The 101,692-nt window shown below is 38.2% G+C and overlaps 3 protein-coding genes across 5 annotated transcripts; all 3 read right to left on the bottom strand.

Moving 5' to 3' along the window:
- Positions 1-25,039: 25,039 nt before the first annotated feature.
- On the bottom strand, positions 25,040-48,026 carry LOC139143401 (uncharacterized). Its single transcript, XM_070713699.1, has 2 exons — positions 47,784-48,026; positions 25,040-31,006 (listed from the first exon to the last, which is right to left on the bottom strand). Exons 1-2 carry the CDS (start codon positions 47,869-47,871, stop codon positions 29,934-29,936), a joined length of 1,161 nt encoding a protein of 386 aa, XP_070569800.1. The 5' UTR covers positions 47,872-48,026; the 3' UTR covers positions 25,040-29,933.
- Positions 48,027-54,421: 6,395 nt separating this feature from the next.
- LOC139143400 (uncharacterized) lies at positions 54,422-67,013 on the bottom strand. Of its 3 annotated transcripts, none has more exons than XM_070713697.1 (2): positions 66,765-67,013; positions 54,422-57,819 (listed from the first exon to the last, which is right to left on the bottom strand). In XM_070713697.1, the coding sequence occupies exon 2, from the start codon at positions 57,779-57,781 to the stop codon at positions 56,753-56,755; it is 1,029 nt and encodes a 342-aa protein (XP_070569798.1). In that variant the 5' UTR covers positions 57,782-57,819; positions 66,765-67,013; the 3' UTR covers positions 54,422-56,752. The 3 variants fall into 3 exon arrangements, with proteins under 3 accessions (XP_070569798.1, XP_070569797.1, XP_070569799.1); XM_070713696.1 differs by lacking the exon at positions 66,765-67,013 and adding an exon at positions 63,162-63,343; XM_070713698.1 differs by lacking the exon at positions 66,765-67,013 and adding an exon at positions 61,914-62,121.
- An 8,938-nt stretch (positions 67,014-75,951) lies between these two features.
- LOC139143399 (protein Wnt-10a-like) lies at positions 75,952-87,858 on the bottom strand. The gene is made up of 4 exons (XM_070713695.1): positions 87,408-87,858; positions 86,969-87,234; positions 78,475-78,749; positions 75,952-77,922 (listed from the first exon to the last, which is right to left on the bottom strand). Exons 1-4 carry the CDS (start codon positions 87,452-87,454, stop codon positions 77,461-77,463), a joined length of 1,050 nt encoding a protein of 349 aa, XP_070569796.1. The 5' UTR covers positions 87,455-87,858; the 3' UTR covers positions 75,952-77,460.
- Between the last annotated feature and the right edge of the window lie 13,834 nt (positions 87,859-101,692).

The following is a 101,692-nucleotide window of genomic DNA, read 5'->3' as shown; positions in this document are numbered from 1 at the left end:
ATGCGTTTTTTTTCTCATTAGGGATAGATCGTGATTGACTTCATCAAAGTCGATAAAATCTACTATGTGCATTGAAGAAATATGATAAATAAAAGTTGTTTGACAATTTTTTCATCAGCAAGTTACTAATTTGCATATTTAACTGACTTTCCCAATTAAGGATATAAGACTGGAAGGACTCTAAAAAGTTTATGAAACTTACTATGTATATTGATGAGGCAATTATTTTGTATGAGTGAAAGATATTTTGCATTTTCATGTCAGCTAATTCATAATTTTTATATCTAATGAGGTTTCACAGTTTGGCATATATAGCTTGAAGGACATGACCTAGGCAATTGCACTTCGTAAAGTGGGGATACAGTCAAAGACTTTTTTTATTTTTATATCAGCTGATTACATATTTATATACTTAATCACCTTAGGAATTAATCTGAATATTGTTCATGATGTTGATCACAACATTTTTAATGAAGTTGAAAACATGTGGCACAAGTTTAAATTCATAGACAACTACAATATATACAGCTCATATCTAGTTTTATGCCACGACATCCCGCTACACGTTTTTATGTATAGCAAATTATCGTCATATTGTTTGGAGTGCACCAGGCCAGTGCGGCACAAGCGGTACAGCATTTCTTTAATATACATGTGGTTCAGTGCACGTGTAAAATAACGTAACAATCATTTTGGATTTCAATTCATTTCATTCTGTTGGTTGGGTCACTGTCAAGTTGGCGCTGTACAAAGATTGATTTTAGAGGAGGTATGCCGGGGTGGTGTGAGTGTATGCGTGATTTCATGGGCAACGTAATTACCGATTGTAGGTGTGTTGATACAGAATGGCATATGGGGCTTGGTTGGATTTTAGCACTTCCAAACTTTCGTTTAAGGCGGGGGGGGGGGGGGGTGCGCACTCAGTTGTATTTACCGTGCGCATATTTAGATTATCGACGGCCCCCTTAGTAATACACTTCCTCGACGCATGGACGCTGTACATCGACACCCGTATTTTCGAGTAGCTTTAATCTCCGTTGTTTGGCAGCAAATCCATTTATGGAGAAATGGCGCCCTCAAACATTGCCACGCATGTTACTGACTTTATATTAATTAAGTATGAAACAAACGAATCAGGGAGGACATTCTTTAGAACGGAACTAAGGATTTATCGAAAAATGTTAATAACTAATAAGCCTATAATTGCACCTTCCAAAATGGCGCATCCTAAGATATATGGTCATTGGTGATTTCGTCAGCGACGATGACCCAAGTCAGCGTTTTGAGGCAATGTGAATATCCGTAGAAACGCAAATGCAAATTTTACTCAAGCTTTAGGTTAGAATACTATCTTCCGAAACGCTAACGTAACCTCCGTATCCTATTCATTGATATACTGAGACTCTCGATACCAAGTATAATTTGTGGTCTGGTCGTCCATTGTGATCCATACACCAAATACTAAACTTAGCGATAACATTGGCTTTACACACGTTCACCACTAAAACTTGAGCGGGAAAAGCGATCGCTGCATTGTTTTTAAATATCCCCTGCTACACCGAGAGCTGCACCGACATCAGAATCGTTACCATTAATCCGAAAACGATGCATAACAATATGCCGCGGCTCTGCTTTAATCACTCAAAGTTAGCCCGAAACAGCAGCCATGAAAGTTCACGATTTTGAAAAGTTAACGTTGCTGCCCAAGAAACAAACATCATCTTACCACATGTACTCAAAATTCTCGATTTTTCATACTGAAAGATTGTACGCCCTCATTGGCCGAACGATCATATTGAGGTGTTGGTCCGCAATCCCATTGTACGCTATCGCAATAGTGAGTATTTGGCAGTATAGGATGTTAAGTAGAGCCCCAGCGAAACAGCTATGCTGTGATGCTGCGGCGCGGCCGGCGAGTATCCTGAGCAATGACTGTAAATGGTTGAAAACGATCAGATCGCATACAATTTTTGGACAATGCCATCAACAATTGAAATTATAATATATAATAAAATCAGACACTGTCGTCATACAATACACTCTTTGGGAGTCTAGGGTTATCGCACAAACTTACCCTCTGAACAATAGGGAACGGCAATACAGACTCAATATCTAACTCTCCATATTTCCATCACATACCGATATACAATAGTTAGTTTATTATAGTGACATGAGGTCAAAATTACATATTCTTTACAACAAAAGTAACAATGTAAATAGGAAAACCTCCCAGCCCAATGGACTTATATGTCACTTTGAAAACAAAAACAGAGGGAAAAACGGGTGTACAATACACGATAGCAAAGGTATAGATTACGCTAAGTGAGCCTATACAAACTTTCTTTTCTTCGAAAAATGCTTTTTTCAATATATTTTGCTGTGTTTATAACATTATTTTGTTGAAATATTAGCTTTAACTTTTCTGCGGCTGAAATATAACTAACTTGAACTTCCGTAAGACATTTCGTATAAGTTGACCTTTAAAAATCATAAAATGCACAAAGCAATAAAAAGTGAATCTCGTTTTCGATAGAATTACTCTGACAAATTCATATAGCCTTCTATCTAAACTTTCGTGACGAAATATTCCAGTTTCGATCTTAAGAGGCAATACACCGGCACGAATTTGCGCTGTCAATGACCGCTGTCAACGTGACAGATTCAATCACAGACAAATATAGAAACAGACTAGCAACGCGGCATGCCTTTTGTTCCATGGTCGTCTCGGTAGACTATTGCCTTTTCATATTAAAATGAGCTTCAAAGGTGTTAAACTTTTTGGAGACTTGGTTAGTTGTTGATAATTGCACGAGATTATGCGAAAAATAAAACGAGATGGCATCGCGCTGCCAGTCGCGTAGCAACCATAATTACTTTGTGAGCTCTCACGGCAAAAAACACTGCTTCACGCCAATCAAAACATAACACGCCAGCAGTTTCATAAACATGTCCTTCCTTGACGAACGTGTAAAAGACGGTATGACTGACCGTAAACCATTGAGTAAAACAAGACAGTATCGATAAAAGACTTTCAAATTTGGTTCAAACACACTCATTATATATTCATAAAAATATGAGTGGAATTTTTAAAACGGTAAAACTCACTTTCCTGAAGCTGAAAACACTCCCGTTTTGCTGAACATACTTTATCTTAACAATTGGCGAAAATTCGAAAATATACCGAAGGATGCATGGTCGGCACTTCGGAAAAAACAGGCGAGAGCAACCTGAGGCGAGGCGAACATGGATGGGTTACGTTACCGCTTCACGCCTTGAACAATACCCGTTGCTAGTCTGTTTCTATATTTGTCTGTGATTCAATGTAAAATAGCCTTCTGCTCCATAATGAGATTTAAAAAAATATAGTACGTAACTTAGCCCTTTGTCTAGCATTTTCGAGCCAATCAGACTCAAGAATTGACAGCAACTTTCTTGTAACCATGGAAATATCAATGTACAATTGGTTTTCCACATCTTAATTTAAATTTATAATATCAAAAATCTTACATATCTCATTTGACCAAGTATTGTAATTTAGGGTAAAGTCCCACAAGAAAACCCTTTTCGTAAGTATTTGTTCATCCATGGCAAGAAGTCTATTCGAATAGCGAACCATTTTAACAAGTCGGCGATTTCTACAAGAGTTCCAACCAGTATCACCTGTAATTGCATGAGTTGGTGTACACCTGTGAACTCCCAAATAAAATCTCAAGGCACGGTTTTGGACTACATCACATTTATCATGCTTTCCAAAGCCCAGACTGAAGAACAGTAATCAAGAACAGGGGTAACGCATGCATGATATAATTTTGTGTAAGATTCAAATCCAAAGTTTTTCAAAACTTTCACTTTTGAATTCAAAGCACCCAATGCTCTATTGGCAGCTTGAGACAAAGCCGCAGAAGTTTCAGAAAAATCTAAGAATTCGTTTGATACAACCCCAAGATATTTGTACTTCTGAACATAATCAATTGAATTAACATCGAGATGAAAATCAAAACATTTCTTATCATATTTTTTTTCTGAAATGGTTAACTTTTGATTTACTACAATTAATTAGAAGACGCCACTGGAGCACCACTCACTGACATGGTCAAGCATTGCTTGCATATCAACTTCATTATCAGAAATTAAAACGATGTCATCTGCATATAACACTATACAGACATGCTCATCAATAGAACTATCTACTGTTGATTGACCAATCAGAGTGCTCAATTCAGGGTGTTTTATCTACTCGTAAAGCCTTGGTCACCAAATTCCAGAAACGAATGACAGCGCCATAGGAAAGTACTGTCCAATCAAAAGTGAACATGTCATATTCTGTAGACATCTGGTACGTTTTAATATTCAAATTTGGTAACACAGCGGAAACCAGCTGCAACACAAAATCTGCTGTGCCCTAGGGCATTTATATAATGTGACCTAGGGCATTTATAGGATGTTCCATTACATTGGAAGGCTATTTCACAAATAAAAGTTTTAATTCATATCCTAAACATGTTACATTGACAAAGGGGACGGTTCACGTAAACACACTGAAATGAAAATATATCAGTTAGAGGCGATAGTTTTTAAGTCGGATAAAACCCTCGTACTCGGGCTCTTCTGGTATATAATGCGGCCTCGACATTTTATTGTTGGGTTGGACTTTATATACCAGAAGAGCCCTCGTACTCGGGCTTTATCCTATACATCAATAGAAATACCTTCGTTCAATGAGTTAAGCTCAACTGCGAAGTCATTTATAAAGAATAAAAATAAAGAGGGTGAAAAATTGTCGTCTCCCTGTTTTACTCCAATGTTTGTAGCAAACCAGTCTGTGTACATCTCATTTACCTTAACACATGATAAGGTGTCAGAGTACATTGCCTTAATACTATTATAAATTTTACCATCAACACCATGGATTAATAATTTATACAGAAGCGCAGATCTATCAACATAACCAGAGGCTTTCTTTTAATCTATAAAAGTAGCAAAGGTAGAAAGACCATTTGATAATCTATTTCTGATAATGGAAGTAAGGGAAAAATGTGATCTTCACACGATCCGTCACTTTGAAACCAGTTCTGTTCATCTACCAAAATATTCTCCTTATCAGAATACCTTACAATTATATTATTTAATATTGAGCTATATAATTTCGCTATAACTGATTGTGCAGGCTTATACCCCTATAATTTAGAGGAAGCCGTGAATCGTCAGTTGTACTTTTGGGAATTGGAACTATAATGGCTTTTCTCTAGTCAGAGGGGATTTTGCCGGAATCAAAACAAATTTGAGAGAGCTTAAGTAACACGTTTAGGGATTCCTCATTCTTTAATACTCCATAATATTACATACAATATATAAGTAGATATTTAATGACGAAAAACATGTAAAAACTTTTCTTATTCAAATATATACATGGTCTTTTGTGTCGATTTGAAGCCAAAAATTGTCTCAAAATGACAGCATTGGAAAGAAAAATACATTCTGGACAAAAGAGCAAATCAAAGGATGAACAAGACAAAATCTGATAGACAAGAAAAGTAAAGGCTTGCAAGTCTGGTTTAAAAAATAAACCTTGTTTAGTCATGAAAATTTCTTTGTATTGTTGGTATTTTTGTGATGGCACTCAAGAATTCAGAGGAGACTGGGCAGACTTCTTACTCTATAATATATGTTGATCGATCTTACAGCTCAACAGTGATTGGACGCTAACAAACTCAAAGTAGAATACGCCTTGGGTACAGATATTCAGATTCTCTCACTTTATTGTAAAATATTCTTTTTTTATCTTTTATTGTAAAATATCATCCCGACTAACGGGGGAAACCCCCATATACAACAACTCTGCTCTTTACATTAATCTATTAATTCTCTCAAAAGCAAGCAGTATATCAACTTTTAAGTGCATCTCTTTAGGAAAATTGTATCTTGCATTGAACTCGTTTTTGAAAACTGTCTCGATAGGTACATTGACATTTGCAATCCAAAATTTATGGATACTCCATTTTCTAACTAAAATTAAAAATTGTACTGATTTTCTACGTGTGTCAAATGTTACTTACATTACACTCTGTGAAAATAATATTTGATGATGATATTTCAATATCTTTCCCTACAAATCTTTTAATAACTTTTTTTGCTTTGGTCCAGCACCTAACATCTATTGAACAATTTAAAAATCTATCTACAACATATTGAACAATTTAAAAATATGTGTTCCCGGGAATCTATTTCTTGGCAAACTGAACACAGCATGGTATCTTTTATCTTCCAAAAATATAAATATTTGTTACATGGGAGTAGACGGTGCAAAAGCTTCCATTCGAACTCTTCATGTGTAATATCATACACATTTTTCCAAATAAGGTTGATTTATAATTCAATAGGAGTTTGTGAAACCATTTCAAAAGCTGGTACGTAGGGGGTTCTGTACGCTTTCGTATGAGAATGGAATACAGTGTCTAACATGTCAATTTGTTCAGGGAATTTTACTATCATTGGAAGAAACCTCAAAATTATCATCTGTAGAAACCATGAAGTAAAAACAACAATATTTCCTAGACCAGCCAAGTAAGAAGTGACGATCTGCATGGTCCACACTGTGATTCGCATCATACCAAGCGTTCAAAACATTAACATAGAAAACTGGTAAAGCAGCTACAATACAGTTAGAGACAATACGCCATAGAGAAAGGTACTGTAATAAATTTTTGTTATTATCAAGATAAAAGTACGACCATGGTAACGCTTCCCATGTTGTGTCCTTACTTTCCACTAATCTTTTCACCCACATAGCCTGCAGTGCTTACACTTGACATTTTACATTGATATGTTTGGAATCTCTGCATTTGTAACCTCTTTCAAGCACTTTGTTTGAAATTTTCTTTTTCGTTTGACAAAAATGTCGATAAGACTTCGGACTTTCTGACAGATATTTTCTGGTATACCAATTACAGAAGCAAGGTACATTATCTTTGATGCAGCAAGAGATTTGAAATAACGATACGCCCATAAATTGTAAGGTGGCGCCTTCCCCAAGAATTTAACAAGTTTTGGAGTGATTTCACTTTTTCTTCCCAATTTAATTTTTGCACATTATATCATCATAACCAAAAATATACACCCAGTGTTTTCACAGGGTTTGTAGTGTCAATTTAATGTCACCAACTTTCACATCCTTGTGTCTAAACTTGCCCAACAGAACCCCTGTCGTTTTCTTCTTATTCAGCTTTAACCCGCTACAATTGTGAAAGTTTTCCATAACTGTAAGAACTGATTCAACAGAGGCAATATCTTCAACAAAAATAGTTGTGTCATCTGCTAATAATAGAATCTTTGCTTCACGAATTGTGTTGTTTGGACCAGGTAATTTAAAACCTTTGATGCATTATTCAAAATATTCTTTTGGCCTACCACCATGGGGGCTCATTTTCTAAGCTTACGGAGTAAACAAAGTTCTCACCGGCTCAGTGTTGTGAAATTCGGGAACTTTACTTTCCCCATAGAGATAACGCAGGGGTGGCGACCATTTTGAATTTTCGGTAATCATGTGATTTGTTTCTCAAGTACCAAAATTCGAACGGTGACCAATTTTTATTCTTCATTTTGAAATAGAATAGTTGAAAGCTTGAGGAATATTTAAACGTAAGTTAAAGTCTTCCATTTTCGAGGCACGAACTACGTTAATGCGACTACAACACTGTAAATCTAGCCACTTGTTTATAAAGTTCATCAGTGCCTACGCCTACGGCTTCCGTCGCCATCGGTGACAGCCATCTTGAAAATACCCACAATTCAACATTAATCTCTCTAACTTTCAGTTTTTGTATATGTTTTACGGGACCTCATTATATGCAGGTGATGACGTTACTTATCGTGTCATTAAGTTATTTTTTCCGCCATTATTATATTCTTTCCATGATAGGGTTGTTCTCCCCTTTCCAGGATAGTCTTCTCCAGACTATTCATAAAATTAAAGACACAAATTTACCCCTTTGTACGCCAGCAAAGACGGTATAATATTGGGTAAAATATGCTGATTCGTTCTAGATATTCTTAAATATTGTGCAGGTAGTGTACGTTTTTCTGTTGTTTTTCTCCTTTTTAAGTTTCATTGAAAGTGTGCACTACCGGTCTTTTATTGTTCGAGCCTAGGGGAAAGTTGAAGTAAAGTTGAAGTGGACGGACCTTATTGATATGCAGTTAGGTGGGACCAACGAAAAGTCTACCGAGGCCAAGGGACGCCTAGACTGACAAAAGTCTAAACCTCCCCCCACAAAGTCTTATCTTGAGTCCAAAAGCCTCCGAAAGCCTCCGAAAGTTGCCAAAAGCCTCCGTAAGTCTCTGAAAATCTATCTGCACATCAAAACTTCACATTAAATAGACAATTTTAAAGGCGTAGCTGAACATGTAAAATACATAGCAGGAAGTATACGTACAATGGCTGAAAAATATGAAAACTACTTGATTAGATAAAAAGTGAAGTCCCAAATGCTTGATTGGGAGAATGTTTTAAGATATACATAATTATTTTGCTGACTCTGCATACAAACTGACGCTTTTTAGTATTTATGATATTCTTGTGATAAAATGCTAACTTCTAAAATAGTAGTCACTAAAGTTACACGGTCAAGATTTGTGGAGCCAGAACCCAACTATATATGTATAAGCTATTGTTTCACTCCAAAGTTAATCAAATGTTGCCTAAATTTACGTAACCATACCGTTGTCACAACTTATTGTTTTAACTCAAGTGTTCATTCGAGTACAAGTATCATGGTCAATGTCAGTAAACATCTTTTGTCCGTACTTAATGAAAAATAAAGTTGTTGGTTGTTTTCCAGTTTCTTTTAATTGACCGACCGGTATCTGCATTGTATGTTAATTAACACATTGGCCATGATACTTGAGTTAATCAAAGAAACTCGGTAAAGATACTTGAGTTAATCAAAGGAAGAGCATCAACTTTTGACCGAATACAATTATTTGTATTCCCACCCACCTGGTAGAATGTTCGTGATGGAGGTAACGGAATTATACATATACCGTGTAAGATTTTTACCTGAAAATTACAATTGTAACAGGAGTATAACTATCAAGGCTATCTAGTTGAAATAATGATGATGATGATGATGATGATGATGATGATGATGATGATTATTATTATTATCAACTATTTTATAATTACAATGACGATCTTGTACGACTCATCTTCCAAAAATCACATAATCTTTTTTCTTCTGTTGGGCCAACGCCTCATCAGGATCGAAGTTTTGGTGTAATGTTTCTGATTTCCGAAGTTCAGGAAACTGGTGTTATCGTTGCGGCGCTTTTGCTGCTGAAGATATGCTTGCGGAACGTCTTGCACTTGAGGGTGTACACTACCGGGTTTACGATACCGCTGCAGTAGCTGACGGACAACAGAAGAGTCAGCAAGGTCACATTGGGAGCGGCTTTGCCATGGTTTATCAAGAAAAGGTACAGTACAAAGGGCAAGTAAAACAGAAAGAAGCATGAGATTAAAACGACGGTGATCTTGCCCGTGGCAATGTCAAGCCGTTTGTTCCCACCTATCGTCTGCCCGGCTTGCTGCAAAAGGGGCGCCACATGCTGTTGGTGCCTTCTAACCACAGCGCAGATATAGCTGTACGAAAATACGAAGGCCAAACCGCAAACAACGTAGGATATTGTTTGGCCTTTACTGGCGCCGATGCCACCGATGGACGGAAGGTCTGTAGCCGAGCAGAACAAGAACGACTGCCCCTTCAACAGCCAAATTACCCCGAAGCCGAGACCGATTGTGTAACTGGCAACCATGGAAACCAGAGTGACGACATTCATAGTGGTCTGCCCGAAGCGCCGACTAATTCCCATTGCCCTAGTGACGCTCAAAGTCGCCATAGTAACCACAGTGATCGCGATCGAAGTTCTGCTTGAGATAACATGCAGTGTGCAGAGGGCGCTGCCTATTCGCAGATGGTCAAAGGGAAGTCCACGTCGGAGGACGATGAAATTTCGAGCTAGCAAGACGGGTGCCGCAAATACACTTGCTATTAAGTCAGCGACGGCAAGGCTTACGAGTTGATAATTGGCAACAGTTCTGAGCTTCTTTGTTTTGGCAACGACTGTACACACTGTGACATTGCCAACCAATCCGAACAGCGTAGTGCTCGATGCGAGTACGCATGACAATATATTGATTGCCAGGTCGACATCTTTGGGAAAGGTGTCCGACGACGAAGAGTTCATCTATCAGAAGTCAAACAGATATAATGGTTCAGTAATTATTTCACTATCAGTCTGCAACCGTGTTTTCCATGCGTTATCGTTTGTTAACACTTACAGGGCAATGTAGTGGTTTAACACGGAAACAAATTGGTCAGTGTTTAAAGTAGTTAATTAAAGTACTTAATTCTGAAGAATGATTAAAATCGTACATTTTTATCAAAATAAATATGAACTTGTCAACCAAAAAGATTAATATTCTAGCCCTACGGGCCATGTAATACCTATGTGAAAACGCTATCTTTTGAAAATTAATTCCTCACCAATTTTGCTTCTGATATAACATTATAGAAACTGTTTGATACACTATTCATGCTTTTCCGTTGACATTTTTGGAAACACTTAATGCAATCGATCTCCACAAAAGTGTTCATGTATAATACCTCATGTTGGCAAAACATATAAATTAGTCAATAGCTCGCCACCAAATACATACCAAATGTTTCAATAGAGTATAAAAATACTGTATATAAAAATAGGATGGGAGAAAAAGTTCTAGGAGCTGACAATCTAGTGTTGTTACGTTTGAAAAAAATAACATCAATAGTTCCCAACATTTGATAAATTCACAGATTGCCGTTTAAAGATTATGACTTTTCCGCTTTTTAACGTATTGCTGTAATATACTTGGAAAGCGGAAGTCTTGTTATGAGCTAGACGAGCTTCTGAGTTCAGGAAAACAAATTCGCGCCCTTCTATGCCATTTTCTGATGTGCTGATGGACTCAAACAAGGATCTCATAAGATATTTTAATCAGTATTTTGAATTAAATTAGTATGCGCCTTGAGAGTGAAAGACTTCAATTTTTGCTCGAACCTTCCTCAAAGAAACTTTAAACCATTATCTTACCAAATCAGAAATAAAAACCAGATATGAACTGAAAATGCTCACATGTTTAATTAAATATTGCAGTTATGTGAAATTTGAACCTTTGCCAAATGTTTGCAACTTCATTGAAAGTGTTATGATCAACGTAATGAACAATACTCACCACAGATTAATTCTAAGGTCATTAAGTATTCAAATATGTAATTAGCTGAAATAAAAATACTTAATTTTTTTGACTGCTGTCATTTTATCACCACTTTACAAAGCAAGTGTAATTACCTTTGGTCAAGTCCTTTAATTTATATATGCCAAACTGTGAAAGCTCATTAGATTTGCAAATTATAAATTAGCTGACATGAAAATGTGAAATGACTTTCAATATTGTTATAACCTGGTATAATCATCAATGTACATAGCAAGTTTTGTCAACTTTGGTCTAGTCAATTTAGATAAATATCCCTAATTAGGAAAGTTCATTTAATATGCAAATTAGGAATTGGCTGAAGTAAAAAATTCTTAATAACTTTCAATTGTGTTATATCATAGTATCTTTAATGTACGTAGCAAGTTTCTTCTATTTTGGTCAAGTCAATTCAGATATATCCCTAAGAAGGAAAGTTCATTAAATATGCAAAAAAGGAATTGGCTGATGTAAAAATGTTTAATCACTTTCAATATTGTTAGTCATAGTATTTTTAATGTGCGTAGCAAGTTTCTCCAACTTTGGTCCAGTCAATTCAGATAAATATCCCAAATTTCAAAAGTTCATTTAATATGCAAATTAGGAATTGGCTGAAGTAAAAATGCTTAATGACTTTCAAGGATGTTGTATCATAGTATCCTCAATATATTTAGCAAGTTTCATCAACTTTCGTCGAGTCAATTCAAAGATATATATTCCTAATTAGGAAAGTTCATTAAATATGCCAATTCTGAATCGGCTGAAGTAAAAATGCTGAATGACTCAATTTTCAATCCCAGGTTCTCGCATTAGTGGAGTTCTCCTCCCAGTCAAACACTTGGCCAGTACGATGTTTGATTTCTATAACATTAATTACACAAACTGATCTCAACATTTTGTCACCTTTTGCTAATCCTGCAAACAGAGTTTATACAAGCGTTTGATTGACGGTCACTTCAAATCGCCAACGGTCATTGATTCCCCACCACAAACGCTCGAATTCCTAAAAAAATTGCCTTCCAGTCGTGTTAGACTTTGAATATAACAGAGAGTTCGATTAACAGCAACTTCGCGCCGACCTCTGGGCAGTCTGTCTGCGTTTTTGCGGCCGGGAAAAACTAAAAAGTGGCATTTTCTGGAGCGTGTGCCCGCGTGTTGCCTGTTTGGTGTCCACTTACACGATGAACGCCGCCATAGCTTCACGCCCTTTTAAACGGAGGCTCCGCCTTTAATGACTTTCAATAATCATAGTATCTTTAATATACATACCAATTTCGACAATTTTGATCGAGTCAATTCAGATATATATCCCTAATAAGAAAAGTTCATTAAATATGCAAATTAGCAATTATCGTTCATGTCACCCCTTAATATCTTTCACGGCTTATATCTTGGTGTGATCAACAATTCTATCAAATGTCATCAAATTGTGTGCAATCGTTCTCAATGTATAAACGTTTTTTTCTAAAATCAGTAGTTATGCAAATAAGCAAAAGTAAGCAAACCACACCCATCAAAAAACTAATCAGTTCTTGCCATTTACAAACTGAATCTATTTACCAAATTTGATTCTGATCTGATGAGCCGTTTTTCAGATATCGAGCGCACAGACAGACGGACAGACACACAGGCAGACACACAGACAGACAGACATCGCTGCGACATTAGCTCACATGTGTGAACACGTGAGCTAATCAGGAGTTACCGTGCAAAGTTTTGAACTTCAGAAATAAATTACCTAACAGTATTAACCAATTTTTGAAATTCAAAATTGCTTCTTTAACTGTATTAACGCCACGGTGGAAAAATAATACTTTTGATATACGAAAAGCTAAGACGATGAGAATTGTGCTTGCTCCAAGATCTTTAAAATGAGCCCCCACAATTACGCGGTAGACCAGAAAAGTATTGAAATAAAATGAGAGTCCAAATGTCTGTCCCTGAGGGACATTCTACCTGAATTCCGATTGAAAGAATACTCTCTATACAATTTAGCAGCCTAAGCAGGATAATGTTTGGCCTTGAGTTATCACTTATAGCATCTCAATCCATGGCTTTGCTCAGTGACGATTAATTTCTACTTTTTACAAGAAAGAATACCGACATGGATTTTATAAGGTTTCATCTCACTCGAAGGTTTTTATACTATTGAGTGATATTTGATCGGGAATTTCGATAAATGTGTGCAGCAGTGTTGTATTTCAAATTAAACTACATCTTTTCATAAACTTTGATATTTTTTTTGGCCATCTTAATCATTTATTATGTTTTTTTATTTTTCAATTTATCCAGACCAAAATAGGATTTTTTTTCTCGTCCTCGCGTATATCGACTTGGGTGGAAATATGTATGGAATTTAAAAACATTCTCGCCGCATCATTTTTGTAATAGACATATAGAGTGAAGGAAAGCCCTGGAGTGTTTTTATCATTCTAACACGTATAATATTTGACAGTGTGGTATAAAACCTTTTTAGATGTAAAAGTTGCAGTAACGACTGACATAGACATTGACAGCCTCACAACAATGTCATATCTGTTTTTTTCGGGGACAGATATTCGGACTCTCAAATTTTTGCAGCTCTTTCCTAATCTGCCACTTGTGGGGGCTAATTTTTATGCCCTTGGAGTAAGGAAGAATCTTCACCTTCTAACTTTTTCTAAAATCCAAATTTAAATATTTTCCCTTAGAGTTAAAACAAGGATGGCGGCCATTTTGAATTTAAATATCCCAAATTTCGGGTAATTTGTTTCTCTTGTTCCAAACTTTAAATGACAATCCCTGATTTTAAAGTTGATTTGATAAGACAGAGGTTGGAAGCTTCGTGTTGGAATGTTTGAATAAAGGTTTGAAGATTTCGTTTTTCAGGCGCATACTACCTTTAATTCATGGTTTCATTAGGTTTATAGTGTCGAAACATTGTCAATCTCATGGAATACTAAAATTCATCTAGTAAAATACTTAACTAGATGTAGAAGCTTCCTTGCACAATCTCGTGACCCAGATTTAGAAAAATATATATAAGATAAGGCCAACGCATACGACAAGATCAAGCATTTTTATCAAAAAATCTCTCCTGACAAACTTTCAATTGAATCGAATCAGCTATTGCAGTGTTCTATCCGTGCATTAAATCACACAAAGCTCAAAACAAACACACACAGACCACTTTTACATGTGTTCAGCTAAGAGCTCAGACACTGTCACGTCTGCTACCACTGCCATTCGTTCCTTGCAGCTGTAAGTTTATATTCAGTAAAATGAAACCGTTTTTTATTGGATTTTTCGATATATTTCTTTTGAGTTAGTTATATAGGTGATAACTTTCAACTCTAATTTACAAATGTGTCGGGGATTCAGAATGTCATTTATTTCAGAAGAGCACCCCAAAGTTGCACTCTAAAAATCTTTCACTGACTTTTAAGGAAACTCGTGTTACAAATAAATAGGTAGAGTACTTTAATAAACACTTACCTTTTACAAGAGGAGTCGAAAGTATGAACCGAAGTGGTAAACGCTATGACACTATGCAAGTCCGTTGAAATATATCAGCTTCAAATAACCTTGCAACGATAGTGTTTACAGGTTTTTTAACCACGTGAATCATAAATATAGCTCTGTAAACCCTGCTTGACTCCTTGATTTGCATGTTGCAACACCACATGTCTTCTTTCCCTAAGCGCATGCGCAGTTTATGTACATTGTTCCGAGATCCCTCCCGGCCATTCGCATTCACAGTAAACAAAACATTGTGCGATTGTTTTTCATTCTCAGTCTCGAACAAAACTGATACGCCAATAATTTACTATTCAAACTGTGCCTTGTGTCTGCACAATGATCTTACAGACATCAAAATTTTCTGCAAAGCGTAGAGCACTACCATAATTTTATATTCCTTTTTTTTCGAATGGACGTGAAATTAGGGAGCATTCAGTTGTTCCAGGTGGGGGTGGGCAGGAGGAATGGGGTGGGGGTCACTTTTCAGAAAACTATGCAAGGGGAGGGTTATTTTTATAAACCTATCTTGGGGGAAGGGTCACTTCTAACAGAAGCTTATTTTAAGGCCAAACCTTCGATTGTCCATCTTACATTTCCTAAATAGGAAATCACCGACGAAATATTTTGATTCTTTAAATAAATACACGTTATCGACAAACTTCACAATCAAAGACGATCTAGTGGTATCCTACATTAAACACCTTGAACAGTTAAAACTGATGAAAGACAATAGACAAAAAATATGGGACAGGTGGCAAAGTGTATATCAATCATCGACTGTCTATAAGTACACAGATATTGTTAGTTTTGTTTTTTATTAGAAAAAAATTGTTCACAGTTCTCTAATAGACTACCATGTAAAGTGAATCAACATTTCGTGAAATTCCAAAATCCGATTTCTTGCACAAACATTCACTTGTAACCAACCTAGTCTAATTAAATACAATAATATAAACAATCAAGCGTACATAAATACACAGATTTACCTAGTTTTATATTGGCAAAAAATATTCATAGTTCGTCATAGACTATCATGTATAGTGAATCATCATTCGGTGAAATTCCAAAATCCACATTTCTTCTACACACATGCACGTTTAACTTCCAACTTCAAGCAAAGTACATTTACACATTGTCAAACATGTATAAATGTACAGATATAGCTTGTTTTGCAGGGTAAAATTGTCGATAGTTTGCCCGATAGACTCCCATGTATTATGATGTGATATTTTTGGATGAAGCTGTATGTCAACCACATCTTGTCTTATTATATTTGCGCATAATTTCGTGACCCTCCTGTAATTGTATGATCCTTCAAAAATGCTTGCGTGATAAATTGCGACTTTCCCTGCCAAAATGCCAGCCATGCAGCCCCCTGTAATTTTTTCCCTAACTTACATACCAATTAAACCAATTCTTATCAAGATTGCCTGATACTGGTTCAGTTATTCCTCGGGAGAATACTGCAGTGATTCGTGAAGGGTCAAGTTTTAGAATGTCGGACAAATAGGGTCACATTTTAGACAAGAGGTAAGAGGGTTAGAATTTACAGTGCAGGTGCCCTTGGAATTCCCCCGGCCCTGCAGGCTCCCTAAGGCTGACCTGTGCAATGATGAGAACCGCAACCGTATATTTTCTTAAATTTTGTCGCCCTTATCACTTAATCTACTAATTTCACAATTAATTCTAACGAAAGGATAATGCACATATGTAAAAGTTGGCGTCCTTGTTGTGGACATTTCCTTTTAAGAAGTATCATAAACTCATGGCAGGGGTAGTTAGAAACAGAACTTGCAAGGATATTTTGAACATTTTCTATTGGTAGTAAGAATATCCCCGGTCCTATTATGTTTTGACACCTCTCCCTCCCTCCCTCTCTCTCTCTCTCTCTCTCTCTCTCTCTCTCTCTTCCTCTCTCTCTCTCTCCCTCTCCCTCTCTCCCTCTCTCTCTCTCTCTCTCTCTCTCTCTCTCTCTCTCTCTCTCTCTCCCTCTCTCTCTCCCTCTCTCTCTCTCTCTCTCTCTCTCTCTCTCTCTCTCTCTCTCTCTCTCTCCATCCATAAGTATTTGCGTACATACACACATGCACCCTTTTGAATGCGCCCATGTCTGTCTGTCTGTCTGTCTGTCTGTCTGTCTGTCTGTATGTATGTATGGATGTATGTATGTATGTATGTATGTATGTATGTATGTGTATGTGTATGTATGTAGGTAGGTAGGTAGGTAGGTAGGTAAGTAGATAGGTAGGTAGGTAGGTAGGTATGTATGTATGTATATATGTCTGTCTGTCTGTCTGTCTGTCTGTCAATCTGTCTGTCTGTATGTATGTATGTATGTATGTATGTATGTATGTATGTATGTATGTATGTATGTATGTATGTATGTATGTATGTATGTATGTATGTATGTATTTATGAGTGTATCAATGTATCTGTGCATCTATGTATTTAACATTTTTCCCTTCATAAATTACTTTCAGTTTTGACCCTCCCTAAAAAGATCTGATGATCAAACCCTAATTATAAGCTTGGACATTCTCCTTGTATCCATCAAGGGGCGTGTTACGGGGTGCACAAGCTACTTGACGGTATGTAGACTCTAATAGTATCCAAAATGACCTTTTCAACCGTAGCTTAACAACTCGTGACATTGAAAACGCTCTTCGATAACTGATGCAACGGAAATCTGTAGTATTTTAGCCTTCTCAGTCAACTTTATTGGAACAGTTTACCACTCGAACCGGATTTACGGTAACGATCTCCCCAGCTGCAAGGATGAAAATATGTCATTATATCTCGGGCTTGGCAAGCTCGTTTTACCGTTCTCTCCTCTTGATATTCAAGGTTGCGTGCCTCGATTAATTGATAAATTGGTAATTGAATGCTTGATGGCTGAATACATTCTATACATAAATTGGACTGATCGTACAAGCGACTTTCGATGGGTGACACATGTGACAACAGACTCGCGGACACACCCTGGCCGCCTGATCAAAATGGATACCACAGGCAGGGAGTTTTGTTTGTGATCCTACAAAGCGTAAAGCGAAAGCATTGATTCAAGAACAGATAGATGATTGGATGTTTAAAGCAGATGGTTAGGGACTGGACGTAAATTAGCAGGGGGGAGGGCCGGGGGATTTGGGGGAGGGTCACAAATTTTTGAGCTCCTCTAAGGGGGAGCGTCACAAATTTTTGGGCTTGTTGTCGGTGCACTAAAAGTAGAAAAGGAATTGTTTGTATAGACAATTATGGTCACATGACATCACTCGCACACTGCCTCTTATTTTCTAGTTAGTGCTCATTCCCAACTCTCTGTGTATCTCTTCCCCACCATTATCTTAAATACGATTGTCTCTCTTGTTGCTATTCTTATCGCCATTAAGTTTATAGCAAATCCAATCTATTGTTCCTCAGCTAACCCACAATAATAAAGGGATATTATGATTCGTAGCATTCTGGCTGCACATTGTACATGTAGTGTGTTTTGTTAATAAACACTGGACAGTGTTTTTGCTAAGATTGGGGAACATTGGGAACCCTGGTAAAATTTCTGTTGTCCGCTAGTATGACTGCAGTGATATACCAAGGGTAACCCTCAGGTGGTAAAATGACCGGGAAACCCTGGTAACATTTACCTAGGTACTGCCCTTACCAAAAACACTGCTGGATATTACCACAATATCTTACATTGTTCTATTGATGTAGTCAATCTTGAACCTAACTATTTGACGATATTATTTCTAATTCCATTTCTTGTTGATAGACAAAAGTTCCTTCTCTTACATAAGCCACTTCCCTTTAAAGTTTAAGGCCAAGCTCCACCCTACATCAGTCCCTTTTTAGGTTCATGAATTTTAGTTTTTAGAGATACTACTGTTTGAAATTAAGCTTTGATGAGATAATTAATAATTCTGATTCTAGAAAAGTGATTTTAGTATACTTAAATATTTAGTTACAGTCATCTGATTGGTATGGCTACTTGTGGTATTTTCAAGTTTATATCGGCTTTACCACGTGGCTACTATCTTTGGAATGGATAGTGTTCATTTGTGTTGTGATGGCAGGTTATATGACATTTGTTGAAATTTAATGTGGGTAATTTATACAGTGAATTAGCCATGTTGATCACGTATTCAGATTGAACTTGATTAAATATGGTGAAATCCCAATGTCAGTTCAGAATAAGAAGACTTGATTGATCATGAAATAGTGTTTGCCACTTCTATGCTTCTATGTCAAATCAGGATCAGTCTATCCTCTATTATCTAGGCTGCTTTCTGTGATATGTTTAAAATGCAAAGAAACGAGGCACAAAAAATTGAAAAAGTATTGTCAATGTTCAAACATCATTATTTCACACTATAGCATTCAATCTATGACCATACTTTGAATTGTCTGCTTAAATTATTGCTTGAATAGGCATAGCCTTTCTGTTGACCTTTCCCCACAAACAGAGCAACATGACCAAAACTTCTCATTGTCTACTCGAACACATAGTACATTTTGTAAAACTGGATTTGATATGAGTGCAATGAGAACATGAACAGGTATTTTCAGTTCTCTGACTACACAGGTCTATTGGGAATATTATAAAATTCAGTGAATAATGGACTCATGCACACACATGTAGTTCTATATCCGTACCAGGAACACATACTTTCCAATATTTCCTCCGCATGTAGAGATTGAACTCCTCAATATATTGTACATGACCAAATTATACTGTTGTGGAGATCAGTGTCACATTGTGTTTCCAGTATTCCCTCAATGGTCAATGTGATACATTCCAAAATTATGAATTTCACTGATATTTTGATAAATGTTAAATTATAATTCCTAGGAAAAAATGGCAGGTACATGTGCATTAATATAAAAGAAAACATTTGAAGAACATTATTTATTACAATCATTTTTAATGGAGTATATGTGTGCTATTCCATTATGAGCCAATTTTGGCATTTATTATTGGCATTATTGGACAGTCTGTTGAATCATAACATTCCACATCTGCAGTTCAAAGCCAATGTGAAAGGGCACATATTTAATGCCTACTTGACATGATATATGCCATTGACTAAGGGTAGCAGTCTAAACCCTATGAGAATGGTAAGAGTATTCAGCTATCGACTGCTTTGATTGCCTCCAACAATGGCATACTAGTCACACACAGGTGCACCCACAGTCACAAAGCGAAGGCCTATGCACCGGGTAGAGAGAGCTCTTCTGGGTAAGTAGCCTTCGCGTAGCGACAGTTACTCATATCCTCTTAGCGTAGGGCAATATTGCCGTTATACCTCAATATTTTGACTGGTGTTTTGGTGGGACGTCAACTTGATCAAACCCTAAAAACTAAAAGCTTAAACTCGAAAAAAGGCAAAAACTTCAGCTTCGGAACTGCAGCTACATCAATATATGATATATATCAATATATGATACCACGGTACTACCAAAAGAGTGTGGTAGCTCCTAGCTTTGCATGGTAGGGCTGTGCGTTACCAGCGTTATACGGCCTGTGGTAGGAGGCCGTAAAACGCCGGTAACACACAGACCTGCTGTGCAGAGCTTGGTAGCTCCATGGCGATACTGATACTTTCCTGCTTGGGAAAACATCACTGAGACTTGTGAATTGCAATATCAACATCCTTCTGATCCTTAATTTATTTTTCATAAGCCAATAAGTCAATCATTTAAACATACAGACCTTTATTTCCTGAAAATGGTATGCTAAAATGTATAGTGTACGTCCAGAGAACTTCTTGGTACAGCGCGACACTTGTAAACAAACTTGAATGCGTTGAAGTTATTTGAATATTTTTAGAGTGATGTTCACAGTCACACTTGCAAGTACTGACAAGTTAGTCCAGTTGTAAGTGAAACATATTTATGAAAATCATCGTTAAATTAAGTACTTTCAATACTTAGACCTCAATCAATTTTGACAGTCAGGAAGAACAGACAGAAATAATTGAGTGAAATTAATGACTTATGACGAATCTCTGACTTAAAATGACGTTAAAGTTACTGTCATTTTCAAGAATACAAATGTACATACCAAGCTTGCAGGTCAAGTCCAGAGGGTCAAGTATGTTATGAAATAGCCCCAGAAGAAAGTTTTTAAATAGCTTTGAAACAAGCAGACTGCCGATCTTGTTTAGCAGTCATCTAGTACTAAGACTTTAAATTTTTTCACATGAAAATGTGCTTGGTGTCTACCTCCATGGTGTACAACGTCATACCGGTACATGATTCGGCACTCAGCAGAGGACTTAACTTTCAGTTTCATATTGGAAATATTTGTGAGTTCACATGGTGGTGTAATATTCCATCCTGTTCAGAAATGCCTAATATTATGATACTTTGGACAAAGCTATTTTGTGAACATTTTACAGTACTATCTTGTCAATGCACCAATTATAAAACATTCATTGCCACCATTTTAATACTTCAACAGTGCAGTGGTCATGCTGCTTGACACTTGAATTAAAAGAATCTGTACTAAATATGTACCAAGTGAAAGGGACAAAGTTGCTCATTTTTGACATTATTTTGCCATTTAAATTTCTTTTGATGGATTATTCTCACTGAAATTATACGCTCACTCTCTGGTTATTGCAATTCAATTCTCACTTTTTATAACACACATTAACATGTGAAATTTACTATGTTACAATTTTTAGTACATAAAAGTATTAAGTGATCATATGTTATATTCATGCGTGCACATGAGTTGAGCTGTGACAACCAGAGATGGCAATTTAGCCCATTTCAGTGAACAGCAGAAAAGCATATATTCACTGAAAATTTAAATGACCAAAATTTTGTCAAAAAAGAGTGACTTTGTCCCTTTAATGGCCAATGAAAATGGCTAAATCCATGTTTGCTGTTTTGTTATTTTTGCCTGTCAGTCACTGTAATTTGAAACAATGGTGTATGGACAAGATGTTGGTTTTGTTGTTTACTTTGCAGGTCAGAGTTACATAAATTCATAAGATTTCAGAATATTTCAGTATTAGTTGCTGTATTTTAGCATGACATGTTCAGTATTGATTCAGTTTGTCAATATAGCCTGATGACACTTGAGATGTGGTGTTATTTTTTGTGTCCAGTGAAGTCTTAAACTGTTTTGTGTGGTTTGTTCCACATTTACAAGTGTGCTGACAACATTGAAAATTGAGCATTTCATCAAACTTGTGCAGAAAATCAAACAATGAATTAATTTAATCATAGAGTTTATCCTATGGTGTTCCCCAGAACAATCCACCCATACCACACTGGAAACAAGAATACCAGTACTCCTTTATCTGGTGATTGGTTTACTAAGTTTAAACAGTGTAAGAGTTAAACATTATATTAAACCATTATCATAACAATTGAAATGCATATTGTGTAGGCAGAGAAATCAGGGGTTTCCCTTTTATTAAAAGTACTGAAAAATCTGTAGCATAGAATATCCAGATTTTTTTTCTACAAGGTTAGTTTTGCCCATGCTGGTAAAATGTGACTGACACTATGTCATTGAAAGTATTCTTAGGTAAGGCTGACATCCATATCTAGACTTGTTCTTGTCACAAGCAGAAGCAAATAGTAAATTTGCAGACATCCCTTGCTGGTATCCATCTATATTGTCCTGTGTTGTAAATCCCCACCTCAATTTTTGAACGTTGAAGATTTGATCAATTTGTAATATTCTATTTTTTTGAAACTGGGGAGGGTCACAAATTTTTCAGCCTTGCTTTGGGGGAGGGTCATAAATTTTTGGACTAAATTTTGGGGGAGGGTCATGATTTTTTGGCCACTCTCTTGCGAAATCCCCCCGGCCCTCCCCCCCTGCTAATTTACGTCCAGTCCCTTAAGATACTTGGTCAGCAAGTGACAATTTAAGCAACTGAACGATGGCCTGGCGAACAAGAAAGGCGGGAGATATGCTGCGGTTCGAATTCGACACCGTGAAATAATGAAGTCAAACCTACATCATTAGGAGTCGAAAACACGACTGGCTGCAGGGTCTTTTGACTCGCGTCTCGCTACCTTTCGTGCGCACACAATGGAAATATTACGTCTTTGGGTGTCACAACCTTGATAGCTTTATGCAGAACAATTACAAATCTTGCGCACCCTGTGTTTAATGGTTTGAATTGAAGAGACTTTGACGCAGGTTTCAAAGTCAGTTCTTTTGTTCAATAGCTGATAAAGGAAGCGTCGTTCCTCCTACAGTAACATTTCTTGCGCGCCCCCACTGCAATTCGCCCTTCACATGTGTCTGGTGTAGACAAATTGCACGGCTAAAAAGTTCTTGTTTTCAACATTTTCTCATGTGCTCACGAGGCAAACATTCTTATGGAAACATCCACGGCAAGCGTCTTGTACAGTATCAAATTATGGCATGGTGCTATTCTTCAATTTCTTCACGTGGAAACGATTCACAAAATGTCATAGATCAAAATTAATTGCACTTTTAAAGATTTCATCGTACTGGTACTCTGACTTCCCATAGCAACTGACAGCAAGCGGTAAACATTGAGAACCCAAACCTTGAAATTTAGTTAAGCGCCCGACACCATTTGGCCGAAAATATAGCGTTGACATTTGAAATCGACAATAAAGTTGGGGAAATTCTTCCTTTGCAAAGTAGAGTAATGCATTTACTAATATGTTAAATAATATTCGTTTTGTCCACCTTACACCTCGAAGAATATAAAAATCAGAATTATGAACGGCTAGCGAGAGTATTTGAAGGTTTGTGCGCGACCCTCAATAAATAATTGAACGCGGGCGCGAGTGGTTTGCAATTTGCATGAATAAGAAAGCAGTGAAAAAAGATTTGTGTACGATTCATGTACAGAGCTCATCAAGCTGAGCCGCCACGAGGGCCGATTCAGAAGCCATGAAGTTGTCACGTGGTAATGGTAAAATTCGAATAAAACACGCATCTTTCGTATTAGCGACTGAATAGCGTCGTGAAACGCTGAAAGTGATTTAATTGATTGGCTTGAAGCGTTACAAGAGACAATGTTCGAGTCATAGCTTTTCTTTAGGGCATACTGACAGATTTCCTGAGCGTATACACTGTGTAAAGAAGGTCTAAGACGGATTTGATTGTTTCCAAGCACGATCAGATGATACCCTCAACCTTCCCAAAGTCAGACAATTGGCTAATTGCTCGGAAGGGCTATTGATGAATGAGAGGTATATTTGTAAAATAAATCACGAAAGAACCGTCGCCTGTGACGTCAATTCGAGTATGCATGTAACATGAAAGTATACTATGAATATCTTCAACGTCGTCCTTATCGTCGTCATTTCCTCTGTCTCCTCCTCCTCCTCCTCCTCCTCCTCATCATCATCATCATCATCATCGTCGTTGTCCTCGTCCTCGTCATTGTCATCATCACCTTGACCGAAACTATAATAACCATTTTGGCCCATGTGTTTGACCTTTGCAAAAATGAAGTGGGCCTATGTTGTCAGGTTGATATGCTAGTGTGTGGGTGTGTAGATATGTGTGTGTCCATATTGTGTGCTGCTACTGGTGTTTGTTCAAATTATAAGTAACAAAATCTTCATCAAATATGCCGCCGCCTTTGGTGGTCCGCTACGCGAGCTATAACATGTCAAGTACACCGATGTGTCGTTCTGAGAGCTCACCGTGACGCCGGCCGTGCCAAAACAGTAATATATCAGTTCAAAAAGGGGCCCCTCAAGTAACATAAAGAAGGTTAATGGGGGCGACAAAGGGCGTTATGATAGCAAAGAAATCTGCATCAGAATCAATTAAATGATTAAAAACATTGATATAATCAATGGAGTAGTGTAACTGTCCAGAAATTGTTTTTAGACCTGTCTTATTACAGCTTTTAGCTCGCGCTACGCCATGCTGTACGTTGTCACTTTTTGTCGCCTTGGTTATTTCCCCACCACAACCCCCCCCCCCCCCCCTCCACTCTACTGCTGCAGAGGAGGTCGCCTCGTGCTCGATATCATTGTCATCGATAGTGTTAGGTCCCAGGAACTGAATGTCCATTCGACTACTTCTGCTCAATCTTTTTATTCCGTTTTCTCTTTCGGGGATATAAAACTATGGAGAAAACGATTTTAGCGCCAAAAAACTAAACTGTTGGTGCAGTATATACCAATAACTACAGTCGCAGGCGGGTATGAATTCGATTTGGAGGTCAAGATTCAAGAGGTTAAGACGCGTGGGTGTAATAGTCGCCCTCACAAGGGGCGCTCTGTACGTATATTATTACTATTGGCTGTTTTAGAATTTATGTATATGAGTTCTTTAATCACCACAATCGCACAAATTTGAAAGTACAATAATCAACTTCAATAACAAAAGTACAGACACTGCCTACAGACACTACAATGTCCACTTGCAATTTCGCCAGCTCTGAACGAGCTAAAAAATGTTGGATACTTCCAAAAAAACATGATCAATTTCTTATTTTCATCTTTTTCATTCATAACAGCGCTAGGGGGCTTCAAACAGCCACTACTCCAACGTACATGAAGTCAAAATCAGGGTGAATATCCTACACAATAATGGGCGACCTTTTATGCTTTTTTTCCACGGCATTGACATACTGGTAACAAGAGCAAACTTGCTTGACTCGCCTTGTCGATTACTTTGCCATTGAAAGACACAACTTGTATGAATAAAATACCTCTGATCTTAAAAGCAACGTGCCTAGCGGGCCCTTAATTTTTACTTTGCCGGTTTGTTGCTTGTGCCGACTCATTTTTAAGCTTAGGGAGTAGAATGGTAAAGTTTTCACGGCCTTCTTTCGCGACAATGTCAGATTCATTGGCATGTATTTTCAATCGGCATTTATACCTAAAAGAAGATGTCACGCACCCGATGCATTATACATATTTATTACCTCGGTCATCGAAGAGTTCAAAAAAGTTGATGATCCGTTTACGACAATCGACAGCTGGGTATACAGGGCAAAAGCCGTGTCTTTGATTTTTTGAAATTCCCTTATTTTTCCCAATGGAATTAAGGTAAAAGAAAGTAAAAGACTTAAACTTTTGCCCTTAAAATTTCCTCAAGAAATCTTTCAACCATTCTCTTTCAAAATCAAGAATAAAAACCTTGGGTCAGCGTGCAAATTTTGGTACTAGAGAAACCAATAACCCAAGATTTAGCGATATTTGAAATTCAAAATGGCGTCCATCCCTATGTTATCTCTATGGAGAAAAATGAAATTTTCGAATTTCGAAAAACTAAGCCGGTGAAAAGGTTTCTTACACTAAGACCTTAAAAATGAACCCCAACAAGTGGTATATCAGAAAATAATTGTAAATGTTTGAGAGTCCGAATATCTGTCCCCGACTCGGAGGCGCAGTCTACCTTAACTGTGAGTATGATGGTTATTATGAATTTCAATATCGGTATTTATTTGTAATTGTGTTTCCCCAATCCCAAGCTTTTCAGTATGACCCATTATTACGACAGGATACATTGAAGTTTCATTCAGGAGAATTTTAGCTGGAGTTTTAAATTTTCTGTTTCGGGGTTGGTGCATGGGAATGCGTATTACTTCAATCTATCCATTGGTGGCCATTGGATGGTTTTGTTTTGCCACTGATCATTCAGATAATTGCGCGTTTTCTTTACAACTTAACAATGTATACACTAGGACTGAGCTGCCAATGATGCAGCTACCGCCGGAGTGCCAGTGTAACGAAAGGCTCGTATATTGATCGAAGGCAATTTCAAGGATTAGCGTGATTCGAGTCGGATTGGCATTTGATACCGGTAAAAGAGTACACAGTGGTATAAAATAATGGTAGGATAATGGTTACAGTTTATATTAACTTTTTCCCCATTTCGCTATCATGTTATGATTGCAAAGTTACGATTACTATCAGGCGCGACCTGAGAAGTAGAAAAGCTTTCGTTCTAGAAAAAAATGGGGTATAGATAAATGTTTCTTGTTGTAGTCCATTTGGGACCATGGAAGAAATATAAAGTTACAGTTTATATAAGGCTGTACGTGACATGTATACATGTTTTCGTGCAACTTTTCGTTTTGTTAATTAGGCCGTATCAATTTTGCGATACCGCAAATAAGCCAACCCTCATAGCACCATTAATCATACAATAATTTGTATGTCGTCAAAGATTACATGTGAAGCAGGTTTATCTCCAAGCTTTGGCGTATTTTGCAGTATTTTGGTTCTATATGTCAGTCTGTATGTCAACTACAGTTTCTAGTCCAATTCCAAAATATCTTGCAGACGTGCAAAAAACTGAAAATTGTCAATACAGCCTCTACATGTGGAATGTCAGTACTATTATTGTTGAAAACAGTTTCCGTCCCGTCAAGGTCTTTCCAAGGGAATCGTATTTTTTGTACTACACGCATTTTCATCTTATTAAGCTGCCAAAGTCAATATTTGATCTTGAAATTTCGAGAGGATTGCGAGAAACTCAGGTTAAAGTTAAAAACTAGCCAGCACGTTTCAGATAATTTCCATTTTTTTTTAGCAGTTTTGAAATTTTGTATGTGTGGCTGTGTTTTATTACACAGAGAAAATCATACACTCTTTTCTGAGTCGCCTATTACACTAGTTTTCAGGCAATTCTCTACCTAGTCAGAAACATGTACGTATTGTCGACTTGAAAGCCATAAAATTATGCCCCTAAGGCTCGTCGAATATCACGCTTGCTCTAGCATCGCCTATCCGACTTCCGACTGTGATTTGCAGATGGAGCGTTTGGAAAAAGGTCAGGCATTAAGCAACTGCAAAGAGATTTTTATCAAGGCTGGCGTTTTCTTTTACCGCTTACAACATTTTGCTTTCGAGCGTCCTGTTTTACTTAAGTTGGTGCATTCGGTATTAAAAGGTTTGCCAAAAACTGTGGCTGAGGTATGCTGAGATCCCGGGTTAGACGCGCCGGCAATGGTTTCCGCGTTCCGTCGTGTCAGCAGCCTAAGCCGTGACGATTAGACTTAAGGAGCCTTCAGTAATTACAGGTAGGGGTGGGCCGGGGGAATTTCGGGGAGGGTCACTTTTTAGAGAACTGTGCAAGAGGGAGGATCACTTTTTTATAAACGTATCTTGGGGGAGGGTCACTTCTAACAGAAGCTGATTTTATGGCCAAACCTTTGATTGTCCATGTGACATTTCCTCAATAGGAAATCACCGACGAAATACCATTGATTCTTTGAAATACACACACATTATCGACAAGCTTAACAAGCAAAGAAGATGCAGTGGTATCCTACATTAAACACCTTGAAAATTTATAACTGATGAAAGACAAGAGACAAAAGCGTATGGGACAGGTGGCAAAGAGTATATCAATTATCAAACGTCTGTAAATGCACAGATATTGTTAGTTTTGTGTTTTAGTTCTCCCATTAACTAGCATGTTTAATGAATCAAGATTTCAGTGAAGTTCCAAAATCCAATTTCTTGGACACACATCCACTTGTAATCACTCTAATCTAATCAAGTACATTAATATCAGTAATCAAGGGTGAATAAATACAAAGATTTACCTTGTTTTGTATCGAAATAAGATATTCATATTGTTCATATTCACCACCATGTATAGTGAATCAACGTCAAATTCCAAAATCCAATCTCTTGCACAAACATTCACTTGTGACCATCCTAGTCTAATTAAATACATTAATATCAACAATCAAGCGTACATAAATACACAGATTAAACCAATTAAACCAATTAGCTGGTACTGGTTCATTTATTTCTTGGGAGAAGACTGTAGTGATTTCGTGAGGGTCAAGTGTTAGAATATCGGACAAGGGGGAGGGTCACATTAAAGAAAAGAGTTTAGGGGAGGGTCACAGTTTACAGTACAGGTGCACGCGGAATTCCCCCCAGCCCATCCCCCGTATTTACTGCAGGTTCCCTTTACATGATTTACAATTATCGTCCTGCAGGTTATATATCTTGCAAAATTTTCGTCTGCCATCGCTGACAGCAGTCTCATTGCATCTACCGCCATGGTCATGATAATGATTTCCACAGCTCACAAGATGCATTCATGCTTTAAAAGTTATTCATGACAGCAGAAACGTTCGGCCCTGTGATTGCTATCATGATTGTGAGCAGCAATATAAGGCCAAACATTCTGTTAAAGCGTGAGAAGGCAGTCCCCCTTGAGTTTTGATCTCAAGCACGAACAAGAAACTTCGAAATCAGCCTTGGCAACTAGCCTGAGACTCCGTGCACCCATGGAGCTAATAGCTCTGTGGCCCATCAAAGTTTAGAATCCTGTCAACCTATCGTCAAATACATGCGTCCTAACTTTGGATTCAGGACAGCATAAGTTCGGATCCCGTCAAAGTAAACTATCTTCGAATCTTAGCCACTTAACTTCGAATCCTCGCAACCTAACTTTGGAAAGCGTGGACCTAACCATAGGGGGCAGTTGAAAAGTCCGTCTCCAGGGATGGGGTAGGGGTATGGGTGTCTTGGTCTCAGCACAGTTTTGGTTTTGGTACTGCTTATTTTAGTTTAGTACGTTTGAATATGATATGTTTTGTCAATAAAGATTTATACTGCCAACCTTTGGTGTATTGGTCTTATGTTAGCACTGGTTTTGTAACGATTTTTTTTGGTCGTGTATTTGTCCTTTGACAATCTTACGCGAAGTTTTGTCACTGTGTTGCGTCATCATCTGATGTGTTTGATTGCCTAATGCACCAAAGTGAGCAAGGGTAAATTACTAATTTGTTGACGCTGTCACCAGATTATCGCTGGATTAACAAAGTCAACAACTAACGCACCTAACTTAAGAAACTGTGAGCTTACTTAGTAGTTTTGTCGGTGACTACACGCCATACGTATTCCCAAGCTTAGAATAAAAGTGTAGCCTACCGGCTAGGAACGAACGTTAGATTTTCGGAACTTACAATTCAGCGGGTCATGGAAATGCAAGCTTCTCCGACAAAATATTAGTTTTTATCAATCTCATAACATCCGCGTGCGATTGAAAGGGCAGACATTGACCATTGCCAGTGGTATTAAAATGACAACGCCACCCTGAGTTGGAGGTTCAATTGTTAATATATACACTTGCATGCGTGACGTCGTTGTCATTTCAGTCGATTTTAGCGCCCTCACAGTTCATTTCAAGACAGTGCCTCCTTGTGTGGGTGGAACTGTGATTTCAATGACTTCGATCAGGTCTTCTCAATCCATACCTTCGAATGTCCGCCTCGATTCTAGACACAGCTCTATGTGCTGGAGACAAATCCTTTGTTCCATAATATATGTACCTTGCTATTTCTCCATATGAAGTTTCTAAGTCTAATATATTTTCCGCCGTGAATTTTTTGTCAGACCATGTTTCAAAGTAAGCTCTAATCCACACGTGGATGGTATATCTGTTCTCCCACCATTTGTACTTGCCAAAGAAAAGATTGACATGGTTCCACTCGACCACACTCGACTGTTCAACGTGTACCAGCTCTGGGTTCTGTCGGGCAAGTTGAAAAGGTCGTTGCCCCGAATTACAGGTGAAACAGTCACCTTCATACAATCTATAACTGTCGTAGAACATTTTCAAAAAAGTGGAATTCTTGGCAGCGACAATCATGCCATTATTAAATATATGGGCGGCTGGTTGCCCGATAACGAATTCGTAGTGACGTAAAGGTTCTAGCGAGTTCACAACAACGACATCAGTGTCGAGATAGATACCGCCGAATTCAAACAGTATTTCCAGTCGTACGACGTCTGCTGCGTGCTCCGGTAGATCTATGTTTAATGAGCTGTTGTGAATTTTCGTCTTCCGTAGCCGCGGTATAACTTCCAGTACGGGAATGTTCTTGGCTTCTTTCCACCAACGACTGTCTGGCTCGCAGTCGGTATGAAACATAATTCTATCGGCTTTCATGACGTAGAAAGCGCTGAGAATTGGGATGAGATGGTCGAATCTGAATTCGTGACAAGTGAACCAAATGAAGTGGGCGATGTTCGGTACTATAGTCTGACGGTGAGGTTTAAGTTTTCCGGTCATCCACTCGGCTTCACCCTTCGCCAGGCCGATGATGTTCCTCCAACTATTGATGGGCACACTCCGTAACGGCATCCCCGTGGAGTTTGTCACCATGGCTGCGTATCCACAGAAGATGAGGCACAAACACGTGAAAGATATAGTCACAGTAAGGGGAATCTTCATCTTCCGAAATCTATAACGACGCCATCTCATGTCTCTGCCATTTGATCCTCCAACGTGACCTGTACGGGAACAGTTCATAATGGAAGCATAATTTTTTAAGCAATATTATAATGTACCCCTCACTGCCTATAATGGACGCAAGCAACTACAAGCTACAGTAACTAATTAGTGTAAACAGTTTTATTGCAGTTCTCAGCAGTAGCTTCGCTCTCTAATTCTGAAAACGGTTACGGTTGTAATATACGAGAACATTATGTAGTATTGCATATTAAGATTGCTTGAGTCCATTATGGCCCGGGAATAGATACATTTTGTTATTATTTTATAGTTTTTGGCAAGTACATGTAGAAAACATCTGTAGGTCCACCATGTTTGATAATCGAATAAGTTAATTAATACTCCGGTGATGTCACAAAAGTTTCTGCTTTGACAAAGCTATAATATAATTAATATTGCACCTCATTTGATAAAAATGAGAACTTTTGTCCAAAGGTTTTGGTTTAGCTTCGTCGAAATGCAATGTCTAATTGACCTCTGTCAGCAACATAATCAAGATATGGCGGGAGTAACAGTTTAAGGGTTTAGAAACCTCCATGCATTTGGACTTAGTACAGGGATTGTGAGGAGCAAACACGGGGCACAAAAAACAACAGAAGTCTAATCATGAATGTTTGGGTCGAGTGTAAATGGTATGGCAAGTTGCATACCTAAGGATCTAGTGCGAGAAAGACGTTTATCTAATATGTGACTTTCATCAATAGATAAAATTTACATGCGCAGATGATTCAGTCGAACACACACACACACACACCCCACACACACACACACACATATATATATATATATATATATATATGTATATATATATATATATATATATATACATATATATATATATATACATATATGATGTTCAATAAATGAGACATCTTTCATATATATATATGTATATATATAGATATTTATATATATATATATATATATATATATATATATATATATATATATATATATATATATATATATATATATAATTAATTTATAGAAGTGCAAGTGCATTGACGTCCGATAGGGCCTAAGTGGACGAATGACGCGTCTATTCCACTAGGGCCATGTCCATGAAGGCGTAGTTTCGATGTTTTTTCGAAGAGGATCGGACCGAACGTTGGCCTCTGTACCTACGGGTACACGGGTAAAGACCGACCGAGAAATGTTACTGATAATGCCATGTCTTTGTTTGCTACGTACCTGGCCTCGATATAAAGCTAATCGACTGGTAGTAGCACCTTTACACTACTTACTAAAGCCAGAAGACAAAAAACTCTGTCTTCGTTTTGATATTAGAAGATATGCGCTTCAGACATGTACACAGAGACACACAGGTTTTCAAACATTTTGTAAAATGAATAGCATTTGTACAGTCATTTCATCACGATAATATCGTGACTGTCGCATAATCGCTAAAAATATTAAAAGTTCACCCGCTAAATCATAGATTCCGACATCCTTTGCATTTCAGTTCATGTAGCTTTATCAATGGGACATCTGATTATTGTCATTTTATTCAGTCGTGAAGATCTACCCCGGCGCCTGTCAAGCACTAGGGAGGATTGTTCGGGCAATATACATGTATACAATAGGACTATAAGAGAGTGACACTAAAACAAAGGGGGAGGGGAAGGGGGAATACGAAGGGGTTGTGGTATTCACATTCTAAGTAGATAAAACGTGGATAACACTATGCAAAAATAAAATATTGTCCTGACTTTGATAAAAATATGAAAAAATGAAATATTATCCTCACGCTTAAGGGGCTTATGTTTTGACGAGGCGGGGGCACTTTATTTACAGTGAAATATATACAAGCACTACCACCATATTTACGGGGCCTCTATAACTATCAATGATGCTGTGAAGGGGAATATGATATTCACAATTATAGAAGAAAACACTTTGAAGAAATATTCGAAAAAGAAATATTGCAGGCCTAAGGGACTTATGTTATTAGACAGAGGGGAAGGCTTTGTGTATAATGTGATGTACAGGCTCTGGCGCCATACTGAAGGCAGGGCATATAACTTTCACTGATGCCATGAAGAGGGACATGATATTCTCATTTTCAGTAGAGAAGATTCGATAACAAGATGAAAAATGATATATTGTCCTCTGGCTTAAGGGACTTATGTTATAGGACTGGGGGGGGGGCTTTGTTTATAATGTATAATATACAGGTACCACAACCATACCATACCTTCGTCCTATAACATAAGTCCCTTAAGCCTGAGAACAATATTTCATTTTCGCATCTTGTTATCAAAGTGTTCTCTACTGACACTGTGAATATCATGTCCCCCTTCCTGGCGTCAGTGATAGTTATAAGCCCCATCTTCAGTATGGTACTAGTGCTTGTATATTATGCAATGAAAACAAAGCCCGCCCCTACGTTCTATTACATAAGGCCCTTACGCCTGAGGACAATATTTCTTTTTGCATTGTTATGTAGGTCATTTCCCCCCACACTCATCATGACCTGAATTCAATTAGTCATGTTTGGAATGTTCTGGAAAGTTGATTAGTTGTGTAAGAGAGATAATTTTAGAACAGTAATTAGCATGTCAATAAAAGTTCTAGATTGTTCTTATATGCTTATGTAAGCACATGAGAATAAATACTGGGACAGCAGGCTTACAGTCAGACTTTTGGGATCGTGTCTCTTGTGTGTTACTAAACTCCAGCAGTAGTCATTCTCAAGACTTTCCAAGACCTTCACTGCCAACGCTGGATTTATACTTTGGACTTTGTGCAACTACAAGCCTGCAAGCCGAAGGACTGTTCATTCATCCGACTGACTGTTACAACTCTGAGACTGGAGCTTTGCCGTCCCAGCTGAGATAAGTAGTCTGTACACTTTAAAGCTTGTATTCTATCCCTAACTTAGCAATTAGTTTTATTTTCGTAATAAATTTTGTTTAAACGGAAACTGCTGAGTTCACCCTTTTGTTCGTTTTCTCTGCACGTAACAGCATATTGTTATCCGTCCGTGCACCCGTCACAAGCGATTTCTCAGACGTTTGTAAAGAGATTTTTGAGCAACTGGCCCTAAGTGTAGTATCATATGGCCTCCCAATACACGCCACTTGCTTTCACAAAACAATCAAATTAGGCCACCAAAGGTTCACTTTTTTTGATTCAGAGCTACATCCTCCGAATCTGAAACGAAAATTAGCCTTGGTATCTGGTATTCAGGCTTGCATTCTCTGAATACGAATCCGAAATTTGTCCCGACGTGAATGTATAAAGACAAGATTCATTCGTGATATTTCAAGATTTACCGACTCAAATCTGATGAAACTTGGTACATGTATAATGATATACCAGCGCTGTAATAGGTATCATGTCAATTAAAAGCTAATTTGCTCATTTGATGACTTTTCCTAATTAGTGTACTATGTCAAGAAATACAGCATCAAACATGACGGGACGCTTGCATCTAAAAAAACAGTGCACTTTCTGGGCTCTTTCTGCACTGATAATATGCAATCTAAAGTAGTTATATCAGATATAATCAGACATTACATAACACTTAGTCAACAACTTCAGATACCAATAGCTTGGCCGGTACTACTTTATGCCAAGTTATTGTACAGTGAAGCGGCACAAACTCAGTCTCGTGTAAACTTTGACAACAGTATTATCATTTCAGGACATCGGAATTTGTCCCTACTTTTATTAATTTGAACTAACATATGGCTTGTAGTATATTTATAAGTCCTATTCTGTGAAAATTAGGGTACAATGTTCAAAGAAGTTCAAGGCGAACGATTATCTGTGAAGTGTGTAAGGCAGAGATGTCTTCCCTGTACACCCACTTAATCGCTATCTCTAATCACATATTGCAAACAGCTTACGAGATGGCAAATAACTTTAATTAGGAGCTCCATACCCCTTGAAATCCCTATTTCAAGGGGTGAATATGCATTGAATATGCATTGTTTTTTAGATGGAAACGTCCCCTAATGATTTAATCAAACATAGTACAGATGTTGAACTCTAAGGTACAAAGACATTTTTGCAGTATCGTGGCAAGGAATTCCTAATTTGCGTATTTCATGGCCTTTTCTAATCAGTGTGCTTTGTCCAGAAATACTGCAGCAAATATAATCAAACACGGTACAGATGTTGAACTCTCAGGTACAAAGACATTTTTGCAGTATCGTGGCAAGGAATTCCTAATTTGCATATTTCATGGCCTTTTCTAATCAGTGTGCTTTGTCTAGAAATACTGCAGCAAATTTACCGAAAACATGGTAAAGATGTTGAGCTCTCAGTACTGTAATAGTGTGCAAAGAAATTTAGCAGAAATATGTAAATTAAATGCTAATATATATTATTTGATGAATTTTCCTAATTAGTGTGATATGTCTAGAAATACAGCATCAACTTTAATGAAAAGTGGCGCAGATGTTGTTCTGACAGTTTTGTTGTAACATACAAATACATTAACCGGTATCAGGTCAATTAATTGCTGATTTGCATATTTAATGGATTTTCATAATTTAGGTGATATGTTTAAAAATACTGCAGCAAATTCAATGGACCGTTGTACAAACGGTTGAACAAACAGTACTGTAAAAGTCTACAAACACATATTGCAGTCCCGTGTAAATTAATTTCCAATATTAATATTTAATGAACTTGCCTAATTAGTGTTTTATGTCCAGATACACTGTAGCAATTTTAATGAAACCTTATACAGATGTTGAACTCTTACTACTGTAATACTGTGAAAAGACATTTAGAAGAACGATATCAATTAAAAGCTAAAATATGTATTTGATGAATTTTCCTAATTAGTGTGATATGTTTAGACATGCAGCATCAACTTTAATGAAACGTGGTACAGGTGTTTAACTCTCAGTACTGTAACTGTATACAAAGAGATTTTGGCAGTATCGTGTCAAGTAATTCCTAATTTGCATATCTGATGACTTTTTCTAATTAGTGTGCTTTATCTAGAAATACTGCAGCAAATTTAATGAAAGATGGTACAGATGTTGAGCTCTCAGTTCTTTAATAGTGTGACATTTAGCAGAACTATGTCAATTAACGCTATTTGCATATTTGATGAACTTTCATAATAAGTGTGATAAGTCTAGAAATACTGCACCAAATTTGATGAAATGTGGTACACATGTTGAACTCCCAGTGTTGTGATAACATGCAAAGACAAGTCGCAGTATCATGTCAGTTAGTTGTTAATTTATATATTAGTAAGGTTTCGTAATTAGAGTGATACTTTTAGAAATACTGCAGCAAGTTTGATGAAACTTGGTACTGATGTTGATCTCAGTGTTTTGACAGAATACAATGGCATCTTGTCATCCTGTTACATCACAAATTGACTTATTTAATGACCTTGCATAATTAGGATGGTAGTCTAGATTGGCTTTACATTTTTACCACCATGGCATGGACCAGCCCCATTGTTTTCTGTAGTAAAGTTGCGTCTCTAAACAGGGAATGAAAGTTTGTCATTAGTGACCTACATCCTACATGACTGCACTAAAGCTGATGACACTTGTAGCAAATGTTGATCATATAAAGATTTAACGATCAAGGAAGGCACTGAGCAGTATCAACAGCTATTTATTGTAAGTCTCCTCTGTAGTTAACATAGGGGCATTTTTGGTTCATATCTGGCATTCTGATTTGTTAAGTCAAGAGCCATTACTCAGACATGCCTGGACCAATTTCTTGCAGATTAGTTGAATTTTGACATTTCAAGAGCCAGTACATGACATACCCTATGCTGTTCAACTTGGTAAAAGGGCATGCCATTCATACTAGTGTCAGACTCTATTTGTTAAAGCCCCAGTATTTGTAACTTTTAACCTTTTTTATGTTCGAAATTACATATTATTCTCTTGCGTCCATCGTGAAATGTTGTTCAGTAAAGAAATAAGCCAAATTGTGCTCCTGTAGTGACATACAAACGCTAAATATTGCCCGATCGAGTTGGATTGCCGCGCGGGTTTGTTGACAATTTGTAGACTGTGCACGTGATCGAGAACGCCGATACTGATGACATCATCGAGCCTGCAACATTCCTGGGGCCTTACCATGCCACGCCACACTGCCCGGGTAATCGCCTATGGTCGCCGGCTGAATGACCTGCGAATGGTTTTATTTGTTCTTCTCCGTTCAAATACTACTGCTACTGTGTTTCAGAGGATACAGAACTTTGGCAGAGGAGGCTAACATTCTATTCTGGTACAGTGTGCGTAATATATACGGATTATTCAAACTGCAGTCGGCAGTGCACCGATGCGCACTTTGCAGTTGGTCACTCAGAACTCCGGGTACCGATGTAAAATCAAGACGACACTATATACACTTGGCTCACTTCTGTAGGCAAATAGCTATCAAAATAGAGTAACTTGAAGTAATAAATTTCAGCTGATTGTCGCTTTAGCGGCAAGGTGATTGCGAAATCGAAGCAACATAGTTTGGCAATGTATGGTAGGCTGTCGAATGCAGTGAACGCGATGGCCTTTGGCAGCAAGTAAGGAAACCGTCAGTATTTACGACCTGGGGGTCATTCAAAAATTGAAAGTTATAAGGGGGTGCTCAAAATGTTTTTTCTTTGTCTTACTCTGTCCTCAATGACATAATGATTAGTTGATTATATATATTTTACTCTGATACATATTAAATAAAAAGAAAATAAATACTCTAACAGTACAAATAAATATCAACTAGATGAAGCAAGGCAAAAAACTACAAGTAGGTGCTACTACTAGCAATACTTATTGTGAAAGAGAAGATAGTGACGATGAGAATGATATCGTTGTTCATGTACGCAATGGCACCAGCGACATTAAAGATGAGGATCGACAGTGGTGATGATGATGTCACACAGTAGTTTTCTGCAGTCGTTACCAGGGTTGGAAGGAGAGGCTGGGTCATGGAGAAATGTTCTCGACAGATATCACTATAAGTGCACAGGATCTAGGACAAAACTGAACTGTTGTGAATTCATCCTTTATATTATCATAGAAATGTATATTTTATTTGACTTGAGTTCAACAACCATTTGGACATTTAACCATACCATAATGACATGCTACCCATCCAAATTTAACAATACTATATGGTCGGAGAATGCTTATTAGGTGAGCTTTTGTATCTACATATTATTACATGGCTCAGGTAAGCCAAACTTTCTGTTAGAGAGAGGGGGTTACTCAAAGTCATCATGGTTGACTGGGGTGCGACTCAAAATTTCGGAGTTTCTAATATAATGTAATTCCTCCGACCCCAAGATCGTAAATAATGACGGCTCCCTAAACAGCTGTGAACGCCCGAGTCAGAACGATCGGGACCAGTATACGCACTGCTGTATCTCAGCGAAAATTTAGAAAAAAACAATGGAGCTACTGCTAAGAAATTTACAGACTGTTGGCTCTTGATGCATCAGTTACTGAGCTTTTATACTGGTAAAAGGCTTCTGAATACAGCGGTAAATTCCCTCCAAAACGACAAAGGATTACACGCGGGCATTCCGCAATGGACGCTGTCAATTTTACCTTGCTGCAGGCCCCACACCAATCTCGGCCCGGCCCCGCTGCACTTGTACAGTCTACACTCCATGTAGTACAGCCTTACAGGTCTAGTAGCTGGCCAAACACACAAAAAACAACGTCGCAGTGTAAATTCCGTAGGTCGGAACCGTTGATCATAAATTTTCAGAACCAGTGATGTTTAAAAGTTTTGTATTGATCACTTCATTTAGGTTTATGTGAATGACTTTCTCATCGAGCTGCGTCTATAATTGTCCCGGGCATTGTCCATGCAAATTTGGGGCCTGCCTTAGCTCCCTCCGATCGTCTGTAGATTACAGCCTGAGCAAATTGTACAGTTGTGAAATTCAGATATGTATTATGAATTTTATACAAAAATATAAACAACAGAATCAAACCAAGAGGTTAGTTTGCTGTTGGGCCGGGTGCCCAGGGGACTACTTTGCAGTGAGGCCGGGATCTCTCTTGTGAAGTTGTGTTCGAACTTCCATTGCATCGCAGTAGCCGATACTTGTTGTACTACTGTAGTCCTTGTGAGGATTAGATACCCGTTACGTTCGATATTATTTTGAAATACTTTTAATTTAAAAAGTAAGACTTTTGTACTGCATTCAAGATATAATTTTTCCTTTCTGAGCGTTTTCAATTACGCCGTACGGCAACGAGATATGCGAAGTTGATAGACTGTGTTGCCTGCAGCGTAGCCTGGCCGTACACAAAACTTCGTTTGAGTAGACGGAGCAGAATCAGTCCCGTCATTTATTTTCAACGAAATTTTCATTATACTCCATAATGGAAGAAACGACTAGTTCAATGATTACAATGGTGAAGTGTTGAATTTTTATTCATATATGTTTTTCTCTCTCAATTCATTCAGCAAACTTGATCTCCGTACCATCGGTCACAACGTGCAGTGCCTTGCATGAAGCTTACAATGGACTGCCTCCGTCGTTAGTTTAGCTGTTCAAGACGTTTGTTTGCACGGCTCATTATAGTCGGAACAATCTGTAAACACTTACATATTTATATCTTTCCGGTATTTCACCCAACTTTCGCGCGTTTTTAGCTGGACCAGACCTTTTCGAAGAGCGTATGGTTTCTACGGACGCCACGGTAAAACTTGCGTAGATGTGGTTGAGCATGCGCGGTGGTGTGATTACGTTTCGTTTCGTGTGTCAACAAAGCTGACTTCTGGTCCGGACAAGAAGTCATTTTTCACTCCTTTTACTGTTAATCGTGAGGCGGGCTGGGCATGCAAACCATGCTATTCAGTATTAATTATGGTCTACTTTCACATACTGAGGATGTCATTTTAATCAAAAATATGAAAAAACTTGTTAAAAGTTACAAATACTGGGGCTTTAATTGTACAATCCAGCATGGGTATCCGTCACAGATAGATCTTTTGGTACCCTGATTTCTTTTTTTATGTGGATCATATTAACTTAAATTTAGTTACTTTCACTGACTACTTCCCAATTAAAACGGGAACTATGTCATAGTCAATGACCTGTCTTTAGCAAAGTAAGATGGATGAAATTCAATTGGAAACACAGTCGGAGTATTCTCTATCAGGGATTTTTATTCACCATTTTTAGATCTTTTTTAATATTTTAATGTAGTTTTCTGAGTATATATTTTTATTGTGTGGGTCATCGACCTGAAATAAAGATAATAATAATAATAATAATAATAATAATAATAATAATAATTCTATTTCGAGGTGCAATTTGACCCTCATTTGGTATTAAAACCAACTAATTAGAGCACGTTCAGTTCATGGCAACTTCTTAACAGTCTCTGTAATGAACTAAAAGTTAAAAATCCACAAGTGTTGACACTGAGATTTTTCCGTTGTGCCAAATAACGGTAAAAAGGCACGGAGAGCAACTTCCAAATCGTTTATTCGTGGTCCACATTATTTCTTGCAGTGTACGTCTCTTTTGAAATTGCAAAACACAACCATGAAATCACATTTGCTCTGACAAATAATAATCATTTTATCAAATACCCGCTCCTTTATGACATTCACTTTAAACTGTTTTATATGATTTCCTGTAGACAATTTTTAGGTAAAAACTATTGGGATTCCAGTTAAAATAATATCTCAAACACTTCACAGTTGAAATCGCCGAGTAAAACCCTCCATACCCATCCGTTATCCAAAAAATAACGAGTCAAAAGTATTAGTCCGTGGGCTGGAGGGGCCCACCGTGCACCCCCCCCCAACATCCCTACTACATGGGTATTTTTTTGTTCTTTAGGACCTGCTGAACAAGAATTAAGATGTTAACATTGGATATTTTGGGATGCACTACCTATCTGGCTGGTTTTTTATTTGCATGTACCGCAAAAAATGGCGAAAAATGGGTAGGGGTAGGGGGTACTATATCCTCCCCTACATTAAGTAAACTAGCATGAAATAGCACAAACCATACATTTTTGGAAAGCTCAGATTCTGCTCTTTATGAAAAACACCAATTTTAGCAAAATTAATTTGTGTACATGGAATAGGATGACTTTAAAATGAATTTTTTTGACAATTTTGAAATTTTTTACCCAAAATACCATGTAACAATTGTGATTTACTTTTTATTAAGCAAAATTTTGACAGCTTTTTGTGTTTGAATTATTTATTCCCACATATTAAACAAGAAAAAATGTGTTAACATTAGATATTTAACTATACACTACTTCTCTGGAGTCAATTTTGAATTGCGTGTATCTGTATGGGGTGTGCAAAAGCTAGGGGTAGGGGTACAACATTCTTTCCTTGATGAAGTAAACTGGCTTGAAATGCCATATACCTTATAGTTTTAGAAAGCTTAGATACTGGTCTTTCTAAAATGCATAAGGTTTTAGTAAAAAAATATGACGTCATAGAATTGGATAACTTTAAATCGATTTTTTCTGGTAATTCAGTATTTTTAACCGGAAGAAAATACGATAACTATTGTTTCCTCCTTATGAAGCAAATCAAACAGATTTATGGATGTTATTTACTAATTGCAATGTGCTGAAGAAGAAAATAAATGTCAAAATTGGGTATTTACCATGCATTATTGTCTCTAGTCACTAAAATAGCAAGTTTTGCTACATTGGTATATCGTGAATGGGCAATGTACCGGTATGGTTATGTAATGAACTAATGCACAGCCTTAAATGAAGACTTTAAAACGTGCACATATAGTCATATTGCCATTTTCTCCTTCAAGTAAATAGATTATTTACGACTGTCTATTTTTATAATTTAATTTTTAAATATTTTTCTATAAAATAATTTTGATAAGACGTATTTGGAAAATTGTCTATGCCTCCTTGTCTTACCTTATAGAGCAAGCATTACTAACAATCTAGGCCGAGGCTAGAGAGGGCGTCTACGTGCACCTTCCCCCCCCCCCACCCCACAGGATAACAAACCTGTAATTTTCAGAAGCCTTGGGATCCCTAGAATAAGAAATGGGATTTTAACAGACAAAATATAGGGACTCAATAGCTGTTACGGTCATGTTTTGAAGGGTACCACAAAATCACGATTTTGTGACCCACATGGATTTTTGTCAAACCTGTCTTCTTGTATGTGATCTGCTGAGCTTACTGTTTAACATGACCTAGCTTATGGGGTATCAATGGAAAGGTGATTTATTCTTCTTGAAAATGGTATATAGCAATATGCAATATCTTCTATAGTTTTCATGAAATAGGGCCATAATTTACTCCATACCCTAAAGTTTTATGTATCAAATTACTGTCAAAACTAATCTAAATTCCACCAATTATTTACCTATACATAATACAAAAGGCAATGCTGTGTATTAACTTTGTGTTATTTGCTACAGGTAAATGTTAGAAACTTGGAATAAACTTTTAACAGAAAAATATTGGGATCCTGTAGCTGTAACAGTCATATTTTGAAGGGTACCGAAAATCACAGTATTACTGACTCGCTTTCGTTTTTGTTAAACCTATCTTTTTGTAAGTCTTCTGCTGAGCTTGTTTTGAACATAACGAGGCAAATGGGGTACCATTAGAAAGTTAAAATGATATGTTGCAATATGCAATATCTTCTATAGTTTTCATGAAATAAGATCAAAACTTACCCCATACCCCAAAGTTTTATGTCGCAAATTATTGTCAAAACTAATCTTAAATTCTTCCAATTATTTACCTAGACATTATACAAAGGGCAATGCTTTGTATAAAATATATTTTATATGATACAGGTAAATATGAGAAACAGATTTAATACAAATTATTGCCTTTTGTAATATGTCTAGGTAAAAGTTTGGTAGAATTTGAGATTAGTAGTGACAGTAATTTGCAATATAAACTTAGGGGTGTGGGGTAAGGTTTGGTCTTATTTCCTGAACACTAAAGAAGATATTGTACATTACAATATGTCATATCAAAGAAGAAAAAATTACCTTTCTAACGATACCTCAATAGCCGGGTTATGTTAAAAAATAGGCTCAGCAGATGACTTACAATAAGACAGGTTTAACCAAACGTATGCGAGTTGGCAATACTGTGATTTTGTGGTACCCTTCAAAATATGACTGTTACAGCTAAGGCATCACAATATTTTTTCTGTTAAAAGTTCGTTTCAAGTTTCTAACATGAACCTAAAGCAAATGTACTAAATTTAATACAAATCATTGCCCTTTATATTATGTCCCGGTAAATAGTTGTCAGAATTTGAGATTAGTTTTGACGGTAATTTGGAATATAAAACTTTGGGGTATGGGTAAGCTGAGGTCCTATTTCATGAAAAGTATACAAGATATTGCAATACATTATTTTAAAGCAGAGTAAATTACCTTTCTAATGATTCCCAACTTGCTACGTTATGTTAAAAAGTAAGCTCAGTAGACGACTTACAAGAAGACAGGTTTAACAAAAATGTATGCGAGTTGGCAATACTGTGATTTTGCAGTACCATTCAAAATATGACTGTTACAGCTACAGCTACAGCATCTGGATATTTTTCTGTTAAAGGTTTATTTCAAGTTTCTAACATTTACCTGTATCAAATAAAATATATTTTATACAAAGCATTGCCCTTTGTATAATGTCTAGGTAAATAATTGGAAGAATTTAAGATTAGTTTTGACAATAATTTGCGACATAAAACTTTGGGGTATGGGGTAAGTTTTGATCTTATTTCATGAAAACTATAGAAGATATTGCATATTGCAACATATCATTTTAACTTTCTAATGGTACCCCATTTGCCTCGTTATGTTCAAAACAAGCTCAGCAGAAGACTTACAAAAAGATAGGTTTAACAAAAACGAAAGCGAGTCAGTAATACTGTGATTTTTCGGTACCCTTCAAAATATGACTGTTACAGCTACAGGATCCCAATATTTTTCTGTTAAAAGTTTATTCCAAGTTTCTAACATTTACCTGTAGCAAATAACACAAAGTTAATACACAGCATTGCCTTTTGTATTATGTATAGGTAAATAATTGGTGGAATTTAGATTAGTTTTGACAGTAATTTGATACATAAAACTTTAGGGTATGGAGTAAATTATGGCCCTATTTCATGAAAACTATAGAAGATATTGCATATTGCTATATACCATTTTCAAGAAGAATAAATCACCTTTCCATTGATACCCCATAAGCTAGGTCATGTTAAACAGTAAGCTCAGCAGATTACATACAAGAAGACAGGTTTGACAAAAATCCATGTGGGTCACAAAATCGTGATTTTGTGTACCCTTCAAAACATGACCGTAACAGCATTGAGTCTCTATATTTTGTCTGTTAAAATCCCATTTCTTATTCCTGGGATCCCAAGGCTTCTGAAAATTACAGGTTTGTTATCCTGTGGGGTTGGGGGGGGGGGGGAAGGTGCACGTAGACGCCCGCTCTAGCCTCGGCCTAGATTGTTAGTAATGCTTGCTGTATAAGGTAAGACAAGGAGGCATAGACAATTTTCCAAATACGTCTTATCAAAATTATTTTATAGAAAAAATTTAAAAATCATATTATAAGAATAGACAGTCGTAAATAATCTATTTACTTGAAGGAGAAAATGGCAATACGAGTGCACGTTTTAAAGTCTTCATTTAAGGCTGTGCATTAATTCATTACATAACCATACATTGCCCATTCACGATATACCAATGTAGCAAAACTTGCTATTTTAGTGACTAGAGACAATAATGCATGGTAAATACCCAATTTTGACATTTATTTTCTTCTTCAGCACATTGCAATTAGTAAATAACATCCATAAATCTGTTTGATTTGCTTCATAAGGAGGAAAGAATAGTTATCGTATTTATTTCCGGTTAAAAATACTGAATTACCAGAAAAAATCGATTTAAAGTTATCCAATTCTATGACGTCATATTTTTTTACTAAAACCTTATGCATTTTAGAAAGACCAGTATCTAAGCTTTCTAAAACTATAAGGTATATGGCATTTCAAGCCAGTTTACTTCATCAAGGAAAGAATGTTGTACCCCTACCCCTAGCTTTTGCACACCCCATACAGATACACGCAATTCAAAATTGACTCCAGAGAAGTAGTGTATAGTTAAATATCTAATGTTAACACATTTTTTCTTGTTTAATATGTGGGAATAAATAATTCAAACACAAAAATCTGTCAAAATTTTGCTTAATAAAAGTAAATCACAATTTTTACATGGTATTTTGGGTAAAAAATTTCAAAATTGTCAAAAAAATTCATTTTAAAGTCGTCCTATTCTATGTACACAAATCAATTTTGCTAAAATTGGTGTTTTTCATAAAGAGTAGAATCTGAGCTTTCCAAAAATGTACGGTTTGTGCTATTTCATGCTAGTTTACTTAATGTAGGGAAGGATATAGTACCCCCTACCCCTACCCATTTTTCGCCATTTTTTGCGGTACATGCAAATACAAACCAGCCCAGATAGGTAGTGCATCCCAAAATATCCAATGTTAACATCTTTTTTCTTGTTCAGCAGGTCCTAAAGAACAAAAAATACCCATGTAGTAGGGATGTGGGGGGTGCACGGTGGACCCCTCCAGCCCACGGACTATATTCACAATTATAGTGCAGGACAAATACAGTACAGCACATCACAAAGTACCAGTAGTACACATAAAATAGTCAAAGATGTGAAAGAAAGATATATGAAACAAATAAACAAATACCACCATTGCAAGTTTCCTAAAGAGGCAACTTATTACAATGTCTTGAATAAGGACCTCTAAGTTTTAACCTAGAATATCAGATGTCCTGTCGTGTAATTTTTTTTCTCTATTTGGTATGTTTTGTATTTAATGGTTTTAGCTCAATATAAGTATCCTGGTTAAGTATCCTGGTTTAATAACATGTATATGTAGAAATGAGTCAGTCCCGTGAGGCAGAATTGCGAGGGCGGTCAACGCTTTGATTTGTGGCGCCAGTCTGGCCGATATCAAACTGTCCGAAAAAATGCATGGGTGGATCTATGACCTGACCAAAATGAATCCTGGCGCCACTGGCATAGGTAAGGTTCGTACCACATTTTTGAACCCCATTCTTCAGTTTCGCCTCACGTTGACATATGACAAAGACGATGTTCATAAATTGTAGACATTTGAGACTTATTTTTTCTTCCAACACAACAATAGGCCCAGAATAAACACTTTCGACCCATCATTTTGTAGAAAACGTGGACTTTTGACCAAAGTGTTAGGCGAAAAACGTAGACTATTGAACCCCCTCCCACACCCATCCAATGGAAAATTGTACTTTGAGTGTTTTGATTTTATTTTGCAAAGCTACATCTGTACCCAAACAGGGTCGAGTGTTCCCTCGGCGGGGACCTAAACTGACCTCTCCGTATTGAAATGGCCTTTGTGCAATAAATTCAATGGTAATATTTATACGCGACTTTGCCATGATAATTACGAGGCATGCGCTATGAAGTCACCATTACTTGGACAATAGTACCTTACTGAGGTTGCCAAACGGTTTCATGATGTCAGAGACATACACATGTCTGAGATATTATAATGAGTTTTCAAAGCCATGTTGTACATACATTTACTGAGGTTGCCAAACGGTTTCATGATGTCAGAGACATAGACATGTCTGAGACATTATTATGAGTTTTTCAAAGCCATGCTGTACATATACACATTGTTGAAATTAGAGAGTTATACTCCCATGGCTAGTTGCTGGCAGGTATCGTGAAATAACATATAGGTCGATAGGATACATATGTCTATAGTTTTTGATATTTTTTGCAATTCTGGCATAGTAAATACCGTAGACAATAAATTAAATGTTTACGGCGACTGAACGAGCAATTTGTCGTCATATTTTGATAATAAAACGGGAGATCTCTGTTGGATTTCACCGTACTTGGCCGCCATTTGAGCAAGTCCAATGTTTTGTGTTCCATAAACAATTGCTTTTCGTCAGTATTCAAAGGTTGCCAGTAATTCATACTGTAGGGTTTGTAAAGCGGCAAGTTTTGGCTTCCGCTGAATCGATGAAACCGTGCCCACATTTGATTAACTTACCATTTCGTCCGTCTCTGCATAAAAGCGTTAGGGAATTGTGTCCGGAAACTGAGACAAGACTTTTTTGTGTCCTAATGAGCATGGGTTTTTACCACGCTCTGAAACGGTCGGTCATTTCAGTGAAGCTACATTTGTAGCAGTTGGTTGTGGTAACAGCGAAAAAAACTTATTTGCACATAGAAACATCGGGGAAACCACTTCGAGTTTTTTTTTACCCAATACCGGCTAGGTTTTAAAACACACTGTGTACACATGGTTTCGGCGTGACTCATACTTCCACATACTCAACTGACAATCTTTAACATGCATATGTGGAGTTTACGCTCGCACAGCTCCAAAAGCATACGTTGACAAGTATCTATACTGATAGCGGGAAGACCCTACTTTTGAAGCCATCAGTGTGTGTGTGTGTGTGTGACATACGGAAGTCCAAATTTAGAGGTGTAGGAGTTCAAGCACAGAACAAGAGACTTTCTTCGGTTATATGTTGACTTGTTTAAGGAGTGATTGGTTGTCTTTCATGTGACCACCAGATGGCCTGCGGGCTGCCCCACCTCTGATAAGTAAGTATTTTGCAGTTTTATCAGCTGATAGAGATAAACTTGAAACCCCTCTGTCGTCGGTTGATACTTTAATTTCAGGTGATAACTGCAAACCCCATCGCATATATTTTGTGTACACTTCAATATACCAGGTGAGCCGTTCCGTCAAAACCCTTTGTCTCAATACACACCAACCTTACCTTGTGTATCGGCTATGCGGTCACCAGTCACATGTGCTATGCTGAGTTTATGTAGATAGCTTTGTTCCCAATGAAGCGGCGATTTCATAATTCTACCGTGTCTTCCGAGACAACGATAAAATCATTGAACAGCAGTCGGCAGAGAACAAATTCCACGCCTATTGGTGATAATCTCTCCCAATGCAGCCACAAATGTTTATAGAGGCAAGCCGAGTGCTGTTAAATTATGACAGCCTCCGTTGCGGTAGGTAGTTTGGATATGTAAAACTCACGGCCCAAGTTAATATGTAATTAGGGTAGAAACAAAATTGCTGTTTTTGTTTAATTTTTAACATAATATTCCATACCCTACACCCAATGAATAAAGCGCAAACTATTTTCGCTATAGACCAAATGAAAACAACATGTGTTTCCTGTAACATGCCTAAGAAAATTAGTGTATGTAAGTCAGGGGATTTTTTATTTTTCTGTTTGTCAGCTGAGATCCATGAAATACTGTAAAATATAGAGATTTAACTTGAATTGTTTTTGAAAATGCGAGAACAAGTAGGCGGGTTTTTCTAGGGTTGGCAGGGTTACCGGCAACAAACATATATTTCTGCCTTACAGCTACGAATCAAATGCCCTACTGGATGGGCTTTTCAAACTGCTTGAAGTGCAAAAACATAGAAATTCTTACAATGGTGATATGGAGCATGTGAAGGTCATGCACACAATGCCATAGAATCACAAGTGCCTCACTGTAGTATGAGAATTTGTACAACATGAATGACAGATCGTTGCGAAAGCTTTTAGAAACTTTAGCAATTAATTTAATCATTTATGTGTCCACTTTGAGTGCCGATCAAAAATCGCACAAATAAATCATAGACCCTCCATGAAACGTTTTTCAATCAATCAGCTACGTTTAACAACAATAGAATATCACTTTAATTGCACATTTAATGAATTAAAAAACCAAATAAGTAGGTTCTTACTACTGAGTAAGTAAGTAACCAAGTAAGCATTTCAGTAAGTAAGTTAGTTCACCTGATAAATCGCTGAATTTAGTGATCAAAGACTAAGGACATTACGCGGATCGGTCGCATTGTCAGAGTTTTCGGTATTTAGGAGTGCCATCCAAGTGAGATGGACCTACATAGCAACATGACCCTCGTCATTTTATGTGACTGCGTCTGTAAAGTAAATGGTGCACTCTCATAGTCTCATCGTATACATTTATGCTTCCCCTGCCAATCCTGAGGATTGATTGACGGGCGCCGGGCGAGATCTGCACGGCCGACTACAGTAACATTAGTCAGGTGTCCGCTTGATAGGGGTTACGTGAACTCAAATGTAAAAGGTGTGGCAATCTCGGTGATTAAGGGTCACCGCTTTAGTATTTTTAGCGATTATGCGACAGTCACGGCATTATTGTGATAAAATGGCTTTTCAAATGCCATTCATTTTACGAAATCATGGAAAAGATAAGTGTGTGTATGCCTTTAAGTGCATATCTTTCCATATCAGCACGAAGACAGTTTTCTTTTGTCTTCGGGCTTTAGTAAGTAGTGGTAAAGGTGACTTTACGGTGCTACTGCCAGTTAATAAACGTTATATCGAGGCTGGTACGTAGTAAACAAGGACAGGGCAACATATAACATTAACCGGTTGGTATTTGCCCTTGTACCCATAAGTACAGAGGCCAACGATCGTTCAGGTCCTCTCCGAAAAAAACATCGAAACTAATTGAAGTCTTCATGGACAGAGCTTGAGCGGAATTGAAGCGTCAATTGTCATGTCTCGGACGAAAATGCACTTGCGCAGTCAAGGTTGGAACGACGTCTCATTCATTGAACATCAATGTGACATATATAAGTTCTACTGAATCATTGGTGCATGTAAACTTTACCTATTGATGTAAATCACATATCAGATAAACGTCCTTCAAGCACTAGATCCCTAGGTATGCAACTCCCTCCATTCCATTTGCACTCGACCAAATATCTTTGACTCGACGTTCACTCAATCAAAATGGTCAAAATTTTACATTAAATGTCTTTTAGGACGGATAAGTTAAATGGCGTCTAAAAACAGCAATGATCAGAAAGATGTCATACTTTCGAAGGAATTCGAAACAACCGTGTTTTTAGGGCAAGGCAGGACAAAAGTGATTCGACAACAGACGTCATATTAAGGTACAATGCGCCTCGAGAACAGATCTTCGGACTTTGACACTTTTAAATTTAGTCTACCGCTTGTGTTGGTTGGTTGTGTTGGTTGACAATCGAAAATCTATTTTCCCCATGGAGTGAATACATATTTACCAAAACTTCAAATTCAAAATTGCCTCCTTTGTTTCCCTATAGTGCCCATTTTTTGCACGGTGGCTCAATATTTTTATTCTGAATTTTAAAATTTCAATCCTTCATAGTTTCCTTGAGGAAAGGTTGAGCAAAAGTTTGAGTTCAATAACGCGACGCGAACTTGCAAATCCTGACCTCCTCGCTCTGCGCAAAATGAAAAAACATGGTGGAGTGCGCCGCTAGCGGTGAGGCGTGAATGACTTGCGAGTTGCAAGGCAATAATGGCGATCAAAGAGGATCGAGCAGCCAAGCGACGTGTCCGTCGCTTCGCTCCTCGCCATGTCTGTCCAGCCGGCGGCGCACTTTGCCTCGAGTTGTAAATTGTGTCAGTGAAGTGACGAGGTCTGGAAAGCGAGACTACGTACAAGAAGGGACTGGTCAGTTTCTTCGGCCTGGGGGGGGGGCGGTGGATTCATGGGGGGGGTCACCCTGTTTTTGACTTTGGTGATGGGGGGGGGGGGTTCACCATGTTTTTGAAATGCCCAATAGGGGAGGTCAGTGTGTTTTTGAATTACGACACAGGCTCATTATTGCCTAAAATGCATCGTGTCATCCACAAATTTCATTATTCAGTTGCATTTTTCGGCGCGCCCTTCGGGCGCGTAACTTTAATAATAAGACATATTTTCAGCACGCCCAACTTTAACATATCAGGCATACATATATCAGAGATATCTGTATGTTCAATATTTTTCAGCGTGCTCTTCGAGCACATTACTTTAATATATCAGACATTTTTCAGCACGCCCTTCCTGTGCATGACTTTAATATACAAGAAATGTATATCAGAGGTATAAGGATGTTTCATATTTTTCTCCGCGCCCTTCGGGCACCTTACTGTAATAAATCAAAGATATATGCCAGAGATATCTTGATGTTTGCTAAGTGAAAGTGAAAAGCATGACAAATTCCTGATACTTTTCTGTTCTCTGTATGAGAATTCAGTATGAGAAAGCAACATGCACAAATATTTCACAATATATATTTGATAAAGTGACTTATTTTAGAGATAGAAAAATGACAAGATATCTTTCGTTGTCATTAATGCAACTGTTTTCCTTTGTGTCTCAGGTTTTCTGTAGAATGATACTTTTTTATGACCAAAACAGTTAAAAAGGCAGTTTTTGTCATTATTAGCTGTGCTTTTATGGTTTCAATGTTACAAGAAAAGGTCATCTCAGACACTGCACACATCAGATTTAGCGAAAATGTCTCTCTATGGCTCCTAAGGAGATTTCATTGGATGGCTGGAAAGTCTTAACACCCATCAAAATTTTTGATTTACTGCACTTTCCTCTTTGATATTAATGATTGACATCCATTTCTGTTCAGGACATCTGGTTAAGCATAGAAAATGTGAAATACATTCACAACTCATTCAAAATGTACCCTACTGTATTCAAACTTCAAGATTGACACTTTGAAATTCCTATTTTACAACTTACATGTCAACAATTTCACTAAAACACAGAATAACTTTTAAAATATAAATGTATGTAAAATATATATATATATATATATATATATATATATATATATATATATATATATATATATATATATATATATATATATATATATATATATATATATATATATATATATATATATATATTATGTCCACCTTTTGTTTTACAGTTGTCGCGTGCGCAGGGGGGGTCACCCTGTTTTCGAAATTTGGGATGGGGGGTCACCCTGTTTTCAAAATTTGGAATAGGGGGGGTCAGCCACTTTTTGACGTCGGCAAAAAATAATCCACCGCCCCCCCCCCGGCCGAAGAAACTGACCAGTCCCTAAACGGAACTAAATGTTTCACAGATTTCCATGCAAGACATCCTTTCTATATATGACAGTTTATTGTGTTGTACCTTTTGAAAAACATTAGCTATCACCTTTGATGGTTTTTTCAACTTTTTAGTTTGTAATATCAACTACAGTTTTTATTTCTACTCTCCCAAGGATGTCAAGATACAGATTCGGTATACAGACAGCATCCTTATTGTTGACCAGTGAATTTTGGTCCGAACTAAACTAAATGTAAACAAAATAGTTGTCGCCGAGGGGTCTCCATCGGCTTTCCATAGAACACAAATCGGAACGAGGGATCAAGTAAAGCCGGCCGCACACGAGAGAAATTAGCTGAGCAAAAATCCTCGCGAGGAAAATTGCTCAGCAAACTTCTCTCCGTGTGCGGTCGATTTTTTGCGCGTTGCATCACTCTTTTGCGCGTTGAGTAAAATATCCAACATGTTTGATATTTTTTTCCTCGCGAGGAAAATTACTCACCGTGTGCGCTCGACTGAGTAATTTTACTCACTACTTTCTACCTACGCGCATGCGTACAAAATGGCTGCCCCTATGGAAAACGATAGTTATATTAATGATGCAGTTCTTGAGGATAAATTAGTTGAAATTAATTTTCAGGGTAAATTTCCCTTTAATTATTGTACACACCAATTGGTTTCTGATTCAAATTGACATTTCGGCCAATTGTTTAAAAAATTATTTTTTATTAAAATGAGAGAAGCCATAACTAATTTATAAAAGTAAAATATACTTCCTGCAAACATGCTTTTCCTTCTCTCCAACCACCCTTACTTGAAAAATCAAAAAGGCGAAACATTAAGATTTTATCCTGATCTTTATGAGATAAATATAAAAAAAAATTATATGCTAAAATTCATGATTGGTTTTTTCCTATTTCTTTTTCTGTTTATGTTCCCCTTTTTCTGAAAATCACATAATTGCCTATGAATGCCACAGTATCGAAATGAAAGGCGCCATACAACAATAAGATATAGGCCCCATTTAGCATTTTTGTAACAGGTGACAAAGTGCTTCGCCGCCATAATAAAATTAAAAAGAAAAAGTGACACCTCCCCACCGATGATACTTACCTGCCCCTGTTATGCTAATTACCATGTCGCTGTGCCTTTATTATTATTCAAATTATTTTGTGACGGTCTTCGCATATGTTTAATCAGCTTATAAGTCTCGTCGTGCGGCGCACCGTTCGTGAGGGTGTCCCCCTTGTTGAAAACATATCCCAAGATGCCTCACTAAATCAGTGGCCTTTCTGTACGCAAAAACGAACTTGCAAAAAACTAACACGCAATAAAAAGATCCATTGATCTAATTTAAATATCTGCTAAATATTGAAAAGGGATTACATTATGTTAAAATCACATTGATTGTGATTTTCGTGTATTTAGCCCGCGGTTACTCTGATCGCTCGAGTATACTTAGGAATCTACACACAACCGTACACAGATTTTCGACAGAATTGATATATAAACGGGGTTGCATAGAGTAAGGTTGGACAGTTACTATCTCATCCCGATAGAAACCGAGAAGTTCTAGGTGTACTAAAAAAGATGTGGCACGACGAGACTAACAAATGAGGGAATTTTTAGGGGAGAGGAACTCTCAATCTCCGGAGCGGAGTTATATGTTTGACTTGAAAGAACACAAATATGCGAATCTCCCATTTTTACCTATTTTTCCAAGCTTCGTCCCTATCGCTACAAGTGCATGTTCTTTTTTGTCTCTATTCTTAAAATCGGGTGATCTAACGTCGTATAAGGCGGGATAACTTGACCAGATTATCCTCAATAACTGCATCATTAATATAACTATCGTTTTCCATAGGGGCAGCCATTTTGTACGCATGCGCGTAGGTAGAAAGTAGTGAGTAAAATTACTCAGTCGAGCGCACACGGTGAGTAATTTTCCTCGCGAGGAAAAAAATATCAAACATGTTGGATATTTTACTCAACGCGCAAAAGAGTGATGCAACGCGCAAAAAATCGACCGCACACGGAGAGAAGTTTGCTGAGCAATTTTCCTCGCGAGGATTTTTGCTCAGCTAATTTCTCTCGTGTGCGGCCGGCTCAAGTAAGCAAGTGCATTGTTTATCAACTTTTCAAAACAATTCCGTTTTTAATGGATTGTAATTTTTTTCTTGGCATGGAATACCATTGAAGCGAAACATATCGCAATAGCTTTATACAGAACTGAATTATTGCCACAGAGCACGCTTTCCTCCCTAGCCGGTAAGATTTTCTTCTGGTTGACAGACATACTTTCCCCTGCAAAGCGACTGCCGATTTTGCTTGGCTTTCCCGGCTAGCTCTACGACTTCGAAACCGAAGTCTTACATTATACAGCTGTAACAAAAAGAAAGTTAACTTTCTAACAGTGCGTTTATTCAGGGCATGTGCCCTTGATGTTGCTTGAGAACTGAAATGCGAGATGTCTTATATGGTGATAGAGAAAGCGCTCCGATACCAACAGTTTTGTTAATTTTTCTTTATTCTTTCTTATCACAAACACTTCTCAAAAAAGCACACAGAGAGAGACCTATCATTCAATTTGACGTATTTCAGTTGTGTTTCTGAGTAAATGGGAGATAAAAAAAATCACCACAAACTTGAATAAGGTGTTCGCTTTGTTACAAAATTATCTCAATATAAAAACTGTTAGTTGAGTAGGTGGTAGAAAATGTGAAAAATACCTTCAACGCATATTATAAAATAATTCCATAGCTTCCCAGACATGTAATGTTATCTGAGCAATTATCTGAGAGTTGTATTCTCAGTCACATGCATCTTAAGCAAATCAAAACAAAGCGGCAGGTAGTTCCTGAGAGTTTGATGTTTGAGCCCCGTTAAGGCTCATTTGCATATGCATTACGTCACATTATGGTTTCATCTGTAACCTGTTAGTGTATTAAGCACATCTCAAGTTCTTACAGTGGATAGTTGCACTGACATGAAGGCCTGTACAGTCTAGGATGGCTGAAATACATATTAGTACTGTACACACACAGTTAGGAGATTACATGTATATATGCAGTATAACTCAACAGAAATGTCACTTGGTATTTCTTGAAGTCATTTGTTTGTGTCATATTTACAAGTTGGACCGGGTAAAAGTCAACGCAAATCCTAAGGAATACGTGTGCAGGGGATTGAAGTGAAAGACAAGTAGAACTTGGAACTGTATCACTGCTGCGCTGAACTTCGTTCGGGCACAAAAGTGTTGAACAGGAAAACATTATTTGTAATGTGAAATTACAGAATCGACTTCAACACCGAACTTGGTACATCGTCCCTTTAAGGGGCTTCGGCGAAAAACGAGAAAAAAGAACGTATTTTATATTGTCTAACATTTGAGGCAGTTTCGTCTTCCTTTAAGTAAACAAAATCAACTCAATATAAGCAGTATCCGATTTTTCATGGACACTTTTGCTCTGAAATAAACTGTTTGTCGCAACCTCGCGGATAAACCCCTTCGTGTCATGATTTGAATGATGACAACTTTTTTCCGTCTGTAAGAAACATTAAAAACGTGCGACAAGTACTGACATACGTCCGGTTCTTTATGAAGATTCGCTTTACATTTCAAAACAATAACTAACTTTACTATGCCAACAATCTTGTCACTCTCCGAACCCTTTCTACACACAAGTGAGTGGGTAATAAACCTGCCTTAATACGGCGACTAAACGCCTACTCAGAAGTGCATACAGTGCCTGGAATTTTTAGTCTTTGAAAAAATAAAGGTCGTAGGTCATCGTCGCAGAAATCCATGATTACATTTAAAAAGACATATGCAAGCCACGATCTACTCAAGGATGAGTTTTCTCCCCTTAAATTTTAACACAATTACTATTATCACGGTGCTGTAAAATGAGAGAAAATAACTAAAGGCCCATTCTTGTCAATTCGGTAAGTACATTATTTCTGTCTGTTTTTCCATTAAGCAGAACTTTGTTTCCGGATTGGTCGATATCTGCATTCTCAAACTACCGGGATGTGTTTCTGTTTCCCTTGAACACCGTTCAGAACCTGCATTGATTTTATCTGCTGTAAAGATGAAAGTTAATTCATGCCCGATACGAACAGAACAGGAGCAGGTGATACATAATAGATGAATGGCACAACAAAACAACACACGGAGAGGTGAACCTGCCAAGCAGACAGATGGATATAGAAAAATATAGAAAAATAAAGACAGTAGAATATTGTCTGCCTTGTTATCTGTCCATCTGTTTCCGATTTAAGATAGTATGCGCCTCGAAATTGAAATGCTTAAACGTTTGCTCAAACTTTCCTCAAGGATTCTTTCAATCATTCTCTTTCAAAATCAAGAATGTCAAAAATCGGGGATCACCGCGCAAGTTTTCGTACCAGAGAAACAAATAACCCAAGATTTAGGCCTACGCATATTTACAATTCAAAATGGCCACCATTCCTACGTTGACTCCGATGGAGAAAAAATAAAATTTCCGAAAAACTAAGCCGGTGAAAAGTTTGGTTTCACAAAGAGCTTTAAAATGAATCCCCACAAGTGGTATACCAGAAAAGAATTGCAAAAGTTTGAGAGTCCAAATATCTGTCCCCGAGGCGCGTTCTACCTTAATAAAGAACAGTGATGCATTGAACCAAACAAATTATTACACATTTTGACAGACGAAAGACAAATGCATGCAAGCACTTTGGATTAGATAGCCAAGACACAGGTTGTTAGCCGGACAGATGTGATAACGGATAGGAATGTAGACGCCTTTATCGTCATCGCATGCAACTCAAGAGATATAGACAATTAAATGCCAATCTAAACTCAAACTTTAAATCCCTTCCTCTCACTGATGCTAGCATTTGCCGCCATTCGAGACAGGGCGTTGCTCTCTGTTACAAAGTCCTTGGTTCCGTAGTAAATGTACCTCGCAATCTCTCCGTAGGACGTGTCCAATTCTCGTACGTTATCCGCTGTGAATTTTTCATCAGACCATGTTTCAAAGTAAGCTCTAATCCACACCTGGATGGTATATCTGTTCTCCCACCATTTGTACTTGCCAAAGAAAAGATTGACGTGGTTCCACTCGACCACACTCGACTGTTCAACGTGTACCAACTCTGGGTTCTGACGGCTAAGTTGAAAAGGTCGTTGCCCCGAATTACAGGTGAAACAGTCGCCATCATACGATTTATAGCTGTCGTAAAACATTTTCAAAAACGTCGAATTCTTGGTAGCGACAATCATGCCATTATTAAATATATGGGCGGCTGGTTGCCCGATAACGAATTCGTAGTGACGTAAAGGCTCCAGCGAGTTCACAACAACGACATCAGTGTCGAGATAGACACCGCCAATTTCAAGAAGTATTTCCAGTCGTACGACGTCCGCTGCGTGCTCCGGTAGATCTATGTTTAACGTGCTGTTGTGAATTTTCGTCTTCCTTAGCCGCGGTATCACTTCCAGGACCGGAATGTTCTTTGCTTCTTTCCACCAACGACTGTCTGGCTCGCAGTCGGTATGAAACATAATTCTGTCCGCCTTCATGACGTAGAAAGCGCTGAGGATTGGGATGAGATGGTCGAATCTGAATTCGTGACAAGTGAACCAAATGAAGTGGGCGATGTTCGGTACTATAGCCTGTCGGTGAGGTTTAAGTTTCCCGGTCATCCACTCGGCTTCACCCTTCGCCAGGCCGATAATGTTCCTCCAACTGTTGATGGGCACACTCCGTAACGGCATGCCGGTGAGGTTTGTCACCATGGCTGCGTAACCGTAAAGGAGTAGAACACACGACGTGCAGGACAAAATGATGCACAAACGAAGTCTTCTTCTTACATTCTGATGAGTCATCGTTTTTGCAGCTGGCCTGCTCTCCGACTCAGAGCGAACTGTGGAGGAAAAACATCAAGAAGTAAGATTGACATTCCCGTAGTCAGCAGTAGTAACCAGCATTAAAGGTACATGGTCATCGTAAATTTGCATATTCCATATATGGTAAAGGGGCGGGACTTAGTGTACTACCCCGTAACACCAATAGCTGTCCGTCCTCCACATTTGATACGTCAAAGGACATGCAGACGACATTGCTAAGTAAGCCATTGCTGGTCATGTGGGGGCGCCCTTTTTAAAAGCGGCCACTCGCGTAAAATCTGTGATAGGCTAGTAAAACAGGTGATCGAATACCTTTAATCACAGAGAAACATAGACATCTCTCAACGGGTATTGTTTAAGGCGTGAAGCAGTTACGTAACCCATCCATGTTCGCCTCGCCTCAGGTTGCTCTCGCTTCTCTTTTCCGAAGAGTGCCGACCATGCATCCTTCTGTAATTTTCGGATTTTCGCCAATTGTTAAGCGAAAGTATGTTCGGCAAAGTTTGTGTTGTTGTTGTCGTGTGGTGCTGAGCGGAATTGACGTGCTGGCGAAAACGGGAGTGTTTTGAGCTTCAGGAAAGTGAGTTTTACCGTTTTAAAAATTCCTCTCATATTTTTATGAATATATAACGAGTGTGTTTGAACCAAATTTGAAAGTCTTTTATCGATACTGTCTGGTTTTACTCAATGGTTTACGGTCAGTCATACCGTCTTTTACACGTGCGTCAAGGTAGGACATGTTTATGAAACTGCTGGCGTGTTATGTTTTGATTGGCGTGAAGCAGTGTTTCTGGCCTGAGAGCTCACAAAGTAACTATGGTTGCTACGCGACTGGCAGTACGATGCCATCTCGTCGTATTTTTCGCATAATCTCGTGCAATTATCAACCACAAACAAAGCCTCCAAAAAGTTTAACACCTTTGAAGCTCATTTTAATATGAAAAGCCAATAGTCTACCGAGACGACCATGGAACAAAAGGCATGCCGCGTTTCCAGTCTGTCCATATTTGTCTGTGCTTCAATCTAAGGACGAGATATAACTTCGAATTTCGAATGACCAAGCCTGAACATGCCACTTATCATACTGATTCCTTTCGTTATCAATGCTTATCAAAATCACCAAAACGCTATGTATTCTGAGTCGACTAAAATCAAAGAATTGAAACCTCAGTAATTGATGAGAGCTGACCGTCATCCGTATATTGTTATCTTTGTTAAGCAACCTGACGATAAGTAGTTCTGGCGTGTAGGTCCTCAAAATGTGACTCTCCCAAGTTCTTTTTTCTAATATGTGACCCTCCCGCCAAGCGTGTCCATTACCTACCCTTTGGCAACAAATGGAAGTAAATGATCGTAGACTAGCATATCATTTTTTACCTCATAGTTGAGAAGAGGTTACCAACTGGTTGAAAGCAGGGGTACAAGAGAAAATTATCACGCTAAGGAGCTTTCAGTTATTTGTCGATGGGTATGCCAGGGGAATACGGGAGGGTCATTTTTACAAACCTGCCCTTGGGGACGGGTCACATTAACAATCCCCCATACTTAACTAGCTATACCTGTGCATTTTGTATGACAATTGATTAGAAGAGTATATGTGAAAAACCGATGTAATTGGAATTTTATCCCAAACAATCAAGTCACTACACATGTCAAACTGTCGGCAGTCCCTCGTGTGTTCTTGACCGTGGAGTATGCTTGTCCCAAATACCGAGATCATGCACAGTTTGTGCCCAGAAAAACGCTCGAACTGCATGCCACCGTGACTGTCGATAGCCTGTGAGCCCAACACACAGGTAAACAGGCGGTGTGTGCTCCATATGGGTTATAAAACCAAGATATGTGTATCATAAATATGAAAATCAAGGTCAAATTCCAAAGAATATCGAATGACGAAGGGCCAAGACAAACGAAGGGATGCGATCGTAGGGTACACCTGGAGTTTAATGGCGAGGCATACATCTGATACATTAAAGATTCAAATTTGGAAGGAGGGGGTAATGTCTGATAAATTGGAAAAGGGGAGAGGGTCACATTTTAGATAGAAGTACTGGGGGATCATATTTTACACGATGGGCCACCCCTGATTTCCCCGGTTCAACCCCTCGTAATAACTGAAAGCTCCCTAAAGGACAGTTGGATGACAGAGGTAGACGAGACCAGGAATGCTCAGACCTGTACCGCCTGCACGCACTGCCATAGCTATAACCCGTATAGATTTCTATCCGGGTACATTGTGTTTTTACGTTTTTACTGACGAAACGTGTAAGCCATATCCATATGTGATTCCTACAGCCTTTTATGTATATCATCAACAAAGAATTACCCTATAGTAGCCGATACAATGCGTCATGTAGAACATCAATTTTGAGGAATTTCATGCCAGTTCGGACTTACATTCTATTGTCTCAGTCAACATGTACTTGGACACTGTACAGATACTGGGTGTGATGATACTGGGTGTGTTGAAATAAGAGATCTAAATATATGGTTTTGGAGTAAGGCTCTATAAATAAAATTCTTTGTTTGCCGTCCACGTGCTGGTAGGTTTTCAAGAAAACATACACAATGTTAACACTATTACAAACAAAAATATTATTTTTCCAAAGAAAACCAAACAAAAATTGAGCTTATTTTAATACACTTGTGGTTTTTTTCAGTGTTTGTTTTTTTTTTTTTTGGGGTTTTTTCCGCTGGCTGGCTGAAAGATTTTTCAAAAATCCCAGGACGCCAAACAAAGAATTTTCTTTAAATGGCCTAAGGAAAAGTCAATAGTGTATTTCACAAGCAGAACAAAACACTGGAAAATACATTATAGCTAGGAGAGTATCAAGACGGTAATTAATGACGGTACTATTGTTCACATTGCGATGGAAAGATTAAAGCAACAATGTTTTTCAATAACCAGATGTATTGGCACCCATCCAGTTTTGCCTATATCATAGCTGCATGTGCATTTCGAACAGTCGGTTTTTGTTAGTACTGTAATCACAGTAAGACTGATGTGAAACCAACTCATGGCTGTTGCATCATCATGTAAACAAGCCTCACTATTTTAGTTTCCAGAGTCTATCGTTAAAACAGGCAAATATTTTCAACACATTGGCATCAGTATTAACCTGTTCAACATCCGCATTCATATCTATAATGCTATCTTCAGTGCAGGTTTCGACCCTACTTTCGTGAAGCCGCAGTTTACTCTTTCAAGTAACACTGTCAATCCGAAGCCGCAGTTTACTTTTACAAGTAATACTGTCGCGCCGAACGCGAAACGATCTTAAAGTAATGTAACGACTGAGAGGGTGGACCGTGACCGAATGGCAGCGATGTGTGTTATTTGGCCAATCGCTGGCAAGAAGTTCAATGTTGTGACGATATTTACATTGATTTTGCGGCGGAAAGTAACAGCCATTTTTTCAAAGCATTGTGTTGAACATTCACTTTGAAAATTCTCTGATTTGGGGTATTAAATCTCGTTTTGAAATCCAGGGGATCTTTTTCCATCTGATTCATGCAAAATATTACCCCCGCACTATTGGACGGTACGAAGAAAAGGGAGTTCAACTATGCGAAAGATTCCATACATATCAGAGATGGCAGCCCTGCCAAACGTTACAATGTACGACATAATCCAGTCAAAATAGGGTTAGACCCACCACAAATTGCAACAGAATGTTTTTCTTCAGAATACATTTTGGAGAGGTACCCAGAACAACTCGAATCTACCTTGGAGAAATATGTCTAATTTGCATAAATCAAATATGGCCGCCAGCCATTCTACAAAATGATATAATTGGCAATATATCACATGTTTAACAAGCTATTTCAGTGATTTCAAAGTCTGACATGCTGAGCGGAATATGGTTTTTCTTTGGAAAATTTAAGCTTCCAATTTGTACAAATTTGGCGGGCATTGCGTTGTTGTTGTTGCCGTTTGGTACTTGTCAGAGTAAAGGCAAAGTAGGCTTGTAGTATATAATAGCTATAATCTTGTTTCGATTAATCCAGAAAAAACGGGATCATGTTCTTTTCGTTGAGTGTGTAAGAGACGCGGTACCGTGGCTTAAATATTTTCACTATGTAGTCCTGTCCATGAACAAAGATTACTTACGTCAATATGTATATCTTGCTGTTGTTGAAAGATGACTCTCTGGAAATTCCAGATTTTGACGTTGACATAACGTTTCGAAATTTTCCCGTGAAAGTCAGATGATTTTAGAATCTCTCTCCATGGACAGACGTTGTTGGCTATGGCACGTATTTCTAGGACTGCAAGAACTCGGCAACACTTGAAGCAATCGCATACTAATGTGTTTCTTTTTAGTTCTCGACCACGTAAGAAATGGTGAGGTGTTTATTGGTCGAATTGAATGAAAGATTTAAGAGCAAATCCCGACAATAAAGCGTCCACTTCAAATCTGATTCTTTCTAGGATTTAATGCCCGCTATAAAACAGCGCAGGTTATGGCTTGTCGTCTGGTGTCGGTAGACACAGAAAGAATTCGCTGCGAACAAATCGTCTGCATTTTGAGCGGTCGACATTTGTTACTTCATACGAAACGAGCAAAAACTAAGAGGAGTGGCAGTGAAGGACGAATAGAAAACCTAATCAAGTGAAGAAACGATAGATGTTATTTGGAGAAGGACAACATCTTCAGTGAGGGATAAGATGTAGGGAACTTTTATCACCCTATTCTGTTAGTGTTATGAAAATATTGTCCTTCACCACATTCTGCACTAATAACATTGTCCTTCGTCACTGTCCAGTCAAAATTATGTCCTTCGCCCTACCCTGTAGTAAAATAGTGCCATTCACACAATATCCTGTGCTCTAATGACATATAATTGCCTCCTATTGAATGAGTGTCGTCACAAATGTGTGGCTGTGACGTTGTTTACCTTTGAGCTACCTTGGATTCGAAACCATTTCGGTTTTGCATGAAAGAGTGGCATTGTAAAAGGTAGGGGTTTCTTTTCGAGGCCACGAAATTAATGCGAGTTTTGCGCACGGCATAAATTTATTGCCCATTTTTTGTCTCTGATACTCGAGAAGGTCTATGAGTCAACCAAGAACGAGAGTTGGAGGGGGGTGTCACAGACCGCTGGTTTGACGGGTATGGCGTTTAGCGATCACGTGCAACGAAATTGGTGATGCGCTGATGAATGATGCATTGAGATGTTGCACCTTGAGAGAGAGTGTGTGTTCTTTTTCGTGTGAATTCAGGTTTTCTGTGATCTATATGTATTTAGCAAAGACACAAATGCCCTACTCCTGTATACACACGTCAGAGAGCTGTAAACGGCGCCTTGATATAAATTCAGTTTGCCAATTTGCGAGTGATATACAATGTTGACTTGCCTTTATCATCGCTGTATTGGACTTCTACGCGACGTCTGCGATGACCTATGCTTTCCATGGGAGTACCTTTTAGACGCAACAGCTTCAAACATAGGCCCTTTTTAGGGTCTGTGTTTCAAAACATTCTGGCGGTGATCGACCTATTTGCACATTGCGAAACAAAATGGCGTCCAAAGGTCACTTTGGGTTGAACATTAACCCAAAAGACCGCTCGAATGTGATTAAAACTCAACCCTGCACGACCGCAGTTATAAAAGAAGATTGAAATACAGCAAACTGCCGTGAATATGTGTTCTGGGATATCTTGAACAAAATCAAGACTTGGACGTGGGAAAGTCACGTTGAAAAGCTTGACATTTTGCCTTCCCGCGACGATTTGAAAATTTCCACTCCAGCCCACTTATTATCTCCTCTCCCAACTTCCATTCGGGAAAGTTCCTCAAGGCCCATTCCCAACAAGAAAAGCTATGCACATATCCTTTCTTTCCCGTTAAATAATTTTCCCTGACCTCGGTGGAACCCTGCCCCCCCCCCCCCCCCCCGCTACAAGGAACAACCGAATTATATTAAACCCTGTCCTCTCAAGATAAAGACACGCCTCAACCCGACTTGCAAACAATTTCAAGCCAATAGCTTTACTTGTTTGCTGTCTTTATGGAATATTATGTCTCTGTGGAGCTAATCATGATTAATGACAGGTTTGACCAAGTGGTGGGATTATGTTATTATCATATGCTCGCATTGCATAAATTATCGCGGTGGAACTTTGTACTTTTGAGACTTTGAATTCTACTGTTTACTGAGTTTCCATGACAATGTTCTCAAAATTATAAATTGATTTATGAGCCATTGTTCGTATAAATTAATTTTACATGTACATTCTGGAGGTAAGATATCTTGGATGACCCTGAAGGGTAGCGTTACACGCCTGACCTGACGCGAAGTGATGTGGTGCGATGTGAGTGATTACCACCATAGCGAGATGTGCAATGTGATGCAACGCGACGTCATGTGAAACGACGTGACGTGGCATGGCTTCATTTGATACGTCGCGACTTGATGCAATTTGATGAGAAATGTTATGCGATCTTTCTGAATAGATGCACGTGCAGAACAGTCGGTCAAATATCTCTTTTATCGGTAAATCCTCTTGCCTTAATAACCTTTTACTGGGACATGATATAATTGTAAGATACCAGTTTATCGATGGGCTATATGTACAGTGATCGAATCGGACGAAGCGTGAAAATAGCCATGCAGTGTATTCGCGGTATCATGAATCGCGCGCGAGATCTCGGCCCAAAAAACGGGTTTCTAGCCAGAATTTCAATATACTGTTATGATATATACAACAGCAACAAGAAACTGCCTCGGTAAATGAGTATGCCACTTGATTTTGACCGTTTCACTCCATATATGCATCCGCTATCACCCGTGCATATATATGCCGTACTGGTAAATCTGGTACTATATTCGTCACTGATGTAGTTTCTAGCGTAGACCTCGGACATCTATCACAGTTAAACATACGTCATGTTGAGTTCAGACTCGCCGTGGTATAGAGTTGCGCACTAAGATAACTGGCACTTTTTTTAAGCGTCGATATAATAACATCGCCAGGATGATACTTTAGTGGTAAATATTAACAGCTATTGCGGATACTTCAGCTGTTCCTGTTCTTGTTGCCGTTTGGCACAATTTACTCCAACTTTATCTATAAAATGCATCCGCTTCACGTTTATGTTGATTTTGATCAACCACAGGCCTTTACCCTGCACCAAAGACGTCACTCAACCCCCCTAATAATCTTGGACGATCAACGGATGGTTATTCAGGGTTATCATCGCGTGTTTGTCAATTGACCCAACTGTATTGAATTAAAATTAGGGTTAGGTTCTTGTTTGTTTATGATGAGTTCAGCTATTTGCTGTAAATTTGCCGTAGGTTCAACGGGTTTGTCTCCAGTTTATTGTAAATTTACGCTCGTGCGATTTTCCTGGATCCTACATTTGCTTGTAATTGTCTTGTAAAACACATCTCTTCGATGTATCCTAATTTTCTTTGGTTTCTTTTTTTTCGTTTTTATTTTTTCTTTGTGTGTTGATTAACAGAAGTATGTCATCTGACACGATAAAAACTCCAGACTCGTGGCTCTTGTCTGTGCGTTCGAACTCGGGCCACATCCTCTGAACACATTGACCTGAACTGGCGTCCTTTAGCAGGTGACACTGAGCGAACTCGAACCCCCTTGACTTCCTCTTTTGTCGTATATCGATACATGACCTCTAGTTGGTTTCGTTTTATTCATCGTTGTCCTCAACAAGTACTCGAAACGATGACTTTAAGGCCGTTGAAAATCCTCTCGACACAGACAGCCGAATTTCATTTCTTGCCCGACGCCACAGAGAAATTTACTCGTAAAATACATGAACTGTTCAAAATTTTGTACAAGAAAGCCCCTCTGCCATACTCAGTCTTGCTAAGATTTTAAAAAAATACAAAGAACGGAAAAGAGACAAGCTGTGAGCAGACAGCTTTTTACAAAAAATGTATATTTGACATCAAATGTACTGGTTGGTACAGGGCATGGGAGCTTGTGCATAAATGAGATTATTCTACACACATTGGGAAAAAATGCAAATATTGCTTCATCCTAGTGCAGAGGAGCGATTTCCTCGTGCTTAAAATAATTTTAGTGACACTGATGTACCTATCACTGTAAGGTCAGAAAAAGATATTGTCCCTCGGATTTTTTCGGCAAAGCTAAAGAGGAAAATTATTTTGTCACTGATAACTTGAAGTTTAGTTTTTACAAACTGTCCACAACAACAGAGGCATTGCATAAATATTACATATACAAGCAGTGTTGACAAGACACACACATGCTCCCAGCAGAAAATAAAACATATGCCACAAACTTGCCGAAACAGTAGGAATACGGAAGTATATAATATTTGCCGCAATTTCAAAAAAAAAAACCAAATTGACTAGAAGCGGCGATCCTGACACTGTAGAACATTCTTCCTTGCCTAACAAGACTAAAGTCAGTCTCCAGTTTTGATAAAACTTGCAGTAGCTATAATGTTCAAATCAGCCATGACCATGGTAACAATACGCAACCGTGTCCATGACAGTTTCCTGGGCGAAAGGACACTTTTAGGCGCGCGTGGGCTAACCCTAGATGTACTAGGTGTCTACACTCGCTCCTACACAAAATATATCCCCATATAGATTTTCGAAGCGCTGGCAATTCACTAGATGATAATTAATTATCAAAATACACTCTGAATGTGAAATTTAAAAGTATCAGGAAATTGTCTGGCTTATAGCAATCGAGGATGTCCTAACCACTTGGTGAAATTACTTCGTGGGATTTTTCCATATCCTGTTCTCCCGATTTCATGGACAGTAGCCGATGTGCAGTCGCTCTGACACGGTAGCGCCTACTACCTATATATTTCACCATCTGGATTTTTATGTAGTCTTCTGAATACCAAATAAAAAACAACAATCACTGGGCCGGTGTTATCGTCTGTGTAACTGTTTGACCGACAATGCTAATATAAAAAGGCAACACAGATAGCGTTGCTGGCTTGAACCTACCTTGGTGGGGGCCAATGGGTCTTCGGTCCTTCGGTCGGGGACTCAGTGGTGTTGTATCTCTGTTCCTCCCCTTCGTATGTGACGTCTCTTTTTGTTGAAACCGGTTCTACAAATACCGTATCTCTCTGAATTGGTCTCCCTGTGTTAGGGGCACAACATGTACGTGCCGAGATCTGCGAGACGTGTCGTCCAAAGACAGCCAGGCAAAAGATATCGATTGTACGATGCATGATGGAAATAGATAGTCTTATGTGAAACCAACAACCATGGTAACATTGCAACAAGCCTTACGTCATCTACAAACTTGGGGTCATGTAAGGATACATCATCCGTGCACTCGTGACTCTGTCTCCCGGAGAATCGATTGTAGCAAAACAAATATATTAAGAGCAAATATAAACTAGGAAGGTACGGTGTCGTAAATATGATAAGCAAATGTCGGTCTTTCTTTATAAAAATTTATCTGCAATAATGACGTTTGATCAGAAAAGATGTAGATCACCATAAAAATTCCATCAGTTGATCGTTTTATATTAAATCAATGAACATTTAGAATGTGAATATGAATATCGATCAGCGAGAATTGAGTTTCTCGCAGATTCGTTGCGAGACATTACAACTGTCCAAGTTGCAAGAAAAAATAAATTCTCGCATAAATCGCGGACATGACTAGAAAATGTTCATTTCTCGCTAAATTTCCTTGGCTAGGTAGTCAGTCAATACGTTATTTAGTTGTAAGTTAGTCAGGTATTAGTTAGTTAGTTAGTATTAGTAAGTTAGTGTTAGTTGGTTAGTTGGTTATCCATAGAACTATGCATAGGTAACATCATTCTTATCTATGACCATGAGTGGTTTGCACACTGCAATGTTGAGAGGTAAATGGTTCAACAATTCTATGGCATGGTTCTCTATGGCAACGGCACGTTAAGAAGATCTTGCATATCAGTGTTTAGAAATGTAAACATTGAAGTGGATTTATAAACTGAAAAAAAAGAACATATTTGGTGGATCTCGTTTCGTTTCGCCCATTCATGTCGCTGAGTCAAATTCCTTTGTTCCTAAAGGAATCTACGTACAGATAAGACAGCATGGATCTTGAAAGACACGTACGAATTCAAGAAGTCAACCACTGGTGACCGGTTACGATTATTACGTCAGAAATGTCACCTTGACGCGTATCACACGCAAATAAACTATATGTACAATATTCGTGTACACGTGGTCCAAAATTATCTTCAAGCTATGAATGAAGGAATGTGCGGAAGACTGAGAAAGGTATATTTCTACACTCTGGGAGGCTAAGACGCCGATCTCGTTACTTGATGAAATGTACCATGGGACATGAATGGGCGAAACGAAACGAGGATCGAAGGGGGATTTTTTTCCTAATCGTCGCGAAAGCACTTGCAAACTACTCCCATCAGTGCGGACGCAGATATGCGATTTTTCCGTTGTTGCTAAGCATGCTTATGCCAAATTCCATCGTTGCCAAGGGGTCCTGGCGTGCGCTTCAGAGCAACATCAGACTGACAGGGTGACGGTTCAGGTAGGTGGAGCTCTCCAAATTTTCGTTTAATTTCGCCAAGTAAGTTTGAGATCGGATATTTTAAGTAATCTTATTTTAAGAATACTGGTCTCCGATCAAAATTGACCGTTCATGCAGTAATCCTCCTCTAAATAATGTAAATATGCCAAAGAAAATTGACATTGCTGACGATAGTGGATTGCATCGTTAGGAGAAAGTTGTCAGTATTATGTCCTGCTTTCTGATGTTAATATTTCCGTCTCACGGCCTTATCTTGAACAATTTTGGTAATTTCCGTAACAGTTTATGTATATGAATAGATTTTGTGAATATCGCTTCTGGAGGAGGTCATTTGACAGTACGATAGCGTATGAAATGCAGACACCTGAAACCGGAAGTACATTAATTGATGATAACTTCGTTCACAATATTCATATTTAGTATCACGGTCGTTTAATCCAGTTATTTGTTAGGGAAGCATTAAGTTGACAATCTTCTGTCGCTTACTTAATGTATTATTATGCAGAATAGCTATTGTAACCTCCACAAATGTAATAATCTCAACAAATGTAATATCAATTGCAACTGTAATAAAATCAACCACAAATGTAATGAAATAGTCAACCATAAATGTAACAACCCGCAACCACAAATGCAATAAACAAATTAACCATAAATGTAATAAAACTCAACCATAAATGTAATAAACTTGAACTTGCATATGTGATCATTTGTTTATCAATGCCCTGAGTAAATAATAACTTTAATAAGACTAGTGTAATGTTATTGCATGCTTTCCTGAAACTAGGTTTCCTTTCCGAAACACAGAATAGAATACTTTGAGAACACTATCAGAAAACGGCGAGGTACTGATCAAACCGTTAGATAATGGAAGTGGAACAGCAGTTCTAGACACTGATAATTACATAATAAGGAAGCGTCAAAATAACTCGTCAACCAGTGATACCACACAAAGTTTATGACAGATGACTCAGAACAAATAACAGAGAAATATAAAACCTTATAACAGAAACTTACTACACAAAACATGTTGACGAGAACATATATTTCAATCTAGTAAAAAACAATACGAACACTACCTTGAACACAGTAGAACAAAATTAGACATCCTGGCATCCCTAGTGAAGGAACAAACTTCAAGTGGGACAACATAGAAATACAGACTATCTATCTATTATTCCATACAATTTATCCACTGAAGACGAATTTGAGGCAATTGATTAAGAAAGTACGGCAATTTTCGAAAAAACGGCGTTAAAGGATCGTAGTGTTATACAGTCTTCCCCACTCTGGAGTAGAGACTGCACTGACATTCAGATTACAGCTGTGTCTCGCCATGACCAATCAGTTCTGTACACAAAACAGGGAAACGTAAAATACACTTTCAAATATGCAAAACACACTAAACGCAAACAATTAAGAAATGAATAATGTGTGGAGTTGCTTTCCTTATTACATAGATCAATATTTAAGGGCTAATTCCTCAATTGCAACGACAAAATAGATTTATTACATTTATGGTTGACAAGTATTACATTTATGGGTGATTTTTTTTTTTATTACATTTATGGTTACCATTTATTACATTTGTGGTTGGTGTTTTTATTACATTTATGGTTGATTTTTGTTACATTTATGGGCGATATTACATTTATGGGTGCATTTTATTACATTTGTGGAGATTATTACATTTGTGGAGGTTACAGCTATAACCGTCGCGGTATTTCAAAAACAATACCATGCAAGTTACCCTCGAGCCACAGTCAATTGCTGTTCGATATACGGCGATGGCCGCTTTAGTATGCATTAGAAACATAGGAAGTCGGGAAATGGAATAGGCGCTATACGCACGTACAGCCGAGTTCGGAGACGGATTTTCCTGACAAAAAGCTATAGTTTACTTAATAAACCAGCATCGATGGCTTCCAATACGTCTCTGAATCCATACATGTTATAGTCTATCGTCAATAACGACCTTCTTGCTTTTTGTGGTACGATTTCCGATTCTTCTCTCGATTTTTCTCTGAGTGTCTACAATATGACGTAGTATTAAACATGAAAAAAACAAAGTCCCCTTCCTATGACCCGCGTCTTTAGCCATAGCAGTGACTATTTTTTAGCTTCACCTGTACACATAGAGAAAATGATTGTCTAGAGGGCGATGCTGTATACTAATTAGGCTGAAGTTCATATCAAGCATAGGGAGTCTATTTGGAGTTCAAATCGGATGTGCATTAAGTTTGTGAGATGAGATCCTATCAGAAACAAATGAGAGCATTTAAGTCGGACGATTCCACAGAACAGCTGATATGGAAGGATGTTTTGTGAAAATCCTGTTTTATATAACAATATCTGCTACTGATATCTGTTAATATATCATGCATGTTTATCCATTGAAGTGATAATTTTCAAAGAGTGTCATTCTTTATACAATTTACGCACTAAATTGTCCTAACAATTGACTGAGGACTTGATAAATAATCATTGACAAATACTTTTAAAACATATGTATAATAAATGATAAATTTGCTGGGTTTTTTATATGCATGTATATTAATAAGTGGTGTGAACTTATTCTTTCAGATCAACACTACATGGACTGACGGCCAGTGAACGTTATGCGTGACAAGACTGAAACATTTAAATTTCCTTTTTGACATGTCATTACAACAATGATTTATTGCCATTATAGACATTAATCATTATTACAATCTAGATTTGCTGCAATTTTATGAATTTTAGTTCAACGAAGTATAAAGATCCACAAAGATTTTAAGATTTATTAGTAATAAAGCTCTACAAGTTACATTTGCTAGAACCGAACTATTTAAGCAGTCTTTTTGAGTAATTACCTGTACAACAATTTGCCTTCAGCAATAAGAAGTTGTACAAGTGTTAGAGGTTTTAAGCAGGCTTGTTACAAATTTTATCGACAAAGCTTTTTCGACACTTTTACATGAAACCTGTCTGTGTTGTAATGTTGTTGTTATCCTGTACTCTGTCTTCTGTGTATAAGTTTTCTTTGTGTTTGACCCTTTTGAAAAGAGGCGTATACCTATCACGGTTATAGAGTTAAAATAAAGTTTATAGGGCCTATTGTTGTTGTATTGTTGTAAGATACTTATTGCATCAAATTGTAAAAGATTTATAAAAAATACGTATTTTAGTTTAGGTAAATCGCATAGCCTCATCATTAATTAAACCTGAACTTTTAGAACAATAATTGTTAAAATAATTGAACTCAGGTATAGCCTTGAAGCTTTGATACTTGTAATTTTTTTCCCTTTCTGGCTCAATATGCAAGTGTGCATTTCAGAAAAATCAGTGACAATCAGTAATCATTTATGTTTTATTACTGAATTCATAGTGGCCACTTTAGAGATACAAGGCTTCAGTAAATCGCCTCATTTTTTTATGCTTAATTTTCTGCACTTTTATAGGGGAGATACTTTCTCCGGCGCAAAAGTTCAGGATGAGAAACGGTAAACGGTAGCCGACTGGTTTTGTGTGAGGCCTAGCAGCTAGGCGATATTGCTGTGAGTGTGTAGGGGTTCGAATCCCGTTTGGGTTATAGTAAAAATTATATTTGAGAAACGCTACAATGAGTATCGTCGCTAGAGGGCAACCTTTACGCATGCGCTTTAGCTGTTATTTTAGGGATTTGCAAGGACTAGCTGTACCTGTCAGTGCTATTTTAAGTTGACATTTCCGTCTCAAGGCCTTATCGCCAAAACTGAGGGCATAGCGTTTCTAGTTGGATGTCTGTGTAAAAGGACAGTGACAAAATCAAACTTGGAGAAGAAACATGTAATGAGCATGACCGGAAAATTCAGGAGTGAATGAGTTGTATTTTCTGTCAAAACACACGAGACAACATTTTGACTTCGCGATTTTCAGCGATATAAACTAATAAGACACTAAATAATGTACGATTTGGTAAATCTAACTATTTATCTTTCAATTCGCCTAGTTATAATTAACATAAGGGACTGGTCAGTTTCTTCGGCCTGGGGGGCCGGTGGATTCATGGGGGGGGGGTCACCCTGTTTTTGACTTTGGTGATAGGGGGGGTCACCATGTTTTTGAAATGCCCAATAGGGGGGTCAGTGTGTTTTTGAATTTCGACACAGGCTCATCATTGCCTAAAATGCATTGTGTCAGCCACAAATTTCATCCAGTTGCATTTTTCGGCGCGCCCTTCGGGCGCGTAACTTTAATAATCAGACATATTTTTCAGCATGCCCAACTTTAACATATCAGGCATACATATATCAGAGATATATGTATGTTCAATATTTTTCAGCATGCTCTTCGAGCGCATTACTTTAATATATCAGACATTTTTCAGCACACCCTTCCTGTGCATGACTTTAATATACAAGACATATATCAGAGATATCAGGATGTTTCATATTTTTCTCTGCACCCTTCGGGCGCCATACTTTAATAAATCGGAGATATATGCCAGAGATATCTTGATATTTGCTAAGTGAAAGTGTACGATTATGAAATCTGCATTTCATATGAAAAGCATGACAAATTCCTGATACTTTTCTTTTGTTCTCTCTTTAAGAATTCAGTATGAGAAAGCAACATGCACAAATATCAATGTTACAAGAAAAGGTCATCTCAGACTCTGCACACATCAGATTTGGCTAAAATGCCTCTCTATGGTTCCTCAGGAGATTTAATTGGATGGCTGGCAAGTCTTAACACCCATCAAAGTTTTTGATTTACTGCTTTTTCCTGTTTGATATTAATGATTGACATCCATTTCTGTACAACAGTTCAGGACATCTGGTTAAGCATAGAAAGTGTGAAATACATTCACAGCTCATTCAAAATGTACTGTATTCAAACTTTAAGATTGACACTTTGAAATTTAATTCCTATCTTACAACTGACATGCCAACAATTTAATTAAAACACAGAATGACAGTTAAAATATAAATGTATTTTATATATATATATATATATATATATATATTATATATATATATATATATATATATATATATATATATATATATATATATATATATATGCCCTGCGTACGATGCTGTGTGTTCCCGGCGTTAAACCACAGGCGTGATACTGGGTAGTTTGTATTGTAGTTTATGCTACGCTCCGACGTTCTCTTCCGTAGCCTAACGATTAGGCTACGCACAGTACATAGAGGGACTGTGGGCTACGGAAGAGAAAGTAGGAGCGTAGCATAAACTACAAACTACCCAGTAAACATCACGCCTGTGGTTAAACGGCCACTGCATTATATTATTACATATTACAGTTGTCGCGTGCGGGGGGGGTCACCCTGTTTTCAAAATTTGGAATAGGGGGGGTCACCCTGTTTTCCAAAATTTGGAATAGGGGGGGTCAGCCACTTTTTGACGTCGGCAAAAAATAATCCACCCCCCCCCCCCAGGCCGAAGAAACTGACCAGTCCCTAAGTTGAATTCTCGATGAACTACAGGCGATATTTCTTTACAATGTGTAGCGCTAGATTTAGTGATTTTTTTGAAATTTTCGCGTTCCATACCACCCACGAAGGAAAATCGATTTTGCGCGTCTCGGGTATCTGCGTCCGCACTGCATGGGGTGTGTTACAATTCATCCTGCTCCCGTCGTTGTAGATCATGGCTGTGTTTACAAAGCAAGCACCGCACCCGAGCTGTAACTTCAACTTTAACATTGTTCTATTCTGCTAAAGAGTGTTTCTCTCATATATTTTTTAACAACTCTGCTTTATTTTCTCACGTACAATAAATTCATTCATCCTCAGGTAATCAGAATAGAAACACGCCATCGCGAGATATAGAGGACTTCCCGCTTCTTAAAATTCTGCCGTTTCTGCTGACTTTATATTTACCGACAGTCATGATCAGTTTATGACGGTAAGCGTTTCAGATGGAGGACGTTGATAACGAGCAACGATGGCGAAACGTTTGCATACTACCGGTGCCAAGCGAAAAAAACAGGTGTCGTAACTTGCTGTGACAGAATGAATTTCCTAACGTGATGTTCAAGGAACTACGACCACTGTGTATCAATACAGTAGTGAAACCGCCTGAACCGATCAACAAGGGTTTATCACTATCGAGTATCGTTGAGTTGTCAAGTAACTCTGTCAACTACTTGGCACGAAGACCTAATTTGAGCTCACAAATGCTTTGCGATGCAGTGATTTTCTATCGGTGACCTTGCCGCAAGCCTGTTAGATTTTCAAATATCTCAACGTAATATACAGCGGTTACAAATTTCGGCAACCTCTAAGTCGATAGTTGTGTGCATGATCGCGTTGTGGCGGAACTCTAGTGAAACCCACTAATCAGTACCTTCGTGAGCTTGTAATCGTGCAATTAGCCCGTTTTGAACTCTTAATCCATTTCGATCTCCCTTGAACAAGTGCCAAGAGACGTGGTCTGCCAGGTCTAAGCATGTCGGCTACGTGTCTCAAAATTGTTACCTTGGTTGAAAACAAAACAATAATTCCCTAAATGTATGTCTTGGAATTGTATTTCCAGGCCTCTAAACACGCTTATACCACAAGTACTCCAAGTCGTACGTGGAAGGAGCGACAAGCACATTTATGTATTCCATGCACCGAGAAATATTTCCTTCTACAACAATGGCGTTTCATACACAATGAAGGTAATCTCACAATGGAATAAAGAAAAACAACGATTATAAAACTCAAGGCATGATTACGGATACCCAAGTTCAGTTCTATCAATGCAGTCTGACATATTAATATTTGATTAACCGTAGAATACTTTAAAAGTGTACAAATCTCCTCAGGTTTTTGATTTGCTTAAACTGTATCCACTCACTTGAAATAGCGAAAGCGCCACCATTGGTCCGGTATGTTCTTTGGCCTAACCCCTGTGTCAGATCAATCCAATCTTTCTAGCTTTTTGGAAAGAGTACACAGTAAAAAATGCTTTTAGGGATCGTGGTAAGAGTGTGACCTCGACAGTGGTGCCCCGTCCACTCTGTTTATTTCTATCTGCATCCGTCTGCTGGCCAGAACCTGCTTTTCTTTGTGTCTCTGTTGAAGGGGAGACCGGGAAGCGGGGAGATTTCTCAGAGGGGAATTGAGCAAACTGTGAGCGGGAGGGGACATTTTTCAAATGGTAACAGGAGGCATTTATGAACATTTTTTTCCCTTCTAAAATTTGAATTTGTTCAAAATTCGTTAGAATTGCATACCTACATGTAAAAACACCTGTTTTATCGGCTGAATATTCTCTCTCTCTCTCTCTCTCTCTCTCTCTCTCTCTCTCTCTCTCTCTCTCTCTCTCTCTCTCTCTCTCTCTCTCTCTCTCTCTCTCTCTCTGTTTCCGAACTATATACGTTTCCGTGGACATCTTATTTTGCCATAAGTTTTTTTTTGCCGTCTGTTTCGTTTTTTCTCTTAAATATGCATTGTACTTATCTGCATCAGTGAGTGCAGACACACCTGTCTCTGATCGCATTTAAGCCACCTTGGACGACCAGGGTGACGATAAAAGACCCCTGTAACTGGTGAAATCACGTTATACTGGACATATTCACAGGATCGTCAAGGCAGTGGAGAGGGGCATTATAAGAAGTTGATGATATACCTGCTATTGAACCAACACTCGAAAAGAAAGACAAAATGAGATATTAAATATGAACACATTCATGTGTTTATTGAATGTCATCAATAAATAAGCAGGAAATATTGTGTGAAGATAAAAAGGTTCAAAAGCTGTAAATATTTGGGACAATAAAAAGAATGCTTACAATCATACCCTCAGGGTATAGCTATCACATAATACAACAACATGTGTGGGAATGGGTATTTTTTTAAATTCTATTCATAAAAAAATATGTTTAAAGGCGTATAGGCCAATCACGCCATCATGCTTACGTATACATTATACATACACTCACACACACACGCACACATACACACAACCACCTAATGGTTAGACATATGCCTATATGATACACGTAACAAGACTTACATATTTTGCGAACTCGAAAGTTTGTCATTGTGTCGAACATCAGGTTGATAGCCATTACTTTTGATAACACTTCATTATTTTTGTTCTAAATAACTAGCACATGGTCAATGCACTACAACTTAAAGTAGACTGAAACACAAAGTAATGGCCTGGCTCACATAATACATTTTGTACAATTAATTCTGGCAGAATGAAATTCCGTTGCAAACAATACTTGGCATTACAAACTATATAGACTGTGTTGACAAGTCGAAGACTGGGCATTTCGACATCAATTTTGACTGAGATCAAGAAACGATATACAAAATTGCAGCTGATAAAACTTTCACCCGGGATCCTCCCGAAGTGCGTGAAATCATTATAAAATCTGGTGTAATAAATCGATGTACATACAATATACCGAGATATCGGGAAAATAACGTGTCCTTCTATGGACTGTGAAATAACCGTTGGTTGCACAAGAACACGGCCAATGATGCAATGCGATGGTCCACTTAATATGAAAGACGGTCGGGCAATCGTCCTCATAGAATACATGGCATAAATTTTCACTCGGGGGATCGCTCTAAAACGTGTGTAGAAAACATTTGTACAATGCTATTGACGTTTTACAGTCTGTAATAATAGAAGAAGTAACACTTTTACGGAAATTTCACAATATTTGAAACCTTTCTGTTTGTGGAAACACTGGATTACGAGATTGCTGATTCTCCCAGTGGAAAGCGCCCAGGAACGTGGGCAGAAACTCCTCCGTCTGTGGCGCTCTTTCACCGGGTCTTTCACCTATATCTGAACCGTAGCGGCCGACCTACTGCATTAAGTCTGGTCGTCTTGCAAGTCTAAAACACCCGGTAAGTTGACTAGATGGTGTTCTGATCGTGACTTGGATTAATATCTCCGTGTCCTCGTCAATTCATCCCGCGGCCATTGTGATCCATAAAGTGGGGACGGCGACTTTCTTGTATCGGCGTCTTTTTTAGCAGTAATGCAATGGTCTACCTGCAGATTCTATGCATCTTACTGAAGTCCATAAGGAATGCCTCATCTTGTAAATGTTCGCGCGCTTTTACTACCTACCCGCGTGCTGTCAGAGGCACTACAAAGACGGACTCGAATACGTTGCATTGGTTTAAAGTTCAAATTTGGTCAAAGCCGCGTTCTATTTGCAGACATTCACCCACTCTGACACTTGGCATTCATCACAAGTGACGTAACAGCACCAATGGAAAGTACAGTTACATTTCTCAGTCCTCTGATCCAGGTATATGTTGTACCCTCGTCCGCAGCACATGCTGTCACAGTTGTCCATGTTTGTGCTGGTTTTGTTACATGTGCGCCCTCTCGTGCCGGGCGTGTGAAGATGGGAGCTAGGTTCACAGAAGTCTGGCGAGCGTTCGAAATATACGAGATCGCGTCTCTCCAGCTCTCTGTTCCCACGGGTACTGAACCACGTCCTGCCGCGTCCGTTGTCCAGGGAGACTTTCACGGCCTCGTCGAATCTACCCTTCACCTCGGAGCCGATGTCTCGGAACTCAGCCGTCTCCATCCAACACGTTTTGATCTGACAGCTACCCGATGGCCCATGACATTTGCAGTTTTTCTTCACTGACTGGGAGACGATCTGAAAATTAACCGAACAAACAGCAGAAATCGTTAGCCTCAGCGTGTATACACCAACGACGGTCAGGAAAGTTGCACACGGATATAATACTGATCCGACGATGAACAGTCGTTTACACATGAATCTATTCCACCAAAAGTGGCGAAAAATAAACAGGTAACTTCCAGCGAGAACCGGATTCGCGCTAGTTCGGTTGTAGCCGTTGCACATTAAAACATTGATAAAAATGAGAGAAAGGTCTTCACTTTATATCCGACCAAACCGTGATGGATACTCAATTGTTTCAATATGCCATATATAGTATGTTTTCACGGTGGTTTATTTTGACAAAAGTTTGATGAAATCGTAAGTAAAATTCAGATTCATGAAACGAGTTGTCCGTCTTTGAAGATGGTGGATATCTGCAAAATGATGACTCAAATAACGTTTCCTGGCAAAGGAAAGAAAACATATTGACGTTCAACGTCCACAGCTCTAGATCTGGCAAGCACTGGTTACGCAAAATTTGGCCAGTGTATTTCACGAGTTTTATCATTTTGCATCAGAACTTACCACTCTGCCGGCGTCGTTGTTTTTCAGGTTCATTCTTGAGTGTATATCCGAACGTCCGTTTTCTCTGATATCCAAGAAGTTCCCCGCAAAGAGCTCCCCGAATGCCACATTGTGACTGCAGCCACCCCATTGCCAGTCGGCCTGTGCGGGCGCTGTCCTCGAGGTGAGATCACAACCGCACTGTTGTGGGTGCCTGCCCTCAGCGCAGGACCGCGTCACTTGGAAGGCAACGCCTGCTGATGCGATTGCGTACGCAAAGGCTGTCTCCCGGTAACCTGAAATTGATCGTAGACATATAGCTGTTAGTCTAACCTCGAATATTGAATGAGCGTCATGATGATCCGGATGATGAACCGGGTGATGACGATGATGATGAGGGTGATGTTACTGATGATGGTGATGGTGGGTATTATATCGATATCGTTGCTGACAGCGATTAGAAATGTGTGTGACGATAACTTTAACAACATGTAAGAGCGGTAACCCTGTGCATGTAAAATAAACTAGTAACACCAAGGTAAGAAACCTTCGCCCATTGTTTTGAAAAAACGAATTTGCTGCAGTGTTAATATCAATTCATTGAAGCCCGTTGACAATCCCTGCATTTTTTATATCGTAGACCTGCGTAAGATGTTATGATTTCAGAAACTGTATGTTTTGTTTTTTGCTGTTTCCTTGAATAAACTTTGGCAAAAATCCTTTTATCGTTCAAGGACAAAATTCTAATAGGATATTTTGATGGCACAATTTATCATAACCTAAAGGATAGCCAGCTCATCGAATTCTTTGGATCTGATCGAGCAAGGTTGTTCGTGGTACGATCGTAAAGATTACTTCATGTTGTTCACACACATTGATATCATTCATCTAACCTCTACCCGTGAAGCGGATTTCAACACTTATACAATATCAGCTAATCATCAGGTGATAGAATCGAAAGAATAATATGGCACTAATCCGAGCAATAAACGTCATCACATTCCTTAGTATCCACCTAAAATATCTCTCTCTCTCTCTCTCTCTCTCTCTCTCTCTCTCTCTCTCTCTCTCTCTCTCTCTCTCTCTCTCTCTCTCTCTCTCTCTCTCTCTCTCGCTCTCTCTCTCTCATATTTCACCTAATTATTAGGGTAACAGTATGACCAAACAAAGTCCAACGTATATGTCTTATCTTCATGATATGAGGAAGGTCGAACTACTAGCTTAATTCTGCTATCATACTACTCAACACAAGCAATGGGAAATGTGTCGTACCTCTCACGTGATTCGGCTCTTTAAATGAGTTGCCGTAACTGCAATGTGTTGTCGTGAGTGATACCGAGTGCAAGTACAAGTTTGACAGAAAATACCTTTTGAAACTTTACATTGCCTACTTGCCCAAAGATATTTCAATAAATTGAACTTGAATAAAGTACTCGAACAGATCAAACAACGGAGGTAGTTGGTTCAGTATCATGAGCCTCGCTACCATTTTCCCCGTGGCATGTATAAGTATCCTGGAATAATTGCATTTCATTTTAATGGTGCCTGTGGCCTCCACTGGATGTATTTGCTGGGATGTATCTGAAGTGTATTTGGACATTGCAGAGATCCACATTGGGGATCGGTGACTTGCTTTCAAGTCATGAGTGTTCCCATGTTCACATCGACCGGTTTCAGGGCGCCGCGTTCGGACACTTTAGACGTAATTACGTCCAAGAATTGTAGGCGGATACCGTGCCTCACACACCCGAGATAAAACACTTCAGCAAGATCTGGTGTGTGTAAGTTTTGGGCTCTCACGGCGTAATACAGTCAAACGAGCCAGTCACATCTGCAACGGCCGTCCATCAGCGCTTGAGCTGTAGGTCTGGTTCCAGTGCACTACGTGCGTCCCTGCAGCTCGCTTGAACATGTTCATTTCGGTAGCCGGTCGATTTGATCACTTAAACTTTGACCTCTTCGGATCAAATGTTAACGCGATAAACGTTCACTGCAGCTATGTAATGAGCTCTATTTCCTCCAACTTATCATCGCCACAGTGTTCGAATCGGCTCGCCGTGTATTTTTCTCTACCCTCCATTACTACATCATAAAACGCTGCCTTACGGACAATTTTCTATTAAAGATACCGAATTCAACGGTATCTGCCGAAGTCCATATCAATAATAGCGCTATATTTAGCAATACGACACTCGAATCAACGTTAGGAGCAATAAGTGATACACGCAGTTCCCTATTTCAGACACATAAAAACTTCAGAGACAAATATTGCTGCTCAGGTTATCCTAACGGACTTTGAAAGTCGTTAGGAAGACAAACAACTTGTTTTGATCTGCGGTTTAGCAGCGGTATCGCTTCTATATGCTTCATAATGTCAACACTTCGTCCCTATCTTCTTTGGGGATACTACGGCCGTGAATAAACACGATCCTTTTAGGTTCCCGTAGATCATTGTCCCATCATAGGCCAATGATATTTTTCATTCTCTAAAACATTTAAAACACTCCCTTTACAGTGCTCTTATAAGTAAGAGAAGCGTCCAATTGAGATATTCTAAAACCTTATCCATATTTTATTCTACCTCAAATATCTGATATACAAATATTCGTATTTTGGATTTTAAGCTATGTCAGTGAAATATTGATCATTTGTATATAGGACAGCAAAGTTGCAAATCCCAAACTGTTGTTCAAAACAAACATCTATTCTAACTGGTATATGTCACATAAGATGTGTAGCGGCTGCGAACTTCGCACTTTGCAAAAAAAACACGTAATGATTTTTTAAAAGGGCGAATATGGGGTTAATGTGACTTAACCTCACGGTGCATAATATATTCACTGAAAGAGATAATTCGTTTGCTCTTTACATGTGCAGCACTTTCATCGATGGACCTTGAAAAACGCTTTGGAACGTGTTGTATAGCACCCGTTCGGCGGGCTTGAAGACGTGTGACGTCCGAGTTGGGCCAAATATTACACACCAGGCGTTTTCGATCTCCGGTATTCCCACCGCAAGTGACGTTACTCCATCTCAGAGATGAAGCGTCGTGTTTACACCGAGGGGTGACCTTGGGATTCACTGAAAGCGTTGTTATGTGTAAGTTGTGGATCATCCCAGCTCACCCAAGGTCACGGTCGTAAAAAAATCTCGTAAAGCGGCATTAACATTGTTTCCGTCTGCCAATCACAATGCCCGTTGCTCAGCACATCATACCACCATGCAATTGTGAGCTACTGCGCATGATCAGAATATTCTTGCGTCTTTTTTGTCTATGTTGTTTTCGGCCGTTGTCCCCTGAACCTCACAGCATGTTTTGCAAAAAGAGAATAAAGTTATTACTTTTATAGGTGTATCCTTGAGTTTCTGATAATGGAAAGGGCATGTCGAGCACGCGGAGAAATCAAAAAGTATTTTACCGAGAAAAACAAAAATTCTCATAACTGTCCTTTCAGCGGTGTCTCGAAGTCTATTACATGTACTAAAAATCACACACCTTAGTACTTTCGGCTAAAATTGGATAAGGTATGGGGGTTGCTAACACGGTCTGATTGATGGTGGCAGCATTGGAGTAATACTATCTTCAATTAAAAATTGGGCAGCCTACGCTTTACGCAAGATTTATTTTCAGTCGTAATACGCAGAAATACGTGGGGTTTAAGAAAGAAATTATTGGACTTCAGAATAAATGGAAAACTTGACATAACTGGAAAATTTCTTTCCTCACTGACAGAGAATAAACATGCAGAAGAAAAACGAACGAGGCCGTCTGACGTATCCGGGGAGTAAGGATATACTGACTTTCGGGTATTCGTTTGGTACAACCGATTGGTACACAGTTGTTAATTTTCATTGTATCATCTAAAATCAGGCAAAATAGTGTATACGATGGCCGATCTGCCTAGTCAAGTATAACGCATTATCTATGGGAATCACAGTATTCTAGATAGATTTTGTTTTCAACTGCGCGTGTCTTTAAATGTCGAGATATGTTTAATTGAATCCGTTATGAAGGACAGCATTTCTTTCCACCATGAGATATATAAACAATAAGTCGATTGAGCTGAGCATGCGCACCAAAAGGATCTCCGCATAGTGGTAAACGGTCGGTAAACCAGGCCCACCTTAGTACCATGCAGTGCATTTCCTTTCCTTGTTCGATCGCTGACAATTTTACTTCAATCATACACGTTGAGAAAATACTCCACGTTTTACAATAAAAAATGCAAAATTGCCGAGGCAACATTACAGAATAACCACTGAGTTTGATACGAAGTTTATTGTTTCTCGACGTAATGATCAGTTAAAATAAACAGGATAAGATGTATAACTTGCAAAGCGATGCTTCTTAATTATTTGTTCATTTCTCTAAGCAAGCAACGATATCAAAAATTGGATTACTTCTTCATATTTTATATGACGAGCAGATCGGTTTGATAAGGTTCGCGATCGCGTCGCCGTAATACCATTTCAACTACAATTTGAGGTTGGTTTCAATTCTCAATGACTTGAACTTTGGATCATACTTTCACTACTTTTGTTCTGTAAAACAAACATGTTTCCTAATTTTACTCCATAGAGTACGTTGAAATACCAAGTATTTGGTTTATTCTCCTCCCAATGGTACTTTGAAATGCCAAAAATTGCCTATGGCCACCATATACACTGTGCAATATGTGCAATGACTAAATTTCAATTTTTCCAAAATTGCATCGGATATATTACAAACGCAGCTTCATTGGCTTGATAAACCCATTGCATTGCGATATGATGTCGGTAGTAGGACAAGAAACTCAATCGTACAAACAGAAGAAAGAGCAGTGGCTCAAAATGTGTCAAAGTTACAGGTAATGGAGATTGAAAGCAAAGGAGACCCCGTTTCCGCTCGTATTACTGCTGTCACGATTGCTTTAAAGGCGAACAGCAGAAAATCGATTTCAAAATATTATTAAGATAGTATGTGCCTCGAAAGTGAAAGACTTACACTTTTGCAGTAACCTTCCTTAAGGAATCTTTCAACCGTTCTCTTAAATTTCAAAATCAAGAATAAAAATCGGGGGTCACCGTGCAAATTTTAGTACCAGAGAAACAAATCAACCAAGATTCACCGATATTTGAAATTCAAAATGGCCGCCATTCCTGGTAATAGCTCTATGGGGATAAAATTAAATTTTGGATTTTCGAAAAACTAAGCCGATGAAATTTTTTCTTCTTTCTCCAAGAGCGCTAAAATGAGCCCCAACAAGTGGTAGATCAGAAAAGAATTGTAGAAATTTGAGAGTCCGACTATCTGTCCCCGAGGCGCGTTCTACCTTAAAGGCGAACATCAGAAAATCGATTTTCAAGGTATTATTAATGAAGGTAGAACGGGCCTCGAAAAGTGAAAGACTTCACCGTTTGCTCAACTTTCTCTAATGAATTTTCCAATCATACTCTCACAAAATCAACAATAATAATCAGGAGTCACTATCAAATTTGGGACTAAACAAACAAATTACCTAACATTTACTTATATTTGAAAAATCGATTTTGCCAAAACTAAGGCAATAAAACTTCACATACCCAAAAGTGGTAGACCAGTATTGGAAAAAAATTGATAGTCCGAATATATGTCCCTGAGATGCATTCTACCTATTCAAGTTAAGAACTTCGGTCATGGATTGTACAAACGATTGCTTACAGCATATAAAAATCTTTATTACCCGGGAAATACTGAAAATCAGCACGCAGAGATAAAAGGAGGGAAATTTGACCTTGAAAACAGAAATGTTTTGATTGCTGAAAGAAAATCACAGCCACGTGTTTTCGAAAAGTTCAATATGACGTGATGCTTCTGTCATTTTGGTCTGCTGTATCCGATAAAAATAACTGTTTATCAACATTCTATGCTTTATGAACCAAAATCACGCTTGGTTCGCACTAATTCTTGAGGGACGGTTTTTTATTTCGCTGACTCTTTGATATGAATGCTTTCTGGCAGTTTGAACGTATTTGCCTTATTGAACTGAATTAGATCACTTTACAACTTGACAATTGTAATCCCCGCCGACAGGAAGTCTCTGAGAATTATACTGAAAAGTCACGCAAGAGGGAGATTAGCTTTTAGCGAGCTACAAAGCGCTAGCTGGGGTTTTTTTTATTGAACGGTATTTAGGATGATGGCTCGTTTCTGACGGCAACTTTGAACTCTGGGAATGGCAAACGGAACCTCTTAATGCCGCAAAAATGACACAGCCAGTAAAACCCTCCAGATATTTCTTCAAATGTGATCGTAAAAATTACCCTATGTGACACGATGCCTTTCATCACGTGATTACCGAAAGAACGAATGCACAGTGGTGAAAACCGTATGCAGCCTAAACAACGTTACCGATGAGTAACGTTTACGCGAAAGGGAAATACTTTTAAATTATCTAGATATATTTCACTAAAACTACTAAAAACTATCAAAAGTAGAACTCACATTAAGAATAGACCAGTCAAACCATCAAAGTATTACTAATACTTTGTTGAGACGCATTTTTGAATCTGAAGAGAGATATAGCCTGGGTGTTACCGGTATATCTTCTCTCTCTCTCTCTCTCTCTCTCTCTCTCTCTCTCTCTCTCTCTCTCTCTCTCTATATATATATATATATATAGACGTAAGTGTACGTATGTCCTGTGAGAAATCACAGTGGTTGATGTGAAAAGCAGAGCGTTACCAAAGTTTCTAATAAGAACACAAATTACTTCAATGCAAAGTAATTATATCTATTACTTACGTTTCATGCATCTATAGCAATCGTCAGACGATTGCTAAATGCATGAAACTTAAATGTAACAGATATAGATACTTTGTATTGAAGTAATCTGTGCATATATATATATATATATATATATATATATATATATATATATATATATATATATATATATATAATATATATATATATATATAAGCTTGAAAGTGCTAAGTATGCATGTTGCAAATTGATGAAAGTACTATCGACGCAATGACGAGTGTAAATGCAACAATGGAAAAATGGCATATAAATGACAGAGAGGTTTCAGTGTCAAAGTCATCTGGTACTAACCGCGAGATCACTGTCCAAATGCTCAGATTCATTGAAGTTTGGTGTTACCAGTTGGCTAGTGTTATATTGTCGTCTACGGATACAGCATAGATGGTCGGAAAGCTGTTGTTTTATCATATTCCGTGTTTGATCGACATTGTTAATTGATAAGTTGAAATTCTGTGACTCAAAGTTAATATAAAATTCACATCGACAATAGCCACGATTTGATCTCATGTATGGATTATTTCTACTCTTATTCGAAAATATTCTGTGACGTGGCTCTCGTGGCTTTTAAAGTCAATTTGGTGCATGGCTTCCACTTTGAAAAGGAGTAAACGTTTAAAGGGGTTTGTTTTCGAGGCGTGTATCTCTCCGTGTCACTCTCTAAGTTCAGACGGATGGTTTACACTGCAACTCGCCTGGAAGCAACGGTCATGTTCCGCCTAAGGTATAATGCACTTAGGGGACAGATTCGTTACAGTAATTTGCTGGTGTGGCGCTTAAGTGGAGCTTGTTGAAAATTTGATTAAATTCTCCCGATAGCAGCTCAAAAAGGGATAGAGGCCATTTTGAATGCAAATAATCGGTTCAGTTTCATCACTTTCTCTACTCTTGTAACATTTTTTCTGATTTTTATTCATTACTTTGAAAGAATGTGGCAGTCAGTCTTATTGAAGAATTTGAACAATTTAATAAAACTTTTTCTTTCGAGGTGCCTACTGCACTACATTACCCAAAACCTCTTTTTCTCTATACTCGACCAATTGAAAACCTGTTATTTTAAACCTTGAGGTTAGACCTTGAAGTGTTTCTTGAAACTTTTGACTTTCTCTGATTGTCTTATCTAAAACAGATAGCTACTTCATGATTTACATTTTGACAAGAGACGATGACAAGTTCATGATTTTTTTTCTTGTTTTCGTCTTGATGAGGTGAGCATATTGACCACAGATAGTGGCTATCTAGAATGTCCGTCAGCAAAAGTAGAAAAATGTTAGCTGCCAAAATCTGCGTAACGCCGGGTGCAAAGCCACAGAAACCGAACGCTGCAGACTTTTTACAACATCCTGCAATAAACAGAATAAACTATCGCCGATTTGCCGAATACAGCCACACAGCCTGCTGTAATTCGTTTTGAAAGACGCCGTAATCTCCCGCCAAAACACGTGGAATAGTTTCGCGATGAAGCACGCTCACTCAAGCGTGTTGATGCCCGTATGCATACCAACATCCACGCTCAAGGCGGGCGTTTATTACAGCACAGCAAAAAATTTCAAGCTCGATTAATTCTCACTCCAAAAGTTTGTCACGAAGTATTTCAATACCCCATTAATAAAATGAAATTTGGTTCTCTTGGCTGTAGAGATAAACTGAATATTTTTTCGGTCACGTGCAAGCGCCGTTTGATGCCTTTTAGGGTGGTGAAAACGACTTTAGATCACATGGCGGCAATCTTACCTTTCGCCATTATTGGGCTCTCGTACGGATGCTTGCTTTTCTGTTCCAGATCCGAGCAATCCCACCTGCGGTTTCGCATCTGATACTGGCATTCGTGTACGGCCAGCATCATCCCCTGGATAGCGCTGGCGACCAGGCCCGGCGTCTGCATGCAAATGCGGTGCTGTTTCCTCGTCAGTCCGGGCACCATGCCACAGACCGTGTTGGCGTCCAGCTCGGCGTACTTGGGCTTGACTGTGGTACTGAACAATTGGTTGCCGTAACCCCTGTGAAAATAGGAAAGCGGTTTTAAGAGAGAGAAATGAGAGAGGGAGAGAGACTCGCGAAGCGAGAGCAGGAGGCGAGAATTAGCCGCGTCATGCGATCAACAGATGGTTTTTCGATTCGAATCGGGGAAATAATTCGCAAACGACGCAACAAGTTAGATAAATCATCTCACCTCTGAAAGGGTAAACAGAATAATAGTGCTAGCGGCAGAAGAAACATTCCGCGACCGTGGTTATCTCACTGCTCTAATCGGACGTGCTAGTTCAGAACGGCCCTGTTTAGTTTCACCGAATCCACTGAAGTTTTCCGATCAATCGTCACCTCAAGGAGTTCACTGGTCGGTGTCACGGGTGCCTGTACATTTGCCAATCGCCGAGCCATGGTCTGGTTTTTATACCTCCCATTCGTGCGAAGAGATGCCCCTCTGTGACGTGCTGGGTGAATCACAGACACATGCACAACTTCCCCTATTCCGATGTTTATGGAGCGATCTGGCTTTGGTCAACAGGCTCTACCACGTCATCAGCGAACGGAAACTGTTGCTCCGTTTAACGACTTTTTGATTAGAAGAACCCTTTTCCAATCACCGTTCTCCTTTCCAGAATTATTCTCTCATCCTTCTTGTGCGTTCGAGGTCCCAGGATGTTCTTTCCAGGTCCGCAGTCTCCTGTAGGGCAGGGGAAACTCATCAAATGGCAGGAGGGCGCAGGTAAACAGGAACACGGTGTTTGTTCACAAAGGGAAAATCTGATTGCGCCGAAGCGATGTTCTTTTGTTGGAATCTGTGTCGTTGGTATTTCTTTATATGTTCATTTACACTTTGGATGAGGGGCAGTATGTGAACGGTGGGGTAATTTTAGAACTTTTTGAAAGATAAATATATTGCTATTTATTTATCATTTTATTTTTAATTGATTATTAAAAAAATCCTTGATATGCATAATATATATATATATATATATATATATATATATATATATATATATATATATATATATATATATATATATATATATATATATATATATATATATATATATATATGTATACATATACATACATACGAACACACATCTACATACATCAATGTGGGCCAAACAGACAGACTAAAAGAACGAAAAATATATAGACAGACCTGTAGATAGATAGATAGATAGATAGATAGATAGATAGATAGATAGATAGATAGATAGATAGATAGATAGATAGATAGATAGATAGATAGATAGATAGATAGATAGATAGATAGATAGATAGATAGAACTGTGGGTTGATAAGTGATAAGTAAAATTGAATATGTGACAAAATGTTTTAAAGGGTGATTGATGAGTAATGATCAATGGATGTCAATTAATTGAGAGATTCCTTGATCTTCAACTAGCAAAAATTGTTTGCGCTCTTTCTATGCTGTCTTTCACGGTAGGCCTTGGTGTCGTGTAAAGGTGGTGTTACCCAAGATGACTGCATCAGACCAGCATTAGACCAGTCTAGGACCACTTTCGTCAATTAAATTTCATTCATGCCACTTTACGCTTCATTTCTCCTGAAATGTACATAGTCCGTCGACGCTATCTCGAATTTCTCATGCCTTTGGCTTATTTCAATTTCATGAAAGATGGGCCAGACGCCCATTGGAGCACGGTCTAACTATTAATTACGTTCAAGATCGAGTATTTTATTTTGTGAAATCATCGTCGTTTTGTTTTTCTTCTATGCATTTATAATATCCTTAGGTAGTTTTTAAAATGGGCTTCTTTCACTAGAGAAAAAGACAAATAAATGTTTCTGCCTTTAATGTAAAATGATTAGTGTTTTTTTACATCGTTCTCGGGTCATAAAGACTTCTATTAACACGATAGGACGTCCACCACTGTCACTAAATAAACTCCCCGCACAACCAGACACACAAAGTCTATGGAAGACCTGTTGTATGATTGTCGGCCACAAAATCATTGTAAACCGTGCCGTTACCATAGCAATAGTAATAATTAAAACAATTGTTAGAGGGACCCGCGGCGGAAAGGGCGCCTTGCTTGCGCGATCATGGCAGGCGCCTGAGTAGATACGCCCGCAATATTTAAGTATGAGGTCACAGTGCTTTGGTTGCATTCGTTGTGTGTGAGGTCATGACCTCCTGGGTGAAAATGGTGGCGGTACGCTCATTCCTCAATCGATAGCTTGACCTCCTACCACGCCCTCAACCCACGCTCATCTTCAACAAGTACTTTAGGGTGGTCGATGAAATCCATTGCACAACACGCTGAGCTAATCACCAATATAGCAGGACACAAATGCGACAGCAGTTCAAATCCGATACCTGTTAGCGGCCTGCATCCGAAAATGTTCGATAGGGATAATTTGTAGAAAGTGGGGACTTTAAAATTTGCAAGAGGGATTGCGAGAGTGAATTAATAAATATACAGATTGGGAACTAAAACCCGCTAGACAATACTCTCCCAGATGAAGTCGACAATTGTTGATGGGTAGCTAATAGAAACATTGTGAGTGCTTTCTCGGCATAATAGTCCGAGAAACTGTATATGAATGTCACCATCAATAAACATCTCCGTCGTTTTCCTTATGCGCGCCTGGTTGGTTTCGGGGACGTGTACAACTGGAAACACGTTTTTTTGTGCGTGTTTATGTGTCTTGGGAGGTGAATATCCAGTGTTGTATAATTAAAGATGTTTTTTGGTCCGGACCTTATGATATTTCAGCACAGCACCAATACACATTTGCCAGATATTGAGAAGTTAAACTGTTGAACTGAACTCGTGCCCTTCTATCTCACCGGGAGAATATGCCAATTCAGGAATCTATACTTCGGCGAAAATGTGTACTCTACTGCCGTACAATATCGAAAACCAAACATCAGTGATCTTTCTCAAGAGCATTTAAGTACTTTTTGTCTACAGTAGTTTTCACAGCTTTTACAAGTGCATTGGAATTCCCACCTCTCTTTCTGTAACTTCGAGTTGCATTAATGTACCCTAAATCGTTTATATTTATCGAATTTCTGGCTCCCTACCTATAAACAGATATCCAGAATTATATTTTCTCTGCACAACGGTAATGACACTATCTCTCGGTTGATCTTAATATTTATCAATATTTTTATTAATCGATTGATTGATATTGCCATCCATTAATGACGTTTGATGTCCAATACCATTTATAATGATATAGGTCATAAGAAATTTGAAATTAGTTTGTGGTGTATAGCAACAAATTGGGCAAAATAATCAGATGTGAGCGTTGTTTTTCCCTTGCCTTTCTCCTGAACTGAATACGGGATACAGCATGTATTTCCTGGATCAATGACAGACATACTTGCAAAGTAAAATCCGGCTGACTGTGTCGAGAAATCGCACATTGTACCTTTAGAAATGCGTAGTTCTGTTTTTTCACGTTAAACAACGAAAATGACGAGAAATAAAGCAACGAGACGGACTATCACCGCTTTGTTTATTTTACTCATCGTGTAATTTCAATGAAAACCCTTAAAATCAGAACGGGACCGTATACAGTTTATAGATATCATGGACGTGTTGACTCAGTAGGACGAATATTGTCGCTGAGAATTACGAAGCGAAGTAAGGTATGTCATAACTGATTTCAAGAATAACTATACACGTTCGAGCCATTCCATCTAGTGTTTACGTTGGGTGATCACACCTGTGTATCCAAACAGTTTGGTGTAGGTGAGGCCTGTACTTCATCACTGACCCCAATGTTCGATTATAGCCAATTTCATCGCATGTAGAGAAACTGGCGGCGTTTGATCGTACATATTGCAAAGAGAGGGAGTTCTCGACTTTTGTATGTCGTGGAGTGGAATTGCCTTACTGTATTTATATACAGATTCGAGGGAAAGCTGCAGTTCCCAACAATCCGCGGTTGTCTCTTTAATCTTATTGGCATCGGCTATTTACTTGGCGCTAGTCATTTGAGTTCACTTGAAATTTTGATGAAGTTAATCAGTGGGTTTTGATCTAAGCTGATGAACGACCTGTGCCTTTTATAAATCCGTGTGCGAAACTGTGATTTCTAACTTAAGTGGTAGCTTTTTGAAGATTATTTTGTAATCGCAGCGTCACTTTTGCCCTTTTTCAGTTTGTCTACTTTATAAACAGCCGTGTCAATCTTTTCCCTTTATCGATTCATGTGTCATCTGACGGTTTGTGTAAAAAACCAGTGACCTTAAGAAGGCACTAGACATTTCCTATATATCTGTCAAATGCTAGAGATTGGCTTGACGGTCGCTCTTCGACTTCCAGGTCAGGCAGTCTCTTCAATTTTACAAACTAGCATACCATTGCATTAGTACTGGCGTTTGCGTGTGACATTTTCCTTGCAAAGCGCTTCTTTCACGTTGCTGTTCTTCTTTACAGTTCGAGACTCGTGATTTTGATTTTAAAATTTCTAACCAGGGTCTTGGTTTTTCTTGTGATATCTGCCGAAGTAAACGTGCTCTTGTCGTCCTTGCAGATGATGTAAGACAAGCATTCAACTAGTGGAGCGAAAGACCCATTATGATTCAAAGTTTACTGAAAGTTTACTGAAAAAATATCATTTGGAAATATACTCTGTAAGAAAACGTTAGATTTTGGCACAAACAGTTCTAACCCAGGGCTGCTGTCTGCTTCTCCAGTTGACATGCGTGGGAGTGTTTGAGAGCCACCCAACGTCACCAGAGGACATGAATTAAGACGATACAGAGACATTTAACAGCGTCTTCATAAATTTAAATAACCATATAAAAGTACGCTGCCATAAATAAAGCCGTCGCCGCAGCCAAATGTAAAACAGCAACACGGCTCAACACAGGCCCTTTTGGCAGGCACGCAGATGATGTGTATAACGCAGATCGCTTCCAGTTAACTCTCTTGAAAAGTTTCTGTGTATATGGCTTTAGCTGTCTAGCTTTGTATTTACAAACCGGTCATTTCACAGAGAAAAGCATATCGTGTCTTCTCTTTCCAATCGGCCGAAGAAGCCCGCCCTAAACGTAAGACGCACAAAATAGAAAGGATAGGACAGTTTTATTGTTTCATGTCGAGATAAAAAAGGTTCTTTCTACGTTCTCCTATCATCGGGCTTGGAAAGAGCGAGCATTAGTAGGCGGAAGACATTTAGTGGACAAATTGGGTAAAATAGCAGGCGATCACGGAGTGGGTTTGTTCAAAGAAAGGGGGTACTGGTAATCATGTAGTGGGGAGACTACTTTGGGAGCTTTTGTAGTTTGGAGGGGGCTGGTGGGTTTTCTTGGAGGGGGATAGAAGAAGGGAGGGGCACTTTTTAAAAATCGTAGTGGACGGCCGGGCAGTTGCAGAGTTTTTCATTGTTTCTTTAGATTTAATCTTGTTCAAAATACAATTAGTATAGTATGGTAATGCATTTACTTGAAAAACGTTTTTCGATATATATTCTCGACATCGCACTCATGGTTTCCCCGTGGTGAGATTGTACTTAACGACAAGGATTGTAATTACTAAAGCCAGCTGCACCTCATTTGCATACCTCTTGTGGATACCCCAAGCTATGACACTGCTTTCTTCGTCAATTCTGTATCTTTTCAACGACTCTTTAGGTGTGTCTCAAGATGATGAATGGAATCATTGATTTCTCAAACAGTATAATGTTGACAAAACAAAGTCGAAAGAAAAATGAATATGTTCCCTTTGAACATTAATGTGATGATAACATTTGTCTTGGAAACACCTGGAAAGTGGAGAAGCAACTTCATCAGATGACACGATGAAAGTAAGTAGAGCGATGTAAGATAGCAAATAGTTGTACTCTGTAAATACTTCAACGTTAACACCGTAATTATATGCCTCCAATGACAGTACAGATCAGGTGTTCAAGAAACAAGATCCCATGTTTATGGTCATCTCGCGTTGATGATATCACGAAAGGTTTCAAACACACACACACACACTCTCTCTCTCTCTCTCTCTCTCTCTCTCTCTCTCTCTCTCTCCTCTCTCTCTCTCTCTCTCTCTCTCTCTCTCTCTCTCTCTCTCTCCACATGTATGTATGTATGTATGTATGTATGTATGTATGTATGTATGTATGTATGTATGTATGTATGTATATATATATATATATATATTATATATGACATCGGTACGAAACACTGGTTATGATAAGCGTTAAGGTTATCATAGATGGACAGCCGGATTAGATAGATAGATAGATAGATAGATAGATAGATAGATAGATAGATAGATAGATAGATAGATAGATAGATAGATAGATAGATAGATAGATAGATATGCGTACATTATACACAGTCATCTATCCGTCTATCCGTCTATTCTCTATTTATCACATGTATGCAAATATATATCTCTGTGTGTTCATATGTATGTAGTATGCATATTCTAAAAATTATATACGTGTACCTTTCAAGGCATAATTATGTGTTGTTGAAATTGCCTTGGTTGCGGTTTATGATAACCACAACGACTATATCATTGTGATGAAATAGACAGTACCTATTTAATAACAAATAATCAGGATTTAAAACAGGATCAGATAATACGGGAAAATAAAATGCTTTCGCTACAATTGTGAAGTTTCCGATAATTGTCTGTGCACATTTATTGATTTACACTTTAATACTGATTATCAGACGCACCGTTACGGTAGCCAATGTGCATTCATACAACCAAGGCAATATTCAAAATGAAGATTTTCTTTCATATCATAAGTCAATACTGTTTGTAACTTTTTGCCCCGAATTTTCATATGTTTATATTAAATGTTCGTTGAATTAATTATTTTTTTCAAACAAGTCCCGAACGACCATTTAAGTTCATTCTACATCTGAGTGTGAGTCGAGAGTCTGTTTATTTCCCTATAGCAAGTTTGTCTGGCATAAGCCTTTCAAAGTTAATGGTTCAAACGTTTTGAACTGTTGTGTTTTTTGTCTGTACATCATCGTCGAACGTCAGAGTAGAGCTCTGAATGAAGTTTATCGCCAGACAAATACGGAAGTTTCTCTCCTGATTATTGCTTTCGGTTAATAGCGGCGACTTGATTCCCACGCTGCCATAAATTAACGCACGCGGTCATTTCACATATCCATCCACAGCGCCAAATCCCTTGTGACGAATCAAGCGGGCAGTGTTTCAGGGTAAAGAAAACACCGGCCACGACTCTGCCGTCGCTTTCGTGTTCGGTTTGTTTGTTTTGCGGCAAGTCCGACCACCAAAAGTTTCTTCTAAAACCCATACCCTTTGATGGTGTGTCGTAAAATTAAAGGACTAAAAAATTGAGGAGATTTACTTAGCGGGTCGCTCTATTTGTATGGTCTAACATTCTGTCCAACCTTAAATGGTTTTCTGCACTGCATAGTCCGTGTGACTGTAAATTTTCCTGAAGCCCACACATGCGTGTTTGCAGTATCTCAAGTCTTACACAAAGTTGTATTTCAAAACAACTGATTTACACCAGGGCGCATTTTTTCGAGGCTGACCCGTCAACACATATTCATTTAACCCTTGTGTACTGACCATATATTTAAAAAGTTCTCTTCGAAGACTTAGAAATCTTTCAAGGTCGCCACGAACGAGTGTAGTTGTTGAAATTGCTCGGGTGTTACAGTAGGGTCATCACAACAAATCCATTACACCGACGTCGAACATTTCCGATGGTCGGGAGGCGCCTTCCGGTCCGTCACTTCCGGTCCGTAAACTTTTGAGCGTTCACCTCTATGGCTGTTCGTCGATGCAAGATTCTACTGGAAGTGTCCTACAAGTCCAGTTTCAGATACGTATTCAACTGGCTAGAATTTGATTGTCATTTGAATAAAATCTTACTTATAAAAGTTCTTTTTTTTTAAATCTTTTGAGCTGATTGAAACTGAATCTAGTAGTAATATGCCCCTTGAAAAATAATTGATTTTAAAAGAAATGTATTTACAACGTCGGATAATTAATATTTACTTGTTATCTAAACCTTTATCATATAATGCACATTACATGGTGACGAACTCAATGAAGCACGAACTGCCAGTAGTTGACGTATCCTGATTCATTCATTTATTTCTAACTTGATTGGAACTGTTTGGTGATAATTACATAGATAAGGAGTATCATTTTACTTTATTGGGGATATTTGGTGCACAGAAAGTCACAGTTGACATGTAATTATCTTCTGACAGACAAAGAAAAACCGAGTGAAATAAAGGCATCGAGTTCATGAGCATTGTATCACAATATTGCTATCTCAAAATAGTAACGTCATGATATATATATATATATATATATATATATATATATATATATATATATATAATATATATATATATGATAGTGCCATCATGTTATATATATATCATATTGTGTATAGTTACTATATATGTAAATGATTATTAAAATGCTAAATTTATAGATATATCATAATATACACAAACACAATGTATGTAATGAATGTATATACCTAATTAGTATCTATGTGTATCTGTGTATTGGTAAAAACGCAACTAGCAGAATAGTTTATACTTAACCAGAATCGTTTATACTCTATGCAAAATTTTATCCACCAAACCCTGTCTATTGGAATATCGACCATACAACACGATTCATGACTCAGGGCACAAGAAAAAAAGGTACATATCAGTATCTCTTTGTTTGTTTGTGTGTCTTTTTCATGAGAAGTTACAAAACGGGTTAGCAGTTCCACCGCCCAGGTTGATCAAGTGTGAAGCATAGCCTTGTACGGTGAATCAGATATTTTGTGACTCTTAACTTTTAGAAGTTGTTGGGAGGAAGTTTTCAATCGTTTATCGCATCTATATGATGCCACAGACGGTGAAATTGAGATGTTGTTAAAGTGTAAGTACATGTATTCGATAAAAACTAAAGACGTTAAGAAACTTTCATGGTCAGAAGATATCGTCGATTAACATGACAGTTTACTGAGGAAGGGGACATTCTGTGACGATGGCGTCGAACGCCCCCTATTGTTTCCTGTTCATCAGCTTTGACGTCAGTGATGACAGTTTTACGGAATTAAGACACATTAAAATCTACAGAGATGTACCGTTCTACAGAGATGTCCCGTTCAGAGGGCTCGAATTTTGCGCCTGTGGTTAGATTGTTTTGACATCGTCAAGGTGACTAAAAATCGCATTATTTTGGCTGGGCTTGAAAAGCACAGACAGTAGATCGGGGTCTTCCTCTCCGCTGTCTGAGGGTGAAGCTAGTTTGCGTTTCTGCCCCATCCAAAGGCTAGAATTGGTTCTGGCTGTTTCTGTCGATAAGTCGTGAAAACCAAACACTTGTTCAGGGCGGCAAGCAGTCGTACATGTCACTCAGCGTGAGATAAGGGCCTGGAGATTTTACACTAGCCAGACCCTCTGCTTGTTTTGACGACCATGACATGGGCTAGAGCCAATGCCAGAGAAAGTTGGCATCGCCGATATATGAAGATGAATGAGACTTGCCTTCACTCCTTGGTGAAGGTGTAAAAGTCGAATCATTTGAACGTTACCTGACAACCGTTCTGATAAATGCTGACAACGTTATCTGCTTGCCGAATGCCAGATAGAAATACAATTTTCTTTGCTATTCGGAACAGTTTCTTTGGTCGAAAACCCCAACTAATGATGCCCTACGCTCATAAATGTTAATAAAACTGTCTACGCTGGCTGTTTACGTTTGAAAAGTTGCGGAAATTTTGTCCACAGTGTGAATTCACGACCATTCTTCAACAGACTTCATTGGTAAGGCGAGTGGTATCCATCCTAATGGCCCCTATGCTTTGTGATTTTTGTCCGGTATTAATGGTTTTAAGGGGTTTAAAGAGACATTATATCTTTAGCATCTTTTTAACACGTCATTTTAATAAAAAAGGTCTGGAAATTACGCGTGAAATTCACTAAATCGACAAAAACTTATGTGCATTGGAGACGGATTTTGCATTTCAAACAATTCACTGAATCCATATATCTTAAAGGGACAGCATAGAAAATTTTGATAATACTTTCAGTATTATTATTCTCCTTTTCCTAACAGTATATTGAAAGGCAAAGTATTTAATCATGCAAACACAATGCATTTTATACAGATTGCAATACTGTAGTTTATAAATAACTTTTAAGTCCGAATTCAAATCCAGTTGGCAACAATAAAAAAATGAGACAGCACAAGTTGAATTGACAAAGTTCGTCGAATTAAACAAGAAACTGAATAACACAAAAGACACAGCAGTACTGGAAATTCCCATAAATACTTCTTCATGTTCCAAAGATCCGACTTTTGCCACCGGCACACTTGTAATCTGGGCTAAAGTACCGACGCGGTTTGAACTCAATAAGAGTGGGGCATACTTCAGTGTAGTGGCACGCGCCTTGCTTCTTGTGGCCTGCCCCGGAACGGTCATCAATCGGGGCGATAACACATCTTCGGAGCGCATCCGAACAAACTTTGGAAACCGGGTGAGACTTCTGATTCTAAAATCGCGCGCTAAAACCACCACACTTTTCCAATTTCGCGCAATCTACTGATAATTTCAGAGTCAAATTTTGGGTTTGCATCAAAATAACACGAATGAATTGTTCATAAAAACGACGCCACTTTAAATATAGCGATGCCAATTGCAGGTCGGTGTTTGGATGGGAATTCAGTCTGTTCACTGTCACACGTTATGAACGAGATAGCTGTAGGATGACTACGAAAAACTTAAAGCATTCCATTTTCTTTGTAATTCCATACATTGTAGGTAATAGTGAGTAGACAAGAAATATGGTGAGAAAAAGTCAATTCCTATCTTAGACTTTTTGATTTTATGCAGTGCATATTCGTTAAACGCCAAATTCAGGTTTTCGAAGAAGGTGTTGGGGACTGATTAAGTACTGAGAAGCATCGTCCTTTCCTTTAAGTTTACATTTCTAAAATGCTCTTCAACAAACGACTTTAAATTTCGGGTGCGTGAACGACCACGTGGGTTTCCTGATCCTGCAGTGAAAATGCACAATGTAAATATTGATCAAAAAACACCCCGAAATAAAACTGTCCAAGTTTGCATTGTTTTCGTGGGTTCGTCTCAGGCGTTGTGGGCATAAGTACCGGCAGTGATATCTTATTCGCAGTGAGAATGCTCTGTGACTCATCCGGTTGAATTTCAGAGTCGTCACGTATCAGCAGCTAAAACTTTAGTATGTTTTCGTGTAACGGTTTTGTTGAATTCTTGGCGTGCTTAAAGGGCTGCGGTTCCCACTGGTATATAATATGATGCGCGCACAGAGTCTACTGATAGGTGCGTGAACACTTTGATTTGAATTCGATATTCACTTGATAGCAAATATAATATGTATCATGTCGATCCTTGGACTGCTTAAATATTATACATAATTTTGTAAGTATTACATGGGTTTAAAATACACGGTAAGGTTCTTACTAGACAAGTATTTACTGCAGCCGGAGTATAAGGCGTCAAAAACCCGTAACATAAGAAAATCAACTGAACAAATATTTTCCAATACAGCCTCTCCAACGTACAAATGCCGCTTCTTTGTAACCAAACTTAACCCAACGGCTGTCGATAATTATCATGGAAGCGGATACACAACATTTAGTTGACTGGGCATATTTGTCTTAAACAATTTCACAGAATTCAAGTTCATCGACTCTTGCAGTGATCAACAGTGTGTGAGTAATCTCGTAGTTTCCCGTCGTTGGCGTAGTTTGTTGTACTGGACAAGAATATCGAATTTTTAGGGGAGGATTTCAAGTCATTTAGTTCTGACAAATATGCCAATAAACCCCATGAAATCACCGTTTTAAATCTCTTGTTTTGAACTAGCCGGTTTGCAGAGACTACCAGAGAAGAGGCGTATCTCATGCTTTCCATGAAACAAGATTAAACACAACAAATATGCCAAAAAATTAGAACATCTTCATGCGCCACCTGGGGCAGGCAAACGTGAGCGCTCAAGCTTTGGTAATTTCAAGTACATGTAAATGTTTGTCAGGAATCTGAATGTGCTCCTCACTCAAACTTGAACATAAGACGATATGATATGGGGAAAATATATGACCTAGCGTCTTCAATTTGGTGAAAATTGTCACCATTATCACCCTACTCCTTGATAGATTGCAGCGGAAAATTTCTTATCTTTTTGACAGAATTCCGGAAGCGGTTATCAAAGTTATATTGACAAGTACGCCGATTTATATTGGTTTCATATCAATTAAGAATGAAACTTTTTCTTGTAACAAATGTTTATAAACTTAAATACTTGTTATATCGATATTATTTGGACTATGTAACTTTGACAATATCCTTTTGGCTTACCACTTTTGGGGGCTCATTTAATGGAATAAATAAAGTTTTTATAGGCTTAGTTTTGTGAATTTTCTTTTCTCCATAGATAGCACAGATACGGCGGCTATTCTGAATCTCAAATATCGGTAAATATCGGGTAATTTTAAATTATTTCTCTTGTACCAAAATTTGAACGGTGGCCCGTGATATTTATTCTTGGTTTTGTGAGAGAATGGCGAATGTTTACTTGAGGAAAGTTTGATCAAAGCTTAAGTCTTTCATTCTTTTAGGCTAGCACTACATTAAGTCTGCAGTTTGGCCGCATAACCTTCGGCTAATCAAAATGTATGCCATGTATAGAGAGATTATTTCATTATGTCCTCGTAAGTTAAATTGGAGTTAATGGGACTAATCCACTTCTGCGATAAATTACGCGGAATAGAGCACCATCAGTAACTCTAACCGTACAAAAAATGAAATGTTTTCGGACAAAAATATTCATAGACAGTGACTTGTCGTGCGCTCTGGTGCCAGTGTAACAGCATTGAAATATACATTGAAGGTAACAAGAAGTAATGATAATATTACACTATTAATTGGGTGGAAAGTCCAAGATCTGACTCAAATGACGATATATTTCAGATAAAATATAGCATTCGTTTTCTTCGTCTGAGCGCAATCAAATATTCAAGTTCCACTGGCGCCGCTCTGTATCCGTGAAATGTACAACAAATACAAAAGAACGCATTACAAAAAATTGCAATTAACAATGTCGGAAAACAACAAAATTAGTCAAAGTACATTAGTTTAGCGTTGTAAAGAAGTTTAAGAGCCCTGTAGTTTATTTTTATCTTTCGGTGATGGTATTGATTCGTTTTACGATTGGCAGATCCATCGACGATACCAATGTCATATTATGTGTTACTGACTAAAAGCCAAGGTCTACTCCGCATCACCTTGAACTTACTGGAATAAGACTGGCCATCACGTGCTCGTAGCGCTTCAGAATTATTTCCAATATTTACAAAAATTAAGAGAGTAATCAATATCAGGAGATCGGTTAGTTTTGAAAGAAACACTTATAGAAGGTTTTTGGATGTCATGCAATTTTCCGCGGATATTAAAGGTACAGCGGCTATAGTTTGTTTTGTGATTTTTCACCATTTTTGTTTTTAATGTCAACTACAGTTTCTTGGTCTACACCCCGAAGCATATTGAGATACATAGCTTTCAGTTTGGTCAACCCAGCCTGTGCATTGTGAATATGACACTTTTATTGTCGACAAGTGAAATCGCAATTTACATACAAAACAAAAATAGTGAAAAAATGTTACAGTAACGTTCCCGTTAAAAGTTCAAATTCACAATGTTTTGAATTCACAAAATATTATGATTATATACAACGACGGACTTTTTCTGTTTTTCAGAACCTCCTCATGATATATGCAAAAAGAAGGATGACACGAGTTTGCACCTTGCTCTCCCTGTTTTATTTTGGTTACATTAATGTAATTATGTCAACCTTGCAAAATTATACAGTTTGTCTGTTACTGTCACTATATTGTTTGATGTGAATTCTATCGTTTGGTTTTCGCTGCACATTTCTGTATTCCTACATAGAGATCCCTTTAAGGGTTTGATTTTTACAAGAAGCGAAATTGTTTGCATGAAAATTAGGGTAAGTATTTACAAACAGAAATGTTAAACTTTATTTGCCAGATTTTGATCGTTACATCTGGCTTAAAATATCTTTCGGAAAAATTTTGCATTCGACAGTGTTGAGTTGAGCAATTATAAGAAATCCTACGCTCTTTCCTTCGAAATTTCACAACTTAGCAGCTCCTAGTGTAAATTGTAAATCTTGAGGGCGGTGATGGACGCGCAAACAGACTATTGTCACGGCCACTTAGATGGTGTGGCCTACAGAAGGGCGCTATAAAAACAAGGCGTTGTTTAAAGGCCGGTTTAATGAATGGTTTCGTTTAAAACAAATCACTGCAATTAACCTTCTAATAGAGAAGTTAACGACGCGAGTTTTCAACACAGGGGTGAACGAACGAGATGTCAGTATGTGTAATGTACAAAGTACGAAGCTATCTCAATCTTTTGTATGTTTGTTTGTTTAATTTAGGTATCTTTTGATGTTTCCTCGTTTCCAGCGAAGAGGCATGGCAAATCGCC

This window comes from Ptychodera flava, chromosome 11, assembly GCF_041260155.1.
Source record: "Ptychodera flava strain L36383 chromosome 11, AS_Pfla_20210202, whole genome shotgun sequence".
In the NCBI taxonomy this organism is placed as follows: domain Eukaryota; kingdom Metazoa; phylum Hemichordata; class Enteropneusta; family Ptychoderidae; genus Ptychodera; species Ptychodera flava.
Note: the sequence above shows the minus strand (reverse complement) of the source record. Positions and strands in the feature narration are given on the sequence as shown.

What these genes read in the sequence shown, in the direction of transcription:
- LOC139143401 (XM_070713699.1), bottom strand. Translation starts at nt 47,871, where the DNA reads ATGAAATCGCCGCTTCATTGGGAACAAAGCTATCTACATAAACTCAGC. An exon ending in CCGCATAGCCGATACACAAG is followed by an intron (nt 31,007 to 47,783) that starts GTAAGGTTGGTG and finishes GTTCCCGTACAG; the next exon opens with GTCACGTTGGAGGATCAAAT.
- LOC139143400 (XM_070713696.1), bottom strand. Translation starts at nt 63,219, where the DNA reads ATGGAAAGCATAGGTCATCGCAGACGTCGCGTAGAAGTCCAATACAGC. An exon ending in CCAATACAGCGATGATAAAG is followed by an intron (nt 57,820 to 63,161) that starts GCAAGTCAACAT and finishes TTTCCTCCACAG; the next exon opens with TTCGCTCTGAGTCGGAGAGC.
- LOC139143399 (XM_070713695.1), bottom strand. Translation starts at nt 87,454, where the DNA reads ATGTTTCTTCTGCCGCTAGCACTATTATTCTGTTTACCCTTTCAGAG. An exon ending in GAGCCCAATAATGGCGAAAG is followed by an intron (nt 78,750 to 86,968) that starts GTAAGATTGCCG and finishes GATCAATTTCAG; the next exon opens with GTTACCGGGAGACAGCCTTT. An exon ending in ACAACGACGCCGGCAGAGTG is followed by an intron (nt 77,923 to 78,474) that starts GTAAGTTCTGAT and finishes GTTAATTTTCAG; the next exon opens with ATCGTCTCCCAGTCAGTGAA.